The sequence below is a fragment of the Fringilla coelebs genome (assembly GCF_963513975.1).
Source record: "Fringilla coelebs genome assembly, chromosome: 1".
Taxonomy (NCBI): Eukaryota; Metazoa; Chordata; class Aves; order Passeriformes; family Fringillidae; genus Fringilla; species Fringilla coelebs.
In genome coordinates, this window is record NC_140028.1 from 25,931,640 (window position 1) to 26,064,249 (window position 132,610).

A 132,610-nucleotide genomic window follows, 5' to 3' on the forward strand; every position below is an offset into this window, starting at 1 on the left:
CAGAGAGCAAGATGTGAGCCAAGAAAATGCCTAGTGAAAGGCAAAAGTCCCTGCCCTTGTCCTGCCCTCCTTCCAGCAGGAGCAAGAGGGATGCAGTATTAGGGCAAGGGGGTCACCAGAGATGGGAACGTAGACTGCATCATCTGTCTTACATCATATATGATCAGTGATCAAAACGCCGGGTTCCCATTCAGGCCCGCTGAGAGGAGGAGTCATTTAGATGCCTCAGCTTGCCAGAAAAGACTTGCCCCTGCAGGTCTTCAAAGCCCCTTATCTTTTACCCATCACTTCTTAAGGGAATGTAAGCACTGAGTTTAGCAGTTTGATTAGGTACCCACAGCACAAATCTACATTTGGCAGACAGTGCCAGACCTATCACACACTGCATTTTGCAGAATATTTTTTTCCAAACTTAAAAATGCTTTATTCATTTCCATTGCTGTTTTTCTTTGAATGTACAGAGGACTTGAAGCCAGCCAAATAAACTTGTGAAAATAGATATGAGTGTAATTTCTCATGTGTTCTGTAGGGCTCCCAACTCACTGTATTATCTAACAGACCACAAGAATTTATTTTTTTTCCACAGCTTCTAAATCCCCAGTAAATGAATTAAAGAAGTAGAAATAAAGATAAAAATGCTTAATCATTTTATCCAATATTATTGTATCATCATTAGGGCAGAAAGGCCCAGAACTTTGGAACGCTAATAAACCACAATATTTAGAGCAGATCCCATGATTTGTGAGATAAAACAAGTTCTCAGGAGCAAGACATAAAATGAACTGGGAAAAAAGTGAAAAGGGGTAAGGAAGACATAGCTAGAGTTCTTACCATTTTTATTGAATAAGATATTCTGCCTACAGCTTTCAGCACAAAATGGCCAACATAAAAGAAACCTGGGTTTTCTCACCTCTCTTTAAAAAATTGCATTTTCACATACTTTCTTTATATGTTGAAAAAGGATGAATGAACTGTGGATGTTTTTAAAGAGCAAATTGATGACCAAACAGGATTAGTCAGGGCTGTACTCCAAGAAGAGATTAGAAAGGAGATCCCCCATGTCTTATGATACACAAAAAATTCATCACTGATCTTAAGAGATAATTGAGATTCTTATAGCCACAGGAAAGGGGAACCAGAAGTCCCAGTAGGTAATTTGTGGACAAATGAAGTCAACACCCAAAAATACACAAGCAGGTGATTGCAGCAGGAGTATTCTGTGTTCATAGAAACACTTCATAGATCTTGGGTGAAACTCTCTGGCTGAATGCCAAAAAAAAAGGAATTCTTTATTCTCTATTATACTTTATCAGTGAAATAGTTTTATTTCCAGAAAAAAAAATTGAAATAATTTAAAATTACTGTAATTGAGTACTTATAAGCCCATTGATTGAGAAATAGACTAATCATGGTATTTCAAATGGAAAATTTGTTCTATGGATGAATTACCCATTATTTTCTCATTTCAAAATTGTCCTAGTTTTCTGGGCCCCAGAAGGGGCAATTATAACTTGAACTGCTCAGAGGTGTGCTATTGAAAAAAAGCATTGCACCACTGTTTCTCTTGTTTACTGACATCCATCAGTCAAGATCATTGCTTCACCATCCATCACCCGGTGTAAGAAATAGTGCTGTGATTGTAATAGCGAATGATCGATATCTTCTGCTTTGAAGATAAATTTTATTTCTTTAAATGCCTTGTCTGCCACCAGCAAGAGACTATTACTCCATGAAAATATGCTGTTTCTTTCAGATTACCTCTTGATTAAAACTTTATGGCTCTTCAATTAAAATTATTGTCAGGAATTTCATAAGTATTACAATTTCATATGCAAAGTTAAAGCTTACTAGCTCTGTGGTAGAAACAGAAAAAGCTGCTTCTCCTGGTCCTTGGCTCCAGGTGCTGCCTCCCAGTTATCATCACACTCCCATTCCCGAGAATGGTGCTTCACACAGGCTATCTAAAAAGGCTTCTGACAGCTTCTGACCTGTACCTATATCATCAGCTAGATATGTCTTTAAAAGTGGATTTTCCACCCTAGTCTAACTTTATTTAAATCACAATTAAAGCTGTTAAAACCGAGAAAATGCTTGCATTTCAAAAGTGAAACTAGTATCTCAGAAATTGCTTCAGAAAAAATATTTTGCAATTATATGGAGTATTTTACATAATGCATAATTATTTTTAATGGAAACTAGAGATGGTTTGGAATTAAGTAGCTGTTCTAGAATAAGCAACATGCTTATCAGTGTTACTGTGGACTCTTGATGTGGACTCACATTTTCAAGAAAATTCCATTCCATTTTTTTTCTCACATGCTCTGAAGATTCCACTTGCAAGAGAAAAGTCCCAGCCCTTGAGCAGAGTGAAACTGTCCAGCACAAAAATCAGTGGTAAAAAATCTATTGACTTGGATGGGATAAGAACTAGTCTGGAACAACTGTAATTTCCATCACTGTAGTAATTTTCCTTGTAAATACTTCTCAGGTTAATACCATAGCCTTGCCGTTTTCTTATAGTCTACTTTGTTTTAAAATGTTGCCCATAATATTGTAGAGTAGAACTGTTTTATAGGAGAGTAGACTCAGTTGAGAACTAACTTTTTCCCCCATAGTTTTCCTTTCTTGGCAAGATATTGAAATAAAGCTTACAAAAAAAGAGGATTAGCACCATGAAATTGAAATATTTTATACAAATGGAGGTTTAGAGAGAAGCTGTGGTTCTGAAAATTTACAGGAAGTGAAAAGTTGTGTATCAAATATCCAAACTCTCCTTCCAGATAGTGAGCTGGAGGTGATTCATCTTTCCATTAGACAATTCACATTATATATGTCCAATTACTTACAAGATATAAATGGATATAAAGTTAAGGGTACTCTGTGAGATTTCAAGACAGCTTTAATTGATTTCAGTGGGAATTGCATGTATGTATCTAAGGGGAGAATTCATCTGTTCATATTTAAAATGTAGAATCTCAACATCCTAAAAAAATGTTGCAAGAAGCTGAAAAAATAGCTTAGTTTTTTTCTCGAGAGAGATAAGAATGCTGCAACTTACATGACAATAATTTGAAAAGATGGATATTCACATCAACAAGGATGTGATTTTTAAGTGCAGTGATGCAATTCAGATAAGAGGTCTGAATCTCAGATCAGAAAGAATGTCCTGAGTTTATGCCAATTTCATTTCAGGCAGCTGTCTGAAAGAAATAAGAAAGCACATTTGGGAAAGCTAAGGGCTAAGGGCTGCTGCTTATTTATTTTTTCTTTGGAGCAGTTTGGTAGGCTAATTTATCGTGCCCTCATGCCCCTCTGCAGGGACTGGACCGGCTTATGTGGTAATGACCCTTTAGAGTTGGTGATTTCAGCCAGCTCTGGGAAGAGTATTGTGCTGTCCACCAGTCCAGTAGTTAATACAGTTTGGGACTGGGCAACCCATACCTCCTTCAGTCCCAGATGCTCTCTCCACTTTTTCCTCAGTATGAGGAGGGGAGAAGCATCAGCATTAAAGACCCTCTCAGGGGTTTGCAAAGCCATGTGTTTTCTGGCTTTGGCATGATGGCTGCAGGTCATGCTGAGAAGTGTGAGTGTAGGGGAGTGCTCAGCACTGAACTGTGCAAGAGCCAGCAAGATTAACCCTTCTTAGCATATGCATTTGTGCATTTTGTCCTCAGCAGATGCCACATCAATGGGCACCAGCACAAGAACTAGTAGTTATTATTTTCTGCTCATGTGTTTCTCAGTGTAATGTACAGTTTGTAGAGTTACTCATTTCTGTCAGTATGGTTGGTGTCTGGTGGACATTGACTGAAGCAAGTGCACCATGCTTAATTTCAGACTTGTGGAGGGACTTTATTTCATGCTATGTTTTCTTGCAAGAAAATCCAGACAATGTATTAGGAAAGCTTTTCTGTCCCATTTCACCCTCCTGATTTAGTCATTTGACTCTCTTTAGCTCACTTGTGTCTCACAAAAATCTCCTTTGGGCAGTGGTAGCAGAGCTAAAAGCTCAAAGATTTATGACTTCAATTGTTTAGCTCGCTGGCAATAATGCATCATGATAGAAGCAATTGTTGGAACAGGCAGCTATGATACCATTCTTTTATGAAAAACTGTAGTTGGAGATAAGGAATGCAAAAGAAGTCTCTTGTGAATATTATCCTCTAGAAATTATCCCCAAAAGATTTGCAGTGTCTCTATAGACTGTGGCTAGAGTTCATTGATCCACAGACTATCATCCTGAATAGAGATTAAAAACAGATGGCCACAGATCTCGGCTTGGCTACAAATCTCAAAAGAAATGAGAGGGAGTACAGTGGTGACTGACCACAAATGAAAGCATTGAAAGGATTCTTCTTTTTTTTCTATAATTCCCTATTTCATTCCTCTGTAGTTATACAAAGTCCATTGTACTTAAAACTCAAATAATATCAACACAGAGAACCTATGCAAAGTATACTGAAGTAGATCAAAATTATACAAAGTGTCCTAAAAATACACTACAAAGTCTTTTATGTGGGGCTTTTGTTAAGTTATTGTGCTGGAGCAGTGCATTGTCAGTGAAAAGGGTCTTTGTATAAACTGACATGAACTGATGGTAATCCATTTGCTTTAGTGGCTCAGGTCAAGTGAAGAGTAGGTATAAATTATGTGCCCTCATAAAAGTGATAAATATACCCTACCAGTTAAGACCATAAAAACCTGAACCCTCAAAAATAAACCCCCAGATATTTTAACTGTCAGGTCAAAATCCTTGGTTTTATTTAACATATGCACATATACAGATTTGTTAATATAATAAGAAATATCCGTCTTCATGCAGCCTCATAGACCAAGATTTCCCAGTGTCTACTTTCATAGCTTTTAATTTCTATTATTACATAGTGAGATTGAAATTTTTGGGTAATAATTTCTCTTTTTTTCTCCTTTGAATTAAATTAAGGGGAGAGCTGAAATTCTGGTATTTCTCATCAAATTAAAAATTTTTCAGTACGTGCTGGTTGATGCAATCTATTTTGGCAATCTATCTAGTGTTACTGTAGTCTAATCTCAATGATATCAGTCTAGCAAAATAAAAATTACTCTATTTCAAATTGTAAAAACTCTTGAGATAGCAGTTATAATTCTAGATTATTTGTTTGGACTTTATGTTATATTAAATTCTCGCTAACATATAGTATGATATTCAATGCATTTGAATAGGATAGTAAAGGGAACCAATTAAATAAATCAATTTTTTGTTTTTACTTTTTTCATGGTACATTAGCTCAAAATCAATGCTTTGAGAATAATGAAATTGCAATTTTATCAGGAAGCTGTTTCATAAAAGTGTTGTTTGTTTCTCTCAGATAGCAAGTCACAAGTCTGGTTAGGCAGTGAAATACCCATAGAGTTCGTTATTTAGTTTTAGTTCAGCTTTTTAAAACATTTTCAAATGCAAGTTGAGTGCAAAGTGTTTTCTGCAGAAATCTCCCTAAATACCAAGAAATTATTGGAATCAATAATGATAGCCTTGTTTACATAATTAATATTATTGTTGCAAGCATCTTGTGAAAATAAAACATTATTTGTGTACTTAGATTAAGTGCATATTTATTTTGCATTCATTCCTGGTAATAGTGTTCAAGCGAGCTGTGAATTCTTCAAAATCACTGTCAAAGAAGTAGAGAAACTTTACATGTCTGTTGTTCAAATGGTAGTAAGAATTATGTGCAAAATACTGACCAAAACTGACCTTTTTTCAATATTGACAGTCCATGAAATCCATAGATTAATGAACTGAGTTGCTGTTTATTGTTAATGGATAATAATAATTTAAAAAAAAAAGGCTCAGCTCAGTATAAGTTAATGGAACAGCATCAAAGTATTAAAAGGGTGTCAGCCATTCACAGTCTGCCTGTGTTAGCATTTCCTGAAGTAGATAACAGCTTGGAAACACAACACCACAGAAGTTTTGGTCAAGACAGTTCCATCCTGTGAATTAAAATCTGTATTTTGTAATTAAAATTAAAATCTGGAAAATTAAAATCTGTACATTAAAATCTGTATCTTGCAGCTGAAACGTTGGATGAAATTCAGACTGAGCCTTTGGAAGGATGTTAAGGGTTTTCAGCGGAACAGCCGCTGAGGCTCTTATCTCCCATAAATTAAAATTGCTTTTCCCTAGTAGATTATAATTTCATTTGCATCATTGTTATTCTCTAGCAACATATAAGGATTTAATTCTCATTTACATCAGGCTAAATTGACAACATTCTATCAAGATATTTTCCCCAGTGAAAAACTATTTTGCAATTAACATGAAATTTTTCTAAAATAATTTGAAAATGTTCATCCTTTTAATTAATAGTGCAAAAATTCAAATAAAAACTAAATATTTTTTCTGTTACTGGTGGACAAAAAGCACTTCACTTTCATGTGTCAGGTACCAAATTAGTATAACTGGTGGAACAAGGGGCTTTTCTAATCCAAACAGTTTATTTCCTCTGCTCAAATCCCTCTCAAAGAATGAAAATAAAGGGTTTATTTCCATAAGAAAATACAAGAATTAATTTGTTTTACATACTTACCCTCTTTTTAACCATCTCTGGTTTGTGGTGCTGTTGAGTGCTATCAGAATTCACCTATGAGGCAAGGCAGGGAATACCTCAGCATATCAACTCTTCTTATGGGTTCAATCCATAAATTCAGCTCTTTTTTGATCATGTTTTTTGTTGGCAGATAAACTGGCAAATAAACTCAGGGATGCTCTGCCTTTTTTGCCGTGGTAAGACCTACTTCCCCTCAAATCTCAGATTCGAGAAGGCAACACTATTGCCTTCATTCCAGATGCGACTCCACAAAAAAATTGTAATAAAAATTATGACAATTTCAAAAAAAATTATCTCTCATAGTAAATATTCCTTATTTTCTGTCCTTTGTGATTGAATTCTGATGTAAGTTAGACTAACTAAACTTTTTAAGTACCTTAGCAGAGAAAAACTCAAACAGATATATCAGTTTTAAAGTTACAATCCAATATATCATTTATCTTTCAGACTATGAAAGGAGATCAAGAGACTGTCTGTTTCTAGAATATTGTTCATGTGTATGTGTAGATTTCTACTCAGATGACAAGAAACACGTTCCTGCAAAATAGAGAGGAGTGCTTGTATGTTGAGGAAATGGGAATGTTTTGAAGTGAATGCATAAAGGAAGTTACTGGCGTGGTTCAGTAAGTTTGTACAAAGAATGCTAAACTGGATCTAGTAATCCCATAGCAAAATTAATTCCTGTTTCATCCTCATGAACTAACATAGGCCTACAAGTCTGTGACTGTAAGCAAGAGCTCAACTACACTGGCTGAACAGAGTTTGAGAAATGGGAATGCATAATCCATTGATTTCTCTGTTGACAAAGAGGTTCAGACCTTCAACACAAAATACTAGACAGTTCAGAGTTTAGCTATGCAGTTTTGAACTCTGTGGAGGAGCTGGACAAAAATGAAAGTCTTTTATTAAAGCAAATGTTAGCCAAGTTTGCAATGCCTCTTTGATTAGCAAAAATGGCTTTGCCTGTTATGCCTTAGGGTGCTTCCTTAAGGTCCCATTTCCCTAATTTTCTAAATGTGGTCTTATTAACTCTTCATGTACTGACTTGTTATCACTGGTGCAATAATGAGCACTCTTGCTCCCTGTCCTGTGTTGTTACCAGCTGTGAAACACATTCATGATTCTCCAGTGCCAAAGCAAATTCTTTGTTATTCATTCTCCTTTCTTATAACTTTTTCTTGCCCATCAGATACAATATAATTAAAAAAAAAAAAAACAAAACAACATGATCCCTTACTATGACTAGTGAGTTTTTTCCCCATTTGTATTTCCATGCTCAAGTAGAACATCACATGAAATTTGCATGGAGATCTCAGGTGGGAGTCTGAATAGTCTCCCAAGGCTCCAGACCTTTCTGATCAAGTGTCTGTCTCAGAATACCATTGGTACAATGGTTAAGAATTATTTTGAACAAAAACCCTCTCTTCAGTAGCCCAGACTCAAGTGCTGAAGTGTTTATTATGTGAACAGTGAATGTGAACAATGAATCAAAATATCCTGCTGTTAAAATGACTGGTGCATCACCATATTTTTGAAGATAGCGACTATTTTTCTGTAATTTACAATGTCTGTACAAATTTTTTACGTGCTGCAGTGTCTAGCAACTGTTCAGCCAAGAGCAACAAGGAAGGTTAACTGACAGTTCCTGTCTCCAGAAGTCAGATGATATTATTGATTGCACTGTTATATAAAGAAGGAAACAAGGAAGCCACATTAATTTTAGTTTTGTTGGGTAGCCATCATCCTGAAGGGTCAAAGAAGAAGGAATGCCTTATTGAAAACAAGTGGAAACATTGGAAAGGAATTATTAGTCACAAGATCAGAATGGAGAAAGCTACAAAAGGAGTTGTGTATTTGTGTGTGCTGTAAATGATATTACCGACTATGAATTCTAGGATGAAGTGAGATGTATTCAGAATATCTGCTTTGCTTCAGAATAGAGACATAGATGCTTTGACTTTTAAAAAATACAAAAAAATTGACAGTGGAATCAGTCTTACTAGCCAGAGATGGTAAGTCATAGCTACATATATCTTCCAGGGGAATGACACAGTGAGAAATGTAAACTTTCTAAATAGGGCTCCTAATTCATTCTATGGACTGCCCAGGGAGCCGGGTAACCCTTACTTCACTCACTGACAGGTCTTTTGAATTTAAACATCAGCTGGGCATGCCAAGTCCATTTTAAGCACTATTGTAGCTGTTTGGAACATGTCTTGTTACCCCTAACCAGTTGTGTGACCAGCTTGAAGGGGAATGTTCTCTGCAGAGTCCATTGGCAAAACTAGTGTAAAATATTCCACTGCAATCTCTGTGTGCAGATATAGGCCTGGCCAGGGATAGTGAATTAATTCATTCTGGAACTGGGACAAATAGAGAGAGGTTTGAAGAAACTTCTTTTTTGGTTTTGCTCTGTGTTTGTAGGAGGCAGTCTATATGTGGACTGACATGCAATGATCATTGAATTCATCCTTTTTGAACAAATGCAAAAAAAGCTGAACTTCATGAATTTATTATATTGCATTTATTGCTTTGTTAGAGAAATCAGTTGACACCACAAATGAAATAATTAGAAAGTCCTCTAGAAGGATTTTAGGGGATGGACGCATTTTCAACAATAGAACATTTGTTTAAAGGCTTTTAGCAAAACCCCTTCCCCCTTCTTTTGGCTTTACATCTATTTTGAATCACAATATGGCTGGTTTACCTTTCTACCCTTCTACTGTCACTGTTTTTATCTGGAAATATTTTTTATAGGATAGGACTGTCCTGTACAACAGGGAAGGAAAACATTTTTGCTCATTCAAAACAAATCCAAGGGTTTCACTGTGGAATGAGAAAGGGTCTGATGACATTTTCTAGCAGCTAGCAAATCATGCTGTCACGCGTAGGGAAAAAGCCACGAAAATATCCCCAGCTAAAATATCGCAAAATTATGTAGAGCTCAATCCTAGGGAGCCATCTGCCATGTGAAAGCTCCACTGATTTCTAAAGGCATTCATTGCAGGCAGGTTTGCAGAACTGGACGCATAATTTGTCCCTTTTAGAAACCATAGTTGTTGAAAAGAAATCCTCATCAAAAACACAGGTGGCAGAGGATGAAAAAAAGTCTGTACAATTGGGTGAAAAATCCCCACCAGAGCTTGTGTGCTGGTTGAAAATGCACCCCAGCTACAGGTAAGAATTGAGCTACTCATGGAAGGTCTGATCCTGCCATGTATGTGCATGGAAATCTGACTGCTTTCTGTTCTGAAAGTGTTCAGATAAGTATTATCCTCAATAATTGCCTTTTTCTGTATTATTGGCCCTTTAAAAACTAAAGGTAAAAATAGTACCAACCAATAGGGAAGAATTTTTGATGTACACTACACATATATGAAGGGATGTGGTGTAAGTGTAAAATATTTTCATAGTGCCTTCTATTTTGTTGAGAAATAACAGTTGGAAGGGGCTTAGTGAGTCCTGTCTTGGGACAGGGAGACAGAGAAGCAGCTTCTCGGGAGCTTGTCCCAGTTCTCTGTTTCTGGAAGCGCTGAACCTCAAAGTGGAGGAAACAATCTGCAGAGAGGCAGAAGGAAGTGTGTTTTACAAATTGGAGCCTGATGAGCTCTTCAACAAAATTAAACACCCACGGAGAATTTCTTTAACACAAATACTAAATGAAAAATTTCTTATGGCAGTAGTGAAAGTTTTGATATATATCTATAAAATAGATAAAATTCCATTAATTTCCAACTTGGGACAGACGTTATATTTGAATTTATAGACATGCCAAATGGTAATTTTGGCTTCCAGTCCTTGAGATGTGGCTGATCTATTATGGGTGATAACAGCATATGCTACTTTCTGAGTCAATTTCTATTATGTCATGAGAAACAACCCAGCTAGTAATGGAAGGCATTTTTACATTAGCTAAAATAGCAAATGAGGCCCATAACAGAAAATAGGTGGGTTTCAGAAGTAGATTCAATATTTGAGATGGTTGTCAAATTCAGTACTGAGTAAATAAGTCAACAAAAGCAAATCTTGCATGAAAAGTGAACATGGCATATAGCTTGTACAGATTTTTTTTTCTTTCATGGTGTCAAAGGGTCGCATATCTTGACAACTTTCTTTAGCTGGTTATGCCTGGAAGACATGATGGAGACATTTGGCCTTTGTGTGGGTCTGTGTCCAAACTTGTATGTCCCAAGGAGGTAAGTGGCTGCTTGAGATGCTGTGGAGCAGGGGTGAACAGCCGAGAAATGGGAGCATCTGAGTGCAATTTGATGGAGCAGATGTTTCATCCCAGCACTCCGTAGCTGCCTCGAGGCTTTGTCTGGTGTCAGCCCTTTCCTAAATGAGTTTTCATAATGAATTTATCTGTTAATTGACACATAAAAATCTATGTTAATATAACATTAAGGACCTATCTCATATTTGCAAATGCTAGGAAATTGAAAGGAAAAAAAAAAAGCTTAAGCTTGACTGTCACCAAGCCTTACCTGCTGTGTTCCATGGGGGAGAAATCACTGATGCAAAAACACTTTACATACCGCAGAGTTAAACATCACCTTTTTCCCTTTTTTTGGTCCTTTTTGACAACTGTGTGGGCAGAGGAAATACCTCCAACACCTAGTAAAATGTTTAGGCAGTTGCATATGACTTCAGGTATTAGAACACTCCATTTGCTTCTACCTAGTGTCCAGACTTGTGGCTCTGGTGGCACCAGAGTTGTCCACAGCTGACCAGACCAAGCAGTGAGGCATTTCCCTTATCCCTTGCAGAAATATAGAGATGCTTCTCGTTGGTCTTTCCAGTGTTGGCAGAGAGCTGACAAATTGCTAGTCCTCTTTTCATGCATGAGCTAGGGCAGCTACTTCAATACAATAGCCCAGGTTTTGCTGTATGAGTTGAGAAATGCAGAAACAACTTCCTTCTCAGGCTGGCAAAATCCACATTTATCATTCTACCTTCAGGGTAAAAACCTTCCTACTGATTGGTGAGGGTACCTTACAACAAAACTATGCCAGAAAGAGTTTAAGCCTTAACTGGGCTGCCTGGCAAAAAGAGACACTGTGTTTTTGTGGCTGGGGAAGTCATAGGAGTGAGGAGCTTCTGGGCACCATTCCCTCTTCCTAGGACAATATGTGTATTTAATGTTAAACCACCATTATGAAGACCAGACCCCAGGGACTTAGATTGCCAGCTCATACCCTCTGCTGTCTTTGCCCTTGTCTCCAGTGAATCTTGTTGCCCTCTTTTCTACGCAGCCAGATAATGTCCACAGGAAGGAGAAATCCTGGAAGAGTTAAGGTATCTTCCTGAGGTAAGTCCAGACCTGGGCACAGTAGATTTTGGCAATCTGGAAACACTTGGTTCTGGTTCTCAGACCACACCTTGGTGTACATAGCCCTGGCAGGCAGGATGATGCCATTCTAAGCTGAGGACCATGTTAATAAAGACAGATTCAGCAGCTGTCCCAAGGCACATGGACGTCACTGTCCTGGTAAAAGGTGCAATAGTGTCTCTGCCTGTGCTAATGCTTGGTTGCCCAGTGTTCAGTGGGTCACAGTGGTCCTCTGTGTCGTGTCTGTGCATCTCCAGGGCTGTGCATCTCAGTGCAGCTCTCATGAGTACTGAGGGTACTGAAGACTCTACTGCACTGGCTGGTTTGGCCTTTCCCTGCACAGACAGAGTGGAGGCCCTCACCAAGGCGTGGGGTACAGGGTACCCCATGAAACTCTACCAATATTGCCCATAGTGAACTGTTAATTAGCCCTAAGGGACTGGTTATTCTAAAACTCTTATCCTAGCTTGGAATTAGTCTTTCAACTGAAAATTTTTCCCATTTAACTTTTTTTTTTGCACACTTCTAGTCCTATGCTAAATTTTCTTTCATGCATGACATGAATGGAGCTGCCACTGTCCCAGGTAGATCCTGGTGAAGTATCTGAATGGTGAAAATGATGGAGGAATGATTGAAGTGGTTTGAGCACAGTGTTTACAAGGGCTGCCCATAACATGGAGGTGGCAATACTTGGGGTACACCTGCTAGTCCTTATGAAACACCTGTCTCTCTGAATAGGTGTAGTCTGTGAGGCTGAAAAGAGGCAGATGTGAGCTTTGTAATATGTTCATACTTCTGTGAATGAAACACCTATAAACAGTGTGTTTTTTCTGAAGAAGATGTCTGACTGAGAAAAAACCCCAAACTCTTACTGGTATGAAATAATTGAAATGCTGCTAATACCACATTAACAGGATCAATTGCACTTGTGAGGAAATTATCCTTGTGTAAAGCAAACTGCACGTTGGAAGAAAATGACCTTGTGTAATGATCAAGACCCTGCCCATAGGAGTTTGTTCAAATTTTTGTGGTCTGCCTCCCTTTCATCCAGCACCTCCATGCAGCCTGACATCCCACCTGCACCTTTGCTCTTCAGCTTTTTCATTCATGCACAGTATCACAGTCTTGTTTACTTGCTGCTTTTTCTCCTGTGTAGCCTCTTCCCATATCCTGCTGTCCACCCCAGCACCCTTCTCCTCCCAGTCCCATGCCTGACTGGGAGTCTCACAGCCCACCAGCATCTTAGCCCTGGTCTCCAGCTCTGCATCTGCCGCATTTCACTTGTATTTTGTTCACTTCTGCAGCCGCTGGTGCTCTGCAGTCTGTAGAGGAGCTTGTCTCCTGCTAGGAGAGAGGCAGAAGGAAGCAGCAAAGTGAGCAGTCCCCAGGTCTGCAGAGCATCACGGGTCACCTACGAGTCACCGTCTCCATTTCATGGGATTGGGAACTGAAGACGCGGTGTACTGGAGGCCTCTGAAATCAGGGCAACAGTGGAGTCAGGCCAGCACCAAATCTGATCTGTGATCAGAAGATTTAAACACAATTTTATAATGAAAAATAAGATCGAAATGATCACAAATTGCAGATTGCAAATGTAATATTCCAAAGCATGCTTAAAATCTGGAAGCACTCCAGAACCAAAAAAGTGGGTTTTTTTCATAACAGAAAAGTTAGGATTAGTCTTGTCCTTTCAAAACATATCTTCCTTTATGGAGGTATTCTGAATTAAGATTTTGGCTATAGGAACCAAGCTAAACCAGAAAATAATGAAACTCCTGAGATGTAAAAATGGTCACAGAGAAAGAGAGAAGAGGAAAAGGAGCTTGAAGCAAAATGCTGAGAGTTTTTGAAATTATTAATTTTTACTGCAGTATAAAGCATGCGCTCTGTAGTATCGACTCACAATTTCAATACTGTTGCTGTGAACTCAGAGAGACTTTATTTCCAGATCCAACGAGCAGCACACATTTTTACTATACCATCTGAGCCTACAAATTGGAGCAAATGTGCAGGAAAGCACCTTCCCCAAAATCTTACAGCTATTAGTTGCAAATAACAATTAAGGGAGCAGATAATTTTGCCTCTCAAATGGAGTATAAAACAGTGTGTCCAAACTAGTGGGATATATTTTGTGGGATATAAGCGAATGTACAAGGTACAGCTTAATTCAGCATTGTAGAGTTTTCAAGAATTCCTACAATTTTGCTGTGTTTTGAAACTGCAACAATATCACAATCAAAGCACAATGAGAATGAGAACACTTCTCATCATTTAGTCAGTCAGAGCAACATGAGCCACTCTCTTCTTCTTAAATATTAACCACCTGAATTTATCCAGCACAAAAGATCTCTTTATTGGAAGACACATGAGAAAAAGCAGATATTTCCCTGCTTTTGCATGTCATGCTCTTCAGAACTGTTGTGGAGCCAGAGGATTCCCAGTAGGGAAGGAGTTGCACTTCAAGTCACATTTCAAGTTCCTGGTGAGAGCTGATCTTGGGCTTCTACATGCTCATTCTGGGAATAAAAATTATGATACTTTCTGTTATCTCACTCCAAAGAGAGATAATTAGATTTTTCCTTGCTACTGTGTGATTGTAATTGGAAAGGATAGCTCTAAAAAATAGCCTAGCTCTAGGGAATAGCCTATGACATTAAGATTAACATTAAGAATATTTAGCTGTCTAGCATCTAGGAGTTTATGGAACTGTAAATTGTTTATACTTTTTCATACCACTGTAAAATCAAAAAAAATGTAGCAGTTGCATTCACTTTGGTAGAAGCAAATGCTTTTATAAATTACCAGGCTTGAAAAATTAAGCCGCTATGTTCAAGGCCAAAGTTTTAAAGATATGTCAATCCATTTTTCATTAATGTCATTACAGTTATTGGGAGATGGTGGGAAGGTTTGCCCATCATTTCTTCTCTACTGGGATAAGCCACAGACTGTACATAAGCAGTGCCGTCAGTATGTGCCAGTTGGATATGAGGTGCACCATCTGTAGATGCAAATGACAATTAAAAAAAGACATATTCAAATGACTGTGCATGCAAAGAGGCAATACTGGAGAAATTGGACCAAGATTTCTGTATTTCTTATAGAAGTAAAAATGTGTTATATGCCATACTCCTGTAAGAGCTGTGAGGATATAAAACTTCTGAATGTAAGGCAAATTCTCTTTTTTCATTGTTAAGATTTAATATATTTTGAGGTTGGACAAGGCAGCATATATCCTTACAAAGTGGCTAGTACAGAATCCAAAAAAAAAGAATTGAAATAATGAGGGCATTTTCCTCCCTCTACATGCAAATTGTCTCATATTCCAATTTATTTCACTATAAATTTATTCTTGCATATGCTAATACATGGAATCGGAAAAACAAAAAATATTTAAATGCATTATAAAACATATGGAAACATACAGATTATGTGATCTTTAGAAAATCTATCTTAATGATGAAGGCACCATTTAGCATGCACTCTGGAACTGCGCTCCTTCATTTATTTATGAGTTCCTGTAGACAAAGAAAGTATCTTCCAAAAATAGGAATACCATATTTTCAAGGCATATTGTGTATTTTATTTTTGAAACTAGTAAATGTCAAACAGTATTCATACACAGTATTGACACATTAATGTTTTCATTCAACAGTGAAGATACCTTTCCTTGTTACATTATATATTTATGACACACAGAGCTGTCAAATAAATTATGTCAAAGCAGCTAGAGCCAGACCTTGTGACACTTGAATCATAGAATCAGGGCAAATAACCTTTAGAATGAAAGACATATGACAAGAATTAGAAACATTTAATTTGCATAAATATAATGTTAACAGTCTTTTCCTTATTACATATTTTATACCTAATTTTTAATTGCCATTATACTCATTCTTTAACATAAGTTTCTCTCTCTTTTTTTCCTCTTTGCTTCCTTTGTTTTGGAATGTGTGAAACAAATTCTATAAAAGCATATTATCAGATCACCATTTTAATATACTCTGGTTATCAAATCTTAAATGTTGACAAAAACTCTTTACTCACATGATATACTATTTAAAATGTAGAATAAGTTCCTAAAAATAACTAAAATTCCTAAACACGTCAAGTGAATATATAATCTCTGATAACTTTGGAACATCTCTGCAAAAAAACCCTTGTATTTAAGTTCTCCTATGAAGTGCAGAATACACCAAATGTGTAAAATTGAAGCACTGGTTTGCAAAAGCTTGGTGACTCATACTGACTGAATTTTGCAATATAAAGTCTGAGCATGTAAGTATACATACAGGAAGCAAAGTGAATGGTTAGATTTTCAGAATTGCTTACTAAGAGTAGTAAACTCATTAGTTTCGTTACTTGAAACCTGTTTGTAAATGAGACTTCCTCAAGCCTCTGCTGGCAGGTGCAGTCTCTCTCTTGCTTTAGAAATCACTGAGGACAGAGGAACTCCACAGTTTGCTCTTACTGCTAACTCTGCGTAAACTTACAGATGTAACCCCACTTGATGAAAATTTGCATTATTCTGAAAAGTCCCTAGGAATGTTCAAGCAAACAAGGCTGAAGGTACAAAGATGAATGTGTGCAGCAGCAGGGCACAAATAACTGTACCCCTTATTGTTCCTGACTGCAATTCCCAACTCCATTGGGATAGTGGGGCCAGGTCTGCACAGCCATAAGGATGCACAGACTTTGTGCAGGCTCTTTGCTACAGGATGAGTTTGGCTCCCTTCGCCCTTCTGGATCAGAAGAATAAGTATGGTTTATTCTAATTATGATAATCTTTTATAATAATGGCAGTGGGACTGGATGATTCTGGTTGGTTTCTTTCAAATGTTACTCTATTCTATTTAATTCTATTCCATTCCAGTGAAGCTAATTGTGGCGTTTTGGGTTGAGCTTCCATAAATTTACATAATAATTCCGAGAGCCAGAGGAAAGCCAGTGGACAGGCTACATAAAAAAGCATTGAGAGAAGGGTAGAAATTGATAGTGGGGATTGCCTCCAAAACTTAATCCAGAAGGTTTAGGGTGTTTCCTTAAATCTTCACCAAAGAATTAAGACTCTGTCAGTGCCACAAACACACTATCACTAGGGATTTGCAGAGAGCAACTCAGGGAGGACATGAAGTTACTGCCATCCCACCAGCTGACCAACCAGGACCTGGCAGTCCATGAGGTCTGATGGCAATGGCCTCCTGGCCATTTGAAGACAGGAAAAGCGCAGTCACATGTTTTAGTAAACATCAGTAGCTCAGAAGGGTGGGTGGTGGGGAAATGGAAACTGCGTCAGTGGTTGGTAATTTGCAATTTGCTCTTCCAAGTCAATGGTAAAAAAGAAATGACGTTCCCTCCCTCACTGCCCATAGCTGTATAGAACAGTTCTGGTTTGACTGAGCTTAAACTCAGTACAGGTATTTTAGAAGAAATTGAAAGGGCAGCTACCGTCACATGCCCCTTAAACACTGTTCTGCTGAGAAACAACTATCCTAAGTGATGCCACTTGCCAGACAGGGAATATAATTAACAATGCACACTCTCAGAGACAGAAAATTATTTAGACTAATTATATATAGCAAAATAGATTACAGAAATATTATCCCAAAGCCCAGTGTTGAAAGGTTGGAGCTAATGGGAGATAAATGTTCATCCCTAAACCAGCCATTTAACTGATCAAAAATTATTCCTATTGAAAGCAGTAAAAATTAGAAGCAATTTTGATAAGAACTACAAAATTGATTATTTAATGCAGAAGGTTTCTTAAAAGGCTAATACTACAAGGAATTTTAAAAGTATCTGTGTTGTTCCATTTACAAGATCATTCAGAATAAACATGAAAGTCTCCTTTGCTAAAGACCTATTTTTAACAATTTCATTCATCAACTAATCTATAAATTTTCAGAAAAAACATTTAGCTGACAAAGAACAAATGCTGAACCTAGTAGAAAAGATACCATTTATTCATTTATTCAGTTTGCAGTTAAGTAGAAGTCTCCATTCAGCTGTGACATAAAATTGATGCTTCTACGATTAAAGTACATTGTAAATAGTTTCTAAAGTGTTAATAAATTACTAAAACTGTTTCAGGAAATTATTAATCAAATGTTATAGCCTGTTACTGAGTCCAGTGATGTAATGAACCATTTGCAATCAACTACAGCATCTGAAATTAATGTGCTTGGGATGATATACAGAATTTATTTCTCCTGCATATAATGAGTTTCTCACAGTTACTTATCAGCCTTTTGCATAGTAATTACCAAAGCAGTCTCAAAAGAACTTGTACAGAACATTTCTAGTCCTCTGTGGGACAAAGCAGGGAATAACTACAAGAGTCACTCATAATTGAAAGGGCAAAAAACCCCATGGCTCTCTCCCATTATCATCTACTAGTGTGGAGTGACCAAGACTTGAGGAGAAGCATGTCAATGTCTTAACTATACAGAGATGCAAAAGTCACTCCATGAGCAGCCTCATCTTCTGCAGGCAGCAGCTTTGGGCAGAGAGAGCAAGGAGGGTCCAGACAAGCATACAGATGTGACTGCTGCTGAAAACAGAATGCTTAGAACTAGATTTTGCCTATATGTGTCAGCTGCACAAAGCCTCCTTGTACTTCCCTCCTCTTTGTAGTGTAGATGGCTGTTTTGGCTGTGCCATATTCATTTACCTTTAGCTTCCATAGATTTTTTAAGTTGGTGAAAAAACCAAAAGCCCTACTTCCTTATCTTTCTCATTTGTTGATTCCTTTTTGCTGAACTCACATTTTACTGCTGATGTTCACATAAGGGAAAAGGCAAGAGGAGAAAAACCATACATAGAATCATAGAATGGCCTAGGTTTTAAGGCCCTTAAAGATCATCTGGTTCCATCACCCTGCCATATGCAGGTACACCTTCCACTGGAACAAGTTGCTAAAAGCTCCATCCAACCTGACCTTGGACACTTCCAGAGTCAGGGCATCCGTAACTTCTCTGGGCAACCTATTCCAGTGCCTCAGCATTGTCACAGTGAGGAATTTTTCTTCTAATACTGAGTCTAAACCTACTGTCTTCCAGTTTGAAGCCATTCCCCTTGTCCTATCACTACATGCTCTTGCAAATAGTCTCTCTCCATGTTTCTTTTAGGCTCCCTTCAGGTACTGGAAGGCCTTAATATATTGCCAAATAACATGATAGCTATATGATAGTATGATCTAATACAATTGCTGACAACCCATAAATACAAACCAAATACCCAACCTGTGAGTTCCACCACCCACTTTGTGTGCTCACACACAGTGTACTGCACATCACATCAGGATTGTGGCTGAAGTGTGGCACACACCTTTTGCGTCACTATGGTCACCTTTCAGCTTCCTCAGCTGAAGATTTCAACACCAAACAAATCACAGTTCAAACTGGAAATGCGGACTGAAAAAAATGTGCTGGAAAAAATAACAAGATTTGAAAAAATATTAGCAGTTTTTCCTCTTCAGACTGAGCTAAAGAATACCTTTGGCTTTGAAAATGTAGCAAACCATAACAGCACAAGACAACAAATATAGAGGGAGGCAATCCAGTGTTCTTAGTCAACATGTATCTGACTTTTCTACATATACCTGTAAGTTCTCCCACTGATCTGGGCAGGCGTTAAAAAGCATACAAAACTAAGTACGAAAAATGGAAGCATATGATAGCTATGATGTGGTGCTGTTACTGCAAATGGCTGTCTTGAACAGAGTAAGTAAAGCCACTAGAAAATGTATGCATTGGTATATGCCCTGCTGCAGATACTGTATCAATTATAACATACTCTTTTAAGAATTCATGTCTCTATTCCATACACAAAAACTACAGATGCATATTACAACTAATGTTACAATAGAAGATACCTAAATGAATACACCTTACTGGTAAACCTGATACCTCGTGTCTGCTTTCTAATAATTTGTATCTAAATGTATATAAAAATATTTTATAAAACACTATAGAACAATTGCATAAAAATTCTCTGAGTGATCACAGCTGAAAGATTTTCTCTCTGAAAGGTAGATCTGTCATTACTGAATGTACTAAATATATATGGTATACAAAAGATCATCTATGAGATCCATTGGATAAAAAAGTAAAGGAGAAGCCACATTGTAGTTCATTTTGAATATGAGCAGATGAAACTTGCTATGCTCAATGGGTGGGCATCACACTTCACTCTGTTCACTGAACTTGCTGTAATTCTAAAATGAGAGAAACAGAAAAAAAAGGTATTAAAATGTTTTCCTAGAATATAATGTAAAATTAGGATATGAAGGAGTGCTTGCTTGAAAGTTCCACTAATATTTCAAAAAGTTATTTATGAGTAAAAAAAGTTATTTAAGATTAACTGCATAAAGTAATAGGCAAGTATCTTACCAATTTTTAAACATATAAATTAGAACAACACAACATTTTCATTAGAGCATGTAGATAAGAATATCTTTGCATTTCTAAACAGCAGCTGAGATGAAAATGGACCACTTACCTCTACCTTTCTGATAGTGGAAGACTATTTCATGCTATATGGGGAAGCTGAAATGTGAATCAGAACAAATCGCTTTCTGTTAGTCTCCAACTCCTTCCTCTTATTTTTTTCAATCCTATTCTGCCTATTCCATCACGTTCACACTCAAGAGTCCTACTGACCTCAGCACCTTAAAAATCACAGGAGGAGTACATAGACTACAGTGTACTGCTGCTATTGCAGTCACCCTGCCTTTTCACTCCTGTCCACCTTATCTTCAGGTGTTCAACACAATGAATGCATAAAAATCCCTGAAGCACATAGTGTGAATAGTCTGAAGATGCACCAACAGTATATGAAGACTGTTCATGATTCCATTTAAAATTTGAGGTTGCAACCAAGTCTTTCAGACTAAACTGCTAAGCCACTATGCAGAGATTTGACTTGCCTAGCAGCTCAGATAGAAACAAGCAATCAGTTCCATAAAAAGTGGCCTTTGAGTTTTAACTCCCCTTTTCATTATGAACATTTGTCCTGGTCTATCCATGTTCCACTTCCATAAAATGGGAATGCTGGTACATAACTATCTTACAAGAATGTTAGGAAAGTTAATAATGTGAATATAAAATGCAGACATTTTATAACACAACGATCATTCTAATTTATCTAATCAGACCCAGACAAAATATACAATAGCCAACCCCATTATTTTTGCCCTGCAGTTACCATTTCAACAAATTATCTTTTGTAGGACAACAACATAATGAAAAATGTTGAAAAGTGCTGAAGAGAACATGTTTTTCTGGTTAATTCATTGGACCAACTGTGCCAACTCACCTTAATCTGGATAAATCAATGGAAAGTGGTTTTGTCCATAGGCAAGTCTGATTTAATTAGTTAAATACAAAGTGAAGAACAAAAGACAAATGACCAAACCACAGACCATGATGAGTTTAATGTCTCTTGGAGAAGGCTCTGAGCCAGGCTCTAGCCATGTTTGAATCATAAATAAAACCACAGGAAAGCACATTGCTTTTAATGGACCCTCACTTTCACTGCCATGACAGTGGAAAAGGAACACATAGTTCAAGAGGAAACTCCAGGTTTACAATCTTTTTAAAAAGGAATGCAGGAATCATTGAATAAGTAAAGAGGTGTTCAAGTCTCCCTTCTCCCTCTTGCTCTCTCTTCTACCTTGTGCAATTCCCCTCTTTTCAGCAGTGAGCCAACACAGCATGGTACAATGCAGGGCAGAGACAAGACTTAAACCAAACCAGCTGGGGATCCAGAACTGTTTCAGTCAGACCAGTGCTCTGATATGTGAAGTAGCTCCAAGTATCCCAGGCTGAGAAACAGGAGTGTAGTTTCAGTAATGCAGAACTGGCTGTGAGTTAATTTGTCTCACTGAGAGGCTGTGTTAGGTGTTTCTAGATGACATAAATCTTTCCAGTGGAGAATGAGCCCAGATTAAAGCACTGCAACACAGCACCTCTGGATCTATTATAGAAGATCCTGACGTTGTGCAAAAGGAGATGTGGTGATGGGAAGAGAATGCTAGCAGCAAAAAATGGAAAACTGCATTCCTCAGCCTGAGGACTAGCTGTAGATTACAGACAGATAAAAGATTTCTACATAAAAGGTTCACTGGGTGAATAAGACTTTCCCAGACAAATTGCTGTGAGCATCCAAGAAGCCCTCCAGCTTCACCTGCTCCTGCTTTTAAGTCTTACCCTGTGAATCTGAATGGCATTAATTGCTGAAGAAATAGATTCAAAAAATACAGGATTTTCAGAGTCCAGATTTCCACCGTACTGCATTGCTTTTATCAAGGAACCTGCAATAAAACAAAACATGAGCACTGAGAAGGTAGTGAGGATATATAAACAATCATGTTAAAATTTTTACTGTAAGCTGATGCTTACCTTTGCAGTGTGCTAGCAACACATCGATGTATCTGTTTTTACAGTCCACGTAAATCTATGTTTGAAAACAAGAATTTTTTTTAAAAAAAACCTGTTTAAAATACCAACAGAGAAGAAAGTTCACAAAAAGCCCATATTCAAGGTAGGCAGAGCCCGGAGTGCTGCTGCAGCAGCTGTACTGCCAGCAGCCACCAGAGCGAGCCCTTCTATAATGCAAACATCACCAAGCCACATTTATTTCCTGCCACCTCTTCACAGTACTCTACAGCTCTGCTGAGAATTACAACTGAATTTGATTAATAAGTTTGCAATTTCTGACTGTATTTTTTAGGGGTATTATTTCCATTTCTCTTTTTTCAGCGTGTTTTCCCATGTTCTTACCATATGCTTACTACCAGTGTACACAGACAGGACTCAGACCTAGGAAACTTTGAGACTTATATCAAAAGAGAACCAAAACTATAATGCTGCATTCAGCAGTAAATTGTTCTTTATTCTTTCTTTGAAAGTGTTCAACTCCCCAGAGACAAAATATTAATAAGATAGAAAACAAAACCAAACAAAAAAAAAAGACAAAAAAAAAAAAAAAAACAAACCTCTAAAAGCAGAGTAGGGCATTTTTCTGCTAAATGGGGAATATCCAAAACAGTTACTGCTTCAAAAAATGTTTAAATTATCCATGTGAAGTAGAAAAATTCTAAGAGAGAAGATTCAGTGAGAACCCCATCAGAATATTCTATTTAAAAAAAAAAAAGCAAAAATCTTACTCAGTTCAAAAATTCTCCATCTCTGACTTCAGTGATGATCTTTTGGGAAGGAGTATAACAAGGACACGTTGAGCATGGTCCCTTGGTAGGCAGAGGTGCAACTTGGTTTTGGACCAATCGTTTATTCAGAGGCTGTCCTACCAACCTGTGCACTTCACAGCCAATGCCAGACTTACCTCTCACAAATTTGTCAAACATTTCTTTGACATAATTTGTAATTTGGAGGTCCCTAAGACCTTTTGAAAATCAGTTTCACAAGTTTTTTAACTAATACAATATCGAATGGCCTATATTTCAAAGGAATAGCTAATAGTCACTCCAACTATTATTTTTCCAATTTTCTTTTTCATTATATTCCTGCCTATATGTGTAGTTTTAATTTAAAATATTTTAAGGCAGCACTTACTTCATTGTGCAATCACTGCAGCAAAATGAGAAAATTGTTTGGGCAACAAGAGATCAGGGCCAAGACCCAGGTTCAAATCTAGTCCTTTATCTTACTCAGAAAAATTATGCAAACCAAGTCGTCCATACCCACTTAACTCTGTACTCACTACACAACTTTTAAACTCCAGATCTGATGGAAGTGTAAGAAACAGCTTTTGAACATAATTTTTATCCACTATATAGAGCTTCTTGTTATGTGGAACCATAGACTCATGGAATTGTTTAGGTTGGAAAGGACCTTTAAGATCATCGAGTCCAAGCACTAACTTGGCCTTGACAAGTACACCCCTAACCCATGTCTTCTCCCATGTTGCCCACAGGAGAAAGGATGCAGATCATGTTTTGACCTCTGGATTTGCAGATACTAGAATATTCAGATAAAATCTCAGAATTAAAGCTGAAACTTTAATGCAGTAAATTTACTCGTCTCTACAACTAACGAGAGGGTCAAATGTGACCAAAAACCAACTTAAAAAAAAAAAAAGGAAAAGTTCCAAAACTCCTCTTCATTACACTCTTCATTACATATAGATACGTAGATTTGCTCTGTTACCCAAAATATTTAGAAATATTTTAATGTAATTTTATATATAAACACAATACAATTTAACTCCAAATCTGTATTCGTCTTTTCTATGGATGAAAGATTTATCCAGTAACATAGGTGGAGTGACTAGTAGTTGGCCCCAACAACTCATATGTATAATTATAACATATACAGAATGTTTTTATTGTCATGAATACCTGAAGAAGCACGGAGACTCCAGTGTAGTCAAAGAAATTCAATCCACTGCAGTCTAATATCAAAACATGTCGCTCACTGTGACATGGCTGCACCAACTCACCTACACATTTGATATATGAAAACCTTTCATTAAAAGGAGAATACTCAAGAAGTGGGTATAAAAATGATGATAGCTCAACAAAATAAGCCCAAACTATCACAATAAAATTTTTATTGTTATGTGCTGGGGTATCAGGCAAGCAAATGCCATGTTTTAGAACAAATGAAGAACCTTTAGGGCAATGGAAAGAAGTGATGACAGACAGAATAGATTAATGGAGATATTTTAGGCAGCAATAGTGTCTCAAGAATTAAGCAATTGTTTCTTCAAATTTGAATTTCTCATTGAGTCCTCTACTCTTCTTTGGAAGATTTTTCATGATATAAACAGAAAATATATCTATTTTCCTTTTAAGTTCTGATATGATACTGATTTTCATAGTCCTGAAACACCTGCTTATGGTTTAACTTTATATTCACCCATAAGGAAGAAATGTATGTAAACTAGAGAATTTAATTTTCCTAAGGTTTTGCTATGCTGGTTTTGCTTGGTTTTTTTTTTTTTTTTTTAATACACAATTACATAAGGATGCTGGAGAAGAAAATTGTGTTGGTAAGATTTGTAAAATTCTTATACTCATTCTTCAACCTCAAGCCTTTGTGCTTAATCAAAACATACCCTGTTCTAAATGCATCCTGAACTAGCACATAGATAAATGATTCCTGGCTTTCATAAAGGAAAAGTAGGAAATAATGCACATCTAATTTACATTGTTCTGTGAACAAATGTTTGTTATCATAATGCACACAACCAAAAAAAAAAGAAAATATGAAGGAAAGGAATTCTGATTGTAAAGATGAGTTAAGATAAATGGCTTTGGCAGAGAAGAGGTAAAGATTTTATACTATTGAGGGGACTTAGAATTTCCCCATGATGTAAATTTATAATGGTGGTAATTCCTTTCCAACAGTAGTCTGAGAGCAAACACTTTTGGACTTGCATTTCCAGACATTTACTGTCTCTGTTATGTCCAACATACATGAATACAAACAAAAATATAGGATTTTAGTGGGAACCTCCTGAAAAATATTGTGATAGAAACACAGAAAGGGTTCATGTGATCTCCCAGGCTCAGTGCAATAATTCCCTGCTGCATCCTGAATTGTAGTAGAGGCTGCCTGGCCTCTAAATGGGGGAATAGGCAAAGACCTGCACCCTCTTTGGATCAGTGTCACGAGCCAGAGCAGCTGTTTCATTTGGTGCTGATACAGACAGTATTCCCCAAAGGGAGAAAGGAAAGATTCTGATGAAGACATAATTTTTTTTTCCATGTTTTCCTGGACAGCTGCCATTAGGCTTAAGGATTGTGTCCTCATGCTCCCATCCTTGAAAATTAAAGCTCAGCATTTTGCTTTTATTTTTAAAGGGATTTTGCTTTTTTCTCTGTTTGTTGTTGAAAAGACCCCATAAAGAATCACCATAGACTGGTTGATATAAGTAATGACAGCATAAGTAATGACCTCAAGGCAGGTCTTAGGCATTCAGAAAAGAGGGCTTGTGCTTTCTCATATTTTGTAATATGAGAAACCAGATAATCTTCGAGATGACTGAAATATGTACAGGTGAGATCTTCTCAAACATAATATTTTACAATATAGTCAATAAAATACAGTATAATCTTCAATAACTATTTTCATAGGTTGCTATTCTACAGCAGAGCATTCTGTCACCCCCAAGTTAACTAAACACTGTAGTACTATAAAAATGTCCTGAGTCTAGTTAACAAATGCAAACATTCGGACAACAGCCTCCAAATCAGATTTTCTACTGTGGCTTTAATGCTTATAAGTGTTTTAAAAAAACACTGTTTTAATTCTATCCACAATGAAGTCATCTGTATAAAGTATCCACTGCAGAAGGTTGCTGCAGCTCTCCCATGGGAATGTATGTTCTCTGGTTTGATTTAAGTCCTACAAAATGTGGAAAGAGTGGAGTTTCCAGCTTAATCCTTAATTGAAAGAAAACCTCTAGGGGTTTTTATTATATATTGTATTATATACTGTATGATATTGGTGGTTATCGTGTCACTAACAATTCAGTTGACATTTTCTGAGATTTTCTCCTATGTGTCTTTAAAAATCAAAAAGATTTAACATGGTTCTAATCTTACTTTTACTTTTTCATACTAACATTCAAATCTGCATGCAAAAAACCCCAAGACCAGAGCCTAGCAAAACAGTCTCTTCAGCCTGGTCTGAAGATCAGTCAGGCAACAATACAGGAAGTGTTTCCCCCACTGTGTACCTGTCTCTTTACAGGCACACTCATCCCAGTGCAGTAAGCAGGGACACTGAATCAGAGGATGGTTTGGGTTGGAAGGGACCTTAAATCATCTCATTCCAGCCCCTGTGTGACGGGCAATGAGACTTCCACTAGAACCTTCCACTCCTGTAAAAAAGGCATTTTCAAGGGGTTCCCTGCTTTTGAAATCTTACAACGTCTGTCAAAACCAGAATGAATTACAGGATTTATTAGGCCAAGTTTAGCATAATTTAATGCTGTTTAGCATTCATGCTTTCTTGAATGTTTGGTCTTACTGAAAATATATATTTCCACAAAACTTGTGTGCACCTAGAAATATATAGAAAAATGTAGAACTCTTTTGCACACTTACATCCATCTTGGTTTTAACACCATTTGTAGATAATAAACTCACCATGGCAACTTCCATTGGAAAATGAACAGAGCAACGTGTTCTGCTCACACTGAAATAAAAGCAGCAAATTATTAACATACCAAGGAAAACCAATCCATTGCACAGTAAAGAGAGAAAATCAATGCAATACATAAGAATTCTGTTTCTCAGTACCAAAGTAATTCATTCTCTCCAAATTCATGTCCTATGCAATAGCCTTTTGGATGCATAATATTTTCTGGTAGAACTTTAGAAGAATACTGAGATATCTGCTCAAACTGATATTTACATTTCTTTTTAGCTGGCTCAGCCTTTGTCAAGTTATGATTCACTAGAAAGCATATTTTGGACACAGTACTTTTGGGGAAGCGGGGGTTACTTAAGAAGTGGTCAAAAGATGGGAAAAATATTCTTGACAAGAAAAATTCTTGGCAGTGATTTTATAAGATTACCTTTTGATTAACTTTCTACTTGTTGCAATCTCATCTGCTCTGCTAATATTTTAGTAAGAACATTTTTGATGTGTAAATTTATTAAAGAATTACATTTATCTGGATAATTTTTATAATGGTTATTTCAATACGTAAGTTCTCAGTAGAAACATGAATTAAAACCAGAAACAGAGCACAGAAACAAAAGTGAAACTGCATTTTTTTCACACTCATTATGTGCTACAGAAAGACATTTACTCAACAACAAAAAAATTTTTAAAAAAGCAGCACTGTGTTTCAGGCAGCTGTACTGCTGAGTACCTTACATAAGAGACAAAGGATAAAATCTCTTTTTTAAGTAACGTACAAATTAACTTATTAAATTGACTCAAATTAATTCAATGGAAATCCTAAGTAATTTCTCTCTGTTTGGAGGCTTTTTATCATACTAATCCAAATCAGTCAGCCTAGCAAAACCAAGGGAAAAAAGGATCACATTTTCTGAGCTGAATTTCCACCCATTAAGCACATATGGGTAGCACAACTCTTTGTCAAAGGACAGCAGAGGTGGTAGACACATGTTGCTGTCTTAATAACCCATCTAAGACACAGCTGAGATTTTCTGAGCCCAGTTTGCCAAACTGGATGAAATTGTATCATATTGAAATGTCTTCATGGCACTGATAGAAAAATTATAATTTATTTTTTCCCTTTTAGGAAGTGTTGCAGGAAGTTGCAGTAGTTATGTGCAGATGAACTTGGAAAAGGCTATACTTACAGGGATATTCTCCAAAATTGTGATATACCTAATTTGTATACTGTTTCTTTTTCTAATACAATCAGTGCAAAAGAGAAAAAAGAAACTATACCATTGAGCAAAAAAGTAGTCACTTTCATCCTAATTCTCCCAAAATTATTTATAGTTAGAAATGAAGTGTCCATCTTTCTGGGACTTATCTCCAGGAAAAAAAAAAAAAAAAACCACATTTTATTCAAACATATTTGTAGCTACTCATTGTCTTTCTAAAATCCCACCCTTATATCAGCTGAGACAATGTAAATTCTTCTAGAAATTTTTGAGTTTTGGTTAAGTGCTTTATTGTCTCTTACAGGATCACATGCAGAAATAGAAGGGATATTGTTTTCAAGTAATAATATGAAAATAGTCCATATTGAATCTGATTGAGATTAGGATTAGCTTTATTCTAAATGAATAATTTCTAATGTTGCTTTTTTATACTTTCTTTTATGCTTTTTTATGTTTCAGTACCTGGTTGCATTCTCTAAGAAATGCAAGGAAAGCAAACACGATCTTCAAGCCGGTCATGGTGATTACTGAAGTGTAAAGCACATCCCACCTTGTTTACAATATCACATACCTGGTTGCTCATGCCATCCTTCTGGATTATCTTTAACAGGTCAGCGTGAAATTTTCTGGCATTCAAAAAGACTAACGGGCTGTTGACTGAAACTATTTTTACCTGCTTTGGTGATTCCTGGGGAATGAAATAAACATAATGCTGAGCAGTTCATCGTGGACTTGGAGAACAAACCCCAGACTCATTTCTTTAAAAAACTGAAAATACCTGTAAATTAACCTAGGAGGAGCTTTGGATTGTGAGAATGATTTAACAGATAATTCTATTGATCAGCCCTCACACATAATTGAAGTAAGAATGGAAACACTAGTAATGTATAATGAGAATTATCTATAATATAATTTAGCATGAAAAAAATCATACACATTATGAGGCATAATGCTAAGAACTATTAGCTAACAATTATAATAGCTCTATTTTAGTTGGTATGATCCCCAAACATAGACAAGGTAACATTTGCAGACAGGGAATTTATTTTATTAGACAAATGCATCTTGAAAAAAGTACACAAGGATTTAGGGTAAACACTGCTGGTGGTTTGGGGAAAGCTGGCAATATGCATCTTGGTCATCTGAAGATGACCTTAGTAGAGAGACAGTTCTCCATGAAAATACTTAATGGATCCAGATCAACCTTGAGTGGCACATTTAAAGCTTTACCATCACATTTCTAAAACCAACGCAATAATCTACACAAGAGCTCTCCGTTGCCCTTGAGCCTGTCTCTGCACTTCACTAAATAAGCTACAACCAGCTTACCAGCACCTTCAGTCAGACTGTGTAGCTCAAAACATAAATGTTACACAGCAGAACAATTTTGGAAGGACACCAGATAGTGTTCTGAAACCCCCAGGTACAAGTGGGAGACCTTTTGCACAAAACAAGTGCTATTTCTCTCACTCTTAAGGTGTACATATAAAACATCTTCAAAAGCCAGTAAGAAAATTAATATTTATATATAAATATGTTGGACAGCAGTAAGACATGCTTAAAGACTTGTTTTGTAGGGGAACTTCTGCAGAAGTTGCTTCTACTGAACTCCCAATCTTCCACAGGTTGTGTGACAGTGGAAGCAAAAATCAAGAATTTGCAAGAGAATATAGGCCAAAAAATACTCTTTCTTCCTAACAAAAGTCATGCAACAGGTCACAGTCAAAGGTCACAGTCAAATACAAGTAAGTGGAGCTGACATGGACCATTTTTTAGGTAGTTAAAAATTGTTTGGGATTGCATTGAAGATATGCAGTTTTCCCAACAGACTTTCAAGCAAAACAGAAATGGAACCACAAACCACATAAACTATCTCCTTATTGTAGGCTGCTATTCAGATTCTGGGAATGAGATGATCTCTCAGACACCACCACAGTGACCATGAAATAAAGGAAACATTTCAAACATCCCAAACTGAGGCAAAGAGCCCCAGACTATGTGTAGGGACTTTGCGCAATTTACCTATGGATGTGATTGCAGTAAATACCACAAATGAGTTTTGCCACAGTCACACATATGTCAGTTTGTATGGAATAGAGCTCTAAAATAAGGGCAAAAGAAAGCATGGCATATGCTTGAATGGAGAAATGCTCAGACATCCCACAGATTCCCACAAAAATGATGCTGTACACAGCTTGGTGTAGAGACAAGTGGACACTTCAGTGCCATGGCAAAGTAGAAAATAAAAGATAAGGAAAAAAAGGAAGACTGATGTGCAAAAATCAAATCCTGTGATGATCAAGCTTCCATAAGTACAAGGTCCAAAACTTGAAAGGCTCAAATCATAAGGCCAGATCAAGCAGATGGCAGACTCGGGTATAATTTCTGTCCAGAATGGACAAGGTCAACTGTGCCTAAATTTGACCAGCCAGCTATTCCTGGCTCTGGTTTGACTCTTTGTTAACAAGAACTGCTCAGAGAAAAATGAAACTTCCTCTTTGTTGGGTCCTTGCTAAGAAAGCAGGAAATTTATCTCACGTGTCTGTTCCTGCCACCCTCGGAAGGCCTGGGGCGTTTGCCCCGCGCACTCTGCACAGCGCTGCCTCTGCTCGGTGCGAGTTCAGCGCCAGGGAACGCTTGGGATGAAATGTGTTTCACATAAGCTTCTAAATACCCTTTGATTTTTTCCACATTAAAGTGTCTTTTCTCATATTGATGAAATAAGCCCTATAAATGCACAGACCTTAATGGCAGGGTAGATCATTAAGCTTGCATATTTTCGTGTTTAAAAGTCCTGTTGTTTGTGTCTAATCTGTTACTTACCAGGGAAACTTGGATCAGTCTAACATCCATACATTAAAAATTACCCTAAATGCCTGCTGCAACCCAGTGACTCTAAATTCAATTAAAGGCATATTTTCCTTCTTTGTTTGGTGTAATAGCTCTTGAGCAATTTGCTTCTCTAACATAATGTTATTTTCCCCACTGTCTGCAGACACTAGTTTGTTATTAGGTTACTGGCATTAATCTTACTGAATTTGGGGGGAAAAGAGCAGGGGACCAGTAAGCTTAAAAAAAAAAAAAATAGGCATTTGTACAAAGTGCTTCATCAACTGAAATGAAAAATAGCAGGCAAATCAAATTTTGGTTACCCATCTCTGACAAAGTTACTCCAACATTTTTATTAAGAATGAAAAGTGATATAAAGTGATATAAAGTGATAAAGAAGTGTTGAGGCTTGTCCAGCCTCAACAACAGTGTTTTTCATTCACATTTCAGAGTCCTCCCCATTCTTATGCACCTTTCACATTCCAATGTTTCACAGCATGCCAAAGCAGTAAATGCCCTTGAGCCCGCGGAAGTTCAGATTTTTAGCTCAAGATAGCTCTGATGGAAGACATTTGCCAGAAATAATAAATTCTTTAAAGAAGATCTGCCTAATGGTGGAGCACTAACTGCTGAGCATGTAGTTTACTGATCCAGAAGACCCTTCATCAGCACTAAGAAGGGAAAAAGGACACAGGAGAAACTGCCACAGTGAGAAGGCAGGATGTCCTGGTGATGGGGCTCTGTGCTGAGAGGACACATGGTTCTACTTCTCTCTTGGCTGCTGACCTACCATTTCATCTTGGAGGAGGGAGTTCACCTCCCTGGGTCATTACCCTTCTCTTCTTACCACAGACCTGAGCAAAAAGCAACTTTGATGATAATTGCAATGAAAATAACCAAAAGAATCTGACTGGTTGGTTGAAGTTTGTAAGAAGCCAGATTTAAAAGGCACAGCCTTTGGGAGAGATTATTCCATCCATTTTTCATGTGCACAGGGTGATGAAATTTGTGAAGCAGTCTGTAACAATTTTGTGGTGCTACCCCTCTTTGCCCAGCCTCGTGGTGTCCTCTTGGACAATCTGGTCATGAGGGGTTGGTGAGAGAAATGGTTACAGAAAAGAGATTGGGGATGATAAAAATACCAAAGGACTTTTAGGAAAAGTGATAATAATACAGAGACTGCTATTGTCTGCTCAGATTGCCCTTGCCATTCCTGGCAAGATATTTCCTTAAACTTAGGAATTAGGAAACATTGAGAAAGAGCAATTCATAACTAAAAATGACAAATTAACTAAGATAGATAAATCTAAGAGGACTTGCCTAACTTCCCTTTGCAGACAAGCATCAGAACCATGAAAATATTCAAGTTTCTGATGGCCAACTATAATATTATTATATTATCCTGGCTTTAGATTTCAAGTGGTCATATCATAAAAGCATTCCCTTGACTCCCTGATTACAATCTGGTAACTAATTAGAGAAAACAAATCTGAATTAGTGAAAAATACACACAAACAGAAAGTTAAAAAAGAAATTAACTTACACAATTATCTTCTGCTTTGTATTTGTATTCCACCTCTTTCATATTTTTCAAATTCAGTGTCTTTGCTCTGTAATCAATTACATAGAGAAAAATCTGTACATTTAATCATTAGTAATCTTGAGCAGAAACAAAAAGACACACAGCCCAAGCTACAGCATAGCAGTTTAAAGGTCCAACAATGCAATCTGTATTTTTGTGATTACTGGTGATTGCTTATCTTTCCTGATAATCATCCACTTAAAGAGCAAAAAGCTCATTTTAGAATTGTGAGATCACTTTGAAAATATGAATAATTAAAATCTCTTGTGAAGATTATTTTAATTTTAATTTTCATTTGCTGGGCAGAGCTACTTTCAAGTCAAGGTAGCTCATATATAATCTATATCTTCAAAAGTAAAGAAATTTAATTAATATTTTTTACCTGCAAAATCATATTGTAAGGAAAGGGAAAATAAATATGTAGAACAGCTGTGGGTCATGAAAAACAAAGATATTTTATTTGTCATTGAAATTGACACATCTTTACATGATGAAGCAGAACATTGCACTCTAGCTATCAAGATGGGGGACTTACTGGAAAGCACTAGTATTCCTTTGCTCTCTACAGAGAGAAAAGAGAAAATTGCCTTGGAAAGGGAGCTCACTGTTAGGATCTTCTGATTCAACATGTCATTCACAGGAACACATCTACCTGCAGAAGACTATGGAACTGTCAATCCTCTGAGACAGATGCACCAATATACAAGGAGTATTTGCAGGTATTGGGGCCAGATAAATGAGCCTTGCAAACATCAGCTGTTCTCTCATCTTTGCATAAATGAAGCTGTAGCTGCTGCTGCTTTTAAGACACTCTGATACATAACATGTACCACATCCAGTACTCTGACATCTGAACAGAAACTTTACAATAAATAATCTATGGTATTTTCCTTGCTTCACTTCTGCTCATGACTGCATGGCTTACTACACATTATCTTGTTAACCCCATCTGTGCCATGCCAGTTTTAAGGCTGCTACCTTGTTCAATGCCTTTACATGCTATGGGTAATCATGTGCAGCTTTACTGAACACAGAGATCACTGGGAAGAGTCTTATTTACATTAATAAGTGCAGGTTCAGACTGAGGTCTCCACTAGATCAGGCTCTTTTGTGTTATGTATCCATCCCCTTCTGCTGTTGAAGAACCTCTAACATCCAGGCTCAGGACAAGGACAAAAACAACAGGAAAACTTGCCTTTTGCTTTACTACAGAATTTACCAAAATTTTAGTTTGTTGAGTAGCACAGTGTTATCACAAAAGTACTGGTTAATTCAAGCAGAAGCAATCTCCCATCATTTTTAACTGCCTTGAAATTTTGAACTACTTTCACGCTGGTTCTTTAACTTATTTTGTGAGAATAGAGCTGTGCACAAATGTCTAACACCATTAACTTTAACAAGCATTTAATCGAGCTGTCTATATTGTGCTTAATTTCAGCGGGATTCAATGTTCATGCAAACAACTGCATGCAAGCAGCAAGTCATTTCCAGGACTGGTGAGCTGTGAATTAATTCTGTAGCACTAATCAATCATGAACCTCAGCTATATTTCCCTTTATGATCCAAAGTAGCAACTGTAATATATTTAATTTAAAAAAAATGCAAACCAAAACAAACAAAAAAACCCAAACCAAAACCAAAAAAGAACAAAAACAACAACTTCTGATGGCTCTAGTTTATTTGTCCAGACTTTTCTAAGTCATGCACAGAACTTATACATCTTGTTAGACATTAGAATAGTTGTAGAGTTATGTTTCATTAATCTATATTAGCAGTGCAATTGTCAGCTACCAATTCCTGTGCAACATAGTACCTAGGAGTTTATAAAGGCTCTTAGTTACTAAAGCTTGCCAGACATACTTTTTCCTTAAGGAGCAAATAAATATCTAATGCAAAAAAATATTATTAATCTTCAAGTTGATTTTATGCTACCTTCACATAATGAATCCTAGAGATGTGTAATAATAAGAGAAATCACAAGACAGTGCCCTTTTATAAAATGTTTTTGAGATTCCTTAGTCTACGGTAAATGACAGATGTGACTTTTACTTTTGAATTGTCTTACCTTGCAATTTTTTGTAACTAAAAACCAGAAGTTTAGTTGTTAAATTTAGTATACCGTATGTCTATCCTGACTGTGAAGCAATATGCAGAACGAACACGTAATGAAGTGCTAGTGGAACATTTCAATAAATTGTTTCTTACCTGGGAAAGCGGAAAATGACGATTGCTATAGTGCACACAACACCATACAACAGTCCCACGTTAGCAGCAAAGCATATTGTAAACACATAGGTACTAACCCAGATGCTCTTTAAGGAGGGGAGCAAAAAGAAGTGATTAGTTTCAGATTTTATAGCAATGTGCGTTTTATGAATCAGAAATAAAGATTTTTAAAACGAAGATAGTTTCTCAGATGTGAACATTTGGATCTTTGAACTGGCAAATACTGAAGACTGAATTAGCAATTAAAGTAATGCCTCCCCATGGGGGACCACATGCAGCGTGGCACAACTCTTCCCAGTGCTCCCAGAGGTTCCTTCCAGGGTTACTCAAAATAGCATTTGTGCTTCTGCTAACAGCTTAAGTCAGAATAAACTCAGTCGTTTTGGAAAACCTATATTTTTATTTTTCACATTGCAAATTCTTGTCACCTTCTTCGCTGCATAGATTTTAAATCCTCCTTTCCTTTCACATAAAGAGGTTCCCTAATGAGGTCACATACAGAGAGCTTTTCTTCCACTAATCATACAAGTGGGAATTATGATTGGCAAGGAGGCTGATTAAAAGTGGCGTTTATCAGAGTACAGCTGAATAAAACAACTCTATTACAAATAAAAATTACTGGGGAATTAATTCCTTCCAATGGAAATGGTGAGATTTCATATTACTTCCCCATCATTCAATATTTGATTACTAAAACTTTGGATTGATTTTGAATACAAATTTAAAAATACTCAGAAGCATATCTGAAACTAAGGTCACTTTAAAAAGAAATTTTAAAAATCTTTACAAAGCTTTCACATTTCAATTTTGCTTTAATTATTTTCTTACCAGAAATGATCGCTTTTCTTTCCATACTACAATGATGTGTACAGCTAAGAGACATTCAGATTTTACAATTAAAAGAAAAGTACAAATTAGTCACTTCTTACACCAACCTAATTGGTATAATAAAGCACATCTTTCTTTCCTTGAGGGAGCCTTAAGCCAAGATTGCCATCTAATCTTTATATAAAAGGTGTTAAAAAAGAATGGAAAGTATTTTCATTTCTCTGGATATACTGATCCCCACAGGTGCCTATTTCAAGAATTACAGTGCTGCTTGTTCATGTTTGCAGAATAACAGATCACATTACAATGGCACAGTCATTTTTAAGATTATCATTTCTGATGATTTCACTTAACTCACGAAAGCCAGAGACAATAGAATACTTTCAGCCCAACCACAGGGATTTTGCTTGAGCAGATTTCAGAGCTGTTATTTTATGAATTATTAAGTGTAATTCATACCATACTAACTTGTGCCTCACAGAGGACAGAGTGTTACATGACTGTCGAGAAATCCTTTCCTCCCTCATCTTCAAGATTGCTAACTACTGCAAAAGACTTTTCAGTTTCTTCAACAGGAAGGCTGCTAGATAACGAGGTGGTTCATCCTCTGAAACTCCCCTTAATCACTACTTGTATTTTAACATGACATCTTATATGAATTGTTGTGCATATATTTGCAAAGACCACCTTTATGAACAACAGATATTGAGGTCTGATTAATGAATAAGAAAGTAATGCTAAGATTTATAAATCCAATATACATTTATAAAGAAGCTCACTTGCATGTGAAAAGGCTAACAAAACTACTAAAAACCTGAAAATCAGTGAGATCAAGAATTAGACTATCATAATAAGGCTGAACCCTTGACAACACCTGAATCCACTCCGGTGCAATTCAGTTCAGCTGCAGAACTGAACCTCATCCCATCTGACTAAATCACTGCTGCAGACCTGCAAACTTCTTATGTCTCAGAAGAAAACAGCATGGAAACACAAAACAAAGTCTGCATAGGAAGAATCAAAGCCAGAAAGGTTTAAGTACTGCTGACTACTGAGAAAGCTAGTTAAGTGCCTCTCCAGCAGCCTAGTATCTTGCATCTCAACTGTAATCAGAGACTGCCATTGTTGTAGAGGCTGAGCTAAAACAATCATACTCTCATTAATCAACCACCCTTTCAGTGCTTTGTATTAGCCTAGAAGCAGTTCTTCTTTAATTAAGGTAGCATCAAACTTGTAGAAAGAAGTTATGTTGATCTGATAGACTTTTTCTCTTTTTTTAATCCATGGGTAATTGCAAAGTTCAACATAGAAGTGATAAAGATATCAAAGTTATCCTTGGCAGCTTACTTCAGTATGGTTATTGCATACTCCAGGTATATTGATACTCTATAATCTACTGATTAGATAGAATCTAATCAATTTTCAAATCTTAGCAATAATGTGTTATAGGCACATGTTAATATCAAAAATCAAAACAAAATCCACCTTCAAAGTACTTTACTAAAGAAAAACTCTAAAGAGGGAGAAAAGGAACAAGCAGAAGAAATAGACTTATGTCAACTCCTGTATGTATCAGAAAGTATCAGAAGCACTGAGAGGTACAGTGACTGTGTACACCAGCTGCCTCCTCTAGACTTTCCATTTCATAGAGTCCAGTCATCCACCATTGATGACAGTCTAAAATCTGCATTTGGTAGGAAAAAAAATCATATAAACAAGTTGCAGAATACTTTCTGAACCTAGGGCTAAACAATGCAATGCTAAGGTATGGTGATAATAATTGTTTCTGTTCCAGTTTGAAACCAGATTATGCACTTTCCTTGTTTCATTGCAAACTGAGGAGATGATCAGCTGTTGCCTGAATGGGTGGAGTTCCTTGCACATAACCATCTGCAACACAGCTCTCTAGTTTCCTACCATAATCAATAGATTTGGTTATCAGAATGAAAAAAATTTAGGATGCAGGTCATCTGACTCCTACCTGGTTATGCTGTTGCTTAATGGAGGAAGAGATGAACCTGTCTCAGCTGACCAGTTCTGTGCTATCTGTAATGTGAGGCTGTGATGAGCTGCTCAAATAGAGGCCCTCCAGCATGCAGCCAAAACAACACCATGAAAGGCCTGTTCATTCCAAAACTGTCTCAGCAGAAGAGGCTGGAGTCCTAGAGGAGGCACTGGCTCAAAGGACTGAGTGACATGGCCATGGTCCCACGTCCTTCTGCAGACAAATGTGTGCGTTCATCCTCAGCACACCCTCCATCAAAACTTGGCGTTCAAGTGAAGCCCACCACAGCCACAGAGCAGGAACTGCCCAATGCACTTAGGGACATGGTTTAGGAGTAGACTTGGCAGTGTTGGGTTAACAGTTGGATTAGATGGTCTTTAAAGGTCTTTCCCAAGCTAAATTATCCTAAATAATACTGAAGTGGTATGGTAGTTCTTTGATACCAACTACAGCACAAGTAATATAACTCACTCTAGCATATTCACTTATGTGGGAAAACCAGAAAATCTTCCTAGGATGCCATAAGATAGAGTCATTGATGTAAAATTATTATCACAGAAGAGATGGTTTCCTTCTTTGTAGAAAACTGTTGATATAGCAGAGCCCTGAGATTTCTCAGAGCCCTCTCATGAATCAGGACCCATGTGTGATGAACAAATTTAAAAGGCCATCTTCCTTCTGAGGATAGTATCTGGAGAAGTTCTAAAAAACCCCAAGAAAATGCACTAATGAGCTCCAGATTTCAAGGAAGACCCTTTCTAGGGCCCCTCCTCTAAACATTTTGACAAAATAGGTTGATATGTGTCCCAGAAATTCACAATGGCAAGATCTTGGAGGATACTTGTCAAAAATGAGACCCTCGTTCTTGGATCTACTTCAATTGCTGAATCAGTAACATTCCTTACATCCTTTAATATTAATATATGTGCATACAATTACAATTCATCCATCCATAACTGCCTCTCATTATAACACCATGTTGGGAATGTGTAATTTTTACCATAAATTCTGGCCATTGTTTCTGCTTTAAAAGTCAAGCATGCAACCTGGCTTTGTCTCAGCTGTGGTCATTTTCTGGTCAAGACATATGTGTAAATTTAAAATATTTTTTTCTCTTTAAATGCCAGAATATTTCATTGCTGAACTTCTCAAATCCCTGCTATATAATTAACTCATGAAAATTATCCTTATTCTAATTTTTCACTTAGAACATCACGTTCTAAAATATTTTTCCGCCATCTTTGGTTATTTTCAAGTCCAACTGTTTACAGCAAAGAGAACATTTTTCTTCAGCAGTCCATTGTCAGGCAGTAATTTTTGCCTGTCTTAAAAGGCAGCTTATCTGTGATCCTGAGCCTTAAAATCAAAAGTTAACAAGAATTTCACTGGCCTTTTTAGTAATACTAGCAGAGTATCACCAGTATCACCAGCACTATCAAGATGGAGAATAAAAACAGCTAGTCAAGTTTCTGCATAAAAAATTAAGCTTACAGGAAAGACAAGGAAATCATCTTTTGACCTGAGGACTTGAGAAGTGAGATGTATTTACAGACAAGGCCAGATTAGCTTCATGGCTGTTCTCAAAAAAAGCAGGAAAAAAGATCAAGACAAATCCCTCTCAGTTGTGCATATAACATTTATAGTGGAGTAATGCAGTTATTAATCTGAGATTGTTGAAGTCATCCAGCCAAGGTGTAGGGACTGACAGAAGACCTTAACTGAAGCAGGAGACATTTGAAGTTCAAATGGCAGGAAAGAAACCTCTGGAATAAGGACAGTGGGGTAATAGCTAAAAAGTAATTGAATGAGATTTGAGAGGCAGGATGTAAATCTGAGAGAAAAAGCCACCCATGGCTGAAAGAAGATATTTCATAGAAACACCAAATATCCTGTGATTCAAGGAAGCAATTAATTTCCTCAACTCCAGCCCCTGAACAATACCATACCTTCGACATTTAAAAGGATTATGTTTACAGAAAACTAATGAATAAATAAATATTATTCATCCCATTTGTGTCTAACGAGATGCTTAAAGAAGTGTGAAGGAACAAGGTAACAAACCCCATAATATTCCATTTCCATGCACAATCATTTGCCAGAGCTATAACCAAAACAAACCTGACTTCAATTCTACATGACACACACCCTTCAAAGAATCAGTTCCAGGAAGGACAACTGCTAATTATTTCCAAATGTTTTGCTAGGGTTTCTATCTTCAAAACACTTTGGATAACCTGGGTGATGGAGTTATTCATTTCTAGTGTTCTGTCAATTACTGGGGTGAATCCTTTCAGGCCAAAATAATCAGTGTAGTTACACAAATCACTGGCCTTGGTGGGGCTCCTCAGAGCAGGCAGCAATGCAAGATCAATGTTTATAGCCTTACTTTAAACTATGCTATTTAAGGCAAGATGATTTATCCTGTCAAGCTAAAGACTGATGGTAAAACTACTTGAAGATAAATCATTGCTCAAGTATGTTTAGTCAAAAAGATGAACCCAGCAAACTCCCCCGTTCTATAACCTCACTCAGAAATGATGACAGATGTCAGAGATGTAATAACTAACTACTCACACAACCTTTTCTGCCAAAACCAGAAAAGCAAAAATCAATCAGGTTTGTCTATCTGTGAAGACATGTCAAATCCAGAGAGATTCCAAAATATCCTGCTGGAAAGTGTAACTACTTATTATCTCAATGGACTGGTGGAGAAGATATATCTCTCTCCCATGACTACCAATGTTTATAAGTCCATTGTTCCCAAAATAATTCTTGATCCTCATCATCCATAATTTCTGTCATTGGCAATATGGGTTAAGTTGAAGATCAAATACAAAACAAGAGATAGAAAATATTTTCAGAATTTTACTGCTTGAGGAAGAAAATATTTCAGGAAATATAGAACTTTTCTTCTGGCTAATACAAAAGAAACCTCCAAAACCAAGTTTTATGAACCTCTAGTTTTCTGCAACCAAGTACGAAAAACCTCACAGTCAAACTTGATGTTGTTTACTCAGCTCTGTTTCCCATACTAAAACCCAGTACTCAAATAAAAAAAAAAGTTTTATTTTTTCTAGACTTAACCATTACTGCTATAGAATGCTAAGTAACTTGTGGATTCAAAGAAGTCTGATATTAACTCAAATTAACTGTATTTCCCACCACAGAAAAGGACTACGTGGCCGAAATACCTTTCTGAATATAGTTAACTCAAACATGCAGGATGTCAGCATTTTGTTTCAGAAATTTTGTTTCCACTATTGGCCATTACACCCAAAATCTCCCACAGAAGAGAAATCCAGGAGTCTTTTTACACATGGATCCATATTTACTATTTGCTTGGAATTCTGTGCAAATAGTCTCTCAGACTATTTAGACTTTACATTAAACTAGATTTTCATACTATGTCTCTTTTCACCTATCTACTTTTTCAGATGTATTCCTTCTCTCATAGTGCAGAATCTTTCACTATGTTCAAACAGTAGATAGAATAGATTTCTGCAAAATCTGAGAGAGTTAAGGCAATTTACCTACAGCACCCATCAATATTTATCTTTCTGCATCACTAGTGCTTCCAGTTCTGTTTGACCTGTGTGGTCATTCCGTATTCCCAGAGGATGATGATACCAAAATCTCTTCAATAATGCTACAATAGCTACAATAGCATGTTGAACAGATAGAACAGACATAAAAATTAGACACATATTTGCTCACATTAACTTGATCTGTCTGTATACACATCTCTAGCGTCAGGTTTGATTCTTTATCATTTGCTAAAATGTTATTTTTTAATATAACCGATATTACAGATGCTGTTATTCTGAGCTGATAGTGCACAAAAAGTAGTACTAATAATATCTTGCACTTATTTTTTGTAGGGTCACAGAACTGTTAAAGTTTAGTTAACAGATGTTTGCCAAATGGTCTCAGGAAAACCTCCTTAGATTAAATTTTACTTACCCAGTCTATTTTATCCACATTCCAATATTTTTTTAAGTCACGGAACTGCATTAGCATCCCCTTCAAGCCCACAACAATAATGCTTGCTAACACACACTGCAAAGACACAAACACAAAAGTCATGTGCAGAGCTGCTAGTGAAAAAAATGCTGTTTCTTTAATTTAGCAGTCAATATCATCATTAAATTATAAAAACAACTGGTAGGTGTTTAGAAAACGGGATAAGCACAGGTCTCCTTGTGACAGCTGCTAACAGCGACAACAACCCTATCCCCATTTTTTCTTTTTGTGAAGGCAATCTACAGGCTACCTAATTGAGAGAAAAATGACAGAAACCTCAGGACTACTCAAGACTCTTCCATGCATCACCAGACCAAATACATTCTGCCACAGTCTGAAGGACTCAAAAGCAAATCATCACTCAACTTCTAGGCAGTGAAGAATTGTAACTCCCTCACTTCCTTTCCTTTCCCTAGAGAAGGCCTCTAGGGCAAAGGTCCATTAATTTTGAAGCAAAAAAAAATATTTTTTTTGTTCTTTGGCTCAGGAAGGAGGAGGAGATGGATGAAGAAATCATCTAGAGCCAAAAAGAATGGAGTACAAACTGATGGACTTACAGTGCATAGATGGGGCTGAAAAAGCATATTAGAAGAGAAATAAATTATCAAGAAAGCAAACACCAAAAAGTATTTTTAAAATATGGGGGGGGGAAAGCCTACAGGAAACCAGTCAAAATTTACATATAATCCATAGGAAAACAAATGAAAGTAGGGAAGAAGTATAGGAAAAAAAACCCAGGACATATTGTGTACCCTTCTTCAAGTGTCCTTACTTTGCATGGTTAAAATAAGCTATAAAAGGATCTGTGTTTGAAAAGTGAGAACTTTTATGACACCATGTAAACAATAGCACAAAGCAAGTTTAAAACATAGTTGAGTTAAAACTTCATGTACATACATGGCAGAATCGTGGATAATTTTGGAGCTGTATTTAGCAGCTTTGACATGCCTCTAGTTAAAATTAACTATTAATTTGTAATACCAAAAGCTAGATATAGCTTATGTGAGAAGATGCCACACTGCTTTAAAGAGTCTTAGCATAGATGTAATCCATGACAGAGATATAAGAATACTTTATAATATTTTTACAATTAAGCTTATATCACTATTTAAAATAATTTATGTCATATTTATTTGAAAAGCAAAATTGTGTATCATGTGCATATCTGGAGAAATATCATGAATCTTCATTAATTTCTACCTCACTTTGTCAATTTACAAATCCACAGCGACCTGGGTGTATATTTTTCGTAAACTACATGCCAAAAGTAAGCAGAAATTAACTTCTATACTCTTATGTGATAGCCTATATTTGTCTAAAATCTCTATGTCTTATGCTGTCACCTCTGTACTTTATGATTTCGAGATTTATCATACCCTTACTATTCTTTTGGCCACTGAAATTAAATAGAGCTGTTTTAAATTTGCACTGTCTTTCCCTGAAAGAAACCATCCTAAGGAAATGTTTGACATCTTAATCTTTAAAAAGGTTAAATAGCATACCATTGGAAGCCAGTACAGCAGAGGTCCAATTGTGTAGATTACCACAAGAATTAATACACAAGAGATAAGGCAAGCCACCTAAAATAATAAACAAGAGTTGCAGATCATTCAGTCTAACAACAACAAAAACAACAAAAGAAATTGTGAAAAGGATTAATTTTAAAATATTGTGGACAAAGTCAAGAACCAGATGTTGAAAGTGTTAGCTATTAATGTATCTGTGGATTGCAGATGCATATAATTTCAATTTTAATCTCTGATTATTACCTTTAATCAACTACAGTGGTAACATAGTGAGAGATCTCAACATCTGTGCTTGACCCTGCTGCCAGCACCCTGACACAGATCAGAGCATCACTTCCACATTTGGGTATTAAGTGGAATGTGTGTGTGCAATGTCTCATCCCAGAAGTTTCTCAGCACCCACTGTCATTCTGCAACTTATTTATAGCCATGCACCCTATGTTGTACTAAATAACAGATCTGTCATAGCACTAAGCAAGAATTATGTATGCTATTATTTTTGCACAAGAGAAGACTTCTTTTGTTGGGATTAACACTAAAATAAAACTATTTTTAAACCAGAAACCACTAACAATTTCATTTTAATATCAGTGTATTTACTTAAGAAAATGTAGGTACCATTTAAAAAGTATATTAAAATTATAACTAATGCAAATAATATAAATTCAGAAAAATATATGGTCTAATAATTACATATTTCTTCACAGTATACATGGTATTAATCTGATGGAAAATGACAGTAAAATTGCACTGTCCTATTCTGCTGTGAGTGCTCGCTGAGTTCTTCTGGTCTTATAAATATAGAGTTCAGATTCACAGAAGGTTTTTGACGATAAGTAGACAGATGCTCACTTTATTTTTATATTGATAATATGTTTCTTTACTAAAATAATTAGGTTTCATTTTAAGAGACAAGTTGTTAAAAACAAAACCAGACAAGTTGTTAAAACACTAGAAAATTAAAGTCATGGTGTACTTAAAAATACCATCAAGAAGGATAGACAGAGTGTTTACATAAAAAGGGACAGAAAATCTGCTGGTAAAGTCACAAGGAACCTTTCCCTCTTTCTGCCTTCATGAAGAGCTAGAAAAAAAGTGTTGATTCTATTTGAAGGATGCTTCTAGTCCACGATAGAGTTCCTCACTTCTCTTTTCTCCCAGGAGAATATATCACTGAGGAACAAATGACAAAACTGCAATCCAGGTATAGCCATTTCAGAAAAAAGAGCTGCTCTGTGCCCCTGAAAGGCTCTTTGCATTTCTTCCATGTGCTATGCCAAACTGACTTCCCTCTAAGTTAAGGAAAGGCTTCTTTTTGCCTATGACCTGACCAAGATTTATAGGTGATGATCTTGTCATCTCCTCATTCTGTCTGGACAGCCACAAAGGAGAGCATTAAGCTGATGTGTTGCTTTCCAGGAAGGCAGGGGAGAAATTGTTATGCCTAATAAAATACTCTCATAGTGCTAACTCATAACCACACTCAACTTTTGGACACTGCTATACTGTGAAACCAATGGATAGACCAAGCAGATTTTTATTGTGTGTTGGCTGTCTTGAAATCAATTATAGTGGTTTCTTTTTCCATTTAATGTATTGAATAACCTTTTATCAGGGTTTTTCCCTACATGTACCAGAGCCAACATGCTCAGGTACCCCATATGCCTCAAGGTTATAGGTCTGCCTCAAATCTTCCATGGAAAAGCCAGTACAGCATGATGCAGTACAACTGCAAATTGTACAATCAGTACATTAACAGATTACAGAAGAGAATGTCTGTGAGGATTACAGCTCGTTGTATGACATAAAATTCAAATAAATACACGAAATAACTAATAGCCAAGTGGTAGCTAAAATATTTTCATATAAATACTTTCCAAGATTACTATTTGTTAGATTATTCATTATGATTAAGTGAGTTCAGAGTACTCTGTGGGCTAATTAGCAATTATTTAACATGTAGATTATTGAAGTAAAGCCCTGTATAACTCCTAAATATTGTGGCATCTGCATGAGAAATAATTGCAAGGCATGGCTGAGGAGAAACTACCTATGGATTGTATTTAGTCTTGCACCTCATGAACTTTTTCCTTGCAGCTAATGTCCTTTGTACAAGACAAGGCAAGAGAAACAGCTATAAAATGAAATTAGAATCATTGAATCATAGAACTGTTCAGGTTAAAAGAGACCTTTAAGGTCATCAAGTTCAACCACCAACCCAGCACCCCCCCCATGTTCACCATTAAACCATGTCCTCAAGTGCAATATTCACACTGTGTTTGAAACTCCCCGGGATGGTGACCCTGACGTTACTCTGGGCAGTCTGTTCCAATGCTTTACAGCCCTTTCTGTGAAAAAAACTTTCCTGCTGTCTAATCTAAACCTTCCCTGGATCAGCCTGTTGGTGTTTCCTCCTGTCCTGTCACTTGTTATGTGGGACAATAACAAGGAACTCCAAAGGACGCAGCATTGATCGGGCAGGCTGCCACTGAAGGGCCCCTGAGTTTCAGAGGAAGAGGAGATGCTGTGGGGTGCTCCAGGTGGTTTTCCACCTCTCTTGTTCACAATTTTGGACAGATGACAGGCTGACAGGGCCACAGTTATCATTCTCAGCAATTACAGTCCCCCCTTTTCTGAGCTATTGTAATAACAGCTTGTGGTTTTAGATTCCTCAGTAGGAAATAGCAACAAACATCCTCAAAAATCTAAATGTCATCTCTGTGGGCTCAGTTTACACTGAGGGGTAGGACAAGCACACCATGTCACAAGGCAGAAGCTGGGAGATTACTTGTGTTTTTTTAACAAACAGCTCTAAAGGTTACTTTCATTTTATTTTGGAAATCAGATAGATAAATGAAATGTGATTTTTTTTCCCCTAAAACTTTGGTTAGACTGTAGCATTAAATCCATTAAACACCATTAGAGGGCACTTTTGTTACGATGCTGACAAATTCACATAAACTGAAAGGGCTTTTATGTAGTTTCCTGCAGTCTGAAAACACAACTCCTAACTTCCTTGCTGCCACAGACCTTATATGTCATATTGAATGAAACAGGTAAAAATTAATAAATGGAACCATTATCTTTCCTAGGAAGACATCACTGATCAGATGCAATTTCATGCAGATTGTTAAAAATGACAGGGCAGAGGCATTCCCAGGAAAGAGGAAAAGGGAGGCTAGGAAAATGGATAAATCAGTACAAATTGCAGTGAGCAGAATCACAGCTTTAATTCTCTGACATCCTCCACTCTAAGCCTGTGTTTTTTGCAGCCTGTGTTTTTAAAACACATTACCTGTGTTTTGGCGCCCGTGCTGTACAGCAGTGCTGTCCGTCCCATCGCTGCAGCACTTGGTATGCAAAAGAAAAATGAAGGAATCACGTTGCTGAGGCCATGAGCCAAAAATTCCTGCAAAGTCGTTAAATAGAAGATGTTTTTTTCCTATTGTGCTGTCATTTCAATGCCTCTTGCCCACAAAGGAGTTCCCTATGTAAATATTAGCAATAATAAAGGATGGACACATTTTTGAGGGTAAAAATCCCACAGGTACATGACAAGGTAAAATCCCACAGGTACAGGTTTCCCAACAGAATAGATCTTCTCCCAACTAATTTGAATGATAGAGCTGTTGAACCAGATTCATCAAAAGCAGGAGGGGCATTTTGTTCCCAGAATTAATGCTATTGCTAAATTTTGAAGATTAAGTTTAACCAAAATATTTACATTTTTGATCCACATCTGCTTTTTAACTGGCCAGAGCCCCAAGCACTGGTGTCTGGAAACTGTCCAGATCATTTCTGGTGTATAGCTCACTGGAAAAAGACAGCCACTGATTTCTCTTCCTTTAGAGCATGTTTTAGTGACAGTGAAGTGTGGTAGCCATACTTTATGCATGTTGTCCTTCATCACAAATGTATTTGGTGTTTGCTCACGGTCAAAATGCAGACATGTCTGAACAAAGGATTCACTCAAGAAAAAGCTGAGAAGCCACCATGTATGTGCAGCCTAAGAAGAGCAGTGTTTTCTAAGGAAGCACTCCACCAAGGCCACCCAGCATCACAGACTTTAGGGAGCAAGCTGGTCTGCTGAGGAAAATGTGTAGGGAAATGGTTCTGTATGCAGCCAGGGAAACACCAGCTCATCAGTTTGTGTTCACAGCACAGAACAGCACCCCTTAAAGCTCACCCTGCAGCCTCACACCCCCACAAAGCCCCGTGCCCAGGACTATGCCTGTCCTTGAAGGCTGTACAGCCACACCACCTTGCTGCTCTCCTCTCATGGAGGGTTTGCTTTTTTGCTCCATTGTTTGATGTGGACATACAAAGAGTTTCCAGGACTTCAGTAATGAACCTGTGTAAGCTACAAGACTTCCAGAGGTGCAGAAGGACACACAGCTTCCTGCATTCCGTGGAATACCTTGAAACAAAGCGGTGTGTCACCCTGGAGTCTGAGCTGCTCTAAGCTCAAAGCCTTCTCCCTCTGCTCCATAGAAACATGGCTCTGAAGCATCAATGGAAATTCATGGCCCCATGTATTCAAGCTGAGAAATATTTTAGAGACCTGAACAGACAAGAACGCTCCCACTGTGTTTTCCAATGGCATACAAGTTGTAAAGGACAGGACCTGGTGTAGCAGGACCAGCCTGTGTAGATAGGGTGTTCAGATAGACCTCCAGCTGCAAAACAACTGTTCTTCATTCAACCCTACGTCATTCACCCCAAACCACTTAACATAAAGGTGGAGGCAACATTTTCATCACACAGTACTAGTGCCAGTTATCTGAAATTGAGTCTTTCTTCCCACAGTGCTTGAATTAGCATCTCCATAGATTTCCAGCAGGTTGCAGTTAACCCACTCCCCATGACAAGCGCTGTTGTAGTGTAGAGACAGCCCACTTTATTTATGTCCTCTGCAAAATGGAAGTCACAACAAAAAGCTCCTTTGGCTGCAAATCTGGCAGCACTCTCTGAACCCACCCAGCTTCTTAGATACAAATAAACCTTTATTTCCGGTGACACTTCTACTTTGCATAAATAGAGATAATTTCTTATTATAACATCAGGTAAGTCCTGGGACTATAAGTACCTGGTTTTGGTTTAGAATTGCTTTTTATTAATGGTGGCTGATTTAACTTCATAGCTTGTCTATAAGAGCTCATCTGCCAGAGGAGAAGCTGTCTCATCTCAGAGCAGTGAAAAATGCATTAATACCCAAATGCTGCGCTGAATGTAGCATTACAAAATTATCCTGAAGGATGAGCATCCCCAAAAGGAGCAGTTCAACCAATGGGTGCATTCTGCAGAGATAATTTAAACAAAACTTGGGTGTTACTGTAAACACTAGAAGGTGTCAGGATGCTATATGGAACATCATAACTTTCCTACTGGGCACTCATCTATAACACTTTCCCCAAATGGTGATTTCAAGGCTCAGTGACAGTAAGTAGAAAGAGCTTTACCTGGTTGTCATCCACAGTGTATTTAAACTTTTTAGCAGAGCCTTGAGCGAGAGCTAGTGAGGCTACGTAACCAACCAGTGCCACTCCAAAAGCTTCAGTGACTACTTCTGGCAGGACACTCATGGGTGGTGCTTTTGGTGATGGCAGCCTATAAAAAATAAAGACAGTAATTTTGGAAAAACTTGATACGTAGTCTCTATATACCAATTTATGTGAATACCACAGAAACAATCTCTGCAGGAACAGCTAATTTTTGTATTACTTGTAAACTTGTAAGGTGACATTTTTCAATAATTTGGATTAATAAGATCTCAGTCTGTTGGGAACAGCAGAAAAGAATTTGTAGAAGATGAAACAATTTCAGATGGAGTATTCAATTTGAAAACTTCAATTTGAGAAATTAAAATAGAGATGTTGATAAATTAACTCCATGACTGACAAAATTAGCAACCATTCACTAATTTTATAATGTTCAGTAGAAGAGACTACTGTATGTTTTCTCCTTTTTTAAATAGTTGGCTTTCCTGTAAAGTTAAATTTTAATAATTTAAAAATTTTGTATTCCTGTCAGTTACAGCACAGTACAGACATTCCATCTAATGGGGATTGCAATAAAACTATTCAAATTATAAACCAAACCACCCCAGCTTTTCTCTGAACTCTTCAGAAAGACTTTGGTCTTTCCAGAGCACAAATCAAGCTGTCTGAAAACCAAATTGTGCTCTTGAGGCTTCTGATGCTCTCCACTGACAAGGCAGTTAGGTATTTCAGGTAAATGCCTAAAAATATGCAGGAATTACCCAGGCTCTGCTTCTGTTTTTCAACACTACTTGTAGGAGGTTAGACAGAAAATAAATTCCTGATTAAATTTGCACAAATACAGTTGACTTGTTCATTACACATAGAAGGGGCATACTTAGCCATGTTTTAGCCTCAGATTTGTAGCATGCTCTAAATACTTTAAAACCATATTCTTTCTCAGAAATGTCCTTTCTTTCATCTCTTCCAGTGCAAGCTGACACACATGCACTGAAAGAGTTGAAATAAGGGACATTTCCACACATGCTGTCTGGGACTTGTATTTTGTGGAATTTAGGGAAACCCTCTTATATCCAAGCAGGAGATTACACAACAGCTGTGCTCTTCCATACCAGCCTGTAGAGTTTGAACATTTTCTCTGACATTTAATCTAATTTCTCTTTCTAGAAAATTATATTGATTTTTTTTGCCTTCTTTTCAAGGTCATGGAGAAAAGTGTATCATTAACTATAGCAAAAAATGTTCTTTTCTAGATTAAGCATAATTAAATCTTTCACATTTTCTCAGAAACTGCATTTTCTAAAATTACTATGTGGGTGGAGAGTATTCTGCTAAAATAACCTAACCCAACCCTCAAAAAGCAGGTTGTAATAATCTTGTAAAGAGTGTCCTGCCCTCCTGTCATACATCATCAAGTACTTAGTACCTACTTTTTATTACACAAAGCAATAAAAAACTATGAAAATGTACAAGGATACATTTTTGTGATGATATCTATGCACATATAACTTATTAACATGGAATTGAGTTGTGAGAGAGTGTTTGAGGAGACAGGAAAAAATCAAAAAATATTTTTACCATTTCTTATTTCAGAAACTCCTTTGACCTTTTCAGAGACTGTTCTCAGAAATAAAAGTAGTTAAAAGCCACAAGCTAAATAAACCCACATTACCCTTTAGGAATATTTCCCACAACTTCTATCCCGTAGACGTATTCCATATCAGCATAGTAGCAAGCAATGGATGTAGCAATTATCTATTGATTCAAATAGAAAAAGATGTTACATTTCTGTTGCTTCTGACATGGTCCCTATTATTGCCATACCTAAGCACGTGGCACTGTTCATACATTTATCCTTAGATCAATCCAGTAAAACAGGAAAGTATTATCATCTTTTTTTCTTTTTTGCAAATGTGCAAGAGAATCAAAAGAAACTAAGATTTGGACACAATAATGATGTGAGATTATAGTGCAATTTGCACATTTCAATTCCTGTATTTCAAATGAGATGAACACACAAATCCCAACAGAACAGGGTTCCAGGCTGCAATCCTTAGTTTGCTGGTACATTTGATCCAGTATTTTTAAAAAGGTAACACTGAGACCAGGACCATACTACCTCCTTTTCCAGCATTTTGCCCTTGTAAATATTTTTTTTCCAGCAACAAAAGAGTAATTGCGGTAATGCACTCTGAAAACCAACTGTCCTTCGTGCTTTGTATTTTCTTTTAGAGAAAAACAGAAACTGATTGGTGATCTGGTGCTGATCATTTGACTACAGCTTAATCCTTAAAGCAGGGGTTTATAATGCAACTGCTAATTTTAATTTTGTTAAAAGAAAATTAAAAACTGTTAAAAGAAAATGTGTTAGTAAAATGACAGAAAGCAATAGCATAGTTATTTAATTTTGTTGTAGATAAATCACAAGCGACATCTGAAGTACAGCTACCCCGCTCAAGACTTGCTTGGAGTCATAGTGTGCCAGTTACTTTTTACTTTCTATTTGAAACTTCTTATACTTTAACATTCTAGGCTTTATGTTCTTGTGATTATGTAAAAGGTAGTAAACATATGAAAAATATCAAAAAAATTTGTAGCTTATGTAGTTTCTTTCTTAATTATTAAGCCAAACTGTTTCCTGTTTTTACAATTAATTTACAACCATGAAAATCAGCTGTCTGTTTAATAAGTGGCAGGTGTGGGTGTGGGTAACTATAGCACAGTAAACTTCAGCAGATTGAGCCACTGAAAGCTTTGTAAGAAAAAGCCTGATATATAAATTTGTACTTACCAAAAGTAGATCGATGGGAAGAACAACTTTAATGTTTCTGTGGAATTTCTCATTCAGTTCTTTAACAAGAACAAGTACCACAATGCTCAGCAAGGAGAGAAGTAATGCCTCCAACTGAACTGATCTGATATTCTCAAACACATACGCATAAATCTACAGTGAACAGCAAATAACAATCAGAGATCAAAAAATATATTCTGGATCACATGCCATGGCATCTTCTCACAACCTCAGACAGATAATGAGTGAGAGCTAAATCAATACTGCAAGAGCTGAGTCATTGGACAAGTTTTTGGCTGTATTTTAGATTTTACAAAGAAGAAAATCATCAATTTGCCACTCTTATGGACTTCTAAAAACTAAAAAAAAAGAAGTAATGAATATTTGTATATATTAATTTACAAATTTCTATTAGTAGAAGCAAGCTATAAAATTCCAAGAAATGTGATATGTTTCCTTTTCTTTTTCAGTATCATTAAGTTCAGTGAGATAAAGGAGTGCTGCATAAAAATGTTGAGAAAAGTTTCTTGCACAAAGTTTTATTTGTAGTGGCCAATGCTAGTAGTAAAAGTTGTTTCTGATAAAAAAAATTAAAAGACAGAAAAGAAGAGAAAAGAGAAGAAGAGGAAAAAAGAAAAGGGAAAGAAAAATGTAGTAGTGGCTGGGTGGGAAGAGATGCAACAGGAATCTTCAAGATGAGCATCCTCTTCAGGGCATCCTCTGCAATCTGGGTCATTTTCCCAGAGTAATTTCAGCAGGGCATCCTCTGCCCCTGCCTTGGTTGCTCTTGCCCCTTTCACAGTGCTCCATGGAGCATGCTTTGGTCAGGTCCAGGTGCTGCACACACCAAAGTAGCCAAGCTTGCATACTTGTGTTACTGGTTATTTAAATAATTGAAGTTTTCTGCTTAGCTCTGTTTGTTCCTTTTCTACTCACTGCAGAGTTAAGAAGGAAAGAGGACACGAGGCCAGAGCTATGGAGCTCAGTTTTATCAGCAGTTAATGCGTGCTGCAATAAACTGTAAAACAGGTTAGAAAAATGTGGTGGATCTGTGATGAACAAAGGAAATATGGTGCTGAATTTTAAGGAACATGCAGAATAGAAATACAGAACAGGAATAGAATGACCGAAGGTGATGAGAAACAGAGGTCTTTGATGATGAATATCACGTTGCAAGTAAGACTCAGGAGAATGCAGTTCCCTTTGCACCAGCAGAGGTGACACAGTGAACTGTAATTTTTGCTCTATGCTGAATTTGTGGGTTCAGGAAATAAGGCATAAATCAGTGTGATAGTACATTAACAGAAAGTAATGAAAAAATTTCAAGTTTGCTGAAACAGAAGGGGTGAAGAAAGTGAGAGAGACCATCTATCCTGATAAAGAAATAATGAGATCTCGTCACAACTTATTTTTGGGCCTCATGAAGAAAAGCAATAATGCCTGAAAGAACAGCAAGCCATAAAAATGGATACAATACACATCCTTACTAAAGCTGTAAGGGAAAAAACAAGATAGGCTCAGTCCTTTGAGTTCCACATTTAAATTCTGGGAACTATTGTGCATACTGAAATATAAACCATGGAGAGAACAGAAGTTAAGATTAGGGTGTAGATTTAGACATCATCACAAATAACTTTTTTTTAAACCCCAGCATAAAGGATAATAAAATAAAGCAAGTGAAGCTTGAAATAATAATAGTAGTATTAAAAAATACGTGTTTTCTCTGGCAATGACTAAGAAAACCACTAAAATAAATCAAAAGTGACACTTGTAGTTTTGTCAAAATAAAGATTAATAATTTTCTGCTCCAGAGAACTTATTCTCAAATGCGTGTATAATGCTAATGAGTTTTGACATTTTGGAGGTTAAATTCGTAAATTTATATTGGACAGGGAAAAGTATTAGAAAAATTATCTTAGGAAAGAATCCTGTTCTAGCAGAAAGGTACTCAATATGATGATAGAATTTATTTCTATTCTTCTGATTCTGTCACTCATTTAAGAAGTGATGCTCATATTGAAGAATGAATAAATTAAAATAACTTCCTGGTTTTTTCTCTCTGTGAATATTTTCATAATCTAGCAAGGGAAAAAGCCCCAATCTAAATCTGGTTTCAGAAAGCTAACTTTCCTCATAAAGAGCCAATGTAGCCCTTGGAGTTTTGATTAAGGATGCACAATATAACCCAGCACAAACGTTTCTCGGAAACCAGGAAAGTATTTTAAAATCAACTTGCTAAGTAATATGATCTAGATATGTCTTAAATCTGAAGAATGGCAATTAAACCACAGTTTTTAGCCACATATTGCCCCACTGTAATCAGAAAATATGTGGATTGTATCTTGAGTGGCTTGGGACTAGATCTGTACCCATAATTTTCCAAGAATGCATTTTCAAGAGGGCACAGGAGTTGGCTCAGTGCCCAAACAGAAGCTGTGATTAATTAAGACAAAAGGAGGCAATCTGGAAAATTGTGCCCACAAACTCACCAAAGACTGAGCTAGATCTAAGGTGAAGAGGTGAGAAAAGGGAAGAAATGGGTTGATTCCTACTTGCTGAAGTCTGAGAGATGGGATTTGTTTTGAAATGAATGCTGGCTGTTAAAGTGTCAGCATTAGCTGTCTGTGTTCATGGCATCAAATCTTATTTTTCTAGACAAAGTGAGACAAAAGACTGAGTGAATAAATAAAATTTTAGTGAAGAAATGCACACAGGCTTCAAGAATTTTTTTGTCTTTCAAATTGAGTAAAAAACACATTTCCATTTAATTTTTAAAATACATGGCCAAATCTTGTAAATCTTTGCCATAGGTTTTTCAGAGTTTGCCACAAAATCTTTATATGAACTGCCTAGTGCATCCCTTGGTGTTGCTTTGAATCATAACCTTCTGTATGCAGCCTACATCAGCCAATAAATGAAAAATAATGGAACTGCCAATACTTTGTAGCTCATTTGAATTCAGTAGCCCAAACAGCCCTGTCCCCAAAGTGTCTGTAGTACACCAGAACAATTCTGGCAGTAATACATTAGTATTAAATTAATCACTGCATTAGGCTAATGAGCTCCCACTGACTAGTTGGTTACTCCTGGGTAACCATTTTCTGAAAGCCTAGAACCACTCAATTCATGGTATGACCAGTGAAATGAGGAGACCCTTTCACAAGAAAGAAAGAGCATGTGGCTCTTCACAGAAATGTAATTAACATACACAACAGACATCTCTTTAAATTGTACATTTTACATTGTATTTCGTCCAGTCAGTTACTGTACTCATCCAAGATCAAACTTTAAATCTTAAATCTAAATACATAAAGCTCAAGCGTGCAACAGCATTGGCATCTGATTCTATAGAAGTATTTACAAATTTTTTAATCAAAAATGTAATTATATGTTCAGCATTTCACATATTTAGATGAGGCACATACAGAAATAATTTGGAAATTATGCAGCAGAATTTAGCTTGATATTGCAGTGTATGAAGCAATCTTTGTCATTCTATAATTTAGAATATATTTTGAAATCTTTTTCATTCTATAATTTAAAATATTTTTAAAATCAGCAATAATATATTAACTGAGCTGTCTACCTCTTGTGTTTTTAGTTTCATTGATCGTTTTGTGTAAAGATTCTTAATAGAACCTATGTAACAATATTATGAGCAATCAGTGGACTTTTTTGTAATCAATGCAAATTTGAACCTAAGTGAAAAAAAAATATTCAAGCTTTGCACATATATATACAGACACTGAATGTTCCTTTTCTCATGGGAAACCATCAGTGTTGAGGTGATATTGAACATTGGAATGATTTCTATTCTAGAAAGGGTGTGTATTTGTATGTATTAAGTAAATGCTCTGAGTTGGGTTTTTTTAATGTCTGCATGAAATCCCAAAAGATTAGCTCTAAAATATGTATAGAGGCTGCAGCAAACAAAGGAATTAAAGGAACACATTATTTAAGACAATACATTTTAAGAGTGGACAAAATAATTTCATTTTCAAAAAAAGTTCATTCTGATGTTTTTTAGATATGTCACACTGGAGGGAAAATGTACAGGCAAATACAGTAAACTGTAGAGGTAGTTGGGAGAAAAAAGGGTGAAAAGAAAGGACTGATAGCAGAATGTGATGGTTTGGGGGTTTTTTTGCAGCAAAACCACACAAGGATTTTGCAACACAGCCGCAAAAGACCCCATTTTGCAAAGCAAGTTTCTTACATTACAGCTCATTTTGCAGTGTTGTATTTTCTCAGAAACATGTGGAAAGATAAATATATCTATACACACATAAGAGGGAAATACAAGTATGTTCTTCTGTTTTCAGATGCTGAGTAAAACTTGATGACTTTTTTCTTTTTTCTTGTAAAGTTAGATCTCACTTGCATTATTCCCTCACTGTTTTTCTTCTTGACCTTCACTTTTCCTTCTCCATTTGCAAAATACCAGCTGATGCTGCACTGTGCAGGTCAATTGAAATGTGGCAAACTATGTACAGGGAAAACAAAATTTATTAAGTTACATAACCTGTGTGTAAACACAGAAACACCACAGGCTCAGGGCCAGTGTACAAGATTTGTTCTCCATATGCAAAGTTCCTACGTATTTAACCATGATCTCACATGCTATAAAGAATTCATTTCACTGGCTTGCTTTGCTTGCAACTCTCCTATCACACTTTATTAAACATTCTTATTCTTGCTTTGCCAACCCAAAGGCTGCCTGAGGCAAAGCAATTGGTTTTGTGAGTGGGAGGTGTTTTGGAGTGGACAAAGAAAAAAAATGTAGCAAAAGTACCAGTCTTTGGATTTTGAGAATTAGAAGTGAAGAATGTGTCCAGAGACACATGCCAAAGTTGCCTTTCACTCTCTAGAGATATGTGCAAACTACCTTACATCTAATTAACATAATTTTCACATGAAACTAACAGCCACAGAAGAAAATTATTGTTAAAGTCTAGCTCTGATGCTTTTGACTGAGATACTGGACCTTCTTAAGGCAATTCACAAGTCTGAACAGACACCAGTGATATTTTAAAATATTTATATAGTAAAATTGCCCCTTTTTTATCATTCTTTCAAGTTGTACAAAACAGACTTTTTTTGGTCATTTACTTTCACACAATTTACAGAGCAATTCAGAACCTTAAAAAAATCAGGAAAGTTTTTCTTTGAAATATGTTCAAAGGGGTTTGATTTCAAAAGAGAAGAGAGAGGCAAAGAACTTGTTTCAAATGCATTAAAAATACAAGGGATAAGGGAATAGATTTCTTTCAAAGCATTTGAATGATCTCATTTATGATATCATCAGCACACCAAGGTGGAAATATTTCTTCATATCACTGCTGTTCTTTATTAATGCTCATAATGTGTATTTTGATTATGCCTTGGCTGCAGTACTTAACACCAGTCATCTCTACAAGATGACAATATTCCTATATGTAAGTATAGTCTCCATGGAAACACCACAAAAAAGAGGCTATTCACATTTTATATTAAGAATCACTTATGAAAAGGTTTTTAAATAATGAAAAAAAATATGAAGAGCTATTTTTAATAGTCTAATAAGCCAAATGATCACTCATAAAAATAGCTATGACACTTTTAGGTATATCTCTACAAGATAAATGTAAAAATTACTTGTGTTTATTACATGGTCCTAATTTTCATTAATAAATTGGTCCTGTAAAAAATTTAACAAATGTATTATCCGTATGAAAAGCTATCAAATTTATAAAATACTATGGAAAAAACATTCTAAAAAGCAACATCTTCTAATCAAGATTTCACATTAACGAATTTTCCAAATAATAAGAAAAAATAAAGCACCTAGTAGGGCACAAAGACATAGTCAGTGCTTTTAAATAAGGTGCCCTAATTTATGAAGTCTCACTATCAGTGCAATGTAGATATCACCTGAGCAAGTAAATACAGCTTTATTATGAGCAAAATATCATTTTGACAGGCACTGTTGTAGCACTAATAATGCCAAGAGATTTTGCTCACAGCACCGAAACTCAGGGCTTGCTGGAATAAGTTACCATCAAGAATATGTTTGTGACTTTTGTGTATAAGATGATTCATCTTTACTCTTTAAGGTATGTACTTCCCCAGGGCTGTAACCATGGCACTGGGGGTGCTGGTGGAGGTGCATCACCTCCTGGCCTTGCCCAGGCCAGCCGGGTGGGGACGTGTCCCTGAGCAGAACAGGCACTTTCACAACGTGATATGGGTGGGAAAGCACCGTGACAGCAACATCCACTGCGGGGCTGAGCTGGGGAACAAAGGGGGATCAGTCATCCCCTGACAGCCTTGGAGCATTCCCTACCTGAGCTGGAGCCCAGGCAGAGCAGCACCATTGTTGCCGAAGTTTTGGAAACAATTTCCAAATGTTTTGGAAACTCCAGTAGTTGCCAGCCTGGGTTATGGCCAGGATGGAAACCAGCTGATGACTAAAGCAAATCACCTTGTGACCCTGCACACAGCAGCCCTAAGTGAGGTGTTCTGAGCTCTTCTGGGCCACAGTGGGCTGTGCCAGCACCTCCTCTGTGGGGCTCTCGGAGCTTGGGAACCTCTCTGAGCTCGGGGACCCTCAAGTCTGCAATACTCGAAAGCCATCGCGGCGAGCCCTGGGCTGACACACACACACACATGCACACAGACTCCTTGAGGTGCAGCCCCTGCCTGGTGAGAAACACTCTGGCATTTGCCATGAATATTTCCCTGAAGTTTCGAGGGGAATTTTTGATAAGCACCTTTACACTCACAGACAGACATGCACTTATCTCTGCCTGTGTGCATGTGAAATTATTATGTTGCGAATGTTGTTATCATGAAACTGTAATTAAGCCACTGCGATATTTATTAAAAAATCCCATTGAATCACTTAATAAATGTTAAATTACTCAGTGATGAATTTCTGTTAAACCCTTTTGCACACCTTATTTTTTGTGTCCATACCCTTTGTGCCCTTAACCTTTTTCATCCTCAGTTTCCATATAATCCATTCCAAATTGATACTAATGCAATTTTCCTATGAATGCTTCATCCTTGCAGTAAGTAGGAGAGTGAACCTTGCCAGTGAACTTTGTTAAAGTTACACTTTCATAAGTTTATAGTAAGTTCATACCTGCTTTTTACCAATAACCCTGATGGTGATGCTTTAAGCAGCCTAACCACTCATTTGCCACAATACTACATGAAATGCAGAATGCATTTTATAAAAATTACCTTCAAGCTGTCCACTTGCTGTGTTTATGGCAAAGTAGTATCATGTCACAAAATAATAAATTACATATCTAGAGTAATTTTTGCATAGGAGATGCACAAATCATGGGTAGTTTTCCTTTTACCACAATGATGGTCAGATTTAATTCAGCAACATGTGAAGCAGATTTAATTTAGCAACATATGAAGAAGATATGTTTAAATAAATATTCCTTCCACATGCTGACCCAGAGAGAGATTACACTCCCTGTATGAGTGCACGATGGCTCAGGATAATAAAAGGGATTATTGATACCCTTAGGAACATATTTTAAATTAATTACTGTACCCCTCCCTGCTAGTTCTCTATCAGGTTTTCCAAATCTCACCTTACAAACAGTTAAAGCAAGATGAAAGTTCATCTTCTGTTCATTCACACATGTGCGTAACAAATTCATACTCTTATACAGAGACAAATATAAGTGCATATAATAAAATTTTATCTAATGAAGCAACCCATCTCTTTCACTGAACTCACATGAAAAAATGCCAGTGGTCCTGATATATATGGCATTTTCATTCCCAGCAGATACTTCACTTGCGAAGTCACGACGTGTGTAGCTGCTCCTGTTGTCATGGCACTTATGACGGGTTCTGTTAGCAAGAAAGTGGCACTGCCCAGCTGCAGCATGAACATCACCACCTAAAAGGCAAATGCAGGAGGATCAGCAGCTTCTTGGTGATAGGACAATGAGTCAGAGTCCTTTTAATAAGTTATAAGATAAATGAGCTAAAGATACAAAGCAAAAGTCCTTTGGAAGACAAATCCACCTAAAAACTGAACCCACTGAAGTTCTGTGGGTTTACCTGCACTATTTTACTCTCTAGTTTACCAGACTCTGGTTTGGTAACAAAAGCAGACTCAGAGAAACTCCAAATATTCTCTCCTGCTCAAATATGCTCAAATAAACACCATAAAAACATCAACTCAACACTGCAGCAAGTACAGCAATTCAAAAAGTGAGGCTGGTTCTTAGCCTTATTCCTGCTCCTCTGCTATGCAGCCTGAATGGGCCAAGAGCCATATCTTGGTCCAGCTTACTGATTGCCATAATGTCACTATCAAGATTCTCAAAATTAGTAATTTCAACAGATACCAAATGTATGAGGTGCTATAGAGACTCTTGTGGTGAGACCTCTAATCCAGAAATTTAAACTACAGCAGGATCTGCCACTATTGTAGGTATTGTTGTGTTCAACTATTTTCTCCCCTTATCCTGGGCTTTGAACATTCTTTCCCTCCAATGTATGAAATTTGATAACTCTTAATTCTTTGAACAAAGTTGTTACATGACTACAGCTGCTACTGTGGTTTACATAAAGCTTCATGTTTTCTGATCCACACTAAGTTACCTCCCCTCACAACAAGTTGTGCAGTTTCTTACTCATGTGGTCTTTTGCATTTGCTGTTCTTCTCCCTGAAAAGTCACATGCTCTTGGCACAGAGTTGTTTGTTACAATACTTTCTGAGAGGTTCATTTTGTGTTGACCATACTAAATATCATCATTTTGGAATATATCACATATCAGAGTCTCCCTTGCTTTTTTTTTTTTTTTCTCTGAAGCTAAAACTGTTATTTTCAGATGTTATCTTTATGCCTGAACAGCATTTATGTTCTCATCATAAAACTCACCTGTATGCAGAGAGCTTTGGGCATAGCTCCACAAAACAAACAAAAATATCCAAATAAGTGGCTTTTAATTTACCACAAAGCCTCTAGTGAGCAATATCCTCTTCCATTTGAGAGATTAAATCTGAGATTTTTCTTCTACTTCCCACTAATAGCATGTAAATTGCTCCTTACTATGAACAACGGAACATTGATTGCCATTCGAGATTGGACTCCAATAATGATAATTACTGTATACCCTCAGTGAGTAGTAATTTAGTTAGTCAGGCCTAAAACTGATAATTACTAAATTCAGATACTTTGTTTAGCTGTTTGTTCTAAAAGTGTGTTTACTACTATATTTAAAACATTGTTCACAGTAGCAAAGTTCAATAAGAATTCAATTCTCCCTTCCCTTGGGAATTTTTGCTTGTTTTGTAAAATTGGTTTCTATTGTCTGAATGTGAAATTTCTAACTGTGTAATAGCTTTGTTTCCAGGAAATTGGGTGTTTCTTTAGCCATGGAATCAAAACCACAGAGACGATTCTGTATACTACAAAATATCACAGAGAAGTATTAGTTACTATTAGCATTTCAGAGAAAGTTATTATTGTGAGCTACAGCAAAATTATTTCTGAGCTTAGAAATTTTAGCACCACTCTCATATCTACTTTTTGGTTTTTTACTTTTTTTTTTGTTTAATCTTCAGCATTTTAAGAGGATGCTTCACAGGTACTAACTGAAAGAATGGATTTCAAACACAGTTTTTATTGATTGCATGGAACCATGGGCTATGCAAAATACATGCCAACCATGGGTATGGTTCCAGTTAGACAATTTCTGTAGCCACTCAAAAATTAAACAAGCAACACTTAGTCCCCTCTCCTTCCTGCAGAAGGCAGCTCAGGACTTCCAGAAAGAAAGGCAGTACTTCATGAGCATGAACATCCTACTCTTTCTTTACATGACAGTTAAATAAATATGATGTGCACCAATACATCTTCCGTAGAGAAGATCAAAATATGAAGCAACCAGAACAGAAAATATTCTGGGTGGAGGTGTAACTTTCAGCACAAACTGCTATGGGAACCTCATGTTGTCCTTGCAAGGTGAGTAATGGACAGAAAACTGCTCGGATCGTGAGGCGGAAAAAAGCTTTGAAACAAGCCTCCCAAATCTATTTGCATATGAATTTTCCTGACAGATAAAATTATTAGCATTTACACACGCCCAGACTGACTCCACAATTAACCCTCCATGCTGGGCAAGAGCCATTTAAGCTTGGCTGCCACTGCATTTTGAATAAACACCATTTGAAGCTTAGCTAAGCTGACAGGACTCAATTTCATTACATTGCATTATGTCATAAAATCTTTCACCCAGTAATACTGACCAAAGTGTAGAAAGTTCAATATTCTTAAAGAATTGTCTAACAATCTGCTTTATTTTGGCTATTGGTTGTGATACTCATTTTTGCAGGTCTTCCACTTTATTTTCTGGTATATTTTATGATTTCTTTTTGTTCCTGATGCAGACAAATTTTTTACAGAGAAAAGTGTCAGTAAAGTGCTGGAACAACAGCAACAACAAAAAAAAAGTGCAAATATTTTTTTCCTTTTATTATTTGTTATAATACTGAGGTTTTCTTAATCCATAAAAGAAAAAAAAATACTGTATTTTAAAATTGTATCCAGAATTTTTAATTTTTAAGAACCTAGTTCCTAGAGGATAAAAGCAGATTTCAGGGAAAGAATATGCACAGTATAAAAGTGGTTTGAAAGGCACTTGGCTATTGCTTATTTGTGTGGCACTTCCAGTACATAATACCATGTAAAAAGGTTTATTAAGAAGTAAATTTCTTGAGATGAATTTTGATTTCACCACGTATACATTCTTGAATAAATTCATGTAAATAAAATCAAGACCTTTCAGAGAAAAGAAAAAGCAATATAAAAGAAAGTGAGGAAAAGCAGCCTTGAGTTAATGCACAGTAAGGGAGAAAAGATGACAGAAAAAAGGTAAAAAGGTATGCAATGAAGGGATTGGACAGAAGTGCTGGAAGGTGTGATTCCCAAAAAAAAAAAATTTGGAAAAAATAAGTAAATTTCAAAATGAAAGAAAGACAATACAAAGGGAATCTTTTTTGCAGCTGTCTTTAGTGCTCCATAATTTTATTCTGACAAGTAGAAGAGAATGGGAATCTAGCCAGGAGAATAAAAATGAGCAATTGCAAAAAGCAAAGCCCTCTATGTTCATTATTCAGAACCCTTGGTCCTTGTCCACTTTCAATACTTTCTTCCCATGACAACATGCTCAGTCTATTATTATTATTATTAAAATTCCATTCAACATGTAGTCAATTTAACTTCATGGCCAGTAAAAATTTTTATCACTTAACAGCTCTTTGGAAATCACTAATGCCTAACTTTCTGTCCCCAGAAATTGGAAGGCTGATATCATGTTGCCTGCTGCACAGATTCAGCTTTGGAGAATGAATTTTGAACCCCTCAAAACTGCACTGCTCTGGAAGGGGTTTTCCACTGTCAGAGCAGACAAAGTGGTGGGGCACTTTGTGATCATTTGCTGCATGGCTGGGTAGATGAGGCCAGACATGGGAACATCTCTTGGAGGAAACCAGCAGGGGCTGTGAGGCTCTCATCTAGTACATTATATTGGTTATCTCAAAATCCAAGGCAGCAAAAGTGAAGACTTCTGTGGACCCTCTGAGGACAGCAGTCAGACACAGTTCAGCTCAGCTGAGCTGCCAATTTAAAACTCTCCATGGTGTGTTTCAATAGGCATCTAACTGGTGGATGTCTGGCTTTTGGTCTTCTGAGCTGCAGCTCCCCTGTTCATTCTGGGTGTCTTGAAGTCTGGTAAGTTCTGATGGTGTGCACAGTGAACTTTCCTCATTCCAGGACCTGAAAATCCTTTTCTAGGGTCTTTCTCTACTAACACATAGTTACCATAATTGAGAGAACCAGAACTCCCACCCTGCCTACTTGTAGTTTTCAAAATATGGAGTATGAGCCTGCAATAAGGTATTTCCACTGTAAAAGAAAAATGAACTTTTTCATGATTATCACTGTATAATAGACTCATGTTTTTACCTCATGCAGAGCTATGTGTAACAGAATACTGCAGCATCATTTTTCTCACAGGGTAATAGATACTTGGACAAGAATATTGCCATACAAAAACACCCTTCTTATTCAAATGTGCTCCTTTTTTATTGAGCAAATTGATAATAGACTGTGGAAATTTGTTCTCCTAAAAACCAGAAAGATTTTTATATCCAACACTGTATGTCAGCAACTAATTACATGTTAGTTTTTAAAATACTGTAGATGAAAAACTTGCTAATAAAAATGTTCCAAGACTGGAATGCGAAAAACAACTATTTCTCCTCTACAGAAGAATAGCCCAATTGAATTCTATAACACAGTGGTCTTAAGAGAATTCAGGTTTTTTTCCCAGGGTATTTTTTTCCTCAGTTTGATCTGCAAGGACCTTTCCTCTGAGATTCAGCAAATCTTAATCTTGAATTTCATTTTAGTATGCTGAGATTATTTTAGAGACACATATATTTATGCAAGCATTCTTGCACATATATTAATAAGGAAAAACAATCTTACCCAAAAGCTCTTTTGAGGGTTTTTTAATGTTATAAGGGCAGCATCCAATTTTAATTACAGAATTACTCCATAGATGTCTGCTATGTTCCATCATTTTCTCTCCATATCAGTACCTCCAAGGTATTTGATATCAGGGAACATTTCTATAAGTTTGATTTCTTTTCCATGCCCTGTTTATCTTTATAGAGTAGCAGCTACACAAACATAAAAAAATCTTCATTATGCCTTCCATTCTGCTTTTTAAAATGAAATAATGAATGCATTATATTAAATTAGTTTGTTAATTACAGTTTTTATTTTATGTTTACTTATTTTCTATTTTAATACTATTTTAACTTCATCAGAATGCCTCTTAATATAAGTAAATATCCTTTCTGTTTTATGAACACTTCCTCAAGCATTAGATTTCAGAAGTAGTTTAGGACTCTGAAATTTATTACTTTGAGAAAAACTTAAGCAGCTAAACCCCAAATTTCAGTTGTGACAATCTCTATCTATCCTTGTCTGATGATCAGAGAACAGTGCTAATTTATTTGATATCTAGATGGCACTGAAATTCACAGAGCCTGCTCAGAGTTTGCCTCACACACAAATGCTCAGTTGTGGTCAGCAATAAACACAAACTAGCCAAGAGAAGTTCATCTCAAAAACATCTCCCCCGCCTTCCCTCCATTACTCACTATTTTTTATGTTTTCCCTTTTATTTTAACATTATTTGCTGATTGGAGTACTTAACCAGGCTACTGGAAAAAATTGCTTGTCAGGCCAAGGGTGTACAGCTCTTTGCCTACTCTTTCCAAGAAGGAAACAGTTGTTTTGGCAAGGACTTTTCATCCTTTGTCTGGAGGATGCCCAAGGTAGGGATTAGTCACAGTATCTGTTGTTTTTGTGCAATTAGTGGCTGATTAGAGAATTGCATTTTGACTGTTTTTCAGAAAAATTAAATTCTTATAGTAGATAACATAACCCAGGTCTGCTCCCTTCCCAGAGCAGTACCATCCCAGATACCAACTACACAGAAAATACAACTTCTTTTTGTATTTCAGAATGTCTTCAATGAAAAGCTGTTTCCTCAAAATACGTCATACCATTCTTCTTGTCCCAGAACATACATTAATTTCAGACTGTTAGTTAATTTCTAATCTATGATAAATAGAAGAAGGTGACTGATTTAGCTCTCCATTAAGAGCAAGATGTGCCCTGTCACCTTATCTGGGGTTTGCAACCACTGTTAGTTGGGAGGCTGGAATCTTGATGAGACATAGATTCCCACACTGAACAGCAACTGGGAAGATGGCAAAGTTTAATCTCAGCCTTGGTCTGGACTTTCACCTGCATATTGCAGTATTAATATCTTCAAGGCATTTCTTTAGGAAATAAGTGCTTTACTCTGGCCTCCAACCATTAAACTCACATAAAGGAGGAGTGGCAGCATGGCCAGCACCAGCTGTGTTAGTGTGCTTCTATCTAATGCAAGTGACATTATTGACCTGGGAGAGCAGCCCATGCACGTGGCATGGTTCCCTGCCAGACCTCTCTGAAGATGCAGACAGGATTTACCAGTTCTTCTCATTCCAGTCAGGATTAAAGAGGACATAGGCTGAGATAAATCAGCTGATGCAGTGGAAGGCGTATGAAAAAGCAGAACTTTTCAGGATAAAAGGGTAAGAGGTCTGGAGGACTCACACACCTAACGGGATCCTGCAGCCACCAAGCAAAATAATTTCTGCGTTGGATTTTGAAGTTACATCAAATGAATGCAGGCACCAACTTCCCACATGGGGCATTTTGGCCTCTCTGGGGATGATCCAGGAGCTTTCCAAGCTGTGGGCACAGGACTCCTGCATGAAGAGCTCCATTCATGCTCTGCTGTTGCAAGCCCCGTGCGTAAGGCGCAGTGCTGGGCTGCACGGTGGGACAGACGCGCAGGCACAGCCAGGCATCGCTTCCTCTGGGTCTGCACGGAAGGCACTCCAGACAGTAGCTCATGTTCAGACTCAGGTGTTTATTATTTCTTATCAGTGAAACAGTCTCACTACTGTGAGTTTGGCAGCTTTTCATTAGCAAGGCACAAAATGGCTAACAATCTCTTGCTGCAAGGTCTTTTAAGACTAAACTATCCAATTTAGAGCTGACACCTGGATTATTTTCCCTTATAACCCAATAACTGATCCCACAGAGCCCGGAATGCAGAATTTCTGCCCAATTACAAAATGCCACCCAAACCCATGAAGAAGGAAGAAGAAGCATGAAGAAGAAACCCAGGATGACACCCTGTGCCCTCCATCTTGCTTCCATCCACAACATTCAAAAAATCCCAAAACCTAAATTTCTCACCAAGTGTTACACCCACACTACTCTCTATAATCTCTTGCACACTTTTCTGGATTCTAGCCTATCTTGAAGTCTAGAAAACTTTCTCCATGAGTGAGGGTCAAAGTCAGTGCTCCCCTGGGGGTCAGGGCACCCCAGAGCACACAGAGAAATAGTCCCGGTGCCATGGGTTTCAACAGCCAGGCACGATCTGCATCAGCTCTGCTTTCTGTGCTGTCTGCAGGCTGTCCCTCATGCTCCTACCCCAAGTCATAATCCAATAAAAGAATCCTTGTCATAAAGCAATAAAAGAATTATAAGAACACAGCAGAAATAACAATGCTTCTTGATATTTCCAACTAACACAAGTGCACGCCCCAGCTCCTGCCAAGCACGTAGGCTGCTGAAGATCCCATTCTGGGCCCCTTTGCTCATCCTCTGCACAGGACAGGGGTCCAAAGCACCAAGTGGAGGGGTCTCAGTTTGTTTCAGGAGCCCAGATACCTAGGAGGTGTTGCAATGTCACATGCTGGCACATTGCCTCTATTTTAATATTTACAAGGAAAGAGGGAAACCTTCACTGAAGACCTAAGCAACTGGCAATGGATAAAGACTTTTGGCCCTTTTGGCCAAAATAAGAAAAAAAGAAAAAGTTTAAAAGACCTCTGATCATTAAATAAACTTTAGAGAATCATTTGAAGACATCTGTTTTACTATTTCACTTTAATGATGGGTGTGTGAACTCTAAAGAGAATTTAAAACTTTCCCTACTGTTTTTAATTATTGGATATTGTATAGTATTGCTTTTCAAGCCAAGGGCAACAGAAAGCCTCAGGAATATGTCAGTGCTTATCAGGAGCTGATTCATATTTGTTTCTGAAGGAACAAAAGGGACACCAACTGCAAGTGAGTATTATGGTAAAGCTGACTGAAGGTGGTTTTGCTTCATATAGTAAAACACTGGGAGAATGTATGCAGATAATTACTACATCTCAACAAAGAAATAGCAAATGCTTAAACTGCATTAATTTCATCATTTATGACCATTGAAGCAGATGTTTTCATTAGTTTTTCTCAGAGAAGTATAAAAACTATTATAAATGTCGTAGCTGTAACCAAGGCAGTGCATCAGTAGCATACAGAAAATGGGATCGCCACCAACCTGAATGATTCCTCCTAGAAATGAAACTGCTGCTGCAACTCCAATCCTCTGCATTTCAAATTCTGACAAACCCAAAATTCCTGAATTATTGTTTGCCGTGAAATTAGTTCTGACTGAAGGAACAAGACGCTCAACTGCATTGGCAGATATTAAGGAAGTTAGAGCAAAAGTTCCTGTAAAAAAAGCCACACATTAATCACCAATAATTGTATATCTGTCTGTACTCATCACTCATGGTCTCTTTTTCAAAACAGCCATTTTAAGTAAAAGTGCCATTTTTTACATTCCTGTCATCATAAGAACAATTTTAAGGTAATTTTTCTATGTAACACACATTTCTCCCCATAAAATACCATTTATACAGGCAAATTAAACGTGAATCTTTTTTTTTTTTTTAGCACATTTGTTAGAGGAGGTTTACAAAAGAGAATTCAAATACAACAATTTAAAATGATTTCAAGTTATCAGAAATGCTTTTAACTCACCCTGGGTGTGACAAAGCAGCTATTTGTCTGAGAATCCCAAGTGTTCACCATTCAAATGTCTAGGGCAATTAATTCACACACTATATATAGTACCTAGCCCATTAAATAGTACCTAGCACTCTAATAAATGGAGGCAAATTATGGGAAAAAACATTTATTTGCTGAAAGTGGTAAAGTACATTTAATGACACAAAGATAAATGAGGATGACAATTCCACATTAGAAGACACAAGCATGCAGAGCTGTTAGAGCATAGGAATATCTTGCTCTGTCAGACCCATCTTGGCCATCTTTCCCAGTACTCTGCCTCCAGCTGTGACAGTCAGATGTGTTACCTGGGGAAAGCACACGAGCCTGGCCATTTTCTGTGGGCCATTGCCCTTATTGCCATCACCCATAGCTGTTGTGTTAGTGAAGTACTTCCTTACCGGACTGTTTGTGGACTAGCATTCATGAGTTTGCCAAAGGTCTGTCTGAACCTGCCTGTAATTTCTCCTTTCATAATGTCCTCTGAGAGCAGGTTGCAGAAGTTCAGCATCTGCTGTACTGTTTTCTTTAATTATACTTCAAAAGCCTTTTAAGGCAATTTCTCTCCGAACTTACCTTTTTTCTACTGCAGCAGGACCTGGTGTACACAGTCCTGCCCTCACCTTGGCCTTCACAGAGTAAAGCTCACAGCACAAATTCCTCAGGAACTCACCAGGGGTACCACCACCCTGAAAAGTGACCATGAGGTCCAGCCTTTTGCTTCATATCTTTCAACCTGCTAATAATTAATAAAAGAACTTTTCTTCTATCACAAGGACAACTTCGTTTCTTTAGTCACCTTTGGTGTGGAACTTTATCAGTAGATGTTTGACCATTCTGATATATTCAAAGTGTATCCCCTCTCCATGCACTTGTTGACATTCACAGTAGTCTAGATGGTAGTGAGGTAGGATTTTCCTTTACAGAAGTCACATTAACTCCTCTCCAACAGGGTCTGATTATACATAGCTTCTTTTGCCCCATCCCTGGAAGTGTTGAAGGGCAGGCTGGATGGGGCTCTGAGCAACTTGACTTAGTGGAAGGTGTCCCTGACGTGGCAGAGGGGTTGGAACTAGAAGACCTTTAAGGTTCCTTCCAAACCTGGCCATTCTATGACTGTAAGTTGTTTGCATAAAATTAAATTCGAAAACAGCTTACATGAAATTCTGTCTTAAATCGAAGATGTGTATGTGTTGTTTATGGCAGATAAAAGTGTCTCAGAGGATGGTTCAAAATCAATTATGTTAACAAAAGTCAAGAAAAGCTGTAGCTGTATGTGTTTGTTGCTCAGGTGAGGAATCTCTTCAAGTAGATCACTTTTTCCAAAGAAGAGGCATTTCAAGGGAATAAAAGTTAACTGAACAAGGCCATTGATGGATTTTCCATTTCATACTAGCATGACTTCCTTCACTAACAAAGAACAATTTTACAGCCTGTGCACATATGGAGAGCATTACAGATCTTACAGAAAATTCTGGTAAGTGAAGAGGTTGTCTCCAATGTCCATAAGGAATTATGGAGCAGCTGAGGCAGGCAGTATGGCCTCTATACATTCAGCAACACACCATGATGCCTTAACTGAGGCTGGGGGAACAAGAGCATGAGACCTTCCTTCTCAGAAGATCTACAATATATGTCACTCAAATGTATTAATTTAAAAAATTTCATATGTGCAAGAAAACTCTTTTGTTGCCTTTTTTTTTTTTATGATAGAGATTAAATTTTAAAATAGAATTATGAATGGGAAGAGTTTCCACACCAAGGGCCATGCAGAAATCTGCAGGCATGAACCTGTGGAACTCAGCAAGGCATTCTCTGAACACTATTCATTCCCAAGGATAAAACATCAGACTTAACAGCATACTTACCTATTTTATCAACTGTTTTCATTACTAGAATTTATGGCAGCCAGGTGCTTACCTATCTTTCCTACATATGATGGATTCTTGTTTTCCTAATAATCATATACCAACAAATTTCTGACAATATACTTCTAATTTTTTTTTGTTTTGTTTTGAAACAGTTTTTAAATATAGGCTAAAGTTTTAATCTATCTGTATTCAAGAGTAAAATTTATTTTCCAGATTCTAAATTTCCACCTTTTCTTGGAATGCTTCCCTTTTAACATGAGTTGAATACAATCATTACAACATTATGACAGTAACACATCTACAGATCCTTTTTGGACATCAAAAGGCTCAAATACTCTCTGTACATCTAGGGAAAACAAACTTTCAACTTTCCTTTTTCTCTAAGACAATTTACAGCCATTCAGAACTGCATTTTTTTATAATGTAACTGAATATTTTGATCAAAAGGGTGCTCAAAATGTGTTGCTAACTTCTTAGTAGAACATGCATACACTTGTGCAATCAGACTCTGCAGAGTTCATTTTGAGTGCCATCACCCAGAACCATCTTTTGTCCTTTCAGGAGGTTTTCTCCTCTTCAAGGAAGAGATCCCTCCTCCCTGATTAAATCCTCTGACAGCCCCAGGGGCTGCTCCCCTTTACCCAGCCATGCTGTGTGCTGCTCCTGCCCCTATCTCACCCTTCTTGCAAACTTCAGGGGCCATCAAGTGCCCACTTCTGCACAGCAAAGGATTTGTGGTTCAATCTAATGAGTATTATTTCCAGCTGCTCTCTATAATTTGATTTCTTTGGGCTCAGAAACAGAGCATTCATCAACCTATTAGAAGCACAAAGCCATTCAATTCTTCAGCTGCCGAGGCTCTGCTGAGGGTAAACAAGTAACTCATAACTACCAGCAGAGTAGCCAGGCAGCATCTTACACGGTCTACCCAAGTGCTCTGCAAGAGGATAAGAGTCCTTGTTGGGAGAGTCTCTGGCTTTAACACAATGGCAGGTAATGGGCTCAGAAGGTTGTTTTTGTTTTTCTTTTCCTGAGAAATGCAGGATTTGTGTTTTAGACAGGTGAGAAGTAATGTGTGTTTTCTGTGGTTTAAGAGGCAGTCAAACCTTTTTCATTTCCATTTACATACATCTTGTTGGCAGAGCCCTGTGTTAAACTCTTAGCCTGAAGCAGATTTCTAAAGCAAAGTTAAAATACAAAAGCTCTTACTAAATTACATTTACAAAGGAAGTGTCAGTGCGCCATTAAATTATAATGGCAGGAGTAACTCCAATATATTCTTAATGAGGGTCTTTAAAGTACTTTAACTGACAAAAAATAGTTGTAAAGAGAAGCACAAAACCATCTTATTTCTGTTTAATCATAGATAATTTTCCTTCCATTGACCTTTAAGCAAGAATAAATTTCAGTATCCGGTTCTCTATTTTTGAAAATGACTTTAGCAAACAGACTCTTACCTGTTGCAACATGACGTCCCATTCCAAATACGGCATAAATAATGACAGGGAAAAAAGATCCATATAAACCAAAAACTGGGTGGACTGAAGACAGAACAGCAAAGGCCAGCCCTATAGAAAATTAAAGAGAATTACTTCACTGTATGAAAATAAAACTGTTCTGTTTGCTTTGTTGCTTCTTATTTTCATGAGGAAATGTCTACAATTTCATTAAGAGCAGGAGAAAAGAAAACTCACCTTCCTTTATTAAAACCTAGAGTGTAAGTGAACTACTGTACAATAAGGATCAGAAATAACTGTGAAAGGTTTTTCATTTCATCATCAAAATCCACATATCCTACCATGTTTCCAAGTTGTCTCCATTAGTGGTTCCAAGCCTCTTTTAATAGCCAGGCCTCACAGGAGGAGGCAGCAATGTTTCACCCCCACCCTCACAAACGTGGGTTTGAGACTGCCAGGCGGTCTCCAGGCAGTGGGATGGCTATTTTTCACAAATATTTCAAAACCTGTAATTTTGGTTTGGATGGAACCCCTTCAGTCTGCTCTCTTCTAATTTCTTAAACAAGAAACTATTCCAGAGTTCATCCTCTTTAGGTGCTGGGGTTTATAAGCCTTTAGACATTAACATTTCTTTCATCATGTAGAGCTGTCAGTTCAGAAACAGAAAGTATTTGACTTTCACATTGAGATGGAGAACGAACAGAGTTGGTTCAGTTTTAACTTTATAGACTTGCTAACTACCTTCATTGCTTAGCTATAGAGGACAGCATCTATACTTTTCTTAGAATGTCTTGGACAGGAACTCATCTTTCAACAGAAATACTCCTGCAAAGCAGCAGATTTGGTTGCTTTTCAACTTGAGATACCTAAGATAGCAAGTCAGACTGCACTGGCTTCTTGCAAGTCATCAGGAGACTCCCCAGACTTGCTCCAGACCAGCAGGCTCCACGGCCACTTCACAGCTCTTCCTTCTGGAAACCAAGAGCAGGAGAACCTGGCTTGCACAGCTGCTCCATAAATTTTGGAGAACACCTCATCATGCAGTCTGGCAGAAAGGACTGGCCTGTGTAACACACAGGATGCCTTTCTGAATCCTTCAGCCTGAGTGTACTCCCCAGCCCAGGGCAGAGGTGTGTGCACTGGGAGACTGACCAGGCGTGATCTGACAGAGGAGATTCAGATCTCTGCAAGGGAGTTGCCCTTCTGTGTACATGTGAAATCCCCAAAGAAAACTAAACCTGTAGGATTCATTGTTCTCACTGAGCTTTCCTAACTGCTGCAGAAAGCATTCTTTGCCTGAAGTGTTGGTGTTATGAGGCTTTGGTGATATGGAGAGTGCCAAAGAGTGTCTTTGTTTATGGGTTTAAAGAGGCAATTCTGAACATTTTTATTCAAAATCTACTTCTTACATTTTCATTTGAGTCTCTAACAAAGTGCATGTGGTGGGGGGGAGACAAGAAAATGCAAAAAGGTCAGAAGTGTCAAGTTCTCAGTGAAGCAGTTCATTTGTTCTTAGAACCCTCCTCTGTTCTTGGAAAAACCTCACAGTGAAGATTTTGCTGAGGTGAATCCTACCTGGATCATTTTCACCCACATTGTGCTCAGCAAAATAGCACTGTGACTTGGAGAAGAGATATTTTAAAATGTGTTTAGTTTTACACTTCTTTTAAACAGAAATGGACTTGGTTGCTCTTCAGCCTTATGAGTGCATCTGCTGATAGACACTTCTGCATTTTTCTCTTAGCACAGCAGTATTGTAAGCCAGAAAGCTCTTCAAAATTGTAGTGCAACATCCATGTTCACAGGATCAATAGAGGTAAAAGAAGATCCTGAACCAAGAGCAACACAGAAGGGTGTGCCTGAGGAGAATAAAAACAGCACAGGAGAGAACAGTGTGACCCAATCCAGATAAAATTGAACATAGAGGAGGGGCGGAAATAGAGAATAGGAGTGAGAAATTTTTAAAGCTTGTTTAACACTGGAAAGCTCTTCTGTTACAACCATTTTGAACATGAACAAAACCAAACAGAAAGAGAAAATTGGGAATTAATTTACTAGTTGAATACTACTCACACACACATATTCCAGCCTTGTAACAAAGCATTATGCTAGGCTAATTATTTGACTCTCCAAAAAGTGAAAGAATAAGAAAAATTAGTATTATTTCAGTCCCATTTTAATTATAACAACATAATTGAAATGAAGTAACCTGTCTGTGTCCTTCCCAAACATAAGGGAATACACAAGCTTCAGTACTGAATGTTGAGCCAGATATGTACTTTAGAATGCTTTTGTGAAGAGCCTGTTAATCCTGGTTATGGTTATAAATCCAGATTATCTGCTGCTGATAAATATCACTTGTTTACAGGCAGATAATCTGAGTTTAAATTTGGCCCCTGTTTTTCTCCATTTCATGCCTAGACCTTTCACATTTTGTATAAAATTTCTAGGGGCAGTGTGTTGTTCTTTTTCATGGTGAAGTTGTGGCCATCAGGCCAGAGCTAAAATTTGATTTGAGTCCTGGCTCTATTTGTTAGGTTTTTATTCCCATTACTGAAGCATGTGTAGCCCTTACTGAAATGTGTAAGAGCATAGGGGCATTATAAAATAGAATCAGTAAAGACTTCAGGTTTTGTTATTAGGCATAAAATGCTCTAAAGGTTCAAATACTTTTCAAGATGTAATCAGTAGTATATTAAGCTTATTTCATTAATTTTCATATTAAACTTCACTGCAATGCATTCTGTTTGATCGAGAACTTTTCCTGTCAAAAGACAGGAAACATTATTTTCTTTTTTTTTTTTTTCATTCCATAGAGTAATACTTAAAGGAAATAGATCATAAAGTAAGGATCTCCCATAATCTTCACTGGTAATATGGAGAAGCCCCCATGGCAGTGACATTAAGGTTTTCATATAAGAATATAAATTCCATGAAAAGAAATGCAAACAAATATTGAACAGTAAGTTTGGGTACAGTACATTAATATTGTTTGTTTTAACTACCTCCTTATCATAAGATAACATTGTGGGACACACTTCCACTGAAAACCACGACCCGTGACTAGCACCAGGCGCTTTACACTCCTCTGGCGCATCAGGCTGAAGAGCAAGAGATGTTTAACACTCACTGTCAATGCAAAATAACAAACTTGATGCAAAGAGAAACAAGGCCATCTCCTACTGCAGGAGAAAGGTCTCAGTTTGAGTTGGAAGTGTCTGCTAATTAGATTAGTGCCAAAACTACAGCAATAAAAAATATTTTCCAGAGGAAGAGCTATGAATCACCAGAGCACAGTCAACTACTTAACAGTTCTCTGCATCTGGAAATATGCTCCAGATGATACATACATCTGTTCTAAGGAAAACTCTACCACATCTTTTGGAAAGAGTAGGTGCAAACCAGAAATTAAATTTAGAAATAGGAAAAGTATTAAGCCTATAATTAATTTGAGGAGTATCAATATTAGTATCATTTAACATTTACTGTAAAAAGCTATATATATTTGAAAAGTTTTTCTGATAGAGTGCATATTCAAATAATTTTCTGAAATTGTAACCTTTTACTCTTAAATGTGACTATACTAAGATGGTCAGACCCCAGGTTTATGGAGCCCTAAATGACTCAAGAATGCTATCTGCAGTTGTGAGCACTATCTAATGCTTCAGAAAAATATAATTTCTCCATTTCTTCTCCATCTTCTCCCAAAGCTCTTTTATGTAGTAAGAAAGGTATTTTCTGAGAATGCCCTAAAATGTAGAACTGATACATATTTAATCAGTCTCCTATCAATACTTCCTGGAGAACTAACAAATCAGACAACCAATGACTCCTATCCCAGGATTTAATTTCTAACTCCAGGATATCTGACTTCTATTGAAGAAAAAGCAAGATATTTTTTTCCATCACAGGGAAAAAAATAATATTATATTTCATAACAGTTTTCCTACACAAACCTCCTAGTTCTGGAGGGTTCTTTGATGATGGCTTCATAAAAGCTCATAACATAAAATAATCTTTTGGAAATAATATCATTAACTTCCAAAAACTGGGAAGCTCAGTATCAGTTCTCTCAATGCATATTTGCTGGGGCTGGACAAATGGATTGTACCTTCTGTCTCACTTATTTAGTGACAAAGTACCAAGAGCTTAAAATCATTCCTTGGTTCTTCTGCCATTCAAAGCCTGAGGCAAATGAAGAATGTAAAGACAGAATGGAAGGACAGACCCTCAAAAATGAACCATAAGTCTTTCAGAGACCACGCAATGTTGCTTTGGCAACCCTCCTCTGTTTTGAAGGATCCTTCAGTGCAGCTCCTTCCCATGCAGCTGTCCCCTTCAGCCTGGTGAGAGTTAAGCACCTCAGCTGTGTTAGCCACAGTACCTGAATTCACAGTGTTTCACAGATTCTGAAGTGCAGCTCTCCCAATGTACCATCTGACAACCACATCAAAGATAGATTTGAGAAAATGCTGTACTATTCTGCCACTTTACAGATCTTCAGGTAGTGACATTAGAATCTTAATGTTCAAAAGGAAAATAGGCAAGCATTATGGTGGAAGAAACAAGAGGATGGCATGACATGCTGTCCTGGTTTGAGGAAGTGAGTTTTTTGGGATGCTGTGGTCAAACCAACCAGTGCTCAGATTTGAATATTGGCACCTGGTGTGGCCACTGAGGACATGGATACGCCTCTGAGAACACAGGGGGTTAAAAGCTGAGAACTCCGTGCCCAGCAGGGCAGCGTGGGAGTTCTGGACAGGCAGAGCCTGATATTTTAACCCTTTTCTTGGATGATGAAGACCTTACAAATGCTGATCCTCCTGGAGCTGAATGAAGAGAGAGATAGAGATGGAATAGCAGGAAATGGGCAAGTGTGATGCAAGTTTGTGCAAGTGAAAAATGTCCAAGAGAAACTGAGAAGAATCCTAGTTGGGAGGAGGTGATGGAGTGGCCTTTGGCTGGACTTTTCTTGTATAGCCTTGGACAGAACCATTTTTTTTTCCTGTGACACAGAGACTGCATTTAGGGGGAGGCAGTGGCTTGGAGCCAAGAGAGTGCAGTGATGTTATGCGATGGAGTGCGTGAACAGAGACAACGGGTGAGGAGGGTGGTGGTGGTGCCCTCCATCTTCAGAGAAGGAGAAGAAAATCTCTGCTCTTGAGACCCCTCGGCCCCAGGGAGTGAAATTTGGGGGGGACGTGTCCCAAAAATGAGGGACTGTACCTTTTTTGGAACTGGGCAAAGCATCCTTGAAAAGGAAAACCCTAGGAGCAGCTCTGGTCCATGCGCAGTGGTGAGAGCACTGGGCATGGAAGGAAGATGTCACGCTGGCAGATGATCTCCGGGCAGTGCCACGTGTGACTGGGAAACACAAGAGGTTTCAACTGTGTTTCCAGGGAAAGCCCATGGTGCAAGAGGGACTCCTCTCTCCTTGATGAACTGAGAATTGATTATCTGGAAGGTGGTGATGGACTGAGAGTAGTGATCGGAGGGGTGGTAACTGAATTGAGAATCCAAGGTTTTGTCCTGCTGTGATGTATTGGGAATTTGGTGGGAGTAGGAGGAGAAGGAGTGTTTTTGGAAGGTTTTCATTCTGAGTTCTGTGTGTGGTTTTTTTTAATATAGTTGTAGGTTAATAAAGTTTTTTCCCCCTTTATTCCTAAGTTGGAGCCTGCTTTGCTCTATTGCTGGTGACATTTCACAGCAGACACTAGGGAAAATATATTTTCATGGGGGCAGTGGCATTGCGCAAGAGTCAAACCATGACACCCACTTATGATTTCACTGTTCAAGACAGCTTGACCCCTCTGTATGTAATAGATACATACAAAACAGAGCATTAAAAAATTCCTACTGCTTCCTTTACTTTTAAGAGCTCCTCAAAAAAAGCTATCAGCCTTGACAGACAATCTGAGATGAAACATTAAGAGCCCTTTAGGATAAGTTTTACAACATATCTGAACACCACAAAGATTTTATAAACTGTTTCACAGTCAGTTCTATGAGCTATTATCCACTAGTCAGCCATGATACCTGGAGAATTCAGCCCCCTCCAGAAATAAAGGATTTTGAAAGTGGATTATAGGTAAAAGTCTCTGTATTTCAGTAAGCATGAACAGAGAATGAAGCCTTCAGAAGTTTGTGGTAAGCAGGTAACTATGAGGCAATCTTCTGAGAAGCATCAATGCTGTGGAGAAACAAAAGCCAGTCATGATTGATTACAAGCCTTAATCCAGATGAGCTGGGCCTTCTGAAATCCATGGAGAGGGCATCCATTTTGTCAAATCAGTGGCCAAGGATCTGAACAGTAACAGTTTTCTGATCTGGAAGATGATGTATGGTGTCATTTCTTCCTTCAAGGATCCTTTCCTGGGTTGCTCAGTCTCTGTCCATGGTGCTCAGGCGCCCCAAAGCACAGGGATCCACGCAGCTCATCTGGGCACGCGGTGCAGGCACTCCGGAGTGCACCTGGACAGGAGTCCCAGGGGAGCCAGAGGTCATCCAGAAGCTGAATTCACATTTCTAGCAGTCTGTTAGACAGGTGTGCATTAGCACATGTGTAACTTGGAAGGATTTTTATGGACATTAGAAAGAAAATATTGCATGCGCAGCAGCCTAAGTGCCTTGCTGCTCCACTGGAGAGTTGTAAAGTGTGAAACATCGTCCCACATTTTCTCGCTAACACGTTAAATTTCATATTCTGCTTACATCATTATTCTTTGCATGAGAGAACTATAACAGAGTTCAACTGCACACTCTTCCAGAAATCATGAACTACATGGATTCTCCAATGCATTCTGTAGGAGGTTTTTCTGGCTCTGTTTCCAAATGTGCCTATTCAATTTCATCTGCACATGTTATTTGTAAGCCAGATGTATATTTACAAGGCAGCTTTACCCCTTAATAAAATTATTAGCTCCAGTTAGTCAGCTTAGAGTATATTTACATCTACATTTATGATCAGAGCCTGAAATAAACCCCTGTCAACTATCACCCTTGAGAAGACACAGCTGGGGTTCCTCCATGAAAAGCTAAGAAAAAAAAAATTATATAAGTTCTTGGCATCATGCCTTCCAAAACACTGGGCACCAGTTCTGGAATGCAGGAAGGCAGTATAGTTAATTTTTTTTAATGTCAGGGTCTCCAGCCAGTGTTAAGGAATTAGTTGTTCAGCAATAAATCCAGCTCCAGATTAAATTAAGTTTAATTAAAACATACAAACCACACCAAGACTCAGTGAGTTATTATTGGGTTTGAAGAATGAAAAAGAAAAGAAGTTGGCAGAAATAACAATACTGATTTCATCAGATGCCATCTACATATTTAACTTTTAAAGGAAATATGTCTCAAGGGCCCTCCACCCTCCAAAAAAACAGCCCACCAAAATCCACTTGAGCCAAAGCATTTCTTGTTCATGATAGGTCACAGGAAAGGCAGCAAATGTATAATACTATATATAAATTCTGCATTAAGCATATGCATGTATTAGCTGCCTACAAAAAAAAAATATTTTTTTTAACCTACAAACACTGACATCATTGCAATCTGGTAAGTTTGAAAGTCCAGATCTTATACCCTCACGCTATTGAGTGGGCAGCTATTGAGTACATAACATACAGAAAAATATTTATTTCAAAAGAAACAGAAAAACGTTTATGATTCCACAAATTTAGCAAGCAAAGGCTGAATCAGAAATAGAGTGACAGTGTTTTCATTTTGAAACTCCCACACATTCGTCTTAACTTTTTCATATATATACAGAAGCTCCAAACTTCACTTTTTTTCTTTTTTTTTTTTTTTGAGTAGCAGCTCAACAGAGATCATAAAATTGAAAGGTAGCATAAAATTGTGAAGACCTTCTCTTGTGATCTGCTCCCCCTTATGACAGCCAAACACAATTGTAATTTAGCACATCCATTAATCAAATTATGTGATAAGGAGATCCATCTTCTGAACCAAATAACTAAATACAATATTTTTAGAACTACTTCCAATTTTAAATCTTAACAGATTACTTTATTTTAATTTCTCTATGTACTGAAACTGTCTTTTAATTTAAACACTTTTACTGATAAAGAAAAAACCTTCCCATGTTTTAATTAACCTGTTTTTCTCCCAAATATAATCTCTGCTTTTCTGCTCATTCTCCTAGACTTTTTTTCTACTGAGATCATCTTCTATGAACAGAGGAAACTAAAATGACACACTGTATTTGTGATAATGGATCAACAGACAGCTCTGCCAATGGTCATCAATTTCTTTGCACCTCCCAATTCATGCAGCAGGCTTTTTTTTTCCAAATAGGCTAATTATTTTCCAATACACCATTAAAACCACCTCTAACTGAGAGCATCAGCAGATTTGTCTTTAGAACCCATGCATAAATCTGAAGTAAAACCCACCATCTGTCCTAGAAACTTGCTTCAGAATTGCATAGCTGAATCCATCATTATGGTATTGCTCTACAGGGATATGTATTTTCATTATTATTATAATTCTTATTATTATTACTAAAAAGAAATACAACACCATGGGTTGCATCTGGTCCAGTCCTTCATCCCAAGTACAGACTTGTAACTGGGGTGCAACACTATCAATCATAGAATATAATTCCAAATTCAACAGCATCATCTAGGGTACCTGTTACCAGATCCACAATGACACTTACCTCGTTTTTCAGAATCCTGAGATGGCAATTACCTATCTCAGCCTTCAGTCTGGGTGTGTTTAATTTTCTCTGTTTGATATCAGTGCTTGACCATTTCCCTCATGGCAAAGTCATCATCCTTCAGGAAACTGAGTCAAAGTTCTAATTTTGCACTGAGCTTCCATTCAGACCAAATACTTCAGTAGAAAGTGCCATGCCTTTGTTTTGCACTTATTTTTTTAAAGACTGTAAAAGCACTTGAACATTTGGAGTTTTTTGGAGGGGTTTAACTCAGTTGCATTGTTAGACATGGATATCGGTAGCAAACTACTGAAATCTGAATTCTTTGCACCATAAACTCTCAGTGTAGTATTGCATAAGTAATTTCTCTGTTTCAAGCAAAAGCATTTTTGTGTGTCTAACTTCCCTACCCATAAACTTTTCTATTACTGGTAAGTGTAAGGAGCTTTAAATTGTCATAATGAAAAGTGCAGGGTATAAGTATTATCATCACCCCAAAAATTACCAAAAAAAAAAAAAATTTAAGTCATATATTTGTGTAAGCAGGAGACTGTCTGGTCATTAATAGATTGAGGATGAGGCTTATAATTATCAAAAACTCAAGGGAGATCTTGGAAGAAGCCTGAGAGAAGGGTTGGCATTGTCTGAAGTTAGGTACCTACATTAGGAATTTACATCCAGAAAGAGTAAAACAGCTTCATGTGTTACAGAGCACTTAATTTTCACAGCATTTCATGACCAAAATGCTTCAGACACATTTGCGTCTCCTACCTGTATAGAGAACATAAACAAGTTACATACACTAAAATACATGTTAAAAAAATAAAATATATATTCAAGTAGACTAACTTGGGTAATAATTCCTCTGACAATGAACTCATCTGCATGACAGAGGTTCTCTTTTATAAACTTTTTCAGACAAACCTGGCTTTATTTCTGTTGCATTCAGGGGAGCTCACTGATGGGTCATGGTGCTAGCTACATGGTTTCTACATGCCAGCCTTTGTGAGCAGTGTGCACTGTTCTGCCCAGGAAAAAACAAACAGCAAAACAAGCAAAAAACAAACCCCAAACCTCACATTCTAAATAGCAAAATACTGAGGAATGGCTACCAAAAAATATACCTGCAAAATTTAAATCTGAGTAAAAAGCTGTTTGTTTGAAAAGGCAAGACTGCATGAGAAGGATAGCAAAGTGGATTGTTGGTAGATGGATCAAGAGCTTGGTAATGAATAAATAATGTCAGGAAAGATCACCTATGAAAGGCTTTGAAAGTAAAGATGAATTTTCTTGGTGCAATAAAAGTTACCGCTGTGAAAATAAGCTAAGCAGATGCATTCTGAAGAGATATGATGGGACTATAGCACATGTTCAGAATGCTACAGAAAAAACAGGATGACAGTTTAATGAGATTTAGCTACATGGAAAGACTGTGTCATAATGCATCTTAATTTTATCATGTAAAGAAACCAAGAAAAATTCAGACCCGGGCTGATACAAGTATTCTTCTTTTATGAATATGGGTATGAGTCACACAAAAAACCCACAAATAAATCTATTGTGACAGGTCAATGGATGAATTACAGAAAAGAAAACAGTAAGACCTGCCTTTAACCATGAACTGTTAAACATGAATTGTTTATTACAATGACATGGATATAATGGTTAAGACACCTAAACTTTGATGTCTGTCTCATCAGTGTCTACACTTGAGCCCATCCCTGTTACACTCAGAGGAAACTTATTAAAATAATTAATCAACCTTAACAAAGCAGATGGTTAGATGTAGTCAGATGAATCACGCCTGTGGTGGGTTGATTCCAGCCAGCAGTTAAGTACCCAGCCAGCCACTCACTCCTCCTCAAAGGATGCAGGAGAGTATCAGAAAAGCACAAGTGAGAAAACTTGTCAGTCAAGATAGACAACTTAATAAGTGAAAGAAAGAAAAGAAAAAAAGTGATGTAAATGCAGTCATTCCCCACCTCTCACAAGCATAGAATAACAGAATAAGTTGGAAGGGATCTACAAAGATCATCAAGTCCAACTCCTGGCCCTGCCCAGGACACCCCAAGAGTACACCATGTGCCTGAGAGCATTGTCCAAATGCTTCTTGAACTCTTGAACTCGGGCTTGGTGCTGTGACTAGTTCCCTGGGGAGCCTGTTCCTGTACCCAGCCACCCTCTGGGTGAAAAACCTTTTCCTGATGTCCAACCCAAGCCCCTCCTGATTCAGTTTCCTCAAGTCCTGTCCTGGTCACCAGAGAGAATAGATCAGTGTCTGCCTTTCCACCTCCTCTCACAAGCATGTTGAGGTGTCCCCTCAGTCTCCTCTTCTCCAGGCTGAACAAATTAAGTGACCTCTACTGCTCCTCATTTGGCTTCCCCTCAAGGCCCTTCATCATCCTCATTACCCTCCTTTGGATGCTCTCAAACAACTTAATATCCATTAACTCCTATCAACTAAGTCTTCGTTGATCAGTGAAGAACACAAAGGCAGCTTGCTGAGAGCTACTTACCTGCACAGCAGACCCTTTGTTTTATTAGCATGATTTCAATTTGGAAAGGAAAAAGAAAGTTAGGCACTTATGAGACATTGACATGGATCTAGCAATTGAATTAGTTTGCAAGAATGAGGGATACAGAATTAAATGGAAAGAAGACTCTTCATAGAATGACTGTTGATGGGGCATTAATAAGTTTTAAAGGGAAAGGGAAGAGGGCAATGAATGCTAATCCAGCAAGAAAATTAGGGATTTATTTTGTTAATTTAGAGACATAGTGCTCTGGTCTATTAATAACAGAGTTTTGAGAAGTTTTTGAGACAAATTATGTAGTGATTACCAAAACATAAAAGGTCAAATTTCTTAACTTTCTATTACAGTATATAGAAACTTCAAGCCTGCATCATGGTCTTCATTTTAGATTCAAAGGTTATTTTTTCAACCTTAGATATCAAAGTAAGAATAAGGATTTTATGTCAGCATTATTAAATTACACTTGGAACTAATATTAAATAGCTGGAACTGATGAAGCCTGATTTCCTTTACTGGTTTTGACTTGTGGTTGGCTAACTTTGCAGTCTGAGACTGTGCAAGTCCAACTGGACCTTTGTGCCAACTGGTGTATTTGAAAAGGCTTTTTTTTTTTTTTTTTTTTTGGTTAGAACTTGTAGGGTCTTTTTCCTACCTGATATTTTCATAAATTTTTTAGAAACATAATTATCTTTGACATTTCTTTCTTCATATTCTGTACAAGTAGATAAAGGACTCTAAAACTAGGGGCACATACAGAGAAAATAAAAGTATTGTCTCCATAGGCAAAGAGCATTGAATTTTGGGACTCCTAAGTAAATATTTATTTTTTTTTTTTAGCAGACAATGAAACAACTATAGGAACATTTTCAGAATGACTGCTCGGTTCCAGCAACGACTCTTTCACCACAAATGCCCAGCAGCACATTATGATATTCCCATGCCTTTACTTTCCATCTTGCTACACCCCTCAGCCTCCTCTTCCCCAGCCCAGTTCTGTTGCTTTCACTACAACACAGTAAGGACAGGGACTTTCATCTTTTCTTCTCTACAATACAAAGAGAAACCAGCAATTTTATCTAAAATTTAGATCAGAAGTGGGAACACAAATACATTACACCAAATCAGAGCAGCTGCCAACCTGAATAGTCTGAATATGACCAGTACCAGATGAGTAAGAAATCCCACAGAAGGAAATTGTGAAAAACAGAGCTCATTTGGAAGGCCTTCCTTAATTATTTTCAAGCTACTGGACTGCTTTCCACCCTGAAGTTTGCATATTTCATCACTCAGAAAAATGTGGCATATGAATACAACTGTACATTTTTCCAAATATTTCCATTACTCAGGTTTATTTCCTTATATTCAGATTTGCTTAAACCTGTTGCTGAGGTTGACACTATGCTCAACAAGTCAGTTATCACCAATTACCTTTTTTCCTACTATTATTAGAATTTCTGCCTTGCATTGCATTACAAAATTTCTTGGTTTATCTTGTGGGTGGAAGAAAATAGTCACAATAAGACCTCCCAAAATTTGGGGTTTTTTCCTTGTGCTATATAACAAATGGAGCTTCTTTTCATCCATAAGTCTTCCTGTGAAAATATTAGGATAGTGCTGGTAACTGGAATGCTTACAACACTAGGGAAAGAACTTATATTTGCATTCAAATTAAAGCACCATAAACATGATGAAATGCTTTTGTCTCTAACTCTCATCCTATTTCATCCCCTAAAATCATTCCAAAATCTTGAGAAGCAGCAAGCAGAAAAAGAAAAATCAGATCGGGAGTTCCAAAGTATTTCTTTTTAAACAGCATAAAATAAGGATGAAATTGTTTCTAGAGTACTTATAAATAAACCAGAAAACACAAACCTGTATTTTCTGTCTTCACAGATTTATCTGTTACAGTAAACAACTTCTTGGTACAAGAGTCAAACATGAAAATCCTGGCTAAAACTACCAACACTGCAGAAATGCTGTTTAACATTGCATTTTTGATGAATTTCAACATACTGTTATTAGCAGCATTTTAATTACAATTGTTGTATACCCACATACCAGTGAAATTAGATACTTTGCAGAGTTACAGTATTAAGGTTCCTAAAGTTAAATCATGCCAATGCAGATGTTCCTAATTACTTTAAAAGCACAAATACTTATACAAATCAGTTGTTTCAAGTTCCAGCATAATTCAATTAAAGGAGTGTATAACAACATGAATGACAGTTTAGCACACTCAATATGGAAGACTCTTAGGAAACAATAGATGTCATCCACGTGAAGGAAGGAGTTAAAGTCCATCTGAGATAAGAATCTGTGATTTGTCTGAGAGAAATACAAGAGATTGACATAAGAACATGACATTATCAAAGACACATCAAAAACTGACAAAAGCATTTATTTCCTCACAGCAATCACTTTACTAAGCAAGATGACTGGAACTTAAAGTTTCTGCAGGTCATTGTGCAGGATTTGGGAAGCTTCTCCTTTTTCCTGCCATTTTTTCCTTCCTTTTTTTTTTTTTTTAAGCTCTAAAATGGAGTCTAGCTCCACCCCTACTTTGTATTTCTCCTTGAAAAGAGGTGTGTAGGTAATGCAATACAACATTAAATCAGCACACAAGCTATGGATGCCACAGATTCTCTCCCTGGATAATGTCTCTGGCAGGAACTCTTTAGACACAGAAAGTTGTGAACTCTTTCTGCTGTGTTTTAGAATTTTACAGGTAATAGTATCATGCATGTGTTTATTCCACAACAGCATATTTTATAGTGCAATTATCATTGAGTTATATTTTTACCCATGTGAAATAGAGAAAAAAGATGGTCATTTAACTGATAAAATATTGTGTATAACCATATCCTGTATGAATATAGTTACTGCTCTCTCACCTTCCATAATAAATGTTTGAAAAATTGTCAAAGGATAAATAGTAAAATTCCACAGAAATTAGCTAAAATATCACAATGCATTCCTTTCCACATTTGCACATCCACTCTGTAAATTAGTTAAGACTGCACATTTTTTCCTTGTATTTTTATTTAGATTCAATCAACATTAGATATGGCCAGACAAACTTAAAATATTAATTTGAAATGAGTTTACTGTACCTTGAGTCACCTGTTGGATGGCTAGCATCATCCCAGAAACAGTATCAGGAACCAAATTTTCCTTCCAGTTGTAGACAGGCACCCATTTCAAGATAGGCAGCCTTCTCATACACCAGGCTTTGATATCTTCAAAGCGAACAGCCTGGATCTTCCTCCAGACTGTGCTTCTTTTCCTTCTTGCCCCTGTCATCATTCCTACCCCCCAAAAGCAATGCCTCTGTCAGGAGAGTGCACAGTTGAGGAATCACCCTGATCTCTGTCAGTGTCCAGTTTTCTTCTGAGATTTTTCAGTTCCAAACTACAAAGAAAAAAAAAAAATGAACAGAAGCACTTCAGATGTCTGCAGCTGTTCTGTAACTATACTCAATGAAAACACTTATTAAGTGCTTCAATCCTATAAACAGCTTCATTAAATGCAAGAACCGTCTACAGCAAAGATCCCATTTTCTGCTATTTGCAAAAATTTGGTCTACCCTCACGTTAGTTTGTGATTCTTTCCAGTTACTTCCCGCTTTATATCCCTGTAATGCTTGTGCTTTTGGCCTCATTCCAGTGGCAAAATGAGGTATTACTGGGTGTGTGTGTGTGATATAGGCTGGGCTATGCTAATCTGAGCAAGAAGTGCCCAGCAGAGCAGGCATCTCCCTGCCAAGCCCGGGAGAGCAGCCCTATCCCTCCTGGGGGAGCTTTTCTGGCCGCAGGCGGGAGGCATTAAGACCTCAGCAAAACTCGTGCTGGAAGACTTGTCTTACTCCATCAGCATTTTGTCTTCTAAATGGCACAAACAGCTTATTTATGTAGCAAATGCAGAACATCAGGTAGCAATAAGTCCTACCAGAAACATACACAGAATCTCTCTGCAGGCTGAAACCTCAAACTTCCGAGCAGCGAGCTCAAAGTGCAGTGAGGGACTGCAAGGTATCGGCTTCACATGGGCAGTGCCAAAAATTCTCCTGACCATCATTCTTGTTCAAAGCTTGTCCTTTCTGCTCTTGGCTGTCCACTCAGCAAAGACTCTCTCAGCACAAACAGTTCACCCAGTAACATTTTTCTTGTAATAATGTCATGCACCTTGTGTACGATACAAAGTGCTCAGACACAAAGTGATAAGGACATAGAAGAGCTTTAAATGTTCAGGCATTTAAATGCCTTGACTGAAATGGAGCAAGGACACAGTAAGCTTTCCTCTAAGTTTTCTGTATCTCTGGATGGCAAAGAAATTTCAGTTGAAATGCAAGACCCATTATATGCCTGAAGTGTCTTCCTAATCACTGTTCTGTAGTAAGCAATAAAAATAAAGATTTTTTTTAAATATTTCCTTTTATAAAAATATAAATTAATTTACATTTTGTTGTTTAGATTAAGTTTAAAAAAAAAAAAAACTGAAGCATTTTCCATCCAAAATAATTTTAGAAAAATGAGACTGCTTCCAAATGCAGCAGGTAGACTGGCACAAAGACAAATGCATCAGCTCATTCTACTGAGTGACATTCAGTTGATGTCCACAATTGCATCCCATAGCATTGCAAAGATAAAAAGAAAAAAGAAAGAGAGAGTTTCTTAGCTTGAGACAGACCCTTACTTTTATCTATTTCTGACATCCTTATTCTTTGCCCTGCCCACCCATTAACACACACTTTTTAAAGACAGGTAATCTTACTAAGTGTTCATTAGAATAAACCTCTAAGCATCAATTCTTTTCATTTATTCTTTTTGTGGTTTGTGGTTTTTTTGTTTTCTTTGTTTGCTTTTTTTTTAACCTGAAAGTGCAATGCAAGGATTTCATAATTGAGACACTTATGTCTGCTGAGTTTTCACAACACAAATCTTTTCCTTCTTTCAATAGTCAGAAGTGGACAGGAATCCTCACAGCTACAGTGAGAGTGACTCAGCAGTCAGGAGCTGCTTAGTTTTGATGAAATGTTCAGTACCTCTAACTGTAACAGTATTTACCATGAAATAAAAATCAAAATACATTTCTACACATAAATATGCATGTGCAAAACCATCCCCAAATATAAGTATTTGTGTAAAAGAGCCTGGCCTCTTTTTTTTTTTTTTTTAATCATTGTTTGCTAGAGGCTCTGAATATTCTGAAACAGGCAAAAAAACCCACAGTGGGAAACCAAAGAACCATGGCTAACATATTCTTCAGTCCTCAAAGTTCTTGCACCAAAAAGCTGATAATGTTTGAAGAAGTCTGTGATTGAGATTTTCACACCTCCTAATTGCAGAGTCAGTTAAACTGGGCAAGTTTTCATCAATCCCAGATCAGTATCTGAACACCTAGGATTTCCATTATCAACAGATTTTATCCCCCACCAACATAGGATGGTATCTCTCTGGAAGTGTGTGCATGCATAAGTGCAAACATCCTACAGCTGTTGTGGAATTTTTGTGGAACCTTTATTTAACCCCAACAATTATTTTGATAAGTAAAAAACTGCATTATCCATAAATCTGAAGTTGATAGTGCTATCACTATTGAAATGCATTCTTCATTGTAACTCTGAAATTAATAAATACTCCTAGTTACCTATGACACAAAGCAACATTTCAGTTACAAACCTGCAAAGAAATCAACATTTTTAATGCAAAACTGAGGTATTGGTATGTATAACAAGCCTGTACCTCACTACAAAATATTACAGCCTTTGAATCTTAAAGAAACATAAAATCCCCTCCACTTTCCTCAAACACTTCAGTATCCTAATGGAAACACATTGTATCACAGACACAATGCTTAAACTTTTTCCCATCAGTTGGTTTTCATTAGTTATAAAACTTTAGTCTATACACTCCCAGGCCATGCAGGCTTTCCATAGGCTGAACTGTATCATGATGTACCTGAACTGTCAGGATTATGAAACCCTCTCTTGCTCTGAAACAAGTGAATAAAACTTCATTTTCTGGAACACCAAAGGATAAGCATGAGAAACCTTCAGTTTCGTACATTTAAGTCAGTGCATTCATGCATACTTTTGTAATATTACATGCTTCACAATTAGCTTTTTTGATAATCTCATATAAGTAAAAGCTATCTGCAATTGATTATATAGTTGCTTGCTCTGGAAATGCATAAAATATAATTCTAATAGAATTTTTATGTACAATGCTAAAAAGATAATTATCATAAGTCAAAAATTAGAATACAGGTAGTATATAGAAGGAGAAATTTATTGCATCATAGATCAGCTATGGTGGGCTTTTAAAACCTGATTTGCAACAGGTTCCAAAAATAAATGGGGTAACCTCTGTGGGGGCTGTCTGTATTCTCATCAGCTCCTCTAACATTTACATACTTGGGAAGTTTACATACATAGTGGAAATGTGAAGAAAGGAGGTTTGATTCTCTAGCTCTGGCCTCAAGGGAATAAAAAAGTAATCTGACACCTTACTCCAACTTAGACCTCAAAAGGAAAAATTTGTGGCAAACTGACAGAGGAGCCCTAAACCCCAGTTCATACGGAAGCAGATTTTGTAGGAAATCTTTGGATTCTTGCATGAGAACTGCTTTCAGACTTCACATAAACTGGCAGGCAAGTTCAAAAACCATACTTATGTGTACATACACTCCTAGAACTTAAATGAGGTTATCCACACCTTAGACAGGCATAGATGGAAAAAAATGGAACATGTGGAGTCTCCTTCACTGGAGATACTCAAGAACCATCTGGACACAATCCTGTGCCATGTGCTTTGGGATGGCCCTGCTGGGGCAGGGGGCTTGGACCAGATGACCCACTGTGCTCTCTTCCAGCCTTAACCACTGTGATTCTGCAGTGTGACTTGATCTTTGTAAGTTTTCTCAGGCAGGAACTCAATATCTGCAAACATCCAGCATTAAACCAGTGTGAACTAACTAAACCTCTGCTTCTGCTGCTCTGCATAAATTTTTCCCCTCAAGAACATCCAGAGCACCTAACTCACTTCCTGAAGTCCTCCCTTCCACCACCATTGGGTAAAGGGAAGTACATGCTATCATTAATCCAAAACTATACACACCTTCTGGCTGGCCACTGGCAAAAACATATTAGATCATAAGATTTAGATCTTAATATATAATGAATACATAATGATTGAGCTTTGCTCACCTTTTTATTCTGTGCAGAAACTAACTGCTGTTCATCCTTGTCCTCTATCCTGACCAAAAATTTTCATGAACTCAGTTTTGGTACTGCTCTGTTTCTGTCAAATAAGTATGGCTAAAGAATTAAGGTGATACTAAATGAAAGACTTAGGAAAATAAGATAGTCAAAAATCTTGGTCACATAAAGCTTGTGTCTTTAGCAACTATGGCTAAAATCCCTAGACAAACTTTTCCTATGAAGAATTTAAAGTATTTTGACAAAGCACAACCGGATAGGAATGAAAGTCAAATCTTAAAAAGAGGATGATAGGAACTAATTTAGAGAGACCAAATTGTGCAGTTCATATATTGCAGAACATAGCACAGGGGAATATAATAAAAGATACTAGAATTCAAACAGAGTCCTGATGAATGCAACAACACAAAAACAGTGATAGAAATCCACATTGATCAAAACAGCATTCCTCAATTTTGAGAATTTGTAAAAAAGTAAGTTACCAACCACATGTATTACATAAACCTGGGTTGAACCACAACACCAGGCAGAGAAGAAGCATATGTGTAAACATGCAAATCATTTATTACTGATATTTAAATAACTTCCCCCTCTGAAATTCTGCTGTATCAAAGCCAGACAAAATCCACAAACTCCAAAGCTTGCCAATTTATCTCCCACACTTGGATGCAATGCATTTTCAGTAATAATTAACTTCAAAAGCACTGATTTCAGTCACCAATTACTTGAATGTGGACCTAAACTGACAAAGATATCATTCTCACCCTTCACAAAACACGTGAAGCTACAATCTCCATCCCCTCATTGTACAGATTATTTACGAGACTATGGGGACGGTAACACCGAGAAGCCAGAATACAGAAGCCAGACATGGCTCAAAAGGCTTGGGCTCTACTTAAACATCTTCTCTGTAATTGGACTTTTCAGCTCTTTTAAGGATGCTGTGCTAGGCGAAACTCGGTGAAGCAACACTGACATCGAGTGGCTTCGCCTGGGATTTCCCTTCGGCTGTTGCGGGATGCGAGAGCGCTGCTCCCATCTGATGCTGCGCCGTGACACGAGGGGTTTTGAACTGGATAATATTAACTGTATAGTTAATGAACACCGTTAGTTGAAAATCAGTTGTCTGTAGCATCAGAAAAGGTTTACTCCCTAGATTTTCATTGTGTTTACTGGTCAGAAATTTGGGACAGGAGGTCAGCTGATGGATTAGGAAGGTACTGAACCGTGAGAGCTCCTTATGCTCAGGATCAGTCTGCTCTGAGCACACCTAATGAATGGCGAAGGGAGTGTAGAATAGGCAAAAAGAAAAAAATCCATAGTGCAACCATCCTCTTAAACTCTGTTCCTGATGAGATTAGTTGCCTGCTAATAAATTTCCATACAGGTGCTAATGAAATTTAAAAAAAATAAATTACTGGCAAGTTTTATTAGATAATTTTAGCATATATAAAATGACAATAAGAAACATAATAGTGTCCACTTCCTATGAAAAATGTAATTTTTCATTTCCTTTTAAGGTTGTTTCTAGCAGCTGTTTGAAGGTTACCTTCAAATTAGTAAAAGAGCTTATTTTTTTTTTTCTTTTTAAACTGGGTTAAGTGTCACAGAATGGACTAGAAGTAGATTTAAGGACTCTTACACTAGAGAAATCTCTTACACTAGAGAAATGTCTACAGTCAAAATACATAAATCTATATACACAGACACTGCCATTTAACAGAAATATTTTGTGGTAACCCCTTCCCCTTGACACAGATTTGTCTGTGCAAGAGAAATGCTGTTTAAGGTTTCAACATCAAAAACACATGTTGAAAAAATATTTAAATCACAGGCAATGGTTTCTTCATATTATTTCACTTAACCAAACGTTACAACAGAGAGAGCAAACTAGATTTTCTCATTATTGAGTGCACAAGCCAGCCTATCAGCCACACAAATAAAGGAGAACTTTTCAACTTAGGAAACCAAAAAATTCAAACTCAAGTGACCCCTTCTCTTGCATATCTTATTGACCGGTGGGTGCTCAGCAGCCTGTGGAATGGAGTAACCACACCACAGAAGCAGATCCTCACTGGTTTCAGTTCCAGCCTTGACCTCCAGGGAATGAGAGTCAGAGCCTCTGCTCACTCTGGGCATCCTTTCATCCCAAAGCAGTGCATACTGACCCTTTAAGCTCACCTTGAAGAATGCCCATTCTCATGTCTGAGACCCAATCTGTGAGTGCTGAGCCCTGGTCCACCAGAGGCTGTGGGGCACAGATGCAGCTGGGAGGGCTAAACCTGAGCTCCTGTAGGAGAATACAGGGCAGGCAGCTCAGGGGGCAGCTGCAGTGCTGGGTGGGTGCAAGTCGAGTTCCTGGTGTCAGGAGCCCATGGCAAGAGGCCATGAACTGCACAGGGCAGGGGACCTGTGGCACCAGCCAGGTGACCTGACTCTGAGACACAGCAGGAGCCAATGCACCAACAGGAACACCCCAAACTATTGCACACCTAAGGGTAGGTTATAAAAGCTCCTTTATTCAGGCTCCACTTCTTGGCACAAGAGGTTATTCAGTTGTTGCACCATGATGAAATTATTTTAAGGATCCAGAGGTCTAAGACTAATATGGGAAACCTGGGGTTGAGCCAGTTAGAAAACCTGGTTGGGGTATGTGAGTGTGGAGCGTGTAGGGAATCACACAGCGTGCAGGGCACCCATGGGGTCGGTGGGGGTCCTTCTGTGAAGGGTCCTTGGTCCCAGCCCAGGTGATGGGACTGTGGCTGTTTGAGTGACTCCTGGATTGTCAGACAGGAAAGTTTCCTTAACACCTCCCATGACAGGGTTCTGTTTTCCCTGGAATTCAGGTGCAACAGTCTTGTGAGTGAGAGGAACAGCAGATAGGTCTAAAATGTACCTATGTTCAGAAGTGCAGCCCGTCAAGTTCCCATTTACTTGAAGGAACATAATGTCATCAACCACAGAACATTTAGGTGCTCACTTATTATGGTTTGTTTCATGAGAGAACTATTTGGGAAGTAGTATCATGAAACAAGCATTCCTGAAGGACTTTAACTCCAGATAACCTTAGAAGCATAGAATAATTTAAGAGGGGAGGAACACCTGAAGGCCATCTCATCCAAACACTTCCTCAATGAATGGATAACTTCAAAGCCAGATCAAGTTGCTCAGGACCTTGCTCGGGAGGGACAAACTGTTCTTGTGCTTAATCCCCTCACTGCACTCCTCTCTATAAAGGGTTGCATCATCTTGTGGCAGTGGAATGAATACTAAATCACAGATTATCCCAAAATACATAACCTTTCTTCAATACTAAGGTTTTGTTCTGGCAATCTAAAGAGAGAGGATATCACTATCTGGTTAATTAGAAATACTTTGCCTCCAGATTCTTCAGCAGATGAAATCTTTTCTTTTGCATCATGTGATAAAATATCTTATCACACTCTTCTCTCCTGTGCAAAAACCTCTAAGTGCCTCATTCCTACCCTCTCTTACAACAAAGTGTGGTGTTGTTACGTATTTTAGAGTAACACATCAGTCAGTGAAAGCATTAATCAGAAAAATCTGCAATTTTAGAGTGTCCATATACTTCAGTCATTAAATTAATTCCAGCCAGCTGAAACAGATACTTAATTACCTCACTGAGGAAACTAAGTTAACAGTGTATTTATAAATCAGCATATTATTCCAGATCTGTAGGCTGTCATAATATAAATCACAGTGGTAATAGATTTTACAACATATGACAGAAAGTACAGCCATTCAGAAAGGAAAGCCTATGAAGTGTAATAATTAAAATTTAGTATTTAAGTAGCTAATATCTTCCTGTCCCAAGAGACAGCAAACTGACAGGATTCCAGGATCACAGCTGAGCAAATTCCGTGCAGCCTGTGAGAAAGCTAAAATAGTTCTTGAAAAGAAATAATCTAAAAGCATTAATATATCCACACAGCCTTTTCTTACCTCATTTTAATTTAAAATATCTGAAAAGATATTTTATGAGGCCACTGCCTTGTAGTCTGCACACTAAACAGAAACCTTCACATGAAGAATGCATAGTAGATACTGAATAAAAAAAGAGGTTACTCTTCAAACTTGTGATTTTAATGATTTTTCTCCCCAAAGTTGTTGTTTGCCACACTGACTTAATAATCATGAGTGAGTATACAGGAAATCCACTGCTGTCAAATTAAAGACAAAAAGATCTGTACTAATAATAATCCAAATTGTAACATCAGCTTTTACTACTTCCAGAAATAAGCTTGAAAGATATACAGAGACATAAGAACATTAGTTTTCTAAATGATTTCACTACTACAAGACAGTAACCTCAAAAAAGTCACACAACAAACAGCTGCACTGAACTATCTTGCTTACTTCAATAAAAATTCTCATCCTTGCCTGGGACTTAGTGACTATACACACACAAAATACTTGAGTTTGAAAGAATGTATTTTAAACTTTCCCATACATTCATACATAGATTATAAAAATACAATCATTCCAAATTTCAAAAGTATACAAATAATTGAAACAAAATCTCCCAGTATACTTGCCAAGTGCCCTGAAATCAGGAATGTTGCTGCCTCTTCAGCAATTTCTTCCAAAGTGTAGGAACAAAAACAACCCACTGGTACACTGGTGCTGGATAGCTGAGAACACCATGACTCACATGCCAGGTGCTTAAGAATCCATTAAAATGAACTAAAAAAAAAAAAAAAAGAGACTGCTCAATCATGAGTCCATATATTTTATTCAAAATGCCCATTATTCAGCTCCATAGTCCCCAAATCCCAAATCACAGTCCATCTTAATTTGCATAATATTACAGAATTGAGAAGAAAAGCCAACCAAATGCTGCTACTTGTTCATCTTATGCAACATCATTTTATGCTATTTTAAACAATTGATTCTTTTAAAAACTAATTCCATGTATGATCATGCTTGCATGTACTCGACTCTATGACTTGGACAATTTGTTCTAATTATACTTACAACAAAAAAAAATCTCTTCTAGGTGACCTTGAACAATGCATTCTCTCTTTCTAGTTCTGCCTCACGCTAATTAGGATATATTCTTTTCCTCTTCTGATGTGATTGCTAATGACCTCATGGATGAAGAAGAGGCAGTAGTTATGTGCTTTTTTAATTATCAGCTGTTTAGACAATTTAACACTAGTTTAGATGATTTAACAATAGATAATAGCAAATTAGGTAGTCTCAGTAAATATCACAAGGTTTTGAACATGATCCCTTTCCTGGGTCCCTAAGCAATTATCTACATCACACAACATAGTATTTGCTTCTCCTAGGAATATGAACAGGGCACCAACTAGGGGGTGGAGGACAGCTGATAAAGAGGGCTGGCACAGACCATTCTGGGCTGTCTGAGGGAGCAGGGATGCTCATCAGGGCAAGAGAAATCACTGAACAACTGATGCAGAACTCTACACTTTCCAAAATAATCAATATTTCTCCTAGGTAGCTCCAAATCTTATAAAGTTGACACTCTTCCTTGTTATGGAGAGGGAGTACAGACAACTGAGGTAATTTTATGCCAATTTTCTCTCCTACATACTTCAAACCCAGTTTTTTTAAGACACATTTCCAAAGCAGAAACCCAGCAATTGATGTAACTTTTTCAATACTTTTTGTAAAGTAAACAGAGAGTGCTTTTCATTATATATGCATTTAGAATTTTGTATAGAAACTATGAAAATCTTTGTTGTCTCAGCCTCATTATGTCTAACCCCATAAACAATGGGAGCACGAAACCTACATGTTACTAAATTAAAAAGGAATAAAATCTAAGAGATTAAATTCTCATAGCTGTTATGGAAAGATTCCTCCTGACCCCAGTGATTGCTTAATTGACTGTGGAGTGCTTTGTTAAGTAAAAATGCACTTGAGCATATGGCTGGATAGTTTGCTGAGTCAGGTGCTTAGCAGTTGCTTTAGTTTAGTTCCTGATCTTTGCAAATGACAAACCATTTTTTTTACTTCCTCCTCATATTTCCTTTTCTATTGCTACTTCTAAAATTTAGACTTTTTAGCTCTTGTGTTGCCTTTGTCTTCTCTTACACTGGTTTACAAATAATTTTCCTTCTTTTATGCAAGATTTCTGTGTTCTGACTCCCATATTCCATACAAGCATTTCCCTCCCACCCTGTTAAAACCTGTCCCCATGTGCTCAAAAGCATTGATGCAATTTTTCACTAGGGGTTTCTTAATCACTGATCAGTTTCACACTTTCCCAGTTTAGAATTACTTCCCTCATTCAGAATTGTGCAATATTTGTAAGTTAGACATTGGGCAGAATAGTGCATAAAATAAGGCATATATAGCATAGATTTGCTGTTTCAAACTATAATTAGAATTAATTTTGCCACAGCTGAAATTGTAGTAGCATTTTACTGGAGAGAGGGGAAACGTTGTTCAAGAGGGGAAACTTTGTTCAAGAGGGGAAACTTTGTTCAAGAGGGGAAACTTTGTTCAATAATTAAAAAAAACAAATGACTTGCTTTAAAACACATCTCAGGACAATTTCTACAGAAAACTTAGTTACCAGAATGAGAGGGAGTAACTTTGATTAACTCAGAGAGACTTTTTGGGCCTTTCCAGACTTCAAAGAAACCTGGCATGCTCACTTATGCATTTTGAATGAGAAACATGACTTATTTCACCTCTCTGTACTGACACAACTTTGTCACGTACAACTGTCATTTTGGTGTCCATGGACAGGGGAGCTCTGTGCGTGATCCTCTCCTACATTTCAGACACTTTCTGTCCATCCACAAATAGAGGAAAGAAATGTTCCTCAGCAGCTGATGAGAAGCTGAAGCAGTGAGATGTCTCATGACCGTCCTTTACACAAGCTGGAAAGAACCACAAAGGAGTGATGAGAGCCTACACTGGAGCCCAAAGGTTTGGGCAGCTGTTAGAGACAGCACCCACTTGGCTGCACCACGATTCCATTTTCCAACTCTTCTTTGACCTCCTGCTGCCTCAAGCCATGCTAGATCCCAGTGGCTGATAAATGAGGCCCCTGTCTGCCACCAAAGATTTATTCCGTCTGCCAGTATAATTAATGTCTGCCACTTTGATGTTGCCTTATTCATTCCTACATGTATTTGTAAATTGTGTTATTTAAGAATTCAACAACTTAAACCAATGTCCATATAATATCACACAGGAAACACTGTGGAACTTCATGCTGTAATGAAACTGCTTTTGAAAAAGGAAACAGAACAAATATTTCAGTGTAGAAATTACATTACACGTTCAAATTGGACGTGCACATTTAGCAATAAAAGTTGAACGGAACAATTTTTTTACATAAATTACAGATAATTTTTAATGTTCTACAGAATTAACTATGTGCATTTACTTTCCCAAGGTTTCTAAATGTTTCACCTGTATGTGTGGATGTCTTCTTACACAGCCAAGACATTGTGCCCATGAGAATATTTACTCTGTGACAGCACATCAGTAATATGCTTTTCTCCTTGTCCAGGATGGATTTTGATTTATCCCATACCCAACAGAAAAGCATCATATACATTACATAAATGAGGTGAATGTCAAAAAGAAAACCTTCACAGGATCTCTTTACATATTTTAAATAATTGTCTTTTATATAATGTTTAATGTTATATTTTTAGACAGTTATGAAAATAGTCTGATCTTCTTTATTTGGGAGTACAATCTGATTGCACATAAAATGTTGATTTCTAAAGACCTTTAAAAGCAAAGCACAAATAAAGTCCCCTGACCAGCTCTGGTTTTGTTGGTTTTGTCACCTCCATATTTGGCCACCTACTACAGCCTTCTTAACATCATCTTAATGGGACAGAGATATGAATTTAGTTTGTCATTTTTACATTTTTATTCTACATAAAAACCAAGAAGGAATTAAGTGCTCTTTAAACACCCTCTTACTGAAATGTTCAGATTCAGGAGGGTGACAGAATATTTAGAGCATAGCTAAGATACCCCTCACAGTTTGTACAGCAGTATAAAAGTTCATCTCTCAGCCATTGTTCAAAGCAGAAGGATCAAACCCAGAGTCCCCATAGGCTCCACCACAGAGCCAAAAGTCTCCAGAAATGCTTGCATTCCAGAAATCCTTTATTGTCAGCACAAAAATATATCCACATAGGGAAAAAAAATCTGCACCACTTTATGGAACTTTGACTTACTTATCCTTAAAGTTACTTACTATAGAAGTAATAGACATACTAGAATTATTTCAAAATAAGTAAATTTGGATCAGTTGAAGAAGCTTACTAAGCACATCCCTAAATTCAAGCACATTGAGATTCCCACTGAAATTACTTACTAATTACATACTTAGGGATATGTTCCTTGAATCAGTTTTGTCTTTGTAACAACATGATTCTTTCAAAAGGGTGAGAAATAACAAAACCCTCTAATTTTAGGGGAGAGAGAAATGACGTGAATGATCAGATTCTTAGCATAAAAGAAAGCAACAATAATCTTGATTCCAAATGAAATAGCCCAGAGGAATAAAAACATGGGCAGAATATAAATATATCATTTCTAAAGTTGAAGTAATTCATGCTTTCTTACTATTTCCACGAGGTCTTAGAGATTCTTTAAGTTTAAAGTTGTTCCAGAAAAAAACCAATACAAAATCTACAAACATTCCAAACCTAGTATTTAATCTTCATTTTAAAGAATGTATTTGTTTCTAAATCAAGACATCCATACATCACATTTTAAAAGCCAATTTCAAAACTAAGAAAGGCAGGACTTATAGCAAAAATGCTGAAAAATATTAGAAATAACACTTTAAGCAAATCCAAGTATTTTCTGCAACGTTAAAATTTGAACTCAAAGTCTCTAAATGAAAAATTGTTAATCACAGTATCAAATTAAAACACATGAAAGAAGCCAGTCAAAAAGCAATCATATATCAATTGTTTATGGTTTATCCAATAAAATTCTGAATAATGTTTAAGCAATGTCATCTGCTTGATCTATCTGTTGCTGGAGTTTAAACAGCCAAAACCACCACCATTAGAGTTCCAAGGAATAATTATGTATATGAATAGATTACTGCTTTGGAATTCATTTTCTCTCCATCTGGTGTACATTTTCTTTTGACCGCAAATGAGGTACTATCCTAGGAAACTAATTAACAATGATTGTAAACAATACCAAAGAGAGCAATCTGATTGATCTAGTGAGTGCATTCCCTGCTTGCTCTACGGCACAGCAACAGCATCCAATCCATGACCACACTGGGTAGGAGCACAGCATTGTCTCTGTTCTAGCAGGTGTACAGTTCAGCTTACTTTCTTTTTCTTCTGAAAATAAGAGGCGCTGCACATTTTTTCTGAAGAAACGCCGGTGCAACACCAACGTTTCAAAATTACTTTCCACAAATCTATACTGCTGAATTCTTTTTCTGTCAGATGTTCTGTATGGTTTGGGTTCTTTCTAAATGGCTTCAAAGGCCCAAAGGCTTCCAGGGACATAATTTACACTCAAATTTTGTCTTCTAGACAAAATATTTAAATGTAGAGATCTTTAGGACAGGGCCATTGTTATCTGTCATGTCATGTGCAACCCTGAGTGGGGAGTGGACAGTAATGTTGCTGAAACATAAGTTTTCTGAAATCAAAAAGCTATCCTAGATTATTTTTAAATTAAGAAGAAAAAAATAATTTATTATTTATTTATTATTTATACTGCAGTATAAATACTATCCTAACTAGGATTGAACTTCATAGAAAATATCCATGCTGATAAGTAACTGAGGGCCAGAAAATGAACTTGTGCATCAGACCCTTCAGTGCCCACACTGCTTCATCTTTCCCTTACTCCCTGCATCTTTTGGGCTGCACACTGAGCAAAGTTTGGAGGAGATTTCCCTTCAAAAACCAGAGCCAAAGGTCAGTATGGATAAGGTTACATCAGTTCTGCCTTTTTCTGCATACTCAGCCCTTCAGTGCTATCCCAGAAGTTTTTCCATCCCCACAAAAGCCCCTAAAAATCCTGCAGCAGCCTTCTGCCTGCTTTCCCTGGCAAGGTCCCACTAATCCAGCAGATCAGAAATGTTTCCTTCAGAATTCAAGGCACTGTTCATATTGCTCTCTATTCAACATCCAGTGTGACATCTTCAGAAACCAGATGTGATTCCTATCCATAGCTAACATACTGCTGTGGTTTAGGAATGGTACTCCCCACTTCAGTGTCCCCACCAGGACTCTCCCAAACCAGACACCACTTACCCTTCCCTCCTTCCCTTCCCCCTTTCTGCTCCAGGGATGGAGCTGGGAATTGGAGGCATAAAAGGTGAAAATCATGGGTTAAGATAAGAAAAATTACTGGAAACAGCAATGAGATAAGAATACAAACAGTAACGGCAAAAAAATTAATAACAAAAGGTATAAATAAAGAAACTATTAAAGGTATAAATAAAGAAACTATTTACACAGAAAAACACAACAAATGCCATCTAACTCTTCCCCACCATCCCATGCTTTTTCCCACTGGAAAAGAATGTTCTCCATCTTGGAAACAAGAGAGAATCCTTCCCCCCACGCCTGGCAATGACATAAATTGGTATCAAGTAACATTATGGTCTTGGCCATTCCGCCTCCCGCTGCTCTGGGCTGAAACCAGGACACGTGCCAAGAGATTTAAATTGCCTGAGCAGGGGTTGTGCTGGACAATCTCAGGAGATCCCTTCCAACCATGACAATTCCATGACTCCCAAGCTCCATGAAATGGATGACTTGCCAGTAAGAACAAGTTAAGCACTGTACAGATGCTGTAAAGAGATCCTCAAGTTTCTCACTCTTTTTTCCCAATGTCAAATGTGTCTACGGAAATGGGAACATAAGCAACATCCATCTGGAAAGTTATTTAAGCTGTTGAGAAATCCAGATGTTACTGTTGGCTGGGAGCAGCTCCACATTCAAATGGCTCTTAAGAGATTTGAGTTTCCGAGGTGTTGACCATCCTCAATCTTCCTTTCCATCACCTACACTGGGACCCAAAATGCATCCTCATTTGATGTCTTTAAAATGCTTTATAAAACTATAAATTATAAGCCAGAATAAAGCCTTTAGTTAAGCCGCTGTATAAGAAATCAATCAAATATTCATTCAATAAATAGTATTGTAAATCCTCTTCTCTAAGATCATCCAGAACCAGAAAAATAACAGTTTTAAAATCCAAATACTTTGGCCATTTTAAAATTAATTTACTTCCATATATATTTATGTTCATGCTGAACAGGTTCAGGATTTCCTGTTTCTCTGGAAACCGTCCATCCAAACACTTCCTAGAGGTCTGCAATTCCATCTCAATTTCTCATCCCACATCCCTGTGTAATGCAATTCTCTTTCCTGTTGTACAACTCATCATATTGCAGACAAAACATTTAACCTCTATGGCCTAATCTACCACAGCAAATCGGTGGTCTGTATAACAAGCACAAAGATGCACCTGTGTTCCACTGACAGCAGAGAAATTTAATTCACAACACATCATAAAAATTAGGCTTGCATGGAGGCTAATAGGAGCATGTGCTTTAGAACTCAGTCATAAACAAAAGCTAGGAGTAACCAGAAACTTTAAGAAACCAGCTGGTTTAAGGAACCAGCTTATTAAATCAGGACTTTGCCTTGAAGAAATTTGTGTTTTCCTGTGTTCACTGGCATACAGAACATAAGTGATGGTGGCCTTAAGTGACTGTTTAACCATGACTAAAGAGCCAACCATGTCCCATTTGAAATCTTGGACTAAGAATTGCTCCAAGTGGTTACAAAATGACAAACAACAACAAAAGATTTTAAAACATATGGATTTTTTTTCCTCTAAATCTTAGGTTTGAACTGCTACTTTTTAATTTTTTTTTTTTTTGTAAAATTGCTCATCTGATTTTCATTATGGAGTACTTAAAAAGTATATGAACCTTACAAGCTCATCTTGCACAATGATGCTACAAAAACTGCCCTGAGGGCCAAATTGAAAAGAAGGATGTTGTTAGACAATAAAATATAATTATCTCCTTTTATGCTAAAGTGCTTGAAAATATCCCAAGTATAAATTCTGCATGTTTTATCTAAAGAATAATGATCTTAAACAGAAAAGGTAGAGGAATACACAATTTTATTTTCTGTTATTACAAAGATTCCCAGTTCCTGTCATCACCAGGCTGACTTCTCTCAGATTAGAAAAGACTGCAAGAAACACACCTAAAGAAAAAATTTCCCTCCCAAGTGGAAGTGTATTCAGACTCACCCTCCAAACATCAAAGTTCTCCTGTTTGTTGTTTTGCATCCATGATTTATCAGAAGAATATCAAGGCTGGAGATCTTAGCCTAAAATCTGCACATTCTAATACAGTTCTCCAAATGAAATAAAACCATGTTTATTTACTGTTATGAAATATCTGAAATATCTTTTTTGTTTGAACATATCCACAGCAGGACCAATTATGGTTAAAAGAAAGGAATTTCATGTTGTCTTTTAGTATTTAAATAATTCATAATATCATATATTAAGCAGTGAAAAACCTACTTGCCACTTTGTCTAGCTTAATTATCCTTAGCTGCTTTTCACTGACTTCATTCTGTCTCACTGGGTGAGGTAATTTCAGCTTGCATGGTATAAATCACTGGCAAGATTAACAATATATATTAAGATGATGTATGTTTTATTGCTGCTCAGCTAAACATGTCAGCTAAAGTAATTATGAGAATGAAGCTCCATTTATATTTCCATAATGGGACCCTTTAAGTCACCCACATTTGGAATGAGGCATATCCACCTCAGTCTCTTTCAAGAGCATTATGTCATTTCATATGGGGTTGAAAGTTCATTATCCAACACACAAATCTTTTACTCCCAAAACTCTATAACTTTAAGAGGATCTTGGGAAAAATTAGGGCTATCAGCGCTTCAGAAAGTAAATAAAAATCCAAATGTGTCTTGAGGACTGGATGGCTGAGGGAGATGGCCAAAGCATTTAGGACATTCCATTTCCAAGTCACTCTTTTCATTACATACTCTATGAGTTATAACAGAGTTTCTGCTGCAAACTATTTGATATTAACTCCCTGGCCTAAGACCAGATACTCATGGATGAAATCCAGATTTTGAAAAAAAATCATTGTATGGGTGGAACTCTTACTGGCAGTCACAGCAAGAATTGCACATGCATAGAAATTATTACATTCTCTGAGATGGAGAACTCTTTTTGAAAGAGGTGAAAGGCCTATGAAATGAGCAATTTCTGTGCATTAACTTGTGTGGTTTACATCCAACTAACAAAGTATTTGGTGCCACACAACAAAGTGTGTCAGAAACACCCCATGCTCATTGGGACTGGTCCCATGATGTAGAAAGGCTCAGGGAGAATTATAAAAGTTCAAGGCATCTGCTGAGAGGGATAGCTAATGCTGTGTGACAAAGTTCATTAGTAATGTCCAGTTCAGTCTTGTAACACTGTTATTAAAGAGGCAAGAAATAGAAACAGTTTTAATGAGATGTGGAGCGGCTACTAAACTAGAGGGAGGGGCAATCATGAAAAAAAGATCCTTGGAAATGGAAAATTGCAAACAAAAAATGACAAACTGAAATTCAAGCAGAAAATGAAGGGTGAGTTGCTCCCCACCTGCCCTAACATGGTAAGCAGATTTCTTTGCCAAGGAATGTGCTCACAACCACCAGGGTACACAGCTAAGAGCTCTGAGAGTCTCAAGAAACAACTGATAACCAATTCTTCAGCAACTCAAACAGTCCCTAGCAGAAGGAGATGACAGTCTCTGTAACTCTTCAGCTATTTTCCAATAAAGTGATTTATCTGAAAAGCAGTAAGCATGAGAGCTCATATAAGAAAGGCAGAGTTAATGACAAGGATGGAATGAAAGACTTCTCTAAAGGAATAAGGTGGGTTAATTCCACTGAATAAAACACACCAGTATTATAAATAGGCTGAATAAGCAAAACTATCTTCAAAGCTGTTCTGTCAGCTGGCTCTATCAATCCAAGTGATCAGAAAACCCCAAGCAAAACATGCCCCTCACTATGACCTAGGAGACTGAGCCTGAAGAAATGGGAAAACTCAGCTCAAACTGGGGAAACCTTCAGATAAAAAATTTCTGAGGTGGCCCCTTTGACTGGCATGGAGTCAGAAAGAAGGGACCTATAGCCTGAGGCAAACACACAGAACATGCATTTCTCCTCTGACTGTGTCTACAGAGTTCTCAGTTGCCTTTCCTCCCATTTTTCCACATACAACATGATGCTCATAAAATGAAAGAATAATTTACTCTATCTGAAACTAGTGCTGCTGTGAGTTGGATGTCAGTCTGGAGGACCACCATCCCTTTAAAACTAAAATATTCTTTCAAATCATGCTTTGTGTTTACTTATTTGTTTTACACTGCATTTAGAAAAATGTAATCAAATTTTGGTATTTTGCAAACTGTTGGAAGGTACTTGCTCAGTTTTAAAACATGCTATTGAGGCCACTAATAACTTCAACTATTTTTTTCTCCAGCTTTGAGACCCATATTCCCACCCCACATCCCCCACCTTGCTTTTTGATTTATGCTATTATAAAAACAAGTGACTATATTTAAGAGATAAAAAGTTACTCAATGCATATCTTTAATCTTGGTGTATAGTTCTTCAAATACTTGGTTAAGCCATCCTTGAAGCCATTAACTGAATGAACAGAATGTCATGTGCATTGTGTGCCAGTAATACTTGGTTAAACTATCCTTGAAGCCATTAACTGAATGAACAGAATGCCATGTGCATTGTGTGCCAGTGAAACATTCAGCCCTGACATCAGAAATTTGTTTAACTATGGCATTACTTTAGAAAACAAACTGAAGTGCCAAATATGTAGAACATATGTTTTATGCCCATGTATTTTTAGTATGTCCATGTGCACATGAGCAACATGAAGAATCTTAGTTCCAAAATTTGAAATACAATTTAAGTTACTCGGTATAGTTATGGATTATCTATTCCCTCACTTCAGTACTTCAAAAGGAAATGTCTGTGAGGTGTTCTATGTGCAAAATTTAGAAGTGAAGTTATTTTTATAATTTTTAAGGCTCTTCAATTAAAATTTACTGAGAGTTTACTCTGAACAATATATAGTTAATATGCACAGTGCTTTAATAAATAAAAATCAAGCTTTATACCTTTACCAGTTCATTCTCTTCGTGGCCTGTTTACTTCGATTATAATATAATAGTCAGTAGTTCTCATCTATTTTTACAGTGTGCAGTACAGAATTGGATTTTTTTCACCCCTTATTAAAATGCATATTAGATTTCAGTCCTTGAAATGATCATGGAATCATAGAATGGTTTGGGTTGGAAGAGACCTTACAGTTCACTTTGTTCCAACCCCCCTGCCACAGGCAGGGAGGGCCTTGCACCAGACCAGGTCGCTCAGAGCTCCATCCAACCTGGTCTTGAACACAGGGATGGGGCTAAGGAAAATAATATTTTTATGTTTTCTGACTGTAAACTCTTGCATACCAATGCATTTGAAATTTATGAAGACTATTCCAATATTCCTGTAATGTTTTTAATGAGTTTTGGAAAGGCCATGCTGTGAAAGTAATAATAGCTTAGTTTGTGCATCAGACAAACTTTGATGGTACATGCATCATTGTGATGTGTAACCACACACTGCATGAAGTGAGACTAGCAGAAATCCTCTACTGAGACTTGCTTTCTTATGCTGTACAAATAATCTGTCTTGTGTGCTCTTCTTCAAATGCATAAAGAAGTCTTGCAGAAAAAAAGATACAGAATTTCAGACACAGGATTCACTGAGATTTCATATTCAATTGAATTCATGAAGCCAAAATTTTCAAATTTAGTCTGCTTTGCCTTATTTTTACATTAAGGCTTTGGAGTTGGCCTGGGGGCTCAAACTGTGCAAAATGCCCACACTATCAACAAAATGAATAAATATATGAAATATGTTTGTTGGTGTGTAACAGGGGCCCACTACAAGCCCACTCCTCTCTGATCCTGACCATGAGCTATGAACAAACCCCATCACCAGTCCCACAGAGGAGCAATAAGCTCTCTCCTCCTCACCCTCCCAGCCTGTCCTTTCTGAGGACTCTGCATCCACACAAGCTGTTTCACATTTTTTATTTCCAGCGATGTCTGTGGCAAGAGTAGTAGACAAAAGGCTCTCAGTCCGGCACAAGTAGGACATAGCACTTATGTGGATAATTATGACAGCATCCAAAATGTTTCATGAAAAATAACAGAATTCTCAAATGGTCTAACTAGAAAAAGACCCTTTTCATAGTTTTTGTAATGTGTCCTTCCACAAGAGTGGAACATCACTTGGTAAGACAAGGAAAGCTAAGGTTCTTTTAGAAGCATGTACTCAGGTTTTGCAGATTCTATCAGAGGTGTGACTTCCACTTTCTTCTCTATTTAAAACAAACAAAATTTTCACTTGATTGTCACAATTCAAATGTACAATGTAAAATGTAAAGGTTTGGAAGATCAGGAGAATAATTTTCCTTAATAGTATCTTCATTGTTTTTTTACTGAAAAAACAGCAGTTTTTCAACTTGGATTTAAAGCATTCTTGCATTACATTCTCCAGCTCTTTGTCCCCTGTAGTTTTTCTCAAAAATCTCCAAGCTGACTCCAATTCTTTTGCAAATTTTTGTTTGCAGAAGTTGTGATAAAATGTTTAGAAGCAGATGGATAACACATGCAAGCAGCAGATCAGACAGCAAGCACTACAATGGAATCAGCAACATTTAGCACAGTATGCCTAATAGTGATACATCGACCAGAGATCAAAATCAAGTTTTTAAAATCCACTGACACAATCTGCAGTTCCACCAACCAGTGAAGAAGATGCAACGTGAACCTACAGAACACTCTCACAAGGAGCTCACCAAACTCTGAGCGTTGGAGGCTGCTGATTAATATGGTGTAACTGCAGGAAAGCACTGAAGTGTAAAAGGACACTCACAGCTGTTTGCCTGGGGCTCCAGCCACTTCCCCCCAGCCAGGGCACAACGTGCAGCACACCCAGCCACCGGCACCTGGCATATTCCTCAACACTGAATAATTCTGTGCATTTCATACAGGCATTCCCGGCTCACAATTACTTTCCCTGGTCTGTTTCTTTTTGGTTTGTGCTCCAGCATTCTGCAAACAGCTAAAAGAAAAATGGTTCCTCATTAGATGTCCCTCACTCCCCACTCAATGGAACCTTATTAGGATTTAATGACAAACTAATGCATATTTATACTATTGAGGTTTTATTCATATTTTGATTTTAGAGGATATATACGTGTATATATATATATATATGTGTGTGTGTGGAAAAATTATTTGCTTAAAATCTCCACATCTTTAGCTTTCTCAAAGGAATATACATATACCTTCCAGAATGCAATTGCCAATATGAATCTTCATGATTTGCATAATAACTTCAAATAAGAGATCCTGCTCAAATGTTTTCATAATAGTATCCTTCAAAAGAAAAGAAAAAAAAGAGCAATAAAAAATAAAACAGCATTACTCACATCTGGAAGGTTTTCTTATCTGGACAAACACAGCACATCAGATTCTTAACTCCTTCTTATATCATGACAAAATATTTGCAGAACTGATGAAGTTCAGGGAGCCTTTGCAGAAAATACAGCTCCTGGGAATATTTTTTATTCTGCTTACTATATAAATTTACGCACTCCAATTTCTCTAACTTGTAAATAGTATAAAGCTTTTCAATTAACACCTTGATGTATTTATTTAATCTTCAACACAGAGACTACATCAGTTTATTCTGAATTTTACCAAATATTTTTGTGTGTGAATAATTCTTTTTATGATATAACTGTTTCTAACATACAGAGGCAATTACTAAGGATTTTAGTTGTATCCAAAATACATCTATCATATGCCTCTAGTGATCAATCAATAAAAGCAACCATCTGTTGCTTTTAATAGTTGCTCAAAACAAAGGAATTGGTGGGGTAGCATTCGCACTGGAGCCAAGGAAAGTACAGAAAATGCCTTCTGTGTTTCAGATCCTATTTTTAAGTCTGCTTAACTTCTTATAGATTAAGTAATAAACACAGGCATAAATAAGTACATCATTCATAAATACATCCCTGGAGATCTGCTGGCAGACAGAGGGAGGCAGGCTGTGTTTCAAGGGCTAGAAATAAAGCTGTACTTGCAGCAATTCCGTGGCCTGTGACAGATGACAGCCCAAAGTACCCCAATGATGCAGATGGGAAATCCTGATGTCCACTCTCACCAAAGCTTTCAGGCCACCTCTGAGACTTTCATCATTGGCTCCTTTGGCAGGAATGCAGTTGCACCCCTGCAGATGCCACTAATGCAGCACACCTCTGCATGGTCAGAGCAGGACTGCCCTGAGCAGAGCTCAGTGTGTGCACTGACCACCTTGCTGCCCACAAAAGGGATGCTGTCTGTCTGTCCTCACTCCGTCACTCTCAGATCACTGAATCCACAAGCTGCAAGGCAATCAGTGCTGCTGGGGGAGGAACTAGGGAAAATGCACAGCCCAAACTGCACAGGAGCACAGGGGATGTGCTCTGCACACACCCAAAATTTCAGCACTGTTTGGTTTTTTTTTCCTGGAGCCTATCACAGCCTGTTCAATTGCCTGTTAAAAAGAACAAAGCACGCAGAGGAGGCAAAAAGCGCTCCTACTGACAATTTTGCCTCAAAGCAAGTGGTTGTGAAACAAATTCCCTCTTCACTGTATCTTACAGAATCACCAGGGTTGGAAGGGAGTTCTGGAGATCATCCAGTCCAACCACCCTGCCAAGAAGGCAGGGTCACCCAGGTTACACAGGAACCAGGTGGGCTTTGAATGTCTCCAGAGAGGGAGACTCCATCACCTCTCTGGGCAGCCTGTCCCACTGCTCTGCCACCCTCAACATAAAAAAGTTACATTTTAGCTTTGTGCAAGACTTTAATATATATAAACACATGAAGTTATGGGAACTGTACTAAGTGCACAAGGGAATCACTGTTTCATTGCATTTTATATAATTTCTTTATTTAAAAGAAAATCCTTGAACTAATTTACTATCTGAATAATAAATTATTAGATTAATTAATTTACAGTTTAAATAAATTATGACAAGTCTGCACTCCCTCTGACTGCCACACACCTCCACCCCCTTTCTGGGGCTGCCCACAGCCCACACAACTGGACAGGAAAGCAGAAACTGGTGCAGAGTAAGCGGAGGGGACAAGGACAAGCACTAAGTGCCACATGTAACCACTGTTTTCAACATCAAATACGTTCTTCCCTTTCAGAATATTGTACACAATTTACTGCAGACCACTAGACAACTTCCCTCCAGCTCACGTGAGGATTCCTGCTGGCAACTAATCCTAATCTTGCAAAAAATACCCAACAGTCCTTAAAAGAAATAGCAGCTGAAGAAACTGAATTACAGATAAAAGCAAGGAAAGCTACTGAAACACACTCAAAGTAAATAGTGTTATTCTGCAGAGAAAAATGGAATTTGACAAAAGTTAAATGCTTAATTGTGAGAAGACTCCCAAAGTTCAACAGGATGTTCAAACGCAGTTTTTCAGAAGAGCTCACTTAACTGCTTAAACACAAACAATAAATTCAATTCAGAAACAACTTCATTTCATAGGGAGTGAAGCTTTGTCTGCCTGAATACAATCAGTTATTTTAGAATTCATTACAGTAGGATCCTAAAACTTAAATGGGTAAGTTTATTCATACTAGGAAATAAGTGAACTATTTGAGTACAAAATAAAACTGACCCAAACAAGATTTGCCACAAATAAACCAATTTATTACTTTTTGGCAAGTCCCATACAGCATAAGCAAGGATCTTTCACTCACTATATGTAATTATTTAACTTTGTACAAACTGTAAACATCTTCAACATGACAAACTCTTGGTACAGGTGTTCCCCAATTCTGGCATCTTTTCTCTCTGAGTTAATCAAACAAGACTGAAACCTAAATAAACCAAAGAAATGTGTATCTATAAAATGCAGCATGTACATTTTATATCACACCAATTCTAAGTAATGCAGAGAAAAGTACTTTTTATTATTTTTAGTGAAATTTGTAATGGCATTATGAATAGAAACATTTTCTTCCATGCTGTTGTATCCTATTTTTTGTTTGAAATTAAAACCATCATTTTATACAATCAAGGTAGTAAACCAAATTTTACAGTAAGCCAGCTGATTTGTTATATAAACCAGCTGTATTTGTTATACTATAACAGATAAATAAGAGTGTAAAAACTCCTGATCTGGTTAATACTTTGTTTTCCTGGCAGGCCCCAGCCTACAGAACTGCTTGTCCAAAAACTCCTGCTGTAATTATCTGGTATTTTTTTACCCCCTCTCTTTCAAAGTGCTTTAAATCAGACATAATCTGACCCACAAAGTGATCACTTATCTCCCTCTTAAGTAAGAACAGATTTTTCTAAGTTCCAGAAATGTAAGTCTGCAGGCTAGCTTTACTGAAGGACTACAAGATACATACTGCTAGGTCATAATCCTCAAACCAGGGCAAAGGTGTTTAATCTTTTCATGAACCACTTTTCTCCAAACCAACTCAGCAGCACTAAAATACAGACAATACTTTTATTGACTAAGGCTTTTTAAAAATTAAAAAAAAATCACCCGTTAAAAAGTATTTGCATTAAAATTTTGGTTTCAGTATGTTCCTAATTTTGAAGTCAAATTTACAGACAACCTACATTTCTAATATAAAAAGTCAAGACATATTAAAACCTTTCAAGTCTCTGTGCATCATAAGAAGCAATTAAAATAAACGTAATTCTTTTCCAGATCACCTTTTGTTACTGATAAATCCCAAGGTGATTATTTCTACAGCTGTGTGCAATCAGCTGTTTTAAGCATTATAAAACATCACTTTAGATGACAAAGTGCTTAGACCAGCAGATCCAGAAATTATAAGTTCAGATGAGTTTCACTACCCCAAGTGAGGAGCTCTGTAAGATTTCAGATTCACCGAAATGCACAGCTGAAAGACTGTGGAGAATGAACAGTGCAGTTAACTTGCAGTGACAGTGCAATGTACAGTCATAAATAACAATGCACAAGAGTTGAATTCCTACTGTCAACTCCAAAAAAATCCCTACATCGACCCTTGGTAAAAATCTTACATGAAAGTCTTTTAAAAGATTGTGCAATTCCTTCAGCCAAGCCAAGATACTCTGCTGCTGGATTTACCTCCTCATCTTCTCTGCCCAAATAAAGAAGGGAATCAATACTACACTGTTGAAATTAGATCCTAACAGGACTACAGAAAAACTGCAGATAATATTCCATAAGCAAAATACAATCAGTTCTTTCAAATGCCAGAACTCTTCCATTATCTTGAAAATCTGACAGAAATAATGGAAGAGGGACCTTCAGGTAACCTTAAATCTTCAGCAGAAATGCAGATTAACCAAAACAAATATTTACTACTTGATATTTTCTCTGCAGTATTGGGAGGAAGCTCTATTGAAAAACACCTATCTACAGAGCCACCATTTTACAGAAGATCTTCTAAACATAATTAATACCAATAAGTTCAAAATATTGTTTTGTGGTTCTGGTTTGGTTTTGTTATAAATCAAGAGCCATGTCTGAGTTATAGTCAAACCCTGCAGTTCTTTTAGTTTGGTGTTTTTTTTTTTTTTTAAATTGTAATCCATGCCATTTACTTTCCAGTCTTACTGGGAATTTCCTGGAGCCCAACACATCACGATGCAACTGTTATCCATGTCAATGTACAACTTCTGTATGCTAGCTGCTGTTCTCTGTACCAGTGTCTGATAGAACTTTCACAGAATTGTAATGTTCTCCTAATCCATAGGCATGCCTCATATACCTAAAAAAAAAGTTACAGAAATAGTGTTCAGTTTAACAGAAAGTATACATCATGCCAAACAGTAACAGCACTGGAAGACAATTTAAATAAATCCAAGTTTTAGCAACAAAAATATATAGAATCATTACATAGACGAGTATTAATAAAGACAATTTTTAATTCTTGTGACTTCCAGGCACAGTTTGAAAAATACTCTGAAGAAGGAAAAAAGTTTCCTCCATTTTGTATCAATGCCATTAATATTTTGTATTTACCAGGTAAAATGACCTTGCAGCATTCTCTAAAGCAGTGACTCATATACATCAGACACTGTCTAATTACAATTTCTCCAAAGTAAGTGTGTCAGTCACAAACAATTTCTGACCTGCACAACCATTACTCAAGCAGTGTTTCAACATCAGATCCTATCAGAAAATAAAAGAGCAGTTGAGAATCAAAGCTGAGCCCTCTGTTACGGAAATAAGTGCACTAAATTTAAGTGATAAAATTACATACTTACACAAGTGTTATTGGTTTGCCTGAATATTCTTCACCAACAACAATGGGAGGAGAATCCATCTGCACTACTTCAATAGGTGTTTGTAAAATGTGTGACAAAGCCCTTAGCTTTAAGGCAAAAACAGTTTAGTAATAGGATTAAAGAAAATGCAGGTAGGAGACAGGAAGACTAAGCATTTAATTTTAGCAGACAGTTCAAGCATAACATTAGAAATGTATTCAGAAAATAAGCAAAATTATTTTAACTTTTAAAACTTCAATTGAAAACAGATTGCCTTAAATTAATCGTTGTTTGGACGATACAACATTGGGCTAGTTTCATTAATGTGCTAACTGTTCTTTCATAAAAAATAAGACAAACTAAAATAATTTTTTTTTTTTGAAGCTCAAGTTCTTGTTTACATGACAACAACCTAACAATACTTTCCCACTCATTGTGTCGGTCTTTCTAATGATACTTATAACAAATGAATTCACTAACTTGCATGTTGTCAAATACATCAGAACAGTGATACACCATCAGAAAAGACGGTGGGAAAACAACCTATAACCACAAGAAAAAGTTATTAATAGGCTGTTTACGACTATGTTCCCTTATGCCTTCAGGTATTCTTTCTAAAGAAGCCCTTTTTTAAGGTACATTCACCCACTTCAAAATTTCACAAATAAAAATTACCAATACAATACTTACTTCCAGCTGACCTCCCCATGCAGCTGTATTTGCTATATCGTCACAGTATTTCTCAAATTCCTCTGCAGGGAAAAGAAAAGACAACTTTTAGTACTTGTCTCAGTTGAGAACAAGCAACTGAGGAAAAACACTGATTGTGCAAACTAGAGCCAGAAAAGTACAAACACATTATAAGGGAAAATACGTATGTTCACTGAAGCAGAGAAAAACAGCTGTCAGGAAAAAAAAACCCCAAACTCATTCTGTTTTGAAAAGAAAATTTCAGACTGAAGAGAAGGATAAAAAAAGAGTATAAAAAGAAGTACAGCTAATACTTTAATTTTTTTATTCAGAGAACAACAGGTAACAACACACATGAAATTGCATTCAGTTTCCTTCACACTAAGTTTCAGAGGATGTTTAGAAACTTTAGAAAGGAAGGTGACAGCAAGTAGTATATCTAGTTCTTACATTAACCAGGTGTCAAGTATGTTTAAAAAATCTTTCAACTGCATGTAGGCAAACAGTTTGCTAGGGTTTTTTTAAATTTCCTGATTAGCTGCCTTGTTTTTAACCTCTGAAGTATTTATTCTCAATCGGTCCTCTGTAAATAGCTCATCTTTTCAGATCATGTTCTACAGAAACTGAGTTTAAATTTTGTAAATTCCAAACCCTCAAGCTTTTGAACCTTACAAAGAGATGTTAAGAAAGAAGAATCTTGAGATTTCTTGAAGACTGCTCAGAACGACTTTTCATTCATTTCCCTTATAACGGAAAGGCACAATTCCTTGTTGCTGTGCAGAATTTTATTCAGTATTCTCCTGGGACACATTTAACCTGTGACAAAAATCTCTGTCAACCTGGGAAAGACAGTACCCAGTGACCACATGAAATCCAGAGCAATGCCTATTAAACAAACGTAGCATTAAGTTAATGAAATTTATGCAGCCATTTTGTGGTGTTCCAGGCATAATGAATAAATCATGTATTGCTCAAATAAGAGGTACATAAACTCTGTTTTTACTCAGCCTACACCGTTGCTTCACACTAAGGCTCTTTATATTTTTTAGTTTAGTCTATTTGTAAAAAATGGTCTCAAAATACTTTGCAGTGAAAAAACAAGACAGAATAAGAAAATGCATTTATTCAAACTATTATAAAATAGATTTGACTGAATTTCATGCCCATTTTTAACAGCTTTCCTGTGTACATTGAAAACACCAATATAAAACTTGACAAGAAAATCATCCCAACCTGCTAGACAAGCTGTTTATAATAACAAAATCACATCCCAGAATGAGTTCACACCATCTAGTAACCAGCAAGTTTTCTTTTGTTTTTTTCTCCAATGGGGAATAATATTTCCTAGATTAATATAAAAATATATATTTAGAGATCCAGGTGTACCAAGTTTCATAGCAGATCATAATCCTGTGTTCCATGTAACACAAAGTAACAAAGTTACAAACACCGTAAAAGTCCCAATTAAGCTGTAACTGAGTCTGAGATTTATCAGAAACAGTTATAACAGTTTTTAAAATCTCATATGCTACAAGTCTTACCTCTGCTATACATATCTCCAGTATTAGGGTTTGTAAGAAAAGGCAAGAAGTCATCACAGTGACTTTGCATATACTTTGCTGTTTGGTTCCTCAGAGTTGCAACAGTCCAGGAATTTTGGTGATCCTTCAGCTGATCTTCAATAGCTCTGTACATGCAATGGCCATCTGAAGGGATTTGTTTAATCTCTAAGTGTCTTGCTGCCAATAGGCAGGCAAGTTTCTGACTTTCAAGATGTCTAGCACCAGTTAAATTTTGTATCTCAGCTTCAGCTATTCTTTCTTCTCTTTCTTTCTCCAAAGCAGCTTTTTTCTCCTTAGATTAAAAACATACAAAAATTACATCAAATGTTAAAATTTGGAACATGCCTGTACAGTTCTTGGCTAAGTGCTTGCTTCTAACTCTTCCAATGCTTTCTCAGTACATTCTTATCTATAAAATATTTGTCTGAATTGGTACTACCTGATTCAGACTGATCTTGGGGACCTCCTAAACTCAAACTTTAGCAAATTCTGAGTGGAAATATCCTGCCTCCACAGTTAACCACACCCGAAATTATATGACAAGAGAAACCTTAATTATATCAACATGCAAGATAACACTTAAGAACACTCATATAAAGTCTATTAATCATAGTGCTTTCTTCAGGATCAACTATTTCAACACTCAAGTATGGGAACTCTAATTAAACATCAGAAAATACAGCTCCTTCATAAGAAGTGTGAGATCTACCAATTAAGTATATGACTGCATAATGGAGCTCATGCCATGAAACTGAAACTCCCTCAGGACAGGTACTCTACCTCATAGAAGACTGCTCCTAACCTAAAGGATGGATAAGAATCCATGTAGAGAATATGAGCAGGGATGTTATAATACCAAAATACAAAAAAAATTACTTTCCTAGAATGTTCTGTAAGTTCATGCTGATGTTAACAAGGGAACAAGAACTAAAGTAAATAAGCAAATAAAAAAGGAAGCGGTACAAAGAATGATCTATCCATTTTCATGCTTACAATTCACCACAAATCAAGACCAGACTGGTTTAGGCAATAAGAATATGGGAAAACTAGACCAGAGTTCCTGGTTTGCCTAGACTGCCATGAATTAAAAACATCCTTTTAATATGTTTGCAGTGATCATATAATATGCAATAAAGCAGTGTTCCCCTGGCCATGACCCAATATTCATGCAGGTACCCTGGCCATGACCCAATATTCATGCAATCCATCACAATGTGTGATGTTTACCCAGATCTAAGCCTAACAGAACAGGACACGAGGTAGTGTTTCTTACCAACACGATATTTTACAGAATTTCTTCAGTATTGATGTTCTTTTGTTAAATGTGTAAAGTACTACTAGTTGCATAATTTCCACATAGTATTTGAATTCAATTACTTTACTTCTTTAATAATATTTTTAGTGAAAGTCTTTTAAAAATAATTTGCTTTCCATAATTTGTTTTTTTATGGCTCCCATTTTCTGACCTATTCTGATACCTGGCTCACAGCTGAGGGTAGAAAAGTACAATTATTTATAAAATCCTTACATATGCCTAGGCAGCAGCTTAACAGATTTCCAAGGCACTCAGTAGGTACAGCATCAATACAGAATTAACCAGGTAATGTCCCCAGCAAAATTGTTTACCTTTGGCTATTACAGTTAAGTTTAGTGGAACATAATCAATCAGTTATTTGCAAAATGTTTAACATGAAGTCATACCCGCCTCTTCTGTGCTTTTGATATTCGATGATGCTGAGTCTGCTGCTCTACTCCTTCAAGCTCTATATTTGCAACCCCATCAACTATGGAATCTGTCTAAAAGGAAAAAAAAAAGTTAAATGTTCTTATTAATATAAACAACAACTAAGATATGCATCTTCTGAAACAGTTTTAGGTTCTCTTCCAGGGTATTTTTATGAAGTTTAACCACAAGGATCCATGTCTAACATAGAAGCCATCAAAGCATTTCACATCCCTAACTACAGTCTTGCATTTCATTACTTTTCTGCAGTCCCAACAGAGTTATGTGCATATCAAATTTTAGCTGTATGTTCTCTAACATACTGGTGAGCACTGCTTACTGGCTGAAAGGAAAAGCTTTCCTCACCACGAGGTATCCAAGCAGCCATTAGCAAGTTCTGTGAAAATTAAAGCAGAAAGGTCCATCCTCTATATCCAAGCATAATCAGCAGTTGAAAAAGATTGAGAGTTGAAACTTCTCAAGAAAAATTACAAACCTAACCCAGTAACTGTGTGAGCTATAAAAAAGATCAGTCACACTGCTGACAAAATTGCAAGACAAACACACTGGATGAGTCTAACACCTGCTGAAGGTTATCAATACTTGAGTAATCTACATAAGACAACCAGTGGCAATAGAAGAGTACCTTAAAAAAATAATTATCTAACATAACTGAGTTACCCACATAGCCTTAAAAGCAACACAAAATACTACTTGTGGCGGCGCACCTTTCCCCCTACTCTACATTTAATTTCTATTACAGCTTGGCATTTGTGTAATGATTTTCCTTGTATGCCTCATTCATGGATTCAGTACTAGAGAAAATCTTGCCATCAAATTCTATCATGCTTTTGTAAATTCATATTAAACCGGGTTTTGAAATATCTTTAAGCAACCAAGCTACTCTCTCAAAAGAGCTCAACAACAAAAATCCCCCACTGTTACATGCCCCTTCTAGCACTGCCCATTTACTGTAACTAAAGCTAAAGCTTTATTAAGTTGAAAAGAGTTACTAAGACTGTGAAGAATAGGATAATTGCTTTGACATATTATTTCACCATAATTTTAAAAAGTTAAAAAAGCCCTAACACAAATTGTACCACTACAATTTCAGCTGAAGTTAGGGCACCTACCTTATTCTGTTCAGGTGAAGCTTCCTTCAGCTGCTTCAATTCCTCCCTGTGCTTCTGTTCAAGTTCTGCCTCTAGTTTGGAAACTTCATCTGCCAGCTGTTTTCGTCTCTTCTTATCATTCTTGGGAACAGCATTTTTCATGCCTTGAATTTTTGCTGTTAGAGAAGCAGTGTAATAAAACATTATTTCTTAATAGATACTCTATGATCATTGCAGAAAATGACTGCAAGTCACACAAAAAAACTAATTTACAAACATCAACAAATCAGTATAACAGTTTAGCTGTGAGACTGCCGGTTCTAATCCTCATATTTTCCAAATACCTCCTGTTCAAAGTGGGGCTGAATTCAAAGCTGCATTAAGTTATGCTAATTCAGATGTACCTGAAATTAATTCAGGTGACTGTGCAGTCTCCAGAGATGGGCATTCTGCAACCTTTCTGGGAAACTTTTTTCCCCAATATTCAATGATTCTTGCTATGAAAATATTTTCCCTTATTCTTCCCATAAAGATTTTTCTTGCTGCCCTTCAGCCCGTGTCTCTAGTCCATTCTCTATACTTGGATGAATCTGGCTCCATCCATTACACAGCAGAAACTACAACCACATTCCCCCAGTTTTCTCATGTGTTCCTAAATGAACACTACACTAACCTCTGTCATTTCTGTATTCGCTGTTTTAGAGTTACAGCAGCAATTATTTAACACCCTGCTTGCTATGCATCACCTGTACATTCTCCTGTCCTTCATCCTTGTCTGACCCAATTGAGCTGAAGATGATGGCAATGATAATGAAACTTTTCAAAGGGAGGCAGGAAGAGGCTCATACTGAAAGATTTATGTTAAGCATTCAGCCCCAGAGATGAATAAACTAAGTATGACAGAAAAGCAGCTTTGTTCATTAAAATTAACATAACAGAGGAGAAAGGAATCCAGAACATAAAAGACACACACAAATACACAGCAGGGTAAAAAGGGAGGAGGGGGTTGTGGAGACAAGTACCATCAACCAGGGATGGTGTTGGATTTTCAGAGGTTGAGATGCACCTTGTGTTAATTCTCACAAACCGTTTTGCTCTCTGGTAAACAGTTATCAATGCACATACCAGGAATGTATTTTACTAGTAGGCAAACATGTATCTACCTATAAGTCATCTGCCTGTCCCAACTGGGAAGAAAGGGACTCTGCCTTGTATATACCCCTCCCACCATTTGCTAGTGGAGAATTACCATTATCACCTTCTCCAGGTGTAAAAAAACCCTCTGCTCCTCAGCCACTCCCAGTGAAGGTGCCATGCACCCCAGTCATCTATGACAATGCTTGATTTCTGCGCCTCTTCAATTTCAACCAATCTGAGGGAGGAAGATTTGGAGGCCTCTCAAAACAGTAAGTTCCTATAGATTTAGTGATAATATGCAACCTGACTCCTTTCTTCTTTAACCCTCTAATAGGAGATTGCAAATTACCTTATTTCATTACATACCAAAAAAACCAAACGAGGAAAAGGCCGTATCAATATACGAGCAACGATAAAGGCTTAACAAAATGCTATAACAACTATGAAACTCAACAGAATCCATCTATCAGACCTCTATATACTAATATATTGTAATAGGATAGGTCAGATAACACAAAGTGTTACAAGTTCATATTGAAGCACTCTAAGACCATTCAGATCTTTTACTACAGATACGTTAGTATGGCTGGACAGGACATGAAAATTCAGTTCAGGTCAACTGCACTTGGAATTAAGAAACGTAACAGGCTGGGCAGGAAGAGCCCCTATGCAGGCTTTTCTATCTAAAATGCCTTAAAAAACCACATCTTCTTCAATTGGAAACCAAAGTACCAAACGGCGAACATCACGCCAATGGACCGGCATTAAGTCACAGCTCCCGCGCATCGCCCGGCTCCCGAGGCCAGGGCAAGGCGAGCTCCGCAGGCCGCCCGCACGCCCGGCGCAGCTCCCGGCAGCGCAGCCCGGCTGCCACACCGCTGCCCGCACGCACCCGCGGTTTGCTACCGCCGTCCTCGTCCCGCTGCGACGGCACTGCCAGGGCGGCTCCCTCCTTCTCCACAGCCGCCACCATCCCTCCCTCCACAGCCGCCGCCGCCGTCCCTCCCGCCCCTCCGAGCTACTCGCGTTGCCGAGCGGGGCTTCCTGCGAGGGAAAGCGGAGAGGGGACGCCGAGCCCAGTCGGCCCCGCGTGTCTCCGCCGCCGCTCCCCAGCCTGCCTGCTCCCCGCCAGCCCTGCGCCGGGCGCGGCGCCCCTCACCCTGGAGCTCCCGCTTCTCTTTGCGCTGCCGCTTCAGCAGCTGCTGCAGCGGCCCCTCGGGCCCCGGCTCCTCGTCCTCCGAGCCCTCCATGGGCGCCCGCAGCCGGCGGGCGCGGCTGACCCCCGACCCCGGCGGGAGGCGGGAGCTCGCCGCGCTTCCGCCAGCGCCGCTCCGCCCCGCGCTGCCTCCGCCGCGGCGTGAGGGGCCGGAGCGGCCCGGGGCTCCGGGGGCTAGCTTCGCTGTCCTAGGTTCGGCTCGTGGAAGAGAAAGGTAGCCCTTGGTTTGTTCAGGTGCTGTGAGCGTTTATGTCCGCTGATCTCTGTGGGATACTCGCTCCTGCCGTAATGTCCCGGTAAAGGACTCCCGTTGGCAAGTCTGCACTAGGAAAAAGCCATAGGTTTAGTTTAACGACAGGTGGATCCTGTTTAACAGGGAGGTGAGAAGGGAATCGGTTAGGGTTTTTGCGCAGTTTATCACATTAAGGAAAAAAAAAATTATTTAACCTCATCGTTTCCGTGCAAAGTACACAGTGTACTGCGTGTGCTAGTTTTCCTCATAAAGCTCAAAAACACTAGAAATGCTCACGATTTTCTAAGTTGTAGTGCTTCTGTGTCCTCATCATTGTGAAATTACTCCTCAAAAAGTGAACCATTTTTGTTACAGTAAAAAGCCAGACTTTGTGTTTGGGGTCAAATAGCGCCTCAACTTGAGAACTACAAATTGTTGTGTAGTGAGATGCTTTTCTGTCCGCTGCAGGCACCAACACTGGAACATTAAGATGATATGGACAAAATATAGCCTATTAATGGTAATATTTTAATTGTGCTTAAAATTACTTAAACTGAGCAAAAACTGGTAATGGAACTGCATTTGTCCTTAACTCTTAAGGTAATTGCTGCAACTTATTTTACATTTTTATTAACAGAATGTCTACAAGAATACCTCCCTGCAGATATTTAAGAAACAGTAAATATGTTTCTTAGAGACATGATACAGTGCTGGACTTGGCAGTGCTGAGTTAAGAGCTGGACATCATACACATCTTTCCCAACCTAGACAGTCCTGAGATTCCGTGAAGTACAGTGTCAAGTCACAAGGACACAAGGCTAAAACAGAATTGTAAAGTGATATATCAAACTCTTTTGCTGTACAGAACCACTTATTTTTTTAGATCCCCTTTAGAATTATGTTGAAATGTAAATGATTTTCAGATTCATATGTCCATACCTGGAAGTATAATTTTCTTTTACTTCCACCTGCTATCTTGTTAGAATAAAAGACATCACATATCTGCCAGGAAAAGAGAAGGGGGACAATTGGCTTTAGCTAGGAAAGTAGTGTAGCACTGGAAAGTACTAGGGCAGCCTGGTGAATATTCTGCTAATCCAGAATAGGGACAAATCCTTGTTAGATTTGGTTTAACTAACATATATGTGCGTTGTATCACTTTGTATATGGCATATATGTTTTTACATATGTATCTATATATGACTATTATTACATTTAGTACATATTCTTGAATATACTGTATATTTAAAAATAGAATACCAGATTATACTGTTTGAAAAACACCCTTTGCAGATATCTCAGTGTGGCTTGGCTGGGGAAAGTGGCTGGGGACTCAGGCAACGAGCTGTGAATGGGCAAGGGCTCTTTGGGGACCTGCAACACCAGCCAGGTGTGTTGGCTCTGCGGGACCTGATGAACAGTGAGGAGACCCCTGACCAAAACTCACCACTGGACCAAGAGCTGTGAGAAGTGTGGGTGCACAGACTGTGAGGGAATAAAACTCCAGTGATCTTTTTTGGGAGGGTCCTTCCCCAGAGGCCCCCAGCTGCACGGCGATTACCTCACTCAAAGGTTAGCAGCGCGTCTGGCACTGCTGTTGTTCGCAGAGCAGGCAGTGACATTGTGCCAGGAGCATTGGCCGGCTGTAACCTGTAGTGGTAGCTCGGCAGAACAATGGCCATCACAAGGCACTTTTTGATCTACACAAATTAACTTTCCTGCGGCAATGTCTGGAAAATGGATTCCCAGATCACATGGATTGTTGTTATGTTTGGAGCAGCTGTGCACGGATGAGAAGTCAACAAAGGGAAGCCGAACCGACGGTGACACTGGCGGTGGCAGGGGCTGAGCCTCAAAGCAGGAACCTTGGCGTTCTGCCTGCATCGGCACCGCCCTGCTGATCGCGGGGATTCCTCTATCTCCAAAGCAGGAATGCCGGAGCTCTTTCTGCCTCGGTACCGCCCTGTCCTTTAAATACTCCTTCAACACCATCTAACTTTTCTCATGTGGGGCTACTCCAAGTGATTACCAAACACCCGTGGAGTCCGAGTGATTTGGCATTATAGGGAAGGGAGGTGCTAAGGCTGAGGGAAGGTAGCAAGAAATGTGCTCAGCTGTAATATGTAACTCGACATGACCCAAGCTGGGGGGACATGCAGTTGCTTTTGACAGAACTGTTCTGGTCAGGTGAAAGGGGAAAAGTAATTAATAGCGAAGCAGAACTGGCACTGCAAACAGAAGGAAACAGGAGCCCCTGGCCAGTGAATGGCCCGAATTGGAATGATAATACCACAGGTATTATCAGGTCTGCGTGTCAGACAGGAGCTCAAAACCTGGTTGAAGCAATATAATCAGGGGAATGAAAGGTTAACTGGACTAAAATAATGGAATGCAGACAGAGAATAGACAACAATCCTAGAGATTTTTTTGGGCTGCCTCCAACAGGTTTTGCTAGAACATGGGGCAATGGCTTCACAAAACTTTAATGGTACACTTGCAGTTAGCGTCTTTGTAGGTCAGGCAGCACCAGACAGCCAAAAGTAATTAATTTAAGGAGCATATGCCAAGGTAGCAGGGAGTAAAACTACAGAAAATTCACATGTTGCAGTATTCATGTGTGATGGGAGAAAGAAAAAACAGAGGGCAAAGCCAGTAGAGGAGAAAAGGGAAACTGGACTAAGTGGAAAATCTGATGGCTCTTGCCATGACAGGAAATCTACAGGGGAGAAAATGGAAGAAAGGAAAACCAAATACTATTAGTGGACTTAAACCAGAAAGCAGAAAGAGACAGAAAAGGAATGTGGAAATGGAATGTTACTATTGTGGAAATTTAGGACATAGGCAAAGAGAATGGCCTTTCCAACCAAGTTGGGAAGTAATTGTGCAAGGATAGATTGTCATGATGACTAGAGGCAAGCAATTCTATTGATTTTGAGGGAGCCATACAATTAGAAATATATAATTTGTGGAGAACACCCAGATCAACAGGGACACATAGTGTGTGGGGATTGGGTGTCATTGTTGAATTTCTGGGAGGTACAGTAGCCACATTATCTCTCTTAAACTTTGCCCCAGGAGGGTCAATAACAGACAAAATATGTATACATGGAGCCACTGGGCAGGGAAAAATTTAAGTAAACCTGTATTAGCATTGACAGGATATAAGAGTGTGCTGGGAAGATTTGTATTAGTAGAAGATTCCTCAGTGTGCTTGTTAGGGAGAGACCTTCTACATGCTTTAGATGCAGAATTGCATGTGTCACCAGAAGGAATGGATTCAATAATGGCACTGGGTGTGATTACTAAGAGATTCAAAAATGAACAGAAGATACTAGAAATATTGAAAGCTGTATTATCAGAGTTCTGGAGTAAGACCACTACAGGTGGGGAACCACCCATATGCATTAAAACTAAGGCAGACATGCCACCCTCTGTGAGACAGTATCCTGTTCCTCTGGAAGCTGGGAAAAGTATCCAAAACCAGATAAACCAATACTGAGATAAAGGAATTTTAGAGCATGTGTGTCTGCTTATAACATTCCTATATTGCCTGTAAACCAGAATAGGTTAGATGGAGACCCTGAGTACTTGTGCAGGATTTGTGGGTGATTAACCAACATGCAGTGACTGCTCACCCAGTGGTGCCAGGCCCCTTGACTATACTTTTGCAAATACCACTTGAAGATGGCTATTTCATTGTAAATAATTTAACAGCTGGCTTTTTCAGCATCCCAAGAGATGAAGGAAGCCAACCTTTGTTTGCCTTCCAACTGTACTGTTGACACAGTATATTTTATAGATGCATAAAGAGCATGTAAGAGCAGAAAAGAGTATGCTCAATTGTATCGGCACATGCCATCTGAAATACAGGTATATAATATATAGCCTGGAGACAAAGTTTTAATTAAGGTATTCTCTAGAAAATCCAAGTTAGCACCAAAATGAGAAGGCCATATACTTTCCTACTATGTCCTTATTTTGCTGTTTCAAGTTTTGCTGTTTAAGTTTTAGGTAAGAAAAACTGGATACACAATTCACAAAGAGTGGGCGATCAATCAGTTGATAAGTAAAAGACTTCTGACAATCCTTGGTGATTTTTTATTTGTAATCATTTGAGTATTTGTGCACAAGAATCTATGAACTTGTATTGTGCCCTATGGTAATCTTGGTAGCCTTAATGTGTTATGTTTGTTACTTGGAATAATACTGTATGTAAAGACAGTGGTTAAATGCCTTGAGAGTTTTTTCTTTTTCCTTTCAGTACATTAGCAGGGGGACTGTTGAGCAATAGACCCAGTTCAGATTGCTTGCTGTGTGATGTGCTCAGTGTGCCCCGGATGGCTGGAACCACAAGCAAGGAGCCATGAAGGAGCACTGACCTTTAGCCTGACAAAGGGCATGTGGACCTGCAACACCAGCCAGGCAGGGATGGTCAGTCACACAGAGACTCTGCAGGACCCAGTGAACAACGAAAAGACCCCAGACCAAAATCACCATTGGATCAAGAGGTGCTTGAAGCACAGATGCACAGACTGTGAGGGTATAAAAACGCAGTGATCTTTTCATTGGGGTTTCTTCTCCAGAGGCTCCCCAGAGCCCCCATAGGCTCTCTAAGTTGCTGCATCACAATTAAATTACTTAAAAGGTACAGGACATCTGAAACTCTGCTATGGGAAACCTGGGGTCAAGCTGATGTGGGGTGTGCAGGGAGTCAAATCTGTTATGTCACTGGATTTACTTGCTGCAAAGGGACTCCGGTCCCAGCATTAAAATTTGGAGTGGTGCAAGTGGGACTCCCAGACTGCTATCAGAATGGTCAGATGGGAGAGTTTTTTTGACATATAACCTTCTACATTTCCAGGGTTTCTTTCAGAATGTTAGAAATTACAGCAAAGTTAAAAAAAAAATCCTTATTTTACCACACAAGACACTATAATTAGATGTTCAGACATATGACACACTCTGTCATTCAAGCAGACTGAGCTCTCCTGTGTTTTAGGAGACTTCAGCCTTAAATCTTTCAGAAAAAATAAGGTAGCTGAGGTTCCTTCCCTCCAGCAGAGCTATCCCCAGTCAAAGGGTAGTCACTATAGGGATCCAGTGAAGTCTCTGCAGTGACCACTGGTTTTAGTCCAGGCTTCTGCCATGTCTTTAGGAGTAACCCAAAAGAATATAGAATAAATACCAATAACCAAATAAATACCTCAAGTCACCAAATGGACAGTGCTGAGTTGGTTAAAGCTAGCCTAATTTGAGCAACACTTAATATAACTGAACTCAAATTGACACAGGAGTGGAGATTTTAGTGCACACTAAGTAGGAGGGAGTACACGTTTGAGAACAGCAGTACCACAAATGCTAGACAGGTCAGGCTGCACAGCCAGCTAATGATGAGTTTCCTCTGCTGCCATGAAACCTGAAATAAATGAAAGCTATTAAGAAGAGCACTTCCATCGTTAGCAGCAGGCTACAGGCTCAATAGCCCAGTTCTGGCCTGCAGTGCTTGTTATCAGCCTGTGGTGAGAGCCTGTCCTAGGAATTGAAGCTTTGTGCCAAGACGGCTGTTATGAACTGGAGTTTAATGTGGGATAACAGCAAAAGCCTTGAAAATACTGAAAACAGAGGACCCAGCATTATAAACTAACTGATACCAAATTCCTGCTTGAAGAAAACCACATCACAAGTTATGAGCCTATCAAAGGGAAGCAGCAGCTGAGCTAGAGAGGATAAACCAAGCAGCAGGAGGAGGCATTTGCTGAGACCTGAGAAAATGACACTCTCTGGTACTGCAAGTGTGAGTATAGCCTAGGGGGTGGAGACCAAAGGCAGCTGGCTGATCAGAAATCCTCTTATAAAAGGAAAAAAACATCTGAATTTGGGGAAACTGCCGTCCCAGGAACTTGCAGTCAAGATGTCTCTGTGGGACTGCCAGGGCAGCCTGTGTGCCACCTTCTCTCCTTGCCTGAGCCAGCCCCTGCTCCAGGGGCCTTCCCTGTTCCTGCCTGCTCTTTGCCTGCTTGCACCACGATCCCTTGTTCCTCAGGGGCTTCTTGATCTGCCAGCTCATCAGCATTTTCCCCTCCACATATTCTGGTTTTCCTCTCTGATAGTCTTACAGCACCTAGCTTGAGTCTTCCTTCATGTAAGCTCAGTTTATCTAGTTCCTGAGTAGAAAGGTTAGAAGTTGAAAGGAGAAAAAAAAAGAGAACTGAAATCTGAGGTAACCAATTGTGAAGCACTTTATCTAGGATCTGATAGGTTTGCTGTCACACAGGTCTTTAAATCAAGACTGAAATACTTCCCATGGAAATGTGTTAGTTCAGATCTAAGTTACAGACTTCATGCAAGCAGCATTTACTGACTTTGTGAATTCAAAGCAGTCTGAGTGGATTGCCAAAATGGCCCTTTTTGGTATTAAAATTTATGACTTCATTAATCCATTCTGTAGGAATTTGAGCCTCCCATTGAAATCAATGATTGCTCTGTACTAAACACAGTCTGTCTTATACACTGACAAAATGGAAACTTTCAGAATTTAGGGGTTCTTTTGCAATGCGACTGAATATTGTCAAGTTAGTCACTGAAGTCAGTAACTTCATACCTATGATATCAGCTGATTTGGACAGTGAATTAACCAACTGCTGTGTTCCCTTTCTTTCATATTTGTTTTCTGGGGAGGAAAGCATGCCTGGCTCTTTAAAGTACTGCACTTAGACATCCTGTTTAGTATTGTTTAGTACTGTTATTTTAGTAGTGTCACAGTATTTAGTAACATCTGAACTTCAGCAAGGTTGGTTGTTCATTCATAAGTAAGCTGAGGTGGGACCCCCATGACTTCTGTTACTCTCCAAAAATCTTGATTTTATTTCTTCAATTGCAAAGCCAATAAGGTGTTTGGCAGACAGTTTTCATGACAGCAGTGAAGACTACTCAAATCTTACTCAGCTAAATGATATAAAACATTGGTCAAGCTAAAATAAGCTATTTTACTGCTTTTACATCACTGTGTATCTCATTCCCCCCTATTTTCTACAAGATGTTTCTTGCAGAGCATTAAAGTGAATTATAGGCTGGTTACAGCTATACATGAAACTGTTGAAATGGCTCTGTTGTTTTGGTAAGGTTTTGTTGAGAGTTTTCTGATTTATATGCTATATAATCAGTGAATCTGGGTTATCTGAGCCCAGATACTGAAGGAAAAGTAGTTAAACTCCCCTTTTCTTTATGCCCTAAAATTGGCTGGCAGTAAGGTTTGCAATTAGTCTACATGAATGAAGGACTATACATGACTTTGCAATGAAGCCTCCACAGAGCATGAAGCTCAATATGGCCAGTGCTGTTAGGCTCCTAAAATCTCCCAGCAGTGTACATGTACTACAGACTTTCTGAAAGTTTGCTTATATCAGTAAATGAACTAGCTGAGATTCTCCTATTTGTTTATGTTTGCTGGAAACAGTGCTATCAGGTTTTTGCAGCAGGACAACTGCAGCTGAGATCCCTCATCTGTTAAACTATTCTAGTAATTTCTCAACACAAATCTGACACAAGTCAGGACCTAATGTATATAAAATCACTTAACAAAATCTGTAATGAGTAATTTATCAGTTAAACAAAATAATGGGGGTTATTTCTGGATTTGATATTTTTGAGCTTACAAAGACCCATGTATTTATCTTTCCTATTTGTAAAATCAGAAGTTATAAAAAAACTCTTGGTTTTCCATTAATGCAAATAGATGCAGGGTCACTCACTCACAGTTGTCTTACTAGTGCTGGGGTACAGAAAAACTGTGGCTGTTACCTGGAGATGTCCTTGGTTTCTGTGAAGATTGCTTTTGAGAAAGGTGTCTGTTAGTGCTAGCACCTTTTTGCCAACCTCAGCAGATGTATTGTGAAATTTGCAGTGTTTTGCTTTTTTAAATTTTAGCAAGGTAGAATGGTGACATTTCATAAAAACCCATGACTCTGGATTTTTAAGCAGTTTTCTTGGCTATATGACTGAGTTGTGATCTTTACTTGACAAGAGGTGACTTGAATGCATTCTAGATGCTCAGAAACAATAAGCAAAGAGAAAAAGCTCAGCTGCAGCTCTTCACACTGCTTTTCAGGAGGAAAAATTATTTAAAATTGGACATTTGGGATTTTCAGTATCCAAGTACGGTTCCTTAATGCATTCAGCAGACACTGCCATTTGGGTTTCACAGGGTTAGCACTGGATATCATCACATTTTGCTGGTGTAGTCCTGGAAAGAATCTTGGCCAATAATCCAGGCTCTGCTAAACCCCTTGAAGCTGCTGTCATTTTCACTATGCTCTTTACTTCCTTTCTGTACTGTGGAATTGCCAACTATAGCTCATCTTATTGTTGTAAAATGAGACAGTATCACATGTTAAGCAGACTCTTTTTTTTTTTTTTTTTTGCCAGATAATTTTCCCATACCTCAAGATAATGAAAAAAAAAGGACAAGAGGAACCCTAGGTACTCTTTAAACTGCTAAAATGAGTAACAGGTCAGTTACTGCAATCTCTAAGACTCTCAAAGTAGCATTCAATAGTAAGCATTCCAGCTAAAATTGCATTTTACTTGTACATAGACTTCAAGACAAATATATGACTAAGTATTTGCACTGTGATTTGTGCAACATAAATTCTTATATCAACAAAATACAGTTATACCTATGTATAATTTTTCAGCATATAGAAGTCTCTCCATAATTTCTAGCATACATGATCACTGTCACAGCTCAACCAAAAGTATTTGTCTGTGTCAGATAACCTTCTGGCCAGGAATGAAGTACCAACCTAGGCCTATTCTCTAATCCCAACCCTGGACTGCCAGTATTCTCCATAGGGCTGGGTACTGGAGCCTACCTGTAGTGCTCTCATCTCCAGATACCCTGGGGCAGGGGAAGAAAGGAATCTTCCTGAGTGCCCTAAGAGGAAAAGACAAGCAGAAGATTCAGAAAAGGAGTCTGGTGACCTGGCACAGGGAAAGGAAAGGGAAAACTGACTGAGAGTTCTGAAAGGAACTGTAGAGGTGATTCTTGGTGAAAGATATCATGGCTTTGACAAGAAGAAGGAATGTCTGGACCCAACAGAGAAAATTGTAGAGGTAATTCGAGAAAGCATGTTTGATAAAGGTAGAGAAATTTGAGGGTGGCAAAACATTTAAACAAGTCGCCCAGAGAGGTGGTAGATGGCCCATCCCTGGAAACATTCAAGGTCAGGATGGACAAGGCCCTGAGCAACCTGTTCTAGTAGACTGTGTTCCTGCTCATTGCAGGGCATTGGACTATATGACTTTTAAAGGTCCTTTCCAACCCAAACTGTTCTATGATCCTAGGAATTCTAAAATTGGGGGATGAACAATGGAACTAGGAGTAGTCAGAGAAGGAGGCAAAGAATCATTGATCCCTATCATAGATAGGTGGAGTTAGGAGATAGCTCTGGAAAGAAGCAAGCCTGGAAGAGAAAACTGGGGTAAGCTGAGTGAGAAACCAGAGAGGAGGACAAAGCAAGAGGTAAACCAGGGTAAGGACTTGGAGTTTTAAATTTGAGAACCGGTGCAAGGAAAAGGTTAGAAGTGATCAACAAAACAAGTGGAAAACTCCAAAATTCTGCAGTGCAATCCCAAAGTGAGTGGGCTCCACAAATATTCTGATTGACAGAGACATTGCTGCATATACTCCAAAGAAAATGATCACACCAGCTCAAACCTTTATAAACAAAGAGCAGATGAAGTAGTTGAGTTTGACAACAGACTTTCCTCACTTGGAATGATTTACAAATGAATTACAAAGAAGGATGAGATGGAGTATGACAACACTGGATTTGAAATGAGAAAACTGAATTATTTGGAAAGGTGCAGAACATGTAAGGGATACAGCCCTTGGTAAATGAGGAAAGAATAAGCTGTACATTATAACTACAGGCTGTAGGTACAAAAGCACTTCTAACATTTCAAACCAGCATTGGTACTTAACATCAGCCATCATTCCATTCTTCTCTCTCTAGAGAAGAGAGTGCTCTATGCCTTTTTGTCCCCAGATTGATAGAACCCATTAATAAGCAACAAGCCAGGGCTTTTATACCTTTGCAGTGTATCATCTAGAAGAAAATAGAAAATCCAACAGTTTCATCAAATCCAATGCAACAAGACCCCAAAGCTGATGTGTATTTCCATTCATTTTATTAAGCAGTTCATGAAAATAATTTTCCATACTTACCATCAAGTGATGCTTACAGAAACAAATGGTGTTATTCCTACTGAGTCAATTTTTTTGGTTGTTGTTTGGTTTTGGTTTTTTTTTCAGGAGGAAGGAAAACTTCTTTTAGAGCTTGACTATGTGGCAGAACTGAATTTTCCATTTCCTTGGAAATCCTAAACCACTGCCTTTGTACTCCCAACTCTTCAATTTCCAATATATATTCCTCAAAAATATGTTGGAGAATTGTATTAATTCTTGCTTTGTAATTTGTTACAGGAATGTGCCTGAGATTTAGATTGCTGTTAAATGACAAGGGCATATCAAAGAACACAGATGTGATGCATTTCTTACATAAGCTATTTGGGGTTTTTGGGATCTATAATAAGGACATACTAGGGATCACTTTTTGTGATCATACTAGGGACCTCAGATGGCACAGTAGGTCATCTGGGAGGGGCTGTGGAAGGAAGGCAGAGCTGGAATTGTAACAGCTGCTGCAGGAAATAAGGGAAGTGGAATTGTATCCAAACTGCTATATGCACATTGAATTATGAGCATGGTGAAAGGTCTTCCAGCTCTACAAGGAGAGAGAAAAATATTATAACTTAAGCGAGTAACCTGATAGCAAAATCAGAAAAAATAATTTGTCACTGGGTCACAAAGCTGATGCACATCAAAATAGAATTTGCAGAGATACAGTGGAGCAACCAAGTCTCATTTCTTTTCCCAGATAAAAAGATCACAGGAATCCTGTTTCAAGCATTATGTGAAAACAGTGTGCAGAATCCATATTTATTTGCTCCTGATTAGGAGATCTACTTATAAAGGTACTGCAATGACACAAAATACACTAATTTCATTGCATATTTTTCAGCTCCATGGATCTTGAAACTTGTTTGTAGTACTGGTAAAGGCATTTTTTTTCTATTAATTTGCTACCTTAATTGCACTCTTTTGCATTCTTTCTCCTCATTACAGGACCTGCATGTTTTCCTGACAGTCTTAAGATTGATCAGTTGATAAGGATAAAAAATCATGGCTCTAATCAAAACTCATGGTTTTAACCTTTCCCAGAAGGATATTGGGCTTTGTATCAAGAAGCTGTAATACTCTTCTGATAAAGCTCACAATAACTGTTGGTATGATTCCCACGTTTTCCATCAATGGGAGAATAATATTTGTTTCTGCTTTTTCCTTTACAATCTATGTACTAATAAAATCTAGTTAAAGCCAAGATACAGGCAAAAAAAAAAAAAGTCCTCTTGTTTCTATTCTTATAGCAGAAAATTCAGCTTTCCAGTAGCTGAATACCCTCCAGGCCTCTAATTTGTCTGGTTTCTCATTGCTACAATGTTTTGTGGTTAGTTACAAATTCTTCATTATTGGTGGCTGTGATTAGACTAGCTGTTGTCACCTTTGCATTCCATGCTGAGAAGCCCACAATAACATTCCATATCTGTAAAACTAAATTATTTCTTTATGAAAAGCATCCATTGAAGAGATTCTGCAGGTACAGCAAACATACAAACAAGTCTAATTTCTGGGTATTTAAAGTAAACTCATTTTGCCTCAAACTCTTTTCTTTCCCATCTGATTATGTGGAGCTTTTTTAACTCACAGAAGCCTTGCAGAACCCCAAGCCACAGTGGAGAGAAGCTCCAGGAACTTTAAGAATTTCATTCAGACTTCTGACATGTGTACATTCTTTCTAAAGCAACATCTTTCTTGGCAGCTCCCAGTAGAAAAGCTTACCTTGAAGACAGGCCATCACCAGCATTTTTACTCCCCCAGTCTGATCTCAAATGTTTTCTTCCAAAGTGCTGGTGATTCAAAGATCATCAGTTCAGTATGGCTGCTCTAGATCACATTTAATAAAATCATAGAATCTCAGAATATGCTGAGTTAGAAGAGACCCACAAGAACCATTGAAGTCCAGCTCCTGGACCTGAACAGGACAGCACCGAGAGTCACACCATGTGCCTGAGAGCAGTGTCTAAATGCTCCTTGAACTCTGTCAGGCTTGATGCTATGACCACTTCCATGGGGAGCCTGTTCCAGTGACCTTCACCCTCTGGGAGAAGAACTTTTTCCTAATATGTAACTTAAATGTTCCATGATACATGTTGATGCTGTTCCTTTGAGTCTTGGTCACCAGAGAGAAGAGATCAGTGTCTGTCCTCCTCTTCCCCTCCCAAGGGAGTTGCAGACTGCAATGAGGTCTCCCCTCAGTCTCCCCTTCTCCAGGCTGAACAGACCAAGGGACCTGAGCTGCTCCTCACACAGCTTCCCCTCTTGGCCCCTCACTGTCTTTGTGTCCCTTCTCCAAACACTCTATGTACTGTGTTAACAAATGCAGCTACATTTAAAGAGGAGCACTGTGACACTTCAATCCACACCATCCATATCTCTGTGGAACAGTCTTTGCATTTACATTATTTACAGTGTTGTCATAAATGTACTAAACATTATCATCAAGGATGCTACTTAGCTGTAGTAGAAATTGGTGCTCACATAA

At 37.7% G+C, this 132,610-nt stretch overlaps 2 protein-coding genes across 2 annotated transcripts; both read right to left on the reverse strand.

Moving 5' to 3' along the window:
- Window positions 1–20,095: 20,095 nt before the first annotated feature.
- Window positions 20,096–85,883, reverse strand: SLC26A7 (solute carrier family 26 member 7; the record flags this gene model as incomplete). The annotated part of the gene is made up of 18 exons (XM_084202172.1): window positions 20,096–20,131; window positions 22,125–22,228; window positions 22,317–22,371; window positions 24,275–24,375; window positions 27,032–27,080; window positions 28,821–28,937; window positions 32,622–32,688; window positions 34,866–34,972; window positions 41,680–41,775; window positions 43,242–43,319; window positions 46,561–46,674; window positions 48,725–48,872; window positions 50,436–50,518; window positions 51,555–51,707; window positions 59,293–59,457; window positions 67,536–67,708; window positions 71,376–71,486; window positions 85,691–85,883. The coding sequence occupies 18 exons, from the start codon at window positions 85,881–85,883 to the stop codon at window positions 20,096–20,098; spliced, it is 1,950 nt and encodes a 649-aa protein (XP_084058298.1).
- Window positions 85,884–109,638: 23,755 nt separating this feature from the next.
- On the reverse strand, window positions 109,639–119,719 carry OTUD6B (OTU deubiquitinase 6B). Its single transcript, XM_084203129.1, has 7 exons — window positions 119,600–119,719; window positions 117,325–117,479; window positions 116,170–116,265; window positions 114,448–114,760; window positions 112,907–112,968; window positions 112,217–112,323; window positions 109,639–111,717 (listed from the first exon to the last, which is right to left on the reverse strand). The coding sequence occupies exons 1-7, from the start codon at window positions 119,688–119,690 to the stop codon at window positions 111,633–111,635; spliced, it is 909 nt and encodes a 302-aa protein (XP_084059255.1). The 5' UTR covers window positions 119,691–119,719; the 3' UTR covers window positions 109,639–111,632.
- Between the last annotated feature and the right edge of the window lie 12,891 nt (window positions 119,720–132,610).

Coding starts and splice junctions, on each gene's coding strand:
- OTUD6B (XM_084203129.1), bottom strand. CDS start 119,690: ATGGAGGGCTCGGAGGACGAGGAGCCGGGGCCCGAGGGGCCGCTGCAG. Junction 114,761..116,169: donor CAAAAGCACAGAAGAGGCGG/GTATGACTTCAT, acceptor TTTTAATCTAAG/GAGAAAAAAGCTGCTTTGGA. Junction 112,969..114,447: donor TGGAGATATGTATAGCAGAG/GTAAGACTTGTA, acceptor TTTTCCCTGCAG/AGGAATTTGAGAAATACTGT.